The 144,179-nt window shown below is 42.6% G+C and overlaps 1 protein-coding gene across 1 annotated transcript; it reads left to right on the forward strand.

Moving 5' to 3' along the window:
- Window positions 1-7,473: 7,473 nt before the first annotated feature.
- On the forward strand, window positions 7,474-113,204 carry LOC311147624 (cadherin-12-like; the record flags this gene model as incomplete). Its single annotated transcript, XM_084184358.1, is given in 12 exon segments — window positions 7,474-7,719; window positions 48,765-49,059; window positions 52,601-52,718; window position 52,720; window positions 57,693-57,861; window positions 63,335-63,522; window positions 79,180-79,433; window positions 83,558-83,694; window positions 89,497-89,618; window positions 93,479-93,596; window positions 95,100-95,351; window positions 112,666-113,204. Coding segments are annotated over 12 exon segments (2,439 nt in total).
- Window positions 113,205-144,179: the final 30,975 nt, after the last annotated feature.

Here is a 144,179-nt window from a genome sequence, read left to right on the forward strand (position 1 = left end):
CAGCCGTCATACCGCTCAGGAAGGAAATGCGTTCTGTCTCCTAGAGATGAACGTACTTTGGTGCGAAAAGTGCAAATCAATCCCAGAACAACAGCAAAGGACCTTGTGAAGATGCTGGAGGAAACCGGTACAAAAGCTTCTATATCCACAGTAAAACGAGTCCTATATCGACATAACCTGAAAGGTCGCTCAGCAAGGAAGAAGCCACTGCTCCAAAACCACCGTAAAAAAAGCCACACTATGGTTAGCAACTGCACATCGGGACAAAAATTTTACTTTTTGGAAAAATGTCCTCTGGTCTGATGAAACAAAAATAGAACAATGTGTGGGCAGAACTGAAAAAGTGTGCGAGAGCAAGAAGGCCTACACACCTGACTCAGTTACACCAGCTCTGTCAGGAGGAATGAGCCAAAATTCACCCAACTTATTGTGGGAAGCTTGTGGAAGGCTACCTGAAATGTTTGACCCAAGTTAAACAATTTAAAGGCCATGGTACCAAATACTAATTGAGTGTATGTAAACTTCCGACCCACTGGGAATGTGATGAAAGTAATAAAAGCTTAATAAATAATTTTCTCTACTATTATTCTGACATTTCACATTCTTAAAATAAAGTGGTGATCCTAACTGACCTAAGACAGGGAATTTTTACTAGGATTAAATGTCAGGAATTGTGAAAAACTGAGTTTAAATGTATTTGGCTAAGGTGTATGTAAACTTCCGACTTCAACTGTACAGTGCAATCATCAATCTATACCCCATAATGACAAAGCAAAAACAGGTTTTTAGACATTTTTGCTTGCCGCGCGGCCAAACTGAGCAATCGGGGGAGAAGGGCCTTGGTCTGGGAGGCGAGCAAGAACCCGTTGGTCACTCTGACAGAGCTCCAGAGTTCCTCTGTGGAGAAGGGAGGGTCTTCCAGAAGGACAACCATCTCTGAAGCACTCCACCAATCAGACCTTTATGGTAGAGTGGCCAGACAGAAGCCACTCCTCAGTAAAAGGCACATGACAGCCTGCTTGGAGTTTGCCAAAAGGCACCTAAAGGCTCTCAGACCATGAGAAACAAGATTCTCTGGTCTGATGAAACCAAGATTAAACCCTTTGGCCTGAATGTGCAGCGTCACATCTGAAGGAAACCTGGCACCATCCCTACGCTGAAGCATGGTGGTGGCAGCATCATGCTGTGGGGATGTTTTTCAGTGGCAGGGACTGGGAGACTAGTCAGGATCGAGAGAAAGATGAACGGAGAAAAGTACAGAGAGATCCTTGATGTAAACACACTCCAGAGCTCTCAGGACCTCAGACTGGGGCGAAGGTTCCCCTTCCAATAGGGCAACAACCCTAAGCAAACAGCCAAGACAACACAGGAGCGGCTTCGGGACAAGTCTCTGAATTTCCCACTTTTATAAAAAGGCTGTTAGGTAACAAAATGTGGAAAAAGTCAAGGGGTCTGAATACTTTCCAAATGCACTGCATCTATCATATATATATATAATATTTGCTGTTTATCTGATTGTCATGTTTACGACAGCCTTGACAACTAAGAACTTTCCGAGGGAGTCTCTTACGGTTCCTAATCTGTGCCGACAGCTCGGTGAGCCATATGTTCTTTGATTATGGGATTTGATGTGTGAGAAAGCTGTCAGCTGGCTGTGTGGTGTTATCTGAGGCAGACACGGTGGGTCAAAGCTCGGCACAGAGGGCCGATACATGGTAATTAACTTATCTCATTAAATATGCATCAAGTGCCCTCCAGGAACTAACAGTGGAGCGTAGACACGATTTTCAGGAATTATGGGAACATTCATTTCCCATTATGTCTTCGCAAAATGAGAAGTGACCTGTCTGATCAACGGACTGACCTCATGTTGAGATAGTTCCTCCTGATTCTGCAAGGGGAACTTTGCAGATTACTTTAGTGACAGTATCAACTTAAATTAATCTGGGTTTATTGGGGTGTAACCTTGGTAGAGTATCCTCCCTCTGACGCCAGTGTTCAAAGTCTATTAAATTAATCAAAGACAATGGTGTCAGTGAGGGCTGTGGTTATGAAATTAGTGCCTTGGTGCCTAAGTTATTATATCGCTTATAACTACATTAGGCAGGGACAAATGAGTGAGTGTGTGCCAGGTGTTGAATCATCCTAAACTAAGTTGTCTCCACTGTTGATGGACAATTTGTTGTATATTTCCCAAAGGTTTTACTCCTACTCTTAATTCTGGCGTATTATTTCTTAAAGAAAAATTTATTCAAATGGTTTTAAACAGGGAATGCCATTGAGACCAATGCCTCTTTCATGCGAGCCCTGCACACAATTGTACAAATTCACAATATTTACAATTCCAACGCAATATTTACAATTTCAACTCAATAAAACATACAATATTTACAAGCAAGTTAAGAAAAGTAACTTACAAAACCCAATCATGAAAATCAAACATATCCCTCAGTAAAAAAGTAATCAACCAGTAGTCTGAACTGTCCTATCGGTACCAAAACCTCCAACCTTAGAGAGTTCTGGAGATTATTCCACAAGTAAGGTGCAAAAAAACTAAATGCAGATCTACCTAAATCAGTGGAGACCGAAGGAATCTCCAGAGTTAACCCTCCCTGAGATCGGGTCTGGTAACTCATATGTATGTAATTTAACAACGAGGTAAGGTAATAGCGGAAGTTTGCACAAGAGGGCTTAATAAACAAAAAGAGAGCAGTGCATTGATCTACAAGCCTTAAGAGAGCGCCAGCCTACAGTCTGATACAGAATGCAGTGATGTGTACTGAACCTATCACCCGTAACAAAGCATAGTGTGCTATGATAAACTGCGTCCAATGGCTTCAATACAGTGGCAGCTGCATTCATACAGACCATAGTCTAAAGCTGGAACAAATGTCGACTGAATGATTTGTTTCTGCTAGTTAATTAAAGGCATGCCCTATTGCTATAAAGGAAGCCCATTTTAATTCTCAACTTCTTAACTAACTCATCACTATGCTTTTTGAAAGATAGTTTTTCATCAATCCAGATACCCAGATATTTATAAGTGGGGACATGATCAATGTGGGCACCATCCAATGTACACATGCATAAATCATCAGATACATTTTAAGCTTTTTGGAAAATAACATTGACTTAGATTTACCTGCATTAAGTACCAATTTAAGTTCAACAACATCTTTCTGTAAGTCGAAAAAGCCAGATTGTAGTTCTGAAAGATCCTTGTCAATAGAAGGGGCAACAGAATACACAACAGTATAGTCCGCATATAAGTGGAGGTTACAAATTCTTACAGACAAACCAATATTGTTTGTATAGATATTAAAAAGTACGGGGCCCAAATCGACCCTTGAGGGTCACCTTTAGTAATATCAAGGAAACCTTACTTAACACCATCAGAAGATGCACATTGTGTCCTGCCTATCAGGTAGTTTTCAAACCAAGAGCAGGCTGCCTGACCCAGGCCAATTTCAGACAGTCTATTAATTAATAATGAGTGGTCAACAGTTTTGAAAGCCTTCGACAGGTCTATAAAAAGGGCAGCACTATGCTGCCTTTTGTCTATGCATTTTCCAATGTAATTTAACACCAAAGAAGCAGTAGAGATAGTGCTGTGACCTGACCTGAAAACAGAATGATGGACACTTAGAATACATTATGAAGCTAGAAAAGATCTAAGCTGAGTATTTATTAAAGATGTAAAACATTTTGCTAGGTAAGACAGTTTAGAGATCGGGCAATAATTATTCATGTCCAAGGGATCACCACCTTTGTGGAGAGGGAGCACATGGGCAGCCTTCCAGACCCTAGGGATAGCACCCAAGATAATTGTCAGTTTAAAAATATGTGTCAATGATTCCACAATTAGGGAAGCAGGAAGCTGCAGCAAGAAAGGATCACGCAAATCAGCCCCGGTGGATTTTCTATTTTATTTTTATGAATCTGAAGCAGGGTGTCTACCACATCAGAAGTAGACAGTTGTTGAAATTAAAACAAAGATTCATTAGAAATTGACAGATATTCCATCCTGCCAAATAAAGGCTGGGAGAGGGAAGAGTGGAGGGAAGAGTGGTCGAATGACTGATTGGGGCCAAATAAACCACAATTACTTTCAAATAAAATACCTGGAAAGATAACATGTTGACTAAAAGCATCACTTATCTAATTTTTCTCAGTAAAGATGCTAGACCCTGATGAATTTCCATGCTTCAGTGCATTAACAATTTTCCAGCAGAGTCTGAGATAGAACATAGAAAGTAGCATGATTTAGCTTTCTTAATTGAGTAGGTGCATCTATTTCTCAATTGCCTGAAAACCTGCCAATCAGCTACAGAGTCAGTTTTTCTAGCCTAGGCTCAGGATTGGCCCATGGATTCAGTCACAGAGCCATACAAATGAGAATCACCCGAATGTGTTCAACGGCAATCATAAATTGAGAAATAATTTATATAATGTATACCTTGGGCAAATTATTTAAAACACTGAAGCATTCAACTGTACATTTCTCATCTATGATTCAATTTATCATTTTGGTGTCCAATGTCCTAAATGCTATTACAATATGCAATAAGAAAGTATTAAAACCTATACAATTATTTAAACCTATAATGTATAATCACATTACTTGTAACAAGGCCATTTTGCCAAGGTATAAATTATATAAATGATTGCTCAATGTAAGATTGGCATTGAACACATTCGGGTGATTCTCATTTGTACGGCTCTGTGATAGAATCCATCATTCACTCTAAATTAATTAATATATTGCCAAAGTTTGGTTAAAATGATTTGTCCCACTTGACAATCTCTAATTTAATTGGAAAGGAGCCTAACAGAACAACAGTATTTTACTGGGTTTTGTTGAATCCAATATTTTAATTGCTTAACTGGATCTAATTAACTAATTAGCCCAAATGGTCATATATTCTTAACTGCCTGAGGCATTCAGGTGCTGTTGGAGTGGACTCAATTGGATAATGTAGAGCACTTATGCTGAAATGTGTCAAGTTCAAAGGAAGTGTACTGTTTGTCTGTGAAGGGTTCTGAGCTAATACAGGAATATCTAGAGTACTCTAGATATTGACTCTGGCAGTTGTGAGTGGGTGAAGTGGTGTCATTGATACATTTTATCTGAATTCAGAAGAAAACATGGGTTGGCTATTCAAGGTTATTTTAATACACTATTGTACTTTGTATACAAATTTCAAGACAACACAATGCAATTATGATATGCTTCTACTAGCCCATGAATGGATCAACACTGTAAAGCATCTCTTAGCGTGGATGATATGAAAGCAGGGTTAGACAGTATTTCTCAGGCGTTAGTTGATGTGAATACCTGACTGTGATAATTGGAGAAATGGGAGAAATGGGAGACACACTGAAAAAAAACACACACTCTGGCCTTCTCTGACACTGGTTTGATATGTTTTTTTGTTGTTGTCGTTGACACTGGTCTGATATGTTGTTGTCGGGCATCGCCACAGTCTACTAAGTTGGTATCCAATTGCACACAGCCTGTTAAGATCACAGAACAGCAAATAGCTGATCTGACGGGCTTGTTTGGGACTCATAGCCAGTTAAGAGAGCATTTTCGCTAACCCTAACCTTAACCTAATTCTCCTAATCTGCTATGTTAATTATCCTAACCTGCTACGAAAAAGTCTTAGCTGTATTGAAGTGGCGTGTTTTAACAGAATCTCAGTTTGTTTGGTGTTTTTTAGGGAGAAGGTTACAACTGCGTCCCAAATGGCACCCTATTTGCAAGAAAGTGCCCACAGGGCTCTGGTCAAAAGTAGTGCACCGTGTAGGGAATAGGGTGTCATTTGGATGCACAATACACGTTTTTATTCCAATGTGTAATTGGAATGATTGGGAATGCAATGAGACAATTAATGGCGTCTATTCATCAAGCTGTTTTCATGTGGCACTCTGCTTAACCAAAAAGAGGCCTCCTCAACTCAATTGTGATCTCTCCCTTTTATGACAAAAGAGGGAAAATCTACTGCTCATTTTATGAATTATGTCACAATCTTTATTCTTTACGGTTGGTCTGACCTGAAGCTTAGAGCTTTGATGGATTAATTATGTTATCTCACCCATGAAGGTCTATGATTTAAAAAAAGGCATCGTTTCTCTATTCCATCAGAGGTAATAGCCACCTGCTACATAGCCTATGGTGTATTGCGTGCAAACCAGAAAACATAATAAGGTTGTACCTTGGCATGTGTTTCCTTTAACAGGCAATTATCAAGTGCTTTTGAGACTATCAGGAGGCAACATGTATACAGTGATGCTTGCTGAAAAGCCAACTCCTGCTAGGCACTTTGTTATTTTTTGAAAAATAAAAGCCATGATAAAGCAGAAATTAGAGTAAAATAGAGACAGATTCAGGCATGCAAGATCAAATTGAATCTCCTACAACGAGATAAGCGCTTCACCACATTTTGAATTCTAAACCATCACTAATAGCTCAAACGGCATTCAGATGAAAATACACGGGAAACAGTAAAATACAGACATACAGACAGTATCTAGATAATATCACATCGGGACAAATTAAATATTTAATTGCACGGGAGCTGGGAGCTGGATTATTTGTTCTTAATCTCCGGCTTGAAAACTGTCAAATTACAGTCTGCAGCGAGGGGAACAATCTTCTGTGGCAGCTGGTTGTCAAAGCTGAATAGAACGCTGTTCTCTGGAGATATACAGTAGCTGTGCGGCTGAGTTCCAAAAGGCACCCTGTTCCCTACATTATGCACTACTTTTGACCAGACCCCTATGGGCCCTGGTCAAAAGTAGTGGACTATATAGGGAATAGTTTACCATTTGGGATGCAACCTGAGAGTGGGTGAAGGGAAGAAAGAGATCTGGGTTTGAAGGGATCGTTTGGACCATAGTGTTTTGTATGGGCAGTCCACACACTGATTTGATAACTATCTCTATCCGTCTCTATCCATCATGCATCTCATTGGAGATGCAATACAAGGTTGCCTCTGTAGATTAGCTGTTTTGATGTATTCTGGGGAATATGAATGTGAATTGTTATGGCATGATTATAAGATCATCCACAGTAATTTATTTCCATTCTCTGTGATACTTAAGGTGACATTTTGACTGTGCCAAAAATATAGAAATTAATATTTCAAAATTAGTTTATTTATTTTGTACTCAACCATTGTTTTCTGTGTGTTGTGTAAATGGGGTCCACTACCATTATCCAACAGGTGACTCATTGAAATATTGGATACAGAAAGGATCTTAACGTTTCTTTGTGCTTTTCCTCTTCCAGGTGATGAGCTCCATTAATCGTTGAGTGTGACAGGCAAACTAACCAGGCCAGAGGCTCCTCATCTTGGCTACATCCAGTCCACTCTCCCCTACACGGATTCATCTCTCTGGTTCTTACAGTTGTTGATCTGGCTTTCCTTCTGTGGGACTTTACCTTGGAGACCTCAACCTCACAGACCGCCAATGCTTACAAGGAACTGCCTGCTGCTGTTCCTTTGGTTTGTCTTCGACAAAGGTTCCCTGTCTTTAGTACGCCCGCCAGGCCCACCACTGAGCAGGAGCAGACTGGGAAAGGAGAATCCAAGGAGCCTGGCGGGCTCGATGAGGAATGGGGCATCTGGGTTTCAGAGAGTCAAGAGGGGCTGGGTGTGGAACCAGTTCTTTGTGCTGGAGGAGTACATGGGGTCAGACCCACAGTATGTTGGCAAGGTAAGGATGTTATACATTGTGTTATTTATAGCATGGGAGCGTGTCATAAATCATGTAGCCAAGAGCTCGGGAAGAATTGAACCAGTGTTAAATGGAGGGAGAGGTAGAAAATAGGATGAGAGAGGGAGGGAGAAGAGAAAGAAAAGAGAGGGAGAGCTGTAGTAGTAATAGAGCATCAAAACAAATTGTATTTGTCACATGCTTACTTATGGGACCTATCCAACAATGAGGAGAGAAAAATACATTATAGAAAATAATAACGCAAAGAATAAATACACAATGAGTAATGATAACTTGGCTATATACAAAGGGTACCAATACCGAGTCGATGTGCAAAAGCACGGGGTAATTGAGGTAGATATGTACAAATAGGTAGGGATAAAGTGACTATAGATAATAATAAAAATAAACAGTAGGAGCAGCATATGTGATGAGTCAAAAGAGTTAGCGCAAATAGTGTCAATGCAGATAGTCGGGGTAGCTATTGGTTAACTATTTAACTAAGTACAATATTTAGTAGTCTTATGGCTTTGGGTTAGAAGCTGGTCAGGGACCTGTTGGTTCCAGACTTGGTGCATCGGTACCGCTTGCCGTGCAGTAGGAGAGAGAACAGTCTATGACTTGGGTGGCTGGAGTCTTTGACAATTTGTAGGGTCCTTCCTCTGACACCACCTGGTATAGAGGTCCTGGATGGCAGGGACGTGGACACTGTGGACACTGTGGAACTTGAAGCTCTTGACCCACTCCACTACAGCCCCGTCGATGTGGATGGGGGCATGCTCGGCCCTCCGTTTCCTGTAGTACACGATCAGCTCCTTTGGCTTGTTGACGTTGAGGGAGAGGTTGTTGTCCTGGCACCACACTGCCAGATCACTGACCTCCTCCCTATAGGCTGTCTATACGGTGCATTGGAAAGTATTCAGACCCCTTGACTTTTTCCACATTTTGTTACATTTCAGCCTTATTCTAAAATTGATCAAAATGTTTTTCCCCTTATCAATCTACACACAATAGCCCATAACGAAAAAGCAAAAACAGGTTTTTAGATTTTTTTGCAAACTTATAAAACTGAAATATTACATTTACATAAGTATTCAGACCCTTTGTTGAAGCACCTTTAACAGCGGTTACAGACTTGAGTCTTCTTGGGTATGACGCTACAAGCTTGGCACACCTGTAACACCAGTAGGATAATTGTGCCGGAGGAGATAACTGTCGTTTTACGGGCTCCTAACCAATTGTGCAATTGTGTGTGTTTTTTTCACGTTATTTGTAACTTATTTTGTACATAATGTTTCTGGCACCGTCTCTTATGACTGGCACCGTCTCTTCTGGATATCAGGACAGCGATTACTCACCTCGTACTGGAAGAAGATTTTTTATTTAACGAATCGAACGCGAAGGATTTACTTCAGGCACCCAACAAGGCCCAAATCCCCATCATTCGCAGGAGAAAGAGACAAAGAGATCGGGGACGTAGGTCGGGGTGCCATGTAAGGATCCGCCGGCGAGTGGGTAATCTGCCTCTACCATTAGTCCTATTAGCAAACGTACAATCATTGGATAACAAAATAGATGAGCTACGATTACGAATATCCTACCAAACGGACATTAAAAACTGTAATATCTTATGTTTCACCGAGTCGTGGCTGACTGAAGACATGGATAACATACAGCTGGAGGGATATACGCTACATCGGCAGGATAGAACGGCTAACTCCTGTAAGACAAGGGGTGGCGGTCTGTGTATATTTGTAAACAACCGCTGGTGCACGAAATCTAATACTAATGAAGTCTTGAGGTTTTGCTCGGCTGAGGTAGAGTATCTCATGATAAGCTGTAGCCACACTATTTACCAAGAGAGTTTTCATCTGTATATTTCGTAGCTGTCTATTTACCACCACAAACCGATGCTGGCACTAAGACCGCACTCAATGAGCTGTATAAGACCATAAGCAAACAGGAACGCTCATCCAGACGCGGTGCTCCTAGTGGCCGGGGACTTTAATGCAGGGAAACTTACATCAGTTTTACCTCATTTCTACCAGCATGTTAAATGTGCAACCAGAGGGGAAAAAAAACTCTAGACCACCTTGACTCCACACACAGAGACGCGTACAAAGCTCTCCCTCGCCCTCCATTTGGCAAATGTGACCATAATTCTATCCTCCTGATTCCGTATTACAAGCAAAAACTAAAGCAGGAAGCACCAGTGACTCGGTCAATAAAGAAGTGGTCAGATGACGCAGATGCTAAGCTACAGGACTGTTTTGCTAGCACAGACAGGAACATGTTCCGGGATTCTTCCGATGGCATTGAGGAGTACACCACATCAGTCACTGGCTTCATCAATAAGTGCATAGATGACGTCGTCCCCATAGTGACTGTACGTACAGACCCCAAACAGAAGCCATGGATTACAGACAACTTTCACACTGAGCTAAAGGGTAGACCTGCCACTTTCAAGGAGCGGGACTCTAACCCGGACGCTTATAAGAAATCCCGCTATGCCCTCCGATGAACCATCAAACAGGCAAAGCGTCAATACAGGACTAAGATTGAATAGTACTACACCGGCTCCGACGCTTGTCGGATGTGGCAGGGCTTGCAATCTATTACAGACTACATAGGGAAGCACAGCCACAAGCTGCCCAGTGACACGAGCATACCAGACGAGCTAACTTAATTCTATGCTCGCTTCGAGGCAAGCAACACTGAAACATGCATGAGAGCATCAGCTGCTCCGGACGACTGTGTGATCACACACTCCGTAGCCGATGTGGGTAAGACCTTTAAACAGGTCAGCATTCACAAATCCGTAGGGCCAGACGGATTACCAGGACGTGTACTCAGAGCATGCGCTGACCAACTGGCAAGTCTCTTCAATTACATTTTCAACCTGTCCCTGACCGAGTCTGTAATACCAACATGTTTCAAGCAGCCCACCATAGTCCATGTGCCCAAGAACACTAAGGTAACGTGCCTAAATGACTACAGACCCATAGCACTCAAATCTGTAGCCATGAAGTGCTTTGAAAGGCTGGTCATGGCTCACATCAACACCATTATCCCAGTAACCCTAGACCAACTCCAATTAGGATACCGCCCCAACAGATCCACAGATGATGCAATCTCTATTGCACTCCACACTGCCCTTTCCGCTTGGACAAAAGGAACACCTACGTGAGAATGCTATTCATTGACTACAGCTCAGCGTTCACCACCATAGTGCCCTCAAAGCTCAACACTAAGCTAAGGACCCTGGTACAACCTCTATGAGATTGGTGTCCCGTTTACGGGAAGGTTGAGCTAACGTGCGCTAATGTGTTTAGCATGACTGTTGTAAGTAACAGCAAACTTTAACACCTCCCTCTGCAACTGGATCCTGGACTTCCTGACGTGCCGCCCCCAGGTGGTAAGGGTAGGTAACAACACATCTGCCACACTGATCCTCAACACTGGGTTGAGAAGTGGTAGGCCTACCCTAGTCAAAGACTGTTCTCTCTGCTAAGGCATCGCAAGCGTTACGGGAGTGCCAAATCTAGGTCCAAAAGGCTTCTTAACAGCTTCTACCCCCAAGCCATAAGACTCCTGAACAGCTAATCAAATGGCTACCCAGACTATTTGCATTGTTTTTCTTAAAACTGCATTGTTGGTTATGGGCTTGTAATTAAGCATTCACAACGATGCTAAGCACACAGCCAAGACAACGCAGGAGGCTTCGGGACAGGTCTCTGAATGTCCTTGAGTGGCCCAGCCAGAGCCCTTACTTGAACCCGATCAAACATCTCTGGAGAGACCTGAAAATAGATGTGCAGCGAAGCTCCCCATCCAACCTGACAGAGCTTGAGAGGATCTGCAACAAAGAATGGGAGAAACTCCCCAAATATATCAAATACACCTGTATTAGGCAAAAGGAGGTGTTCTGTCCCAGGCTCCTGAGCTTAATGATGAGCTTGGAGGGCACTATGGTGTTGAACGCTGAGCTATAGTCCATGAACAGCATTCTCACGTAGGTGTTCCTCTTGTCCAGGTGGGAGAGGGCCTTGTGGAGTGCAATAGAGATTGTGTCATCTGTGGATCTGTTGGAACAGTGTGTGAATTGGAGTGGGTCCATGGTGTCTGGGATGATGGTATTTTTGTGAACCATGACCAGCATTTCAAAGCATTTCATGGCTACAGATGATAGTCATTTAGACAGGTTACCTTGGCGTTATTGGGCACAGGGACTATGGTGGTCTGCTTGAAACATGTACTGTAGGTATTACAGACTGCGTCAACGAGAGGTGAAAATATCAGTGAAGGCACTTGCCAGCTGGCAGCGCATGCTCTGAGTACGCGTCCTGGTAATCTGTCTGGCCCTGTTACCAGTTTTAAAGTTCTTACTCACATAGGCTACAGGGAGTGAGATCACACAGTCACCCGAAACATCTGGTGCTCTCATGCATGTTTCAGTTTTGCTTGCCTCGAAGCGAGCATAGAAGGAATTTAGCTTGTCTAGTTGGCTCGTGTCACTGGGAAGCTCGCGGCTGGGTTTCCCTTTGTACTCCGTGATAGTTTGCAAGCCCTGCGACATCTGACGAGCGTCAGAGCCGGCTTAGTAGGATTCGATCTTAGTCCTGTATTGACGTTTTTACTGTTTGATGGCTCGTCGGTAGTAGTAGTGGGATTTCTAATAAGTGTCCGGATTAGTGTCCCACTCCTTGAAAGTGGCAGCTTTAGCCGTTAGCTCAGTGCAGATATTGCCTGTAATTCAAGGGTTCTGGTTGGGATATGTACGCACAGTCACTGTTGGGACGACATCGTTGATGCACTTAAACTCCTCAATGTTATCGGATGAATCACGGAACATATTCTAGTCTGTGCTAGCCAATCATCCCCTTCTCTATTGAGCGTGTCACTGGTACTTCATGTTTGAGTTTTTGCTTGTAATCAGGAATCAGGAGGATAGAGTTATGGTCAGATTTGCCACATGAAGGGCGAGGGAGAGCTTTGTATGTGTTTCTATGTGTCGAGTAAAGGTGATCTAGAGTTGTTTTGCCTCTAGTTGCACAGGTGACATGCTGGTAAAAATGAGGTAGGACAGATTTCAGTTTCCCTGCATTAAAATCGCTGGCCACTAGGAGCGCCGCCTCTGGATGTGCATTTTATTGTTCGCTTATGGCCCTATACAGCTCGTTGAGTGTGGTCTTAGTGCCAGCATTAGTTTGTGGTGTTAAATAGACAGTTACAAAAAATACAGATGAAAACTCTCTTGGGCTGCAGTTTATCATTACGTTTTTCAACTCAGGCGAGCAAAACCTTGAGACTACCTTAACATTAGAAATTGTGCACCAGCTGTTTTTAACAAAGAGATACAAACCTCCCCCCTTTAACCTTACCCGAAGCTGCCATTTCGGTCTTGATGATGCATAGAAAAAGTACTAGATTTATATTATCCAGGTCCTTGTTCAGCCACGACTCCAAGAAACATAGGATATTACAGTTCTTCAGGTTCCGTTGATAGGATAGTCTCGAACGGAGCTCGTCCAGTTAGTTCTCTAGTGATTGTACGTTCGCCAATAGAACTGAGGGTAGAGGCGGTTTACTTACTCGTCAACGCAGTCTCATCAGGGAGCCCTCTCGTTTGCCTCTCTTGCGTCGTCTCTTCCTCTTTCGAGTCCCGGGGATTAGGGCCTGGTCCGGGATGAGCAGTAGTGTTCTGATGTCCAGAAACTGTTTTTGGTCATAGGAAATGATGGCGGAATGATTCTGTACAAAAAAAGTTTAGATCAGCGTAAGAAAAACTGAAAATAGTACAATTGGTCAGGAGCCCGTAAGACGGCAGCTATCCATCTCTTCAGCGCTATCAGAGTTCTCTGTCCCTTGAAATCAGCCCGCTATTACCAATTGACACTCTTTCAGTTAGCTTCAATCCTACGGACTATATCCCACCATGTTAATATCATAATGAGTTGTGTTTTTGAAACATATATTTTCATGAGTGTTTTAGGATATGTCAGACGTACATTTCCATAGCAGCCACACACAGCATCCGTGTGGTGAGTGGATCAATGACCCAGCAGGAATTAATTTAAATGATGGCACTTGTAAAGCTGTCAGAACATCATAGTAACGAGGGAGGGATAATGTTGACAGCAATAAAAGACAGAGGACATGCACCTTATAGCCTTATAGTACTGAATTGCAATAAGTCTGAACTGCACGGCAAGCCACTAACACATCGCCTCACCACCACTTTTCGCATCACAGCCGTCAGGCTCTCTTTTCCCCTAACACAATATGGGGCACATTTTCAGTGATAGACCTAGATCAGGAATGGGCAACTGGCGGCCCTCCTTTTGAAGGCCCTCAGATCAACTTACTGTTGTGAGTTAGAATAGTACAATGCACAAGGTGCAATTTTGACATTTGGTTGTGCATAAGCCATTTTTCTTGTTATGTCAGTCACTGATAGTCAATTTGCCTATGTCAGCAAAAAAAGTTTTGATTGGTAAGTCAAGCGGCCAGCTTTCTAAACATAGTAATCATGGTCGAATTACCGGCCAGGGGGCCCCCATTGATTTTGTTAATCAGTCTCACTCAGATATCATATTAAAAACTGTAGAATTGCAGGACATTTTCTTTAAAACTGCAACATTTTCTCTACGCCACATGACAAAATGTGTCAAATTTCACTAAATGGATGTGGGTACGCAGACTCGCGAGCAACTGTGGCCCCTTATGATTTTTTGTGGCCCCCACCCCTATCAAAGTTGTCCATCCCTGGCCTAGATGATTTCCAGGCCATAGAGACCATGGCATCTACAGAAAACATACACTATTATTAGGCCGGGAATCATAAGGGCTATCATTAGATTTTCCTCATTAGTAGTAGAGATTAAAGTAGCAGAGTTATTACACAGTGAATAATTCAGTAGAGTGAGATTTGTTGACCAGGTCTGCGTCCCAAATGGCACCCTATTCCTTATATAGTGTGCTAGTTTTGACCAGGGCCCAAAGAGCTTTGGTCAAACGAAGTGCACTAAATATGGAATAGGGTGCCATTTGGGACAAAGCCCAGGTCTCCTGTCTGCTTCTCACCCCTGTGTCTGTTAGTACAAGTAGCTAGGTGAAGGGCATAAACAAGCTGTAGAGAAAAAAGGTTTCTTGGGCAATGATTAGGAGTTTGTTGTGCTAAATCATCTCTTTAAAGGGACTTGTGGTTAGTCTCCTGCTGAGATAGAGATGGGTTAGGTTGAGGAAGGAATCTTCTACATGTTCACTCCAAATTAAGTATGATGAATAGGTTTTGTGTTATCTTGCCCTGTTGAGAATCTCAAATGTCTTCAAGGGAAAACTTTTTTGTCATGAATTCACAACTTGGGGAGGCCTCATGAGCAATATTCAGAGCTGCTGTGATTCATTCCAAAGATCCAAATAAATTCACAGAAAGGGTTCTGCTTTCAAGCTTACACTAGACGTTAATCTTTAGTGGTAAGATTATGCGTGTAAACAGAGAGAATATGTCAGGGCTGTAATAGAATGGCTGGGGTTTATGTCACTGATTATTTGGACGAATCAGGATTGGACGAAGGCGGTGCTTAATTAAAAAAATTAGGGGCAGTGATTTCAAGCCTGTGTGCTGCAGTAATTAGTTAGTGGAAGGAGGCAGGGAAGATGGAAGAAGCAAGTTAGCGTTTTTCATCATGAATCTTGTTCTGGAGGTAGGTCTTCAGAGTGGTCACTAGCTGGCACAGCCAAAATGTCATCAAATCCGTAATGCCTAACCCTAACCTTAAATTAAGACCAAAAAGCTAATTTTAGTTTTCATGAATTTTTACAATATAGCCAATTTTGACTTTGCAGCTGGTCTATCTAAGGGGAAATCACTCAGTTCTGCCTCCAGGACAAGACTCGTGACAATAAACCTGCATGGAGTTAAGGGAATACTATTAAGGGAAAAACTATTTTCAAGACTACTTCAAGAACCGCCTACTCGTCTATTTTGCATTAATGAATGCAAGCAAAGCATTCATTTTCTTATGTGACACACCAGAGGAGGAAAAAGCTACTTTTGCATTTTCACTTGTCAGTGTGTCAAAGGACTGAACACAATAAAATAACAATGACTTGCATGCATACAACTTTACTTAGGCAAAATTAAATATCATTTGGGGGCATTGCATAGATTTTACTTTGAGTACTAGCAAACCCCCAAATCCTAATTTCTGCCATGTTCTATTTCTCTCAAGATTTTCAAAACAGTAAAACAAAAATGGTTTTGTATGCTGGTCCACAATACCCATAATGCCCAGCACTTTATGGGGACAATCCATTATGCATTCACTTGATACATTAAATATGTGTGCAAATCATAAACCTTCCTTTACTGATTGCAATATATCTTAGTGTGGTATCTTATACATGTTTTATTTAACCTTTATTTTAACAGGGAATATATATTGAGACCTAGGTCTCATTTACAAATGTGCCCTGAATATACAACATTAATATACACATTATACCCAAACTATATATACACATTTAAATACAAAAACACAGTCATGGGAAGCACAAATAATCCGTAACAAATCACCCAGAAAAAGAGTGACATTCCTCCACAAATAAGTCACCAATCAATACTTAAAATTGCCTGAACAGCACCACAGAACATCAAGATGAAATGTATTTAGAATTTTGTTCCAGCAATACGGTGCAATAAAACTAAAAGCAAATGTACCTTGCTCAGTGGAGACCCTAGGAACCTCAAGAGTTAACCAATCCTGTGAATGGGTTAAGCAACTCAGGTGTCTATACTTCAACAGCCAGCCAACCTTTTGATACAGGATGCAGTGATGAGTATCTGTCACGCCCTGGCTGTGGGACTCTGTTATGTTGAGCCAGGGTGGGTTGTTTCTATGTGTTTTGTGTGCTAGGTTGTTTATCTAGTTCATTTGTTTCTATGTTGGCCGGTGTGGTTCTCAATCAGAGGCAACGTGAATCAGCTGTTGCTTGTTGTCTCTGATTGGGAGCCATACTTAGGTAGCCTGTTTTTCCACAGTGTTTGTGGGATCTTGTTCCGTGTTTGGTTAGTGTCTATTGCCAAGGACGTCACGTATCGTTTTGTTCGTGTGATCATTAAAAATAAAAGTATGTTCGCATTCCACGCTGCGCCTTGGTCCTCTGTGTTCGACGATCATGACAGAAGATCCCACCATAACTGGACCAAGCAGCATGTCCAGGAGCCAACGCCAGAGAGGGCTCTAAAGGATATCAACCTCGACTGGGTCAAGCAGCGTGAGGAAGAGAGAGGCTGGACTTGGGAGCAGAGGAGCGAGAGTCTGGCGAGAGCCATGGAGGCCTGGCCCACGGGGAGGAGAGACGCCCAGAAAATGTTTAGGGGGGGGCTCACGCCGTGGACGACGGGGCAGCAGGAGGCCGGGATAGAGTGGTTCAGCTGGTTGGCAAAGGAGGCCGCCAGGTTACGGGAGTCACTGGTCACCAGGGGGAAGGAGAATGTAGAGGCACGGCGAGAGGTACTGGGGTGTGTTGCCAGTCCGGTCTGGCCCGTTCCTGATCCCCGCGTAGGGCCAGTGGTGTGTGTCCCCAGTACGGTCCGGCTTGTTCCTGTCCCTCGCACCGAGACTGTGGTGCGCGTCGCCAGCCCGGCCCGGCCTGTTCCTGCTCCCCGCACCAAGCCAATGGTGCGCGTCGCCAGCCCGGCCCGGCCCGTTCCTGCTCCCCGCACCAAGCCTGTGGTGCGCATCGTCAGCCCGGTCCGGCCCGTTCCTGCTCCCCGCACCAAGCCTGTGGTGCGCTTCGTCAGCCCGGTCCGGCCCGTTCCTGCTCCCCGCACCAAGCCTGTGGTGCGCTTCGTCAGCCCGGTTCGGCCCGTCCCTGCTCCCCGCACCAAGCCTGTGGTGCGCTTCGTCAGCCCGGTTCGGCCCGTCCCTGCTTCCCGCACCAAGCCTGTGGTGCGCGTCGTCAGTCCGGCACAGCCCGTGCCTGGGTCACCGGTACCTGGTCAGGTACCGTTCAGCTTCTCCACATCGGAGCCTGAGCGATCCGCTCCACCGATGTCCAGTCCAGATCCAGCCAGCAGGGCCAGACCGGAACCGCCTCCGAGGAGGAATGCCCACCCGGCCTTCCCCTGTTCGGTTTATGTTTGGCGCGGTTGCAGTCCGCGCCTTTGGGGGGGGGTACTGTCACGCCCTGGCTCTGGGACTCTGTTATGTTGAGCCAGGGTGGGTTGTTTTTATGTGTTTTGTGTGCTAGGTTGTTTATCTAGTTCATTTGTTTCTATGTTGGCCGGTGTGGTTCTCAATCAGACGTGAATCAGCTGTTGCTTGTTGTCTCTGATTGGGAACCATACTTAGGTAGCCTGTTTTTCCACAGTGTTTGTGGGATCTTGTTCCGTGTTTGGTTTGTGTCTATTGCCAAGGACGTCACGTATCGTTTTGTTCGTGTGATCATTAAAAATAAAAGTATGTTCGCATTCCACGCTGCGCCTTGGTCCTCTGTGTTCGACGATCGTGACAGTATCAAAACTGTCACATGTAACAAAACAAAGGGCACTATGGTAGATGGCATCCAAAGGTTTAAGAGTAGTAGCAGCTGCACCTTGATAAATAATATCACCATAATCAAGGACAGATAGAAAGGTTGACTGAATAATCTGCTTCCTACTCCTTAGAGAAAGGCACAATCTGTTTCTGTAGAAAAAGCCAACTTTAAACCTTAGCTTCTTAACCAGCTCAACTATATGTTTTTTAAACGTCAAATCCATATCAATACACATGCCTAAGTATTTATATGCAGGAAAACGTTAGATTGGAGAACCATCTAATGAGTGAACGTGTAGTTCATTTGAAACATTTTTACGAGAGTTTGAAAAGAACATCTATTTAGTGTTAGTATGAAGCACCATTTTTAAATCAGTAAGGGATTCCTGAATAGCTATAAAATCTGACTGTAGTTTTGATATAACCAGATCAACAGCTGGGGCAATAGCATACATAATAGTATCATCCGCATATACAGTGGGGAAAAAAAGTATTTAGTCAGCCACCAATTGTGCAAGTTCTCCCACTTAAAAAGATGAGAAAGGGCTGTAATTTTCATCATAGGTACACGTCAACTATGACAGACAAAATTAGTTTTTTTTTTCTCCAGAAAATCACATTGTAGGATTTTTAATGAATTTATTTGCAAATTATGGTGGAAAATAAGTATTTGGTCAATAACAAAAGTTTCTCAATGCTTTGTTATATAGCCTTTGTTGGCAATGACACAGGTCAAACATTTTCTGTGAGAGCCAGAAATCTTGCTTGTTTGTAGGTGACCAAATACTTATTTTCCACCATAATTTGCAAATAAATTCATTAAAAATCCTACAATGTGATTTTCTGGATTTTTTTTTCTCATTTTGTCTGTCATAGTTGACGTGTACCTATGATGAAAATTACAGGCCTCTCTCATCTTTTTAAGTGGGAGAACTTGCACAATTGGTGGCTGACTAAATACTTTTTTCCCCCACTGTAGATTATTATTATATATTTTTTTTTACAGATTGACCAATGGTGTTTATATAAATAGTGAAGAGAACAGGTCCCAAAATCGACCCCTGTGGTACACCTTTATGTACTTCAAGAAATTCAGACTTAACCCCAGTTCTGTCACTAAGATAATCATGAAACCATGAACAGGCGCCAGAGCTGAGGCTGGACAACATATTTTCAATATAACAGTATCAAAAGCTTTTGACAGGTCCACAAAAAAGTGGCACATATAATTGTAGTGTCTAATGCATTGACAATACTATTAACAACTAACGTGGTTGCTGTAATACTGCTATGCCCAGGCATAAACCCAGATTAGTTTACATTCAAAATACATTTCTCAGATTAAAAAAGAGCAAAGTTGTACATTTACCAAGGATTCAAGATGGAAGCCTTGAAATTTGGCAATAATTATTAAGATCACTACTATCCACACCCTAATGGAGTGGCAGCACAAGAGCTGATTTCCATACTTTTGGAACATTTCCTGCTAACAATGTTAAAAAGAAAATGTGAGTTATGTACAAGCTGTACAAAAACCACCACTAACTTGATAACAAAAAAATCTATATATAGTGCATCAGCAATGCATAGCCACAGGAAATAGAGGTGCTGGGGGTGCTGCAGCAAATCATTTTGCCAACATTTTCTTTATGACCGACATAAATAAAATCATTCAAAATACTACACGAGAGAGCATCATTTAGCCACAGAGGATCAATAGCTTTTAAAAAAAAAGTGTTTTACTACAAGCACTTACAGTCGGGCAAATATAGAACAGATTGTATTGTGGCTATAGACATAATTTTTTACATTTACATTTTAGTCATTTAGCAGACGCTCTTATCCAGAGCGACTTCCAATTAGTGAGTGCATACATTTTTCATACTGCCCCCCCCCCCCCCCCCCCCCATATAAGAATGTTGGAGCCTCTAACCCTGGCACTTTGACTGTTAAGATCATGGGTAAACTAGCACTGGTTTCCAGTCCTGACTTGAATGGGAATTGCCATCTATGGATTATATTTCTATGGTTGGTTGCAGCTGTCAATTTGCACAGTCAGTGTCACTGGAAAGTGTATTTATTCTAAATAAGAATAGAATATGTTTCTGAACACTTCTACATTAATGTGGATGCTGTAATTTCTAAACGGTTCACCCGATATGGATGAAAATACCCTCCAAATAAAGATGTGCTATGCAGCAATCGCTCCGTCATTTCCTGGTTGCTAAAATTCTAATAGTTTGCCTAATTTCAGTTTATGTGACAAAACAATAAAGTATATTGTAGAGAATAATTTTACCACCTAAACCGCTGTGAAATAATGTATATTTTCCATAACCAAGCTGAAGCTGGTGTACAAAACCAAAGTAAAAGACGCAAAAATGAAAAAACGGGAAGCGTAGAAATATCACAAATAGAACAGATCTACTGCTTCTTATACTTGATTTCAATGAGAATGACAGATCTATAACTCACATTTCTATATTCATTTTGTCAGGTCGACCAAAAAGTTATATATTACAGCTTTAAAGCTGACAGTCTGCATTTTAACCTCATAGTCATTGTACCATTTCAAATCCAAGTGCTGGAGTACAGAGTCAAAACAACAACAACATGTCCACTGTCCCAATAATTTTGTAACTCACTTCAGAAAGTATTCACGCCTAGGGCTGTGGCGGTCACAAAATTTTGTCAGCCGGTAACTATCGATCTCACGGTAATTGACCGTTAATTAACATAAACACATTTAGCCTGTCCTGGCTTCCACACATAGCCTACAAGCCACTGAAGCAGACTTTTGGAACATCTACATTTAAAAAAGTCTAATAAATCTGTGTAATATGGCCTACACCTTCACAATAAATCCATTATTTATTTTAGACAGGTCTGAAAAGCATGAAATTAAGAAAATGTAGTCTATTTTAGTGGTTAACAAAGAAATACGTACTCCTATATGCTTAATTTAGAGTTGTTCATGTAACTTTAGTTGTTCTACAAACATTGGGCTATATGTTTAGATTTGTAATACATTGCAAGGCTGCATGATGAGACTAATGTTTGTGATGATTTTAAAAAAGTCGCTTGAAAGGCATGAGCTCTGCTTTGTTTTTTTGCGCAGGCTGTACACACTTCAATAGTCTCTCATTCACAATTAGACAAGCACTTGATAATGCCTCAAATTTCATAGCAGCATCCCCTTTGTGGCCGTAATGCACCCTAAAACAATCAATGCCTTTTGCGACCCAGAGTGCTGCGCAATCCCTGAGTGCTGCGCAATCTGAAGCGCCTCTCATGCACATGGCTCTCCATCACCTTATCAGGTCTTTCTCACAGGCTACAAGTGAAGACAGACACATCGGGGACGCAACTGCGCGCATCCTTATCCAATTCCGAGGTGCATATTAAATATATTGGAAGAACTGTCCACATTTACTTTTCGTCAGCCAACAAGATGAGTAGGCCTAACGAACAGCAAAAGCGCTAGCCTATGTCAATCTACTATCCCCCATAGTACAAACGTTGACCTATTCTATTCTGTGCAATAAATAAATATTCCAAACATAGTCTGGGATAGTTGTGGGGTGCAATAGATCCCAAATTAATACAACCACTAGCATCCCCAAAAACGTTTTTACGCAATGTGACTGACGCAACAGATCAGAACGTTTAGCTTAAAACGTTGATCAACTATTAGGCTATTTCTTCACATTATAAGCACAGCAATGCACACATGGCAGTAGGCTACAAGCGCGAATGTTCCATTAGTGGGAAAACACCATCATCAAAAGAGACCGCAAATGCGATTATGCATGTAATGCTTTTATTATAAAGGTGCATTTTTACGGTGAAAATGATCTTCCCCAAACTTGAAACTCATGCGCTGCTTATGTATGCCAGATAGGCTCTAAACCCCTTGTAAAGCGGATTAATGTGCTTAATTTTAAGAAGTTATTTATTTTATCATAGGTACACTTCAACTGTGAGAGACGGAATCTAAAACAAAAATCCAGAAAATCACATTGTATGATTTTTAAGTAATTAATTTGCATTTTATTGCATGACATAAGTATTTGATCACCTACCAACCAGTAGCCGGCCGCGACCGGGAGACCCATGGGGCGGCGCACAATTGGCCCAGCGTCGTCCAGGGTAGGGGAGGGAATGGCCGGCAGGGATGTAGCTCAGTTGGTAGAGCATGGCGTTTGCAACGACAGGGTTGTGGTTTTGATTCCCACGGGGGACCAGTATGAAAATAAATAAATATATATACATATATATATAATAAGTAATGTATGCACTAACTGTAAGTCGCTCTGGATAAGAGCGTCTGCTAAATGACTAAAATCTAAAATGTAAGAATTCCGGCTCTCACAGACCTGTTAGTTTTTCTTTAAGAAGCCCTCCTGTTCTCCACTCATTACCTCTATTAACTGCACCTGTTTGAACTCGTTACCTGTATAAAAGACACCTGTCCACACACTCAATCAAACAGACTCCAACCTCTCCACAATGGCCAAGACCAGAGAGCTGTGTAAGGACATCAGGGATACAATTGTAGACCTGCACAAGGCTGGGATGGGCTACAGGACAATAGGCAAGCAGCTTGGTGAGAAGGCAACAACTGTTGGCGCAATTATTAGAAAATGGAAGAAGTTCAAGATGACGGTCAATCACCATCGGTCTGGGGCTCCATGCAAGATCTCACCTCGTGGGGCATGAATGATCATGAGGAAGGTGAGGGATCAGCCCAGAACTACACGGCAGGACCTGGTCAATGACCTGAAGAGAGCTGGGACCACAGTCTCAAAGAAAACCATTAGTAACACACTACGCCGTCATGGATGATTAAAATCCTGCAGCGCACACAAGGTCCCCCTGCTCAAGCCAGCGCATGTCCAGGCCCGTCTGAAGTTTTCCAATGACCATCTGGATGATCCAGAGGAGGAATGGGAGAAGGTCATGTGGTCTGATGAGACAGAAATAGAGCTTTTTGGTCTAAACTCCACTCACCGTGTTTGGAGGAAGAAGAAGGATGAGTACAACCCCAAGAACACCATCCCAACCGTGAAGCGTGGCAGTGGAAACATCATTCTTTGGGGATGCTTTTCTGCAAAGGGGACAGGACGACTGCACCATATTTAGGGGAGGATGGATGGGGCCATGGATCGCGAGATCTTGGCCAACAACCTCCTTCCCTCAGTAAGAGCATTGAAGATGGGTCGTGGCTGGGTCTTCCAGCATGACAACGACCCGAAACACACAGCCAGGGCAACTAAGGAGTGGCTCCGTAAGAAGCATCTCAAGGTCCTGGAGTGGCCTAGCCAGTCTCCAGACCTGAACCCAATAGAAAATCTTTGGAGGGAGCTGAAAGTCTGTATTGCCCAGCGACAGCCCCGAAACCTGAAGGATCTGGAGAAGGTCTGTATAGAGGAGTGGGCCAAAATCCCTGCTGCAGTGTGTGCAAACCTGGTCAAGACCTACAGGAAACGTATGATCTCTGTAATTGCAAACAAAGGTTTCTGTACCAAATATTAAGTTCTGCTTTTCTGATGTATCAAATACTTATGTCATGCAATAAAATGCAAATTAAGTACTTAAAAATCATACAATGTGATTTTCTGGATTTTTGTTTTAGATTCCGTCTCTCACAGTTGAAGTGTACCTATTATAACAATTACAGACCTCTACATGCTTTGTAAGTAGGAAAACCTGCAAAATCAGCAGTGTATCAAATACTTGTTCTCCCCACTGTATGTGTGAAATTTGTTTAGATTTAGAATGGACCATTATCATGAACCTGTCTCAAAACAGTGGCAGCGGAAAAAATATGTCATATATGCACTTAAATCGTGAATGGAGGATGCTTTTCCTGTGGTTCATTTTCATGCCAGCCAGGTAGGCTATACTCCTATTGTAAAGATAAACAATGTGCTTAATATTAAGAAAGTAGAGAAATAAATATAGTATGCCTAGTCTATAGAAAGCTGATGGGATCCTCCTCTATTTAGTAGAGGCCATCACTCTGTTTTCTCGCGCAATTGCAAAGCCTTTAGAAATGTTGCGCAACATGAGCTTTGATTCGATTTTTGAAACATTAGCATTTATGTCAGAGTGATTAGAGGGACAATAGAGTGTTGATTACCAGGCAGTTAGCAAGTTTGGTAGGCTACTAATGACCATCATCAGCATCAGAACTTGGAGAAGCCTAATTACCATGACTAAACGGTTATGTGGAATTTGACTGCCTTCATGACTTGTGACCGCCGGTGTGGTGTTAATACGGACACCGCAACAGCCCTATTCACGACCCTAGACTTTTTCCACATTTTGTTGTGTTACAGCCTGAATATAAAATTGATAAAATTGATTGAAACGCAATACCCCATAATGTCAAAGTGGACATTTTTTGTTGTTGAAATGTTTACAAATGGTCCTCTGTAGCTCAATTGGTAGAGCATGGTGCTTGTAACGCCAGGGTATTGGGTTCGATTCCCGGGACCACCCATACCTAAAAATGTATGCACACATGACTGTAAGTCGCTTTGGATAAAAGCGTCTGCTAAATGGCATATTATATTATTAAAAGCTGAAATGTCTTGAGTCAGTAAGTATTCAACCCCTTTGCTATGGCATGCCTAATTAAGTTCAGGATCAAAAAATTGCTTAACAAGTCACATAAGTTGCATGGACTCACTCTGTGTGCAATAATAGAGTTTAATATGATTTTTGAATGACAAGCTCCTCTCTGTATCCCACACATACAATTATCTATAAGGTCCCTCAGTCGAGCAGTGAATTTCAATCACAGACACAACCACAAAGACCAGGGAGGTTTTCCAAAGACTCACAAAGAAGGGCTCCTATTGGTAGATGGGTAAAAAAAAAAGCAGACATTGAATGTCCGTTTGAGCATGGTGAAGTTATTAATTACACTTTGAGCGGTGTATCAATACATCAAGTCACTACAAAGATACAGGCATCCTTCCTAACTCAGATGCCGTAGAGGAAGGAAACCTCTTAGGGATTTCACCATGAGGCCAATGGTGACTTTAAAACAGCTAAAGAGTTTAATGGCTGTGATAAAAAACTGAGGATGGAACAACAACATTGTAGTTACTCTCCAATACTAACCTAATTGACAGAGTGAAAAGAAGAAAGCCTGTACAGAATACAAATATTCCAAACATGCATCCTGTTTGCAATAAAAATATGGCAAACAATTCACTTTTTGTCCTGAATACAAAGTGAATTGTTTGGGGCATATCCAATACAACACATTACTGAGTACCACTCTCCATATTTACAAGCACAGTGGTGGCTGCCTGCATCATGTTATGGTATGCTTGTAATTGTTAAGGACTGGGGAGTTTTTCAGAAAAAAAAAGAAGAAAAGGAATGGAGCTAAGAACAGGCAACATCCTAGAGGAAAACCTGGTTCAGTCTGCTTTTCACCAGACACTGGGAGATTAACTCACTTTTCAGCAGGCCAATAACCTAAAATACAACGTCAAATCTACACGACAGTGAATGTTCCTGAGTGGCCACGTTACAGTTTGACGTAAATCTACTTGAAAATCTATGGCAAGACCTGAAAATGGTTGTCTAGCAATGATCAACAACAAATTTGACAGAGCTTGAAGATTTTTTAAAAGAATAATGCGCAAATGTTGCACAATCCAGGTGTTGAAATCTCATAGAGACTTACCCAGAAAGACTCACAACTGTAATTGCTGCCAAAGGTGTTTCTACAAAGTATTAACTCAGGAGTGTGGATATTTATGTAAAATAGATATTTATTTATTTCATTTTCAATACATTTGCAAACATTTTTAAAAACATGTTTTCACTTTGTCATTATGGGGGATTGTGTGTAGATGGGTGAGAAAAAAATCTATTAATCCATTTTGAATTCAGTCTGTAACACAACAAAAGTCAATGGGTATGAAAACTTTCTGAAGGCACTGTATATATATGGCGCCGGACCAGGGTTTCTGTTATGAAAATGTGGCACCGGACATTTGACAGGCAGCATTTTAATTTTCCAGACATTTGAGAAATGTAATGGACCCATATGCATTGGGTGTGTAAACTGATTAGGGCATCTACCCATGGTGCTCAGAATGACATAAATCACATTTAGATTATGGTAATTCATATTAATAGAACATGCAAGTCGAGGATGCAACAAAGTGCATCCTTCTTACCGAATTCCGATGCACTGTATATACAGTTGAAGTCGGAAGTTTACATACACCTTAGCCAAATACATTTAAACTCAGTTTTTCACAATTCCTGACATTTAATCCTAGTAAAAATTCCCTGTTTTAGGTCAGTTAGGATCACCACTTTATTTTAAGAATGAGAAATGTCAGAATAATAGCAGAGCGAATGATTGATTTCTTTCAGCTTTTATTTATTTCATCACATTCCCAGGGGGTCAGAAGTTCACATACACTCAATTAGTATTTGGTAGCATTGCCTTTAAATTATTTAACCTTTGTCAAACGTTTCGGGTTCCACAAGCTTCCCACAATAAGTTGGGTGAATTTTGGCCCATTCCTCGTGACAGAGCTGGTGTAACTGAGTCAGGTTTGTAGGCCTCCTTGCTCGCACACGCTTTTTCAGTTCTGCCCACATAATTTCTATAGGAATGAGGTCAGGGCTTTGTGATGGCCACTCCAATACCTTGACTGTGTTGTCCTTAAGCCATTTTGCCACAACTTTGGAAATATGCTTGGGGTCATTGTCCATTTGGAAGACCACTTGCGACAAACCTTTAACTTCCTGACTGATGTCTTGAGATGTTGCTTCAATATATCCACATAATTTTCCTTCCTCATGATGCCATCTATTTTGTGAAGTACACCAGTCTCTCCTGCAGCAAAGCACCCCCACAGCATGATGCTGCCACCCCCGTGCTTCACGGTTGGGATGCTGTTCTTCGGCACCCACCTTTTTCCTCCAAACATAACAATGGTCATTATGGCCAAACAGTTCTATTTTTGTTTCATCAGACCAGAGGACATTTCTCCAAAAAGTATGATCTTTGTCCCCATGTGCAGTTGCAAACCGCAGTCTGGCTTTTTTATGGCGGTTTTGGAGCAGTGGCTTCTTCCTTGCTGAGCGGCCTTTCAGGTTATGTCGATATAGGACTTGTTTTACTGTGGATATAGATACTTGTGTACCTGTTTCCTCCATCTTCACAAGGTCCTTTGCTGTTGTTCTGGAATTGATTTGCACTTTTCGCACCAAAGTACATTCATCTCTAGGAGAAGGAACGTGTCTCCTTCCTGAGCGGTATGGTGTTTATACTTGCGTACTATTGTTTGTACAGATGAACGTGGTACCTTCAGGTGTTTGGAAATTGCTCCCAAGGATAAACCAGACTTGTGGAGGTCTACAATATTTGTTCTGAGTTCTTGGCTGATTTCTTTTGATTTTCCCATGATGTCAAGCAAAGAGGCAGCTTCTAAAGCTATGACATCATTTTCTGGAATTTTCCAAGCTGTTTAAAGGCACAGTCAACTTAGTGTATGTAAACTTCTGACCCACTGGAATTGTGATACAGTGAATTATAAGTGAAATAATCTGTCTGTAAACAATTGTTGGAAAAATTACTTGTGTCATGCACAAAGTAGATGTCCTGATCGACTTGCCAAAACTATAGTTTGTAAACAAGAAATTTGTGGAGTGGTTGAAAAATGAGTTTGAATGATTCCAACCTAAATGTAGGTTAACTTCCGACTTCAACTGTATGTTTAACACACGATTGCATTTAGAATTGTTGCGCAATGATTGGGCTTATAAAAGCGCTGTCTGACAGATTTTCCGCTCAAAGGCTCTATAGCTGTATGCTGTGTGCTATGTGCATGTGATCAATAAGATACATAACGAATATACATGTGCCAATTTAATTCTACTAAATTCTGCAAATTAACCCATAGACTGATAAGCTTGACCTGTCAAATGTATTTCCATATACTGGTATTTTAGGCTAAAAAGCATTATTTCGCAAAAGTTTTTTTTTTTTTTCTTCTCCAGGACAATTGGCTGGTGGTATACAATAATAATAAGGATAAAAAAATTAATAATAATAATAATAATAATAATAATAATAATAATAATAATAATAATAATAATAATAACAATAATAAAAAATTGCATCCTACCTAAATTGCGAGTTGCACAGTAGCCTGCATTTTGTGTGGTATTAAAAAAGATTCTGCTAATGTCTTCTATCATGTAAGTGACGTAGAATGCATGAAATGTGTTTATAAAAGGCCCATTACTTTCCACACCCTGCAAAAATGTTTTCGCCATTTGTGGAAATCCTAAAACACGTCTGCTCAACTGTATGCTATGCAAATGCAATTATACATTTTAGTCATTTAGCAGACGCTCTTATCCAGAGCGACTTACAGGAGCAAGTAGGGTTAAGTGCCTTGCTCAAGGGCACATCGACAGATTTTTCACCTTGTCGGCTCGGGGATTAGAACCAGCAACCTTTCGGTTACTGGCACTACGCTCTTAACCACTAAGCTACCTGCCGCATGCAATGTGTTACCAACTCAAAACATCTTCCCTCGGGTATGCAGCAATGTACATTGTTATTACAAGGAAATAAAAGCCCAGAGAGCCTTTGGGATAATGCAACAAGACTTGTCCGCTCAATACTTAGATAATGTCCTACAATCCCAATGCTGAGCAATTGTTATCTGCAAGAAAAACTGCTACCAGTTGACGAGCCATAAATCAAGTCCTGCTCCTTCCTCTCAATCACTAATAAACCCTCCCCGCTGAGCTCAGCAGCATCCTCTCTCTCTCTCTCTCTCTCTCTCTCTCTCTCTCTCTCTCTCTCTCTCTCTCTCTCTCTCTCTCTCTTTTTCTCTAATCATGGCAGACCTCACTTTAATAGCTATGAATGACTCTGTGACACAAAAGTTGTAGTTTTGGAGAGTTCCTGTGATGAACATAGAAAGAGTGTGTCACAGTATTTCCTTGACAACAGTTGATGGGGAAGTGTACACTACAGCTTGACAAAGGAGAAGTAATTATAGAACAACTGAAAACAGTACAGCATGTTGCTTTTCCAGCATTCCATAAGTGGGAGAACCAAAGCAGGTATACAGTGTATTAGGGTTATGATGTTGAGCAATTTATGAAACTTTCAGTCTTTGAAAAAGGCAGCCATATTGCTGTAACATCATAGTGGAATATAGTATTTAATTCATTACATTATAAATGGAAGGAAAGAAAACATTTATCTCTCCCTTTCTCTCTTTCTCAATCTCGGTGTGCCCGTGTGTATGTGTGTGATGTGTGTGTGTGTGTTTCCACTTCTGTCACAGGAAATCACACACAGCCTTTGTTCAAGATCACATTCACCCCCATACACCTAACCCACTTTGATATGGGTTTCATTGGACCCACATAAAGCTGGAATGGTCTCTGGGCTTATGGTGTATTTACAAAGGCTGTGGCTCAGTGGGACACCACTGTGTTGGTTGCCCTGAAAGAACCACACTGCAGACCCATGTCCTTTTCATAAGAATAGGAATGTCACGATAGGGGGCCAGTTGCTAAGGCTTTCTAAAGAACCATACAGTGCCGTATACTAAACTAAATAACAAAAAACTCCACATGGCAAGGGTAAGATTTAGAAATGACCTCATGGTTGTAACACTTTTCAGCTTTCCGTCAGTTTATCAGAGATCGTTTATGGTAGTGTATTCAAAACTTTATACAAACAACCTACAGCTGTCCTTTGCAAATTGGTGTAGTTATTATATATCTAAATCAAACTGCAAATGCATGGTGTTGTCTTAAATACAAGGAGTGAAGGGTTACATTTTACCCCAAGGCCTGGGTTAGTTGTAACAGTGCTTGGGGTGAATTGTAACAGAATGGAAAAAGTGCATAAATCATGACATGCAACTCATTATTTAATGCCTTTATTGAGACCATAAGAGCAACATTGCCATGTTTAACATTTTGTTTGGCAGAAATAATAATAAATATAAATAATAACGTGTTTATTATTTGACACTCCACTAAATGGTATTTCTCAACCTAACAACAACTCGGCTAAACTAAACACCTGAATGTTTGTGGTGTGTGTGTTTTTCTGTGTGTGTGTTTCTGTGTGAGTGTGTGTGTGTGCGTGCTTGTCTGTGTGTGTGTGACTGAATGTTGGACATGTTCACTTAATCAGAGTCACAGTTGTGACAGTGGTATGGCTGTCCTGGGGTACAGGCTTGGTGGGCCCATTATTTGCATTCCCAGCACCACCCAGACCTCCTTGGACTTGGAATTGTTAAAGTGCTCCGTGCACAATGCAGAAGTTTTCCTTGTTGGAGGAATCTGAATCTTCTGGTTCAATGTACTTTGTTTTGGCTTTCTTCTTAGGCAGGACAGTTTTTTGTCGTTGTTCAGTGTGGTTTGTCTTGGCTTGCTTCTTTCCAGCAGTTTTTTAATGAAGGGCAAAACATTTTTTGCCTTCTGAGTGCTTCACTTCTTATGCTCTTCTTCCAGTGCCTGCTTGATAGGTGTATCCACCATTTTTCTCGTCTTCCTACCCCTTGTTGTAATTTTCCAGGGCCCTGCTTTTGGGAAGAGGCGTACATCAACTGGGTTGAAATCAGAAGAGTCATCAGGTGTTTCAAAGCCAGAGCCTGATACATGTGGGGAGGTGCCCTGTGAAGTGGCTGGAGAGGTGGCCTGGAAGGCAGCTGGAGAGGTGGCCTTGGAGGTAGCTGGAGATGTGGCCTGGAAGGCAGTTGGAGAGGTGGCCTGGAAGGCAGCTGGAGAGGTGGCATGGGAGGTAGCTGGAGAGGTGGCCTGGGAGGCAGCTGGAGAGGTGGGCTGGATAGCAGTGGGCACAGTGGTCATAAATCAGCTGCCCTCAAGAGATACTCTGACAACTTCTGCTCCTGCTCATCCATGAAGACAATTTTTCCACAACGGTAGCCTACATGAGGAAGCTCTCTCGACCCCTTCTCCAGTAGCTTCTTTCTCTCTTTGCAGAATCTGTACAGCGTCACATAAAATATGCCATACAACTTTCCAACCGATCTGATTGACTTCCCCTGCTCTGCTACATCATTTGAAGCTTTGTTCAAAGTGTGGAGAGGTACTCCCCTGTCTGTCTTTCTTTTCCATGATCTAGGCATGCTGAAAGTAAAAGAAAACATGTACCAAAAACATTCAGTTTTACCCGGGGTTAGATGTAACATTTTCTCACTAGTTGTTACAACTAACCCTGACCCTTGCAGCCATTAGCTAGCTTCCATTTTAGGTACTGTAAATGTTAAAACTTTAGCATTGCTAATTTGCATCAAATATCTCTACACAGACTGGTTATAAACCTGATATTAGTTTGGTGAATGGAACTACAAATCAGTTGGTGCCATCACAAAAACAAATGTGGTCAAAATAATTAGGGACTTGCTTTTTCACATGAGGGTTCAGGACTAAACTGCGCGTGTGCACAGTGAATCACATGATTCTACCTCACTCCTGATTGGAGTAATTGCAAGTGTTACAACTATCCCATGTTACAACCATCCCCGGTCTCCCCTACTTTTAAAGTGGCCACAATGTACAGTATAGAGAATTGATCATAATGGAATATCGGCTCTAATCTGAGGACAGACATTGTACGAATATGCAATAAATCTTAGAAAAAAGGGTCAATACGTACATGACAGTATGGTCCTATACCACATTTTCTTCTTTACCACTTATATTGTAAAGGTCTCTCATTTGAATATTAGTCAAAAAAACATTTTTGGGGAAAGGGCAGCCGTGTTTCTCTAACAACTTGTTTACCCGTGTGGTGCTTGGCTGACAGGAGCCTGCAATTCTTCCTTTTGTTGATGGCTTTTCCCTCGCCAGTTCCTTCTAACATTTGGCCACGATTTATGACTAACGTTGGGTCCGCAATTTCATCTTTCAGTGAGAACCTATCATTAAGTCGTAAAAAATATTTTCAAGAAATCTTATCTGTTGATTGATCACCGCATCCCCCATCAACAAAGTGAGATTTTCAATGCCAGACTGTTTGAGATTTAGGCACTTCATTGTTATGATCCCACACACTGTGTTCTGCATTGCAAACAATGATAATGGTTATCCTATAACAGTAGCATGGGAGTCACCTGCTTTGCATAAGTGTGTAAAGACAATGCATGGGTGAACAGCCTATCCCCCTAACCACTATTATGGTGGCCACTATAGTAAAATAGCTCAATTGGATCAGTTAATGGTTGACAGCCAATGTTTAATTAACTACTAGTCTAGAATCACAGGCTCCATAGCTTGCACGTCCTGCACCATGCAGCATCATGGAAAGGTCTGTTCAGTGACCTACAAAATAATCAAGGTTGCCATTTATAGAGACACAGCAAAGTAGTTGACAATTATCATGTTGATCTATCCATGAAGCATGCCTATAGTACTAAGTTGATGTCTAGCATAATACAGACATGGAACCACAGAGGAGGGTGAATTGAGGACACTACTTTGGCTGTTCACTCTGCATGTCAGATTGTGGACAGTGTGTGTGTGTGTGCGTGCGTGCGTGAGTGTGCATGTGCGCGTGAACGAGCCTGCATGCGTGCATGCTTGTGTGCCTGTATGTGGCAATTAGATAATTCAATTTTTTCATGACTTATATATTCTGATTTACGGAAATATGTTTGAAAGCGGGGTTGAAGTGTCACAATGAATGTTGATTAGACTCCTAACTGTAATGTCATCCTAATATACAAACAAAACCACTTTCATCTCATTCCAGTGTTTAGCTCGAAACTCAATGCCAACTAAATTAATGGATGTAGATGTGAAGTAATTTGAACAGATTATTGTACCTAGAATTATGCATCAGGTCCGCCAGTAATTCCGCTGCTCATTACAATGTGTTAAGGAGCTGATGGCATTTACAATTGTAATGTATGTTGATGATGAATATAGCAAGGCTCGGTGAAAGGAGAGGAGCTAAAATGAAAGATAATGATGTCATTCATCTAGCCCTGCCAATATAATACCTTTTCATATATTTTTGTCCACTTTAATAATGGGATTTCTGCTTGAATCGGCTTTGGAACATATTTCTAAATGGTTAATGTTACAATCAGTGTCACTTACCGGGCCTGCTCAACATATTGTATTGTATTGTATTGTATTGAGAGAGAGAGAGAGAGAGAGAGAGAGAGAGAGAGAGAGAGAGAGAGAGAGAGAGAGAGAGAGAGAGAGAGAGAGAGAAGAGAGAGAGAGAGAGAGAGAGAGAGAGAGAGAGAGAGAGAGAGAGAGAGAGAGAGAGAGAGAGAGAGAGAGAGAGAGAGAGAGAGAGAGAGAGAGAGAGAGAGAGAGAGAGAGAGAGAGAGAGAGAGAGAGAGAGAGAGAGAGAGAGAGAGAGAGAGAGAGAGAGAGAGAGAGAGAGAGAGAGAGAGAGAGAGAGAGAGAGAGAGAGAGAGAGAGAGAGAGAGAGAGAGAGAATCAATGGTAGGCTTCGAGGGGACTCCTATGGTAGGTACACCTATAGCTCATCTCTTGGCAGTGTTATTGTAGACTACTTTATCACTGACCTCAACCCAGAGTCTCTCAGAACGTTCACAGTCAGACCACATCAAAATCACAGTCTAGTTGAACAGAGCAATACTCAATCATGAGGCATCAAAGCCAAAGGAACTGAATAATATTAAGAAATGCTATAGATGGAAGGAAAGTCGTGTCGAAACCTACCAAAAAACTATTAGGCTACAACAAATTAAATCCCTTTTAGACAACTTCCTGGACTAAACGTTCCACTGTAATAGTGAAGGTGTAAACTTGGCAGTAGAAAACCAAAACAGTATATTTGACCTCTCAGCTTCCCTATCAAATCTAAAAATCTCTAACAGAAAACCAAAGAAAAGTAACAGCAGTGACAAATGGTTTGATGAAGAATGCAAAAATCTAAGAAAGAAGTTGAGAAACCTATCCAACCAAAAACATTGAGACCCAGAAAACCTGAGCCTATGCCTTCACTATGGTGAGTCACTAAAACAATACAGAAATACACTATGGAAAAAGATGGAACAGCATGTCAGAAATCAACTCAATGTAATTGAAGAATCCATAGACTCTAACCACTTCTGGGAAAATTGGAAAACACTAAACAAACAACAACACGAAGAGCTATCTATCCAAAACGGAGATGTATGGGTAAAACACTTCTCCTATCTTTTGGCCCTATATCAATGAACAAACAGCAAAAAAATATACATGATCAAATGCAAATCTTAGAATCAACTATTAAAGATTACCAGAACCCGCTGGATTCTCCAATTACATTGAATGAACTACAGGACAAAATACAAACCCTCCAACCCAAAAAGGCCTGTGGTGTTGATGGTATCCTCAATTAAATGATAAAATATACAGACCACAAATTCCAATTGGCTATACTTAAACTCTTTAACATCATTCTTAGCTCTGGCATCTTCCCCGATATTTGGAACCAAGGACTGATCACCCCAATCCACAAAAGTGGAGACAAATTTGACCCCAATAACTACCGTGGGATATGCGTCAACAGCAACCTTGGGAAAATCTTCTGCATTATCATTAACTGCAGACTAGTTCATTTCCTCAGTGAAAACAATGTACTGAGCAAATGTAAAATTGGCTTTTTACCAAATTACCGTACGACAGACCACTTATTCACCCTGCACACCCTAATTGACAAATAAACAAACCAAAACAAAGGCAAACTCTTCTCATGCTTTGTTGATTTCAAAAAGCTTTTGACCCAATTTGGCATGAGGGTCTGCTTTTACAAATTGATGGAAAGTGGGGGAAAAACATACAGCATTATAAAATCCATGTACACAAACAACAAGTGTGCGGTTAAAATTGGCAAAAAACACACACATTTCTTTCCACAGGGCTGTGGGGTGAGACAGTGATGCAGTTTAAGCCCCACCCTCTTCAACATAAATCTCAGTAAGAAAAAAAGAATGCTGTTCCAAAAAAGGTCCAGTTGCCAGGATCACAAATACAAATTGCCATAGACACCGTTGCCATAGAGCACACAAAAAACGATACAGACCTTGGCCTAAACATCAGCGCCACAGGTAACTTCCACAAAGCTGTGAATGATCTGAGAGACAAGGCAAGAAGGCCCTTCTATGCCATCAAAAGGAACATAAATTCGACATATCAATTAGGATCTGGCTAAAAATACTTGAATCAGTTACAGAACCCATTGCCCTTTATGGTTGTGAGGTCTTGGGGTCCACTCACCAACCAATCATTCACAAAATGGGACAAACAACTAATTGAGACTCTGCATGCAGAAATCTGCAAAAAGATCCTCTGTGTACAACGAAAAACACCAAATAATGCATGCAGAGCAGAATTAGGCCGATAACCGCTAATGATCAAAATCCAGAAAAGAGCCGTTAAATTCTATAACCACTTATAAGGTAGCGATTCCCAAACCTTCCATAACAAAGCCATCACCTACAGAGAGATTAACTTGGAGAAGAGTCCCCTAAGTAAACTGGTCCTGGGGCTCTGTTCACAAACACAAACAGACCCCACAGAGCCCCAGGACAACAACAACAACACAATTCGACCCTACCAAATCATAAGAAAACAAAAAGAGAATTACTTGACACATTCGTAAGAATTAACAAAAAAACAGATCAAACTAGAATGCTATTTGGCCCTAAACAGAGAGTACAAAGCGGCAGAATACCTGACCACTGTGACTGATCCAAACATAAGGAAAGCTTTGACTATGTACAGACTCAGTGTGCATAGCCTTTCTATTGAGAAAGGCCGCCGTAGGCAGACCTGGCTCTCAAGAGAAGACAGGCTATGTGCACACTGCCCACAAAATGAGGTGGAAACTGAGCTGCACTTCCTAACCTCCTGACAAATGTATGACCATATTATTAGAGACACATATTTCCCTCAGATTACATAGATCCACAAATAATTTGAAAACAAACCCAATTTTAATAAACTCCCTTATCTACTGGTTGAAAAACCACAGTGTGCAATCACAGCAGCAAGATTTGTGACCTGTTGCCACAAGAAAGGGGCAACCAGTGAAGAACAAACACCATTGTAAATACAAATACAACCCATATCTTTTAATTTTGATTTTTTTGATTTTTTTGTACATATTTATATTAATTTATTTTCCCATTTGTAACATTTCCACATTGTTACAACACTGTATATGTACATAATATGACATTTGGAACTTCTGAGTGTAATGTTTACTGTTAATATTTATTGTTTATTTCACTTTTGTTTACTATCTACTTCACTTGCTTTGGCAATGTTATCATACGTTTCCCATGCCAATAAAGTGCTTAAATTTAATTTAATTGAGAGAGAGAGAAACATATTGGCCCTTGGGTATTGTCCTTTGTGTTTTGTTGGGCCATTTGCCATGCGGCCAGAGGTGACAGAGAGCACATAAAATAGGGCAGAGCCTAATGCTATGTCCTTAATTACGACCTATTCCCTATATAGTGCACTATACAGGGAAAGGGCTGCTGTTTGGGACTCAGCTAATGACTAATGGCAGACGAGAACATATATTGTACTTTCTTCTTTTGTTTATTACTATTTAATCAACTGTGATATGAGAAAATGTGTCATGTCTTAGCCATTGGCTTCCAACACCAGTAATCTATCATGCCAAGTAATGCGACAAATTACAAACATCATACAAATGCCATGCCATTTAATTAGAAATCCAAACGCTGGAGCTTAATTTAAACCTAATAACATACTTTCAGTCAAAACCCCACTGTGGCCAAAGGAGGTCAGATTGCAAGATTGCAAAAAGAAGAGTCTATACAGACTGAAATGCCATCCTAGAATATCCCATCTTGAATAGACAATGCCTTTTTATGCATAGCTTGTAGGCCTACAGCATACTAGCTAGCTACCCTCTGAACCCCACTATATTGCAAACATAAAGCCTGTATGTAGGCCTACAGTGTACTAGCTAGCGGGGTAGTTCCACGAAGAGTGCCTTTTGTGTCCCTTTGATATTTTAAGTAGCAATTGTGAACCAATGTTGAATTGTAAAAGCCTGTTATATTTAATGAAGTGCCCTTTAATAAAGACAACGTGGAGAATTCAATAAATTAGATGTTTTATATGAATAAAGACTTCCATTCACCCTCAGTGATTTCTAGGAAGATTTTAACCCACTTAACCCCAAAATGTCTTTAAGTTTTCTCCATCATTGTAAAGTCCTAGTTATTTCGTTGCTTTGACAAAGTAATTTCTAAAGATTAATATTTCATTAATGCGATTAATAAATAATTTACGTTTGTCCCTCATTTTAAGATCAACCCTGTTACATGAACTGAACTATCCTTTTAATATGGTGAAACTATTTTTTTAATATATGGGCCTGGAAAAAGGAGACAAAGGGCTGCGAGATATGGGTTTGATCCTAGACACATGAAAAGTGGGCTGTATACGGAGGGTACGGGGCAACAGAAGATGAACAGCAGAGGGGCTAATGATCTTGAAGATGGGGAAAGGGCCAATAAACCAGTTCGAAAGTTTGTGGGACTCCACCCCGTGGGGCAGATCTCGGGTGGACAGCCATACCTTCTGCCCGAGACGATACGGGGGAGCCGGGGTCCGGTGGAGGTCCGCTTGTAGTCGATACCTGGAGGTGGTATTGAGATGAGCCGACCGGGCTCTCCTCCAGGTACGACGACAGCAGCGGACAAACATCTGGGCCGAGGGTATGCCGACCTCTTCCTCCAGGAAGAGCGGGAGCTGATAACCCAGGGAACACTCAAAGGGCGATAGACCCATGGCAGATCAGAAAAGGGTGTTGCGAGCGTATTCGTTCCAGACTAGTTGCTGGCTCCAGGTGGTGGGGTTGGCTGCGACCAGGCAGCGCAGAGTCGTCTCCAGGTCTTGGTTGGTTCGCTCCGATTGGCCATTGGACTGAGGGTGGAAGCCAGAGGACAGGCTGGGCGACGACCCAATTAGTGTCCAGAACGCCTTCCAGAACCGGGACAAGAACTGAGGACCACGGTCGGAGACCATGTCCACTGGGAGTCCATGGATCCGGAAGAAGTGCTGCACCATGAGCTGGGCCATCTCTTTGGCGGAGGGTAGCTTGGGGAGAGGAATGAAGTGGGTGGCTTTGGAAAACCAGTCCACAACTGTCAGAATGGCGGTGTTGCCATTAGACGGGGGAAGACCCATGACAAAGTCCAGGGATATTTGAGACCAAGAACAGTGAGGAACAGGCAGAGGTTGGAGGAGACCAGCCGGAGCTTGCCAAGGAGTCTTGTTCTGCGCACAGATCGTGCAGGCGGCGACGAACACGGAGATGTCAGGAACCATGGTAGGCCACCAAAAGCATTGTAGCACAAAGGCCAGGGTCTGACGATAGCCCGGGTGACAGGCAAGCTTGGAGGAGTGGGCCCACTCCAGGACCGCGGAGCGGACAGCGTCAGGAACAAACATCCAGTTATCTGGGCCCCCACCGGGGTTTGACTGGGAACGCTGCGCCTCCCGGACCTGCTTCCCTATTCCCCAACGGAGTGCCGTCGCCAAGCACGAGGTGGGAAGGATGGTCTCGGATTCCAGGGGTGTAGCCGTGGGGCTATACCGGTGTGACAGCGCATCTGGCTTGACATTGTTGGATCCCTGTTGGTATGAGAGGGAGAAGTTGAACCGGGTGAAAAGCAGGGCCCACCTAGTTTGCCTGGAAATGAGACGCTTGGCGGTGCAGAGATATTCCAAGATCTTGTAGTCTGTCCACACAATGAACAGATGTTCCGCCCCATCCAGCCAGTGCCTCCACTCCTCCAACGCCATCTTCACTGCGAGAAGCTCACGATTCCCCACATCGTAATTCCTCTCCGTGGTGTTGAGGCAATGGGAGAAGAAGGCGCAGAAATGTAACTTGAGGTCCAGGGCCGAACGCTGGGACAGGACCGCCCCCATTCCCACATTCGAAGCTTCGGCCTCCACCACGAACTGGCGGGAAGTGTCAGCATGAACCAAGATGGGAGCAGTGGTGAAGCGGTGTTTGAGGTCCCGGAACACCCAGTCAGCAGCTTGGGACCATGTGAACGGAACCTTGGGAGAGGTGAGTGCAGACAGGAGGGAGGCCAGGGTGCTGTAACCCTGGATAAAGCGGCGATAAAAGTTGGCAAATCCCAGGAAACGTTGCAGCTGCACTCTGGACGTAGGCTGGGGCCAATCCACCACTGCTCTCACCTTCCCGGGATCCATCTGTACACTCCCATGATGACGTAGCCCAGGAAGAAAATGGTGGAGCGATGGAATTCACATTTCTCCGCTTTAACAAAAGCTGGTATGGCCCATCAGAGTACTCGCTCCTATCGGTGAGCCTGGTCTTTTAGTGGACAGGTGGACAGAAAATGACCAGTAGTCCCGCAATACAGGCAACTCTTCGTGTGACGCCTGTATTGCCGTTCGGCTGGAGACAGCCTAGCTCTGCCTAGTTGCATCGGCTCGGGAAGAGGTGAATCGGCAGACTTCGGAGACTCTCGGGGGATCTCGGGTAGCCTCGGGTTCTCTCGGCAATGGAGCCATCGGGGACTTCCGGGATACCTCGCGGGCGATTGGAATCTGACTTCCTCTCCTTTCTTCGTTCCTGTAGTCGCCCATCGATCCGAATGGTCAAGGCGAGTCGATATCCGTCGGTAGTCCCTGGGCTGCAAGCTCGTCCTTTACTTCCTCCAATACTCCATGCAGGAACGTGTCGAACAGTGCTTCCGGGTTCCAGGCACACTCAGCTATGTGGGGAAATCCACTGCATAGTCTGCCACACTGGGGGATTCTTGCCGAAGCTGGAGTAACTTCCGGGCAGCCTCTCTCCCGGACAATTGAGCATCGAAAACCTTCTTTACCTCCTGCATGAACTCCTCCAGACTGAAGCATACAGCCGACTGTTGTTCCCCCACTGCCGTAGCCCAGGTGAGAGCCCTCCCGGACATCAGCTTAATGAGGTACGCTATCTTAGAGCGGTCCGAGTGGAAGGAGCAGGGCTGCAGCTCGATGATGAGCGAACACTGAGTGAGAAATGTCCGACAGTTAACAGCCGGGTTACTGAGGGGCTGGGAGGTTACCGTCATGGTAGGCTGCCTAACAGACAACCCGCGGGAATGCTCCAGCAATGTGATAAACACTCGGTCATGGCGTTCGGCCAAGGTCTGGAACCCTTCCATGAGACCACGAAGCAACTCCTCATGCCTTCCAATGGTGGCTCCTTGGGAGGAGATGGCGTCGCGGAGCTGGTCCGTGTCTGCTGTGTCAGTCATAGCCAGTTCGTACTATCACGTTTCAGGAGAGACCCAGATGCAGACAGTGTCGAAGTAACAAAACGTTATTACATAAACAGGGGTCAGGCTAACGACAGGTCAAGGGCAGGTAGAGGTCAGCAATCCAGATCAGAGTCCAAAAGGTACAGAACGGCAGGCAGAGGTCAATAATCCAGAGTGGTATGACAAGGTACAGAACGGCAGGCAGGCTCAGGGTCAGGGCAGAAAGAATGGTCAAAACTTGGAAAACTAGAAAACAGGAACTTGAGAAAGACAGGAGCAAGGGGAAAACCGCTGGTAGGCTTGACAAAACAAAACGAACTGGCAACAGACAAACAGAGAACAGGTATACACAGGTATAAATACACTGGGGATGATGGGGAAGATGGGCGACACCTGGAAGGGGGTGGAGACGATCACAAAGACAGGTGAAACAGATCAGGGTGTGACAGATAAACAGTCTAAAAATGTTTTAACTATTAAAATGTTTTTGTGAAGTTTGCATTCAATTCCCACTTCCTGTCGCACACAACCACCTTCCATTTCCCATGTCACATATGGCTGATTTAAAGGAAAATTCCACTCTTAAACTAATCTTTTGGTATTTGTTGACAAAGTCCCAAAATGATTTTCTTGTCAGCAATCAAGTTGTCAAGATATGTAACTTTAAAAATAGAGAAATCATCCCCGTATGATGCATATTTCATCATATGAAACACAAAATGCATCATGCAGGGATGATTTCTGTATTTTACATTTACATTTACGTCAGATGCTCTTATCCAGAGCGACTTACAAATTGGAAAGTTTGAAATTTTGAAAGTTATATATCTTGAAAACTTGATTGGTGACAAGCAAAACATTCTAGGGCCATGTCAATAATGGACTAATGAAAGAAATACCAAAACATAGTTATTGGGTTGTCACGGATGCCGCCGAGGCTGCTCCTCCTCCTTGCTCGGGCAGGCTTCGGCGTTCGTCGTCCCCGGAGTACTAGCTACTACCGTTTGATGTTTTTGATGTTTGTTTTGTCATGTCTAGTTAGTGCACCTGTTTCGTATTCTGTATTGATTATGTCACCTATAAGTTCCCCTATGTTATGTTTGTATCTTGTGTGTTATTGTTCCACCTGTCGTGTATGGATAGGTTCGGTGCCTTGGCTCTACGTTGTTGTTTTACGCACTCCGCGTATTTTGACTCTTCGTGTTGTTTTACGCACTCCGCGTATTTGTTCGCCTCCAGTGTTCTGAGGCCGTTTATTTTGTGTACTATTTCAAGTGTTAGTAAAGTCGTCTTGACCTATCCTCTGTGTCCTGCGCTTGACTCCACCACCGCATCCACATCAGCACACTCTGACATGGGTGGACTTTTCCTTTAAAATGAAATTGTCAACCCTGTTTCGGTCAACCTGTTACGGTCAACCCTGTTACGGTCAAACCTGTTGCTTTATTTGGCACTTAATAGGCACTTACTATAGTCATACTTTTTTTAATTAAAACATTTGCTTTTTATGGCAGAATGTTAAAATTAGGGGAAATCAAACGTTGTTTTTTGGGGCCAAGTTACACTTCTCAAAAGGTACCGAATTGGTGGAACGACCCAGCTACCCTCTGAGTCCTACAGTGTACTAGCTAGCTACCCTCTGAGCTCCTTCATTGCAGTATTTAAGCCTCGTTCTTATTGCTCTCAGCTGGAGCCATGTAACATGAGATGTTGCCTCTATATAATCCCTGTTTCGGCAATCCAATTATAGCGTTTTCTACAGTGGTTGGTTAAATTTACCACTTTAATCACTGGAATCAATCAATATGCGGCTCTACTGCATGACCAATGAATGAGGGAGCAGAGCATGAGCCGCCTCTGAAAATCCTGCAGGAGAGACCCAGGCAGGCTACTCACCACCATGAACAGAACAAGCCCCACAGCAGAGTTGAATGCCTACTTCCCAAATGGCACCCTACTCCCTAGTGTACTACTTTTGACCAGAGCCGAAAGGAGTCTATAGGGTGCCATTTGTGATGAACTCTAGTATTACAGCATCATCAAATGATATGCATGTACTGTAACACGCTATTAACACAGGGCATTATTTGGCCCTTCAGAATCTCCTCTTAACTGTATAAGCCAGCCCCACATGGTAATACTGTATTTTCATGTCTAAAACAGACCAGAAGGGTCAATTAGATGTTTACTGTGCATTTTTTCATGTTATACTGCTGGCATATTTTAATACGTACTTCTACTTTGCCCTCAGTGACTGTACTTGTCCATGGTGAGCAATCAAAAATTATAATAAAGTTTGATTAATAACAAGCTAAAATTGTATTATTCTCTTAACAGAAACATTTTACGATATGATTATAATTATTATTCTGACTACATGTTTCTTATTATAGCTGCATGGTGTCAACAAGAGCGGAGCATTTCGCTAATTGCACCTATTGTGAAGAAGAAAGTGTGTAGCATCAAGGGGCTAACACCTGTCTGATACCCTGCAATGCACCAACTCAATAGATGGATTATCTCTGATCAAATAAAAAAACGATGTATTCTCGTAGCTAGTCATGTTGTAAAATCAAAACATGTATCTCAGGTATCTAGAATATGTGGCATTAAATCTTGACGTAGTTCCTTATCTGCGTCCCAAATGGCACTCTATTGCCTTTATAGTGCACTACTTTGGACAAGGGCCTCTAGTCAAAAGTAGTGCACTATATAGAGAATAGGGTGCCATTTGGGACGTAGCCTCACTGTCTGTCTAAACTACCCCTCAGCAAACCCTAAAACCCCGTCAGATAGGACTGCTTCATCGCTCATGTATATTACTGCCTCGCTCTCTGTGAATGTTTTATTTTGTTAACCAAATTTCTTTTAGCCTTTTTTGGATTTACATAATGATAATATCATTGTCTAAATCCCAAAAAGGCAAAAAATAAATGTACTAATGGGATTTACTAATGTGATCATTTGAATGCAGCATGCATAGGTCTGAATTTTGTTGATTTGTGAGTTAAAACTGCACTGAGGCAGAACCTGTAGAGCAGGGGTGTCAAACTAATTTTGCCCCAGGGCCCACATTCAGTCTTCAACAAGGTCCGGAGGGCTGCACAGACTTTTGTTAAATATTTCCTCATTGTCAAAATTAGCAATACAGTCCATTCGGAAAGTATTCAGACCCCTTGACTTTTTCCACATTTTGTTATGATACAGCCTTATTCTAAAATGGATTACATTATGTTTTCAGCTCATCAATCTACACACAATACCCAATAATGACACAGCGAAAACAGGTTTTTAGACATTTTTGCAAATTTATTAAAAATACAAAACAGAAATACCTTATTTACGTAAGTATTCAGACCCTTTGCTATGAGACTCGAAATTGAGCTCAGGTGCATCCTGTTTCCATTGATCATCCTTGAGATGATTGGAGTCCACCTGTGGTAAATTCTATTGATTGGACATGATTTGGAAAGGCACACACCTTCCTATATAAGGTCCCACAGTTGACAGTGCACGTCAGAGCAAAAACCAAGCCATGAGGTCGAAGGAATTGTCCAGAGAGCTCCAAGACATAATTGTGTCGAGGCACAGCTCTGGGGAAGGGTACCAAAACATTTCTGCAGCACTGAAGGTCCCCAAGAACACAGTGGCCTCCATCATTCTTAAATGGAAGAAGTTTGGAACCACCAAAACTCTTCCTAGAGCTGGCCACCCGGCCAAACTGAGCAATCGAGGGAGAAGGGCCTTGGTCAGGGAGGTGACCAAGAACGCGATGGTCACTCTGAAAGAGCTCAATAGTTCCTCTGTGGAGATGGGAAAACCTTCCAGAAGGACAACCATCTCTGCAGCACTCCACCAATCAGGCCTTTATGGTAGAGTGGCCAGATGGATGCCACTCCTCCGTAAAAGGCACATGACAGCACGCTTGGAGTTTGCCAACATGCACCTAAAGGACTCTCAGACCATGAGAAACAAGATTCTCTGGTCTGATGAAACCAAGATTGAACTCTTTGGCCTGAATGCCAAGCATCACGTCTGAAGGAATACTGGTACCATCCCTACGGTGAAGCATTGTGGTGGTGGCAGCATCATGCTGTGGGGAGGTTTTTCAGCGGCAGGGACTGGGAGTCTAGTCAGGATAGAGGGAAAGATGAACGGAGCAAAGTACATAGAGATCCTTGATGAAAACTTGTTCAGGACCTCTAACTGTGGCAAAGGTTCACCTTCCAACAGGACAACAACCCTAAGCAAACAGCAAAGACAACGCAGGAGTGGCTTCGGGACAAGTCTCTCAATGTCCTTGAGTGGCCTAGCCAGAACCCGATCAAACATCTCTGGAGAGACCTGAAAATAGCTGTGCAGCGACACTCCCAATCCAACCTGACAGAGCTTGAGAGGATCTGCAGAGAAGAATGGGAGAAACTCCCCAAATTAAGTTGTGCCTAGCTTGTATAGCATCAAACCCAAGAAGACTGGAGGCTGTAATCGCTGCCAAAGGTGCTTCAACAAAGTACTGAGTAAAGGGTCTGAATTTCTTATGTAAATGTCATATTTCTGTTTTTTTATTTTTAATACATTTGCAAACATTTCTAAAAACCTGTTTTTACTTTTTCATTATGGGGTATTGTGTGTAGATTGATGAGGGGAAAAAAAACTATTTAATCCATATTAGAGTAAGGCTATAATGTAACAAAATGTGGAAAAAGTCAAGGGGTTTGAGTACTTTCCGAATGCACTGTATAGACAGTTGAAGTCGGAAGTTTACATACACCTTAGCCAAATACATTTAAACTCAGTTTTTCACAATTCCTGACATTTAATCCTAGTAAAATTTCCCTGTTTTAGGTCAGTTACGATCACCACTTTATTTTAAGAATGTGAAATGTCAGAATAATAGTAGAGAGCATGATATATTTCAGCTTTTTATTTATTTCATTACATTCCCAGTGGTTCAGAAGTTTACATACACTCAATTAGTATTTGGTAGCATTGCCTTTAAATTGTTTAACTTGGGTCAAACGTTTCGGGTAGCCTTCCACAAGCTTCCCACAATAAATTGGGTGAATTTTGGCCCATTCCTCGTGACAGAGCTGGTGTAACTGAGTCAGGTTTGTAGGCCTACTTGCTCGCACACTCTTTTTCAGTTCTGCCCACACATTTTCTATAGGATTGAGGTCAGGGCTTTGTGATGGCCACTCCAATACCTTGACTTTGTTGTCCTTAAGCCATTTTGCCACAACTTTGGAAGTATGCTTGGGGTCATTGTCCATTTGGAAGACCCATTTGCGACCAAGCTTTAACTTCCTGACTGATGTCTTGAGATGTTTTTCAATATATCCACATAATTTTCCTTCCTCATGATGCCATCTATTTTGTGAAGTACACCAGTCTCTCCTGCAGCAAAGCACCCCCACAGCATGATGCTGCCACCCATGTGCTTCATGGTTGGGATGGTGTCTTCGGCTTGCAAGGGACCCCCTTTTTCCTCCAAACATAACGATGGTCATTATGGCCAAACAGTTCTATTTTTGTTTCATCAGACCATACTTTTCTCCAAAAAGTATAATATTTGTCCCCATGTGCAGTTGCAAACCGTAGTCTGGCTTTTTGTGGCGGTTTTGGAGCAGTGGCTTCTTCCTTACACTAGTCGGAAGTTTACATACACTTGTTTGGAGTCATTAAAACTCGTTTTTCAACCACTCCACAAATGTTTTGTTAAAAAACTATCGTTTTGGCAAGTCAGTTAGGACATCTACTTTGTGCATAACACAAGTAATTTTTCCAACAATTGTTTACAGACAGATTATTTCACTTATAATTCACTGTATCACAATTCCAGTGGGTCAGAAGTTGACTGTGCCTTTAAACAGCTTTGAAAATTCCAGAAAATGATGTCATGGCTTTAGAAGCGTCTGATAGGCTAATTGACATCATTTGAGTCAATTGGAGGTGTACCTGTGGATGTATTTCAAGGCCTACCTTCAAACTCAGTGCCTCTTTGCTTGACATCATGGGAAAATCTAAAGAAATCAGCCAAGACCTCAGAAAAGAAATTGAAGACCTCCACAAGTCTGGTTCATCATTGGGAGCAATTTCCAAACGCCTGAAGGAACCACGTTCATCTGTACAAACAATAGTATGCAAGTATAAACACCATGGGACCACACAGCTGTCATACCGCTCAGGAAGGAGACGCGTTCTGTCTCCTAGAGATGAATGTACTGGTGCTAAAAGTGCAAATCAATCCCAGAATCACAGCAAAGGAACTTGTGAAGATGCTGGAGGAAACAGGTACAAAAGTATCTATATCCACAGTAAAACCAGTCCTATATCGACATAACCTGAAAGGCCGCTCAGCAAGGAAGAAGCCACTGCTCCAAAACCACCATAAAAAAACCAGACTACAGTTTGGAACTGCACATGGGGACAAAGATCGTACTTGTTGGAGAAATGTCCTCTGGTCTGATGAAACGAAAATAGAACTGTTTGGCCATAATGACCATCGTTATGTTTGGAGGAAAAAGGGGGTTCTTGCTAGCCGTATGGGTGCTTTGCTGCAGGAGGGACTTGTGCACTTAACAAAATAGATGGCATCATGAGGAAGGAAAATTATGTTGATATATTGAAGCAACATCTCAAGACATCAGTCAGGAAGTTAAAGCTTGGTCGCAAATGTGTATTCCAAATGGACAATGACCCCAAGCATACTTCCAAAGTTGTGGCAAAATGGCTTAAGGACAACAAAGTCAAGGTATTGGAGTGGCCATCAAAAAGCCCTGACCTCAATCCTATAGAACATTTGTGGGCAGAACTGAAAAAGAGTGTGCGAGCAAGGAGGCCTACAAACCTGACTCAGTTACACCATCTCTGTCAGGAGGAATGGGCCAAAATTCACCCAACTTATTGTGGGAAGGTTGTGGAAGGCTACCCAAAATGTTTGACCCAAGTTAAACATTTTAAAGGCAATGCTACCAAATACTAATTGAGTGTATGTAAACTTCTGAACAACTGGGAATGATGAAATAAATAAAAGCTGAAATAAATAATTCTCTCTACTATTATTCTGGCATTTCACATTCTTAAAATAAAGTGGTGATCATAACTTACCTAAAACAGGGAATTTCTACTAGGATGAAATGTCAGGAATTGTGAAACACTGAGTTTAAATGTATTTAGCTAAGGTGTATGTAAACGTCCGACTTCAACTGTATGTGTATTGGGCAACATGCAAGTCTCTGCTTGCATGGAAACATATGGTCCATGTTGTGTCACGTTGGCCATCATTTCTGCGTTAACAATGTTGGTTTGATGTCCTGCCAACAGGTGTATCGCCTGCGGCCAAAGAAAAGCCTTCTTATGTGGTGCTAGTTTGCATCCCAAATGGTACCCTATTCCCTTTATGTAGGGAATAGAGTGCCATTTGGGATGGACACATAGCGATTGTACACAGAGAAGCTGCACTGTGACGTGGAGAAAGAACTGGGTCAAGCCAGTTCATATGCCCCCAAGCTGACCTGTCAGACTAAGTCAGATTTTGCAGATTTGCAGTTTCTTTTTACTTAAAGGGATACTTAAGATTTTTTTTTTCACAATGAGGTCATTTATCTACTTCCCCATTGTCAGATAAACTAGTGGATACCATTTTTATGTCTCTGGGTCCAGTATGAAGGAAGTTAGAGGTACTGTAGTTTTGCGAACCACTGCTAACCAGCGTTAGCACAATGACTGGAAGTCTATGGGTATATGCTAACATGCTATCCCTTTAAGCAAAACATGCACATGCTAAAACAGTGCATTGAGAGCATTATTACACTTATGTGAGCATACAACCATCTGTGAGCAGACATATCTGGAGGTAAATGTACCTATGTGCTGGATGTACCTATTGTTGGGAGTGCAGTCATGTAGGTGATATGCACATCCCAAATCCCTAGCTCTTTCTACAGAGCTGGGGCAGAAAATGCACTACTTTGTATATACTGTGTGTGGTTTTAGCAGCACATATCCTACTATGTGGGGGGTTTTCTTTGTATTTTGTGAGTGCAGTCAGTTCCATTGACTCGCTTCATGAACTGCCTTTACTTGAAACTGTTCTCCCCCAGTGGTCTCATTGAATCATTAGCGGAATCATTGTTTGGACTGAACCTGTCCTTTCCCTCTTGTCTTGTAGCTGCACACTGATCTGGATAAGGGTGAGAGCGAGGTGAAGTACACTCTCATGGGAGAAGGGGCCGGCTCCATTTTCACCATCGACGCAACTACCGGGGACATCCATGCCTTAAGAAGCCTTGACAGGGAGGTGAAGCCTTACTACACCCTCCGTGCACAGGCTGTCGATATCGACACCAACAGGCCCCTGGAGCCCGAATCAGAGTTTGTAATCAAGGTCCAGGACATCAACGACAATGAGCCAAAGTTTCTAGAAGGGCCATACACAGCCAGTGTCCCTGAGATGTCACCTGTAGGTAAGAAGAAATATCACAAAAGACTGTGTGTCGGTCCCAAATGGCACCCTATTCCCTATATCGTGCACTACTTCTGACCAGAGACCTATCGGGCCCTGGTGAAAAGTAGAGCACTATGTAGGGAATAGGGTGCAAATTAGAATGTAAACAAAATATCACAAAATGCTTCAATTACCTGCTAAACTTGACATAACAAAATAGATGCATTACTTAGAATTTAAAAAACTATCACATTGAGTTTTAGATCGAGACAGAGTACAAAAAGGTATCATAAGAAAGGGAGTGGTATAGCCACAGGTAGAACAAGAGGGAGGAAAACAGATCCAACAGATTTTGACATTTCAGCAAGCGAGCCAGTTAGTGCCTGAGTACATTGCGGATCGAGGCTTGTCTTTATGCTCTCTACCCCAGGGAAGGGAGATCAAGGTAATTCACTCTGAGATTGGCTCCTCTTGATCTGAATATCAATGGAGCCCTGGCGAAGAGAACAGCAAGTTATATCTCTCCAAATGCTGAATGGAGCAGGGTACAGTCACTCCACACACAAACTGGGCTGTAGCTTTTTTATTTTTTATTTTATTTTATTTATTTTATTTCACCTTTATTTAACCAGGTAAGCCAGTTGAGAACAAGTTCTCATTTACAACTGCGACCTGGCCAAGATAAAGCAAAGCAGTGCGATAAAAACAACAACACAGAGTTACATATGGGGTAAGAAAACATAAAGTCAAAAAATACAACAGAAAATATATATACAGTGTGTGCAAATGTAGCAAGTTATGGAGGTAAGGCAATAAATAGGCTATAGTGCAAAATAATTACAATTAGTATTAACACAGGAATGCTAGATGTGCAAGAGATTATGTGCAAATAGAGATACTGGGGTGCAAAAGAGCAAAATAAATAACAACATAGGGATGAGGTAGTTGGGTGGGCTAATTTCAGATGGGCTGTGTACAGGTGCAGTGATCGGTAAGGTGCTCTGACAACTGATGCTTAAAGTTAGTGAGGGAGATAAGAGTCTCCAGCTTCAGAGATTTTTGCAATTCGTTCCAGTCATTGGCAGCAGAGAACTGGAAGGAATGGCGGCCAAAGGAGGTGTTGGCTTTGGGAATGACCAGTGAGATATACCTGCTGGAGCGCAGACTATGGGTGGGTGCTGCTATGGTGACCAATGAGCTAAGATAAGGCGGGGATTTGCCTAGCAGTGATTTATAGATGGCCTGGAGCCAGTGGGTTTGAAGACGAACATGTAGTGAGGACCAGCCAACAAGAGCATACAGGTCACAATGGTGGGTAGTGTATGGGGCTTTGGAGACAAAACGGATGGCACTGTGATAGACTACATCCAATTTGCTGAGTAGAGTGTTGGAGGCTATTTTGTAAATGACATCGCCGAAGTCAAAGATCGGTAGGATTATCAGTTTTACGAGGGCATGTTTGGCAGCATGAGTGAAGGAGGCTTTGTTGCGAAATAGGAAGCCGATTCTAGATTTAACTTTGGATTGGAGATTCTTAATGTGAGTCTGGAAGGAGAGTTTACAGTCTAACCAGACACCTAGGTATTTGTTGTTGTCCACATACTCTAGGTCAGACCCGTCGAGAGTGGTGATTCTAGTCGGGTGGGCGGGTGCCAGCAGCGTTCGATTGAAGAGCATGCATTTAGTTTTACTAAGCTTTACTATTTACTTTTAAATCACCATGGTCCCTTTCAAGCTGAACTAAAACATGGCCAGTCTTCTACTCCCTCTAGGTAAACAGAGCTGGAAGGCAGTCTAGAAGGTAGTCTCTCTCTCTCTCTCTCTCTCTGTGTGTGTGTGTGTGTGTGTGTGTGTGTGTGTGTGTGTGTGTGTGTGTGTGTGTGTGTGTGTGTGTGTGTGTGTGTGTGTGTGTGTGTGTGTGTGTGTGTGTGTGTGTGTGTGTGTGTCGGTGTGTGTCGGTGTGTGTCAGTGTTTGTGTGAGTGTGAGTGAGTGAGTACGTGGGCCTGAGGCTGGGTGGGTGGGTGGGTGGGTGTGTGTTCCAAATCAGGGGCAGGAATATAGGACCTACTGTTTCCTTTAAACGAGTGATTGAGCAGGAGGGCTATATGCTTTAGGAATGATGATTCTTTTCAGATGATTCTGCAGTGTGTGTGTGTTTGATAAATGGTTCAATAGGGCATTGATGGAGTGTGTGCCTGAGAAAAATAGGAATCACTGCTAATTACATTAATATAATTAATGGAACTGATAAGCCTTCCTTGGGGAAATGGGTGTGGATTCAAAAGACCAATTATGATGAGTACTGTATTTTTCTTTTCAAAGAACTTCAAGGAACTGGAATTTGCCAAGTTAAAAGTGGTGCATAGTTTATTTATATTGTATTAACCCATTTTAAACCAAGCACTTGTATTTAAAAGCTTTATGGAACTGGAGCTGTTTATAAAAGGATTGTATCAATAAAAAGCACAAGCAAAAGCGTTAATACAGTACGTGCTGATAAACCAGTACAAAGTAACTACCTATAGTAGTAAAAGTGTGAATGACCATTAGCATTGGCATAGGAGTGATAGAGCAAGTAGAGCATCTCAGCTCCATTATACCTGGATGCGTGGTGCAGGGCTTTGTTAGGAAGGATTAACACTCTAATCTCTCTCACCTAATGTTTTCAAACAATTGTTACCATCTGCTCACAGCGCAAATCCTGTTTAATTAAGGCTTATTATAGCCAACTAAGAGATTAACATGTGTCAATGGCCATTTGTGGATGTAACTTCCCTTGGACAAGCATACTGTACAGTACCAGCCTGTACATATGGACAAAAAAAGACATACCTCATTTAGCCACAAAAGTGATTTAATTGAGTTTATAGATAGAATAATTTCCAATTGGATTGTAGATCTACATGCTTCTGTAGAGTCAGTGGATTAATGCAATGGTGTTTTAGATTCAAGCTACAGTTATTAAAGGGGGTGAGCCCATACTTATATAACCAGTATTTACTATTTTCCTGGTATTGCAGGAAGTTTGGATGGCTGCCATCTTGTTTCCTATTCCTGCTGTGGGTGGCTCTTTGTTTCACTAATGGCAGCAATGTCTAATGAATGAGTGTCTTTTGGCTAAACATCCACTTGCATAGTTCTGCAAATGTATATTTCACATAATTCAACGTTCCAATACTGCACACTTATCTTCTATTATATCCTCTTCACACTTTAGTCTCTGTGGCTCTGTCCCAAATGGCTCCCTATTCCCTACATAGGGCACTACTTTTGACCTGAGCCCTGATTAAAAGTAGTGCACTGTTTAGGGAATAGAGTGCCATTTGTGATGCATACATAATAATAATAATAATATGCCATTTAGCAGACGCTTTTATCCAAAGCGACTTACAGTCATGCGTGCATAAATTTTTGTGTATGGGTGGTCCCGGGGATCGAACCCACTACCTTGGCGTTACAAGCGCCGTACATGGTGGCACAAGCCGCTAAACTGCATGAAAATATTACTTTAAAAAATGACTCCATCTGAATGATGCAAATGTATGTGTATGTTTCACAGGGACTTATGTGATGCAGGTGACAGCCACAGATGCAGATGACCCTACCTATGGTAACAGTGCCAGAGTCGTCTACAGCATCCTCCATGGCCAGCCATACTTCTCTGTGGATCCCAAGACAGGTAAATAAGATGGGCAACATCAGTCAAAAATCTATCTAATTTGGTACTTTTTGTCAATGTTGAATGTTGTTTCGTTTAGCGATTGTTTGAAATAACAAAAAGGCGGGATACCTGTCTGTCTCAGATGTGTTAAACAATGTAAATAGCTTACTTGTTGAAAGAAGAATGAGTTTCTAACTGCCAAGTTTTGTAGCTGTGATAATCTAATAGGTGGGCAGATATTCCAACTTTTTAACATTAGTATGGACAAAGTGTTGTCTTCAACTTAAATCAAATCGAATAAACAAATGAGCGAAATATCTTGATTTGATTACATTGTAGCTGGCCAGGGCAATGGATTAGAAACAGTGACACGTTATAACTTCAATTTCTTTACTGTGAACAGAGAAAGTTCTCTATCATTGCTATACATACAGTGGACTTTGTATCCTTTCTTTACTTCTTTGCTAAAGCTGGAAAAACAATCAATAATAGCGTCTACAAATTACATTTCAGACACCTCAATATTAGGCAATTGGGTTTAGGCCGGTTACTCTTTGACAGCAGTTAATAACATTCTGTAGCTTGCTAGTATAGTCATATAATGTAATTCAATATGTGTGCAGTGCTCACTGCTTTGTCCTCTGTGAAAATATAAATGAACTAGAAAAGGACATTTCCTGAAGAAAATGTGTGTGCTTGCTTGTCTTGAAGGAATTATGGTGTGAAATAGTAGTGGTAGTGGTAGTGACTGCAAACGTAATGATAGTGGGTCTGGATCTATGCCAGTGTCAAGGGATCAGCATCTCTCTGACCCTGCCCATCATGCGTGTCCAGGGGCCAGCTGGGCCCTGCGAGCATCAGTCTTATAATAGACAGCTAACTGTCAAGAACCCTACAACACTCTAACCCATATGTATTTGCTGTAGCCTACTGTTCGATACAGTTTCTACTTCTATTAATGTGTCCAAAAGTCAAATTGTCTGTGTTATAATTTAGATTTGTATTATGTATTTTAATCTGAAAGCAATTGAAAGAAAATGTATGTATTTCACTGGAGAAAAACAATATCCTCAGGAGTCTATCTGTTATTGTCCAAAAAGTTTTTGTATCTCCTGCTTTAACGCCCCTTCTCCAAAATAGCAGATTTTGTTGGTAAAGGAATCAGAAAGGATTGCCCCGCGGGAGGCAGACACTTCAGCACACTGAAGTGGGCATTAAACCTTCTCTTAAATTATTACATAGCCAGTGTTATAAGTTGACCTCTCTGATTTGCTTGCCTGTCCTATTTGCAGCCTGACCAACAGCCTGCAGGAAACCTTTTTTTCCTCTTTAGTTCCAAGGGCTCCAGTGACGATTGAGAGAGGGGGCAACACTTCTGATCAGAGGCTCAGCGGAAGGAAGAGGAGTGGAGAGGACGAGTGTGTCAGAAAGGGTGCCCCTTTGAACAAGTCCCTCTCAAACCCTGTTGCGACTTCAACTTTATGCCCCTTTTTTAACCTGTGCGTTAGTTGTCTGGTTTCTGAAATGTGGTCCACATTCGTATTGGTTTCATAAGCTGAAATGACTGGGGGCCGGGTCAAGGCTTTTAAAGAATGGCACTGGTGCTTCTTCGAATACTTTGCTCTGGAGTGCTCTCTTTCTCAAAAGTTCTCTCTCTTTGTTGTTTCAGAAGAACTTGTTGTTTCACTGTGTGCAAGTTCAACATCAGGATCCGATAAGGGGGGGGTGGGGGGGTGCATTCGAGATGTTTTTATCCCACTCCTGGTGGAACAAGGAACTATGTAATAAAATACTTTTTCATTTTTCTCAAGAAAAATATACCATTATTACCTGATTTTAGAGTTCAGGCTTTTCGCTGGAAAAATAGCTGCTTCCCAGTCAGTGAGTTTTGGTGAGGGGCATTATAAACAGTGAGAGTTCCATAGCAGCGAGGTTTGGAGTGAAGCAAAGCAGCCGGGTTCATTAAAAGGTATTTTTTGTGTGAAAAGGTTGCCTTTACTATAGGAGTCAAAGGTCAAACACAGCTGGACCGCAGCTGTTTTCTGTCCTCCCTCCTCTGTCCTCTCGGTTCATCTCGGGCCCTCAGTCAGAACAGGACGGAAACAGATTATTAATAGTCATTGTTTGTCTCTTCTGAGTGAACACAGACATATGGCCATATTCTTATCCCCTGATATTGGAAATCCTTAGGGCCTGCAGCTCTACTCAATCAGATAAGTGGTTCTGTGGTGTGAAAGTCTGTTTTTGTGTGTGTGTCTATTGCCGTGGTTGCCGAGGAAGTTAGCTGGAGTGTGGAGAGAGACAGTGACCCTGCAATCCCATGAGCCACTTCAGAATGTTAATGCAGGCGTTTTGGTGTGGAACTGGCCGGCTGAACGGTTCATGGTTTACTACCCCGCCAACCAGCTCTCTCCAATGCCTGATCAACAGCAAATACTGACATTCTCCTTATTTCTCCTCATATGCCACTTGGGTTTTTATATCTGAGCTCTGAGCAGATGACGCAATGGGTTATAAAAGAATGTTCCAGGTCAAAATGTTGACCCTGTTAGATTGAAGGATATCCTTTGTATGACACCCATGTCATGAAGACTGCTGTTCCCTCCAGAGTCCATTGCTCCAAAGGACCATGGGACTTCTCATTGGCCCTCTTCCCATGATGCATTTGGCTGAGCCAGAGCGGTAGACCCTGAAACGCTTTCAGCAAGCACATCTAATAATAACAAGTATGTTGAAATTCAGTAGTTGTTCTTGCTTTCAGCAAGCACACCTCTAAAATCATTCCAGTAACTGTATTCTGCACGTGGAACGAAACAGATACTCTACCATGGTTCAAATGCAATAGATGGTATTTTTTACACTGATACAACGTCCAGCAGATGATCTTGTAATGCTCAAACAGAGATTCCCATAGAAAAGGTTAGAACCTTGTCCACAATGATAACACATTTCGAAATTTGCAAAATAAAAAAGAGGGGGGGGGGGGGGGGGAGGAAATGGATCACGATAACCATTTCCAATGTGATGTCACAGGGAGAAAAGGAATGGGGAGAATATATCACAGATCATGCCTTTCCACCCTGGAGAGTATACAGAACACACACTGTGACTGTATTTCCAAACTGATGGCGAAAAAATCCAACTGTTAAAACAAATGTTTGCCATGCTGAGCCTGCCTCTACAGCCAAACATACATCAACGCAGCCGAACAAACAAGAAGGAAAGAGGGAAAGAAAAGAGGGGAAGGAATCACATGCCTAAATCACCATACACTTCACAGCGTCTTCCCTCCCTGCCTGTATCCCAAAAAGATGAGAAGAATGTCAAAAAACAACATCCTTTGATTGTTGCACACAGCAGAACACAGGATTTTAGGATCAAATGTGACGTCTGTTCTTTTCATATGACGGATGGGGGAATAAGAGGAAAGAAAACGTACATCTTGCCCCCTTTCCATCTCTTCTATCATGCTGACCTGGCCATTACTCGGCTGTATATTTGCTCTGATCTCAGATCATCTGGCGAATCATTAAAAAGCCTCACCAAGTTCAGTATTGAAGTGTCTCCACTTCCTGAAAACCGCTATTTCTATCTATCTCAGCCTTGACTTCAGGCAGAGTGCGAATGACACCATGACATTTGGGGGGGGGGGGGTGGTCTCTATTGAATTAATGCGCTTACGTCATTTAAGCGGTAAAAATGAATTACCTTTTAATGTGTCATGAACACAACCAGTCATTATATTTTCATCTGATTGTCAAACAAATCACTTCACAAAGTAGGCTACCTGTGCATGTTCGTCCACTCCAAAATAATTCCAGCACCCAAACTACATGTATACTCGCGCCATTTGATGAATGGAAACAGACATCTGTTACAAAACACCAAAAAGTGTGACTAATGACATTCAGCGATTGCCATTGATTAGGCCTACATTAATTGATGCGTCTTGCTGACAAATTGACATTTTTTGTGGCCTGGAAATTCGGGACACGTGGAATGGGGCTGAAACTGTCCGGGAAAAACAGGATGGTCACCCTAACACACATGGTCAACTTAATAGCCTAGGCTACAATGTGTATTACCATGAACTTCAAACAGGCCTACCGGTAGCCAGTGATGTAGTGGTACAAAAAATAGATGGGTAAACTCTGATTGCCGGTTGCAGTGAAAATAAATGATGCTCCCTATACTTTCAATGCATTTTTCTAAAAAAATAAACTACTTCTGGCCACGGATGGCATGGAGAACACCAGTACCCATGCGCACCTGAAAAACAAAGCAATGAGCGCTCCAACAGCTGACTGACAAAAGCAAACAATGATAAATCAACAGATACATCCAATGCATTGCAATAAAGGCAGAAGCTATTTTTTATTAAGGATGCATGGCAAACAAATTGTGAAAATTAGGAAGTACAAAGAAAAGTCTATGCATAAAGGAGCTCAGCTGATAGCGAAATTCAGCACTTCTGTGTTGATAGCGCCACCACATAGAATAAATAGTTTAACCATGACAGAGAGGTGGGGGTGTTTTTCATTTGGAAGCTTTAATTTTCATATTTTACCACTACATTCTAAGCAAACAGAGAATGGTTAACTTAACATTATTTAGAGTCCCCATTATTTAAGTTTGACTTTTGGTGCATTTAGGGGAGCTAACCACTCACTCAAGGGAGCTGAGCCCCCCCTGGCAACCCCTTAATTCACACTTTGACTTCAGGTACATTAATGCACCTCTAAGTGTAGGCTCTTTATAAGGGGGTGCTACTACCCAGGTCATTTGTACTTTTGAACCCTCTAGCAGAAAAAGGGGGCATCAAGCATTGCGCAATCCTTCAGAATACACGTTAACACTCACCTTGTCCCCTTCTGTATTATCATGTTTCCACCTATCCCCTATTTGGACTGCACAGCTTATGTGACATAAAAGTAAAGTGCCTAGATATCGGCCATTTTGATATGTTCTAATGATACCATGTTGTCGTTAGGTATATAAGGACGGCCTTGGCCGAACATGGGACCGCGAGGTGAAGGAGCAGTACCAGGTGCTTATACAGGCCAAGGATATGGGAGGTCAGCTGGGAGGTCTGGCCGGGACCACCACCATCAACATCACCCTCAGCGACGTCAACGACAACCCACCAAGGTTCTCCAAAAGTAAGAAGAGAGAGAGAGGAAGAGATTCAAATAGAGGCCTGTTTGCACACCACTCTAGGGAGAGAGACAGCAATTAAGAGAGAGAGAGAGAGAGAGAGAGAGAGAAGAGAGAGAAGAGAGAGAGAGAGAGAGAGAGAGAGAGAAGAGAGAGAGAGAGAGAGAGAGAGAGAGAGAGAGAAGAGAGAGAGAGAGAGAGAGAGAGAGAGAGAGAGAGAGAGAGAGAGAGATGCAGAATTCTGCAAAAATATCCTGTGTGTCCAATGTAAAACACCAAAATAAAGTATGCAGAGCAGAATTAGGCAGATACCCGCTAATTATCAAAATCCAGAAAAGAGCTGTTAAATTCTACAACCACCTAAAAGGAAGCTATTCCCAAAACCTTCCAAAGCCATCACCTACAGAGAATGACCTGGAGAAAAGTCCCCTAAGCAAGCAAGTCCTGGGGCTCTGTTCACAAACACAAACAGACCCACAGAGCCCCAGGACAGCAACACAATTAGACCCAACCAAATCATGAGAAAACTAAAAGTTAATTACTTGACACATTGGATAAAATCAACAAAAAAACAGATCAAACTAGAATGCTATTTTGCCCAAAACAGAGAGTACACAGTGGCAGAATACCTGACCACTGTGACTGACCCAAACTTAAGGAAAGCTTTGACTATGTACAGACTCAGTGAGCATAGCCTTGCTATTGAGAAAGGCCACCGTAAGCAGACCTGGCTCTCAAGAGAAGACAGGCTATGTGCACACTGCCCACAAAATGAGGTGGACACTGAGCTGCACTTCTTAACCTCCTGCCAAATGTATGGCCATATTAGAGACACAATTTCTCTCAGATAACACAGACCCATAAAGAATTCAAAAACAAAACTCCCATATCTATTGGGTGAAATACCACAGTTTGCCATCACAGCAGCAAAATGTGTGACCTGTTGCCTCAAGAAAAGGGCAACCAGTGAAGAACAAACACCATTATAAAACCCATATTCATGTTTATTTATTTTCCCTTTTGTACTTTAACTATTTGCACCTAATATGACATTTGAAATGTCTTTATTATTTTCGAACTTTTGTGAGTGTAATGTTTACTGTTAATAAACAAAAGTTAAATAAACAATAAATAAGTATCTATTTCACTTGCTTTGGCAATGTAAGGACCTTAAATTGAAATTGAATTGAAACATTGAGAGAGAGAGAGAGAGAGAGAGAGAGAGAGAGAGAGAGAGAGAGAGAGAGAGAGAGAGAGAGAGAGAGAGAGAGAGAGAGAGAGAGAGAGAGAGAGAGAGAGAGAGAGAGAGAGAGAGAGAGAGAGAGAGAGAGAGAGAGAGAGAGAGAGATCGAGCTCTTTGTTATTGTGTTGGTGCTGTTGTGTGTATGAAGTTGACGTTACCTTTCCATGTAGACTTGTGTTAAAAAGCATGTTGATATTATCGGTTTTAATATAGCCATTTCATTTTTTGAGTGAATAATTGATTATAATGCTGATGCACAGAGGACAGATGTCTATGTTCTTTATATTTCTTTACTATATATTATTTATTTTATAGCTTAGTACTTTGCCACATCCAAGTAAACATACTTACATATTTACCTTCCATTAAAGAGTTCTTCATTATTTAAAGGGAGTTTCTCTTTTTTCAGTTGCAGTGTTCAACTCAAGACAGAGTCAGCATGGGAGTTGATGCCTGTAATAAAATATCTGGAATTAATTATTTACTTTAAGCTTCCAAACAAATCAATTAAATTAAATAGTTAATCAGTGCACAAGTAAGACACTAGAAGCAGGCCAAACATGCAGATTTTGTTATTGTGTAAGATTGTGTTATTCATTAATTTATTGATCGATGAAAATCTAAATCCAGCATATTTGAACAACATGGATCAATTCAACAAATGTGAATATGCATATTTATAAACACAGCCTATATACAGACAAATATAATATTTAAGATAACTTTTCAAAACCATTTGACTGAATATGAAAAGTTAAGGGAATAATGCAAGCATGCAATTGTGACTGAGTATACTGCTCTGGTCTCTAAATATTTTGATATACATTTGACGACAGCCTACCACTGGTCATAGACTTCAGTTCAACGTCTAGTTTTGTTTTACATTAGGATGAGTTGTCTACTAAAGTGAATTCAATGTGAAATCAACCAAACATTTCCTCGTCATTGGATTTAGGTTGCCCCAACAGATTCATAGACGACGTAATCTCAATTGCATTCCACACTGCCATCACCCAACTACAAAAGAGGAATACCTCTTGTCCCCTCCAAGCTCGTCACCAAGCTTAGGACTCTGGAACTGAACACCTTCCTGGATCTTGGACTTCCTGACGGGCCGACCCCAGGTGGTAAGGGTAGGCAACATCCCCTCCGCCACGCTGACCCTCAACATGGGGGCCCCACAGGGGTGTGTGCTTAGTCCTCTCCACGACTTTGTGGTCACGCATGTCTCCAACACGACGGTGGTAGGCCTGATCATTGGTGACGATGAGACAGCCTACAGGGAGGAGGTCAGTGACTTGGCAGTGTGGTGCCAGGACAACAACCTCTCCCTCAACGTCAGTAAGACCAAGGAGCTGATAGTGGACTACATCGGCGAGGCTGCAGTGGAGCGGGTCGAGATATTCAAGTTCCTTGGTGTCCAAAAAACTAAGGACTTAAAGTGGTCCATGACAGCGCATCTTCCCCCTCAGGAAGTTGAAAAGTTTTGGCATGGTCCCTCAAATCCTCAAAAAGTTGTACAGCGGCACCACTGAGAGCATCTTGACTGGCTGCATACCTGCTTGGTATTGCAACAGCACTGCCCTCGATTGCATGGCGCTACAGAGGGTGGTGCGGACAGCCCAGTAAGTCACTGGGGCCAAGCTCCCTACACCTCTCTATCAGGTGGTGTGAAAGGAAGGCCAGGAAAATCGTTAAAGACTCCAGCCACCCAAGCCATAGACAGTTCTCTCTGCTTCCGCACGGCAAGCGATACCGGTGCATCAAGTCTGACACCAACAGGCTCCTGAACAGCTTCTATCCACAATCCATAAGACTGCTAAATAGCTAACAGAATGGCTACAACGACTATCTGAGTTGGCCCTTGTATTTTATTTTTGCACTGTCTCAATGCACACTGACAGGGCTCTACACAGTCACACACACTGACAGTCCAACACACACATAATATGTACACACTATACTAACTCTACACACACACACTCACAAACAATCATCATTTACGCTGCTGCCACTCTGTTTATCATATATCCTGATGCCTAGTCACCTTACCCCTATACATGCAGTGCATTCGGAAAGTCTTCAGACCCCTTGACATTTTCCACATTTTGTTATGTTACAGACTTATTCTAAAAGGGCTTAAAACAAATCCTCATCAATATACACACAATACCCCATAATGACAAAGCGAAAACAGGTTTTATATAGGTATTCAGACCCTTTGCTATGAGTCTCGAAATTGAGCTCAGGTGTATCCTGTTTCCATTTATCATCCTTGAAATGTTTCTACAACTTGATTGGAGTCTACCTGTGGTAAATTAAATTGGTTGGACATGATTTGGAAAGGCTCACATCTGTCTATATAAGGTCCCGCAGTTGACAGTGCATATCAGAGCAGAAACCAAGCCATGAGGTCAAAGGAATTATCTGTAGAGCTCCGAGGCAGGATTGTGTCGAGGCACAGATCTGGGGAAGGGTACCAAAACATTTGTGCAGCATTGAAGGTCGCCAAGAACACAGTGGCCTCCATCATTCTTAAATGGAAGATGTTTGGGACCACCAAGACTCTTCCTAGAGCTGGTCGCCCGGCCAAACTGAGCAATCGAGGTTGAATGGCCTTGGTCAGGGAGGTGACCAAGAACCCGATGGTCACTCTGAAAGAGCTCCAGAGTTCCTCTGTGGAGATGGGAGAACCTTCCAGAAGGACAACTATCTCTGCAGCACTCCACCATTCAGGCGTTTATGGTAGAGTGGCCAGACAGAAGCCCGCTTGGAGTTTAAAAGGCACATGACAGCCTGCTTGGAGTTTGCCAAAAGGCACCTAAAGGCACTCAGACCATGAGAAACTAAATTCTCTGGTCTGATGAAAACAAGATTGAACTCTTTGGCCTGAATGCCAAGCGTCACGTCTGGAGAAAACTTGGCACCATCCCTACGGTGAAGCATGGTGGTGGCAGCATCATGCTGTGGGGATGTTTTTTAGCGGCAGGGACTGGGAGACTAGGCAGGATCGAGGGAAAGATGAACGGAGCAAAGTACAGAGAGATCCTTGATGAAAACCTGCTCCAGAGCGCTCAGGATCTCAGACTGGGGTGAAGGTTCACCTTCCAACAGGACAATGACCCTAAGCACACAACCAAGACAACACAGGAGTGGCTTTGGGACAAGTCTCTGAATGTCCTTGAGTGGCCCAGCCAGAGCCCGGACTTGAACCCGATCAAACATCTCTGGAGAGACCTGAAATTAGCTGTGCAGCGACGCTCCCCATCCAACCTGAAAGAGCTTGAGAGGATCTTCAGAGAAGAATGGGAGAAACTCCCCAAATACAGGTGTGCCAAGCTTGTAGCGTCATACCCAAGAAGACTCGAGGCTGTAATCGCTGCCAAAGTTTCTTCAACTAAGTACTGAGGAAAGGGTCTGAATACTTATGTAAATGTCATATTTCCGTGTTTTATTTTTAATAAAGTTGATACATTTTATAAAAACCTGTTTTTTCTTTGTCATTATGGGGTATTGTGTGTAGATTGATAAAGGATTTTATTTTTTTTCATCAATTTTTGAATAAGGCTGTAACTTAACAAAATTTGGAAAAAGTCAAGGGCTCTGAATACTTTCCGAATGCTCTGTATCTACCTCTATCACTCCAGTATCCCTGCACATTGTAAATATGGTATTGGAACCTTCCCTTTATACAGCTTCTTACTTTCTCGTGTTCTTCTTATTTATTTATTTTATTTCTTGTGTGTGTTTGTTCTATATTATGTTTATTTTAGTGCTACATTGATATTGATTACTGCATTGTTGTGTTTGGAGCTAGCAAGAAAGGCATTTCACTGTACTTGTGCACAAAACTTGAAACTTAAAAGGTTGGATGAAAAAAGGACTAAATTCCTTTACGTTGATTACTTTTTACAAATCTAATCAGTTTTCCATGTTGATTCAACATCATCACATTGACATTTTTGGTTGAAATGACGTGGATACAACGTTGATTCAACCAGTTTTTGCCTTTTGGGTACTGTAGGCAGGCAGTCACCCCACTCTGGGATTCCCCCCCCCCCCCCCCCCCTCATAATGCTGTTACAGCACAGAGGTTCAGACCAGGGGTGATGTCTCCTGTCCGTCCTGATGCTCGCTTCCAAACCATTTCGGGACACACTGAAAAAAAGCCCAATACAATGCCAGAAGTTGAAAATGAGCTTGTCTAGATCAATCTATTTATTTTTGTCTGTAAGGTTTCTTTCACCTGAGAGTCCCTGAGTCCTCTGCAGTGGGTTCTGCTGTGGGAAGGATCAAAGCTCATGACTTGGACATCGGGAAGAACGCAGAAGTAGAGTACAAAATCGTACCGGGGGACGGTGGCAACATGTTTGACATCATCACCAATGAATACAATCAGGAAGGAATCATCATTCTCAAAAGGGTAAGTGCCTTCGTCAGTCACGTGGTGTCTGGTGGCACTTTAAATTGGAGGACGCGCTCATAGTAATGGTTGGAACGATGTCATACACATAATTTCCACGTTGATACCGTTCCATTCATTCCATTCCAGCTATTATTATGAGCTGTCCTCCCTTCACCAGCCTCTACTGCTTCAGTTGCATGAGCTTTTTAGTATCAGTTCTTTAAGGGATTGGCTATAAAGTCTACCCACATAATGCCTTTATTAGGACATTGATAAGGACATTATAATGGATTAAGGATCATATATGTTATCATGAGGTCAGCAATACTAGTGACTAGTCATTTCAAGGTTTGGAGAAATGGTACCAGGTGTTTGGCTAACGAGTTCATATAGTAATATTATTGTTCAGTAGTTTTGTTGCTGCTGTGAATTAGCTCTAAAACAGATATGCCCATTAGTCTGTAATGTTAAATGGAACCTATATGACTAGCTTGTTTCAGTCGTTAATTTTTTTTACAGACTAATGTGTAGCCTCTTCTGTCTGAAATGGAACCCTAATCCTTACATAGTGCACTACTTTTAACCAGAGCCCTATGGGCCCTAATTAAAAATAGTACTTTATAGGGGATATTGTGCCATTTGGGACACAGACTCACATATTAGTGTTTATAGAATTTGCTGGTAGTTTATTGCTTTTGTGTTGTCCATTACTGTAAGGACAGTTGCTATGAGATTAAATCTTAAGTGCCTCTGCTATATATATTCTCAACATGCCATGGAAAGATTAATTTAAAATGCCATATGGTCACTTAGCAAAATGGATAAAGATGCTCAGGGCATGTTGACCTGCCAGAATAGGCAAATACATTTTGGATACTGAACCTGATTTTACTTTTGTACACATTGACTAGGCTTATATTAGCCCCTGTCAAAACAAACAAGAACTTGCTTAGAGACATCCAGTTCCGCACATGTTCCCACTTCCCACTCACACTGACTCACATGCATTCCCTTCGCACGGTACTCTTGAGTTCCCCTCAGGCAAATTGTAGGTGGTGGTGTTTGAGGCAGTTAAAACCCCAGTAGTGATTTTAAATGATTTGTGTTGGCAGCGCGGTGTGAAGTATAACACGGGAAACAGAATAAAACTGCCAGAGCAAAGATAACTTTGCATAATACAACGGCAACATGTTTGAGGATATCTTCAAAATGCAAAGGGGGAAAGATGAATGTCAGAAGTAGACATTGTCTGCGTTCCAAATGGCACTCTATTCCCTACACAGTGCACTACTTTTGAGCAGAGCCCTATGGGGAATAGGGGTGTCATTTGGTACGCATCATTACTTTTCAAAATTGTCTCGGCTGTTGGATACTAATGGCTCAGATAGATTATTTTGGTTTTTCCTGGAAAGATGGTTTCCTTGCCTTGATTAAAAAAGATGTATGATGCATGAATGAGCGAAAGAGAGAATAATTACATTAATCTTCTACCTTTGTGTCAGAGTTAAATATAACAAGATTCGTCAACGCCACCCAACCAAGTGCTTTCAAGAACTAAAATGTGCAGTTGCTCCATTTTCAGGCAAAGCTCTTATGTGAGCACTGTGCATATTCGTAGAAGCTCTCTTGTTGTAGTATTTCAGAGGCATTTCCCTTGGAGCACAATAGTGGTTGTTTAATGTACAAATGTGAAAATGCACCTTTTGAGACAAATAGTTTGAAGGACAATATATCCAAAAAGTTTTGTTCAAAACTTCGTAGTGTGGAAAATACAGATTTTTGAATCAAGTTCAAAAGGATAAAAGTAGCTTAACCTGTGCAGACATGGCAACATGGTATCATTAATTGGTTATTCTGTTCTGTTTCTGTGCCTTTCAGGTGATGTATGAAAAAGTGACTGATTATGATTGGGGAATCACACATTCTTCAATTGTTTCTCTGGTTAACTTTTTTTTGTTGTCCATCCTCCCACATATACAAATGTACGCGTACTCCTTTGATCCTTTGATCCTTAAAACTATGCAAGAAAATGTGGCTGATGAGAGTACATATTTTGATTCTGTGCCGTGTGTGTCTGTGCGTGCGAGAATGCGAGTGTACTTGTGTCCTTGTACGTATGTACGTGTGTGTGTGTATACATATGATCTACTTACGAGCGGATCATAACTATAGATCATCGAAACTGACCTTTTCTAATGGAATTAGAAAAGAAGACAAGCCCAGATTATGATTATGATATAAATGAGGACATTTATTTGTTCACATTGTAAATACTGCAGATGGATGGGCCAGGGATGCCTTTCAATCCTTTCGCTCCTCTATTGTTTTTTACCTCCTGTGTTTGATATGGTGCCATCACAACAATGGAACAGTGTGATTTATTCCCCTCGCTGGGAGGTGACTGCACAAAGCCAGCGTCCACGGGGGACATCTTTGAACCATTCACACTGGATTCCCCCACAGTGTAGTTTTCTAAACAACATGTTCTTCGACCCATGTCTGGGACGCAGTGGGGTATGAGTAGAGGGGTGTGAAAAGGGAAAAGGTGGGAGTAGGAGGTTGGAGATGGAGTTTTTATGAGTTCTTGACCGTGTTCTCAGAATGCTGACCCGCCTACAGACAGTCTTAGAATGGATCGCTGCCCGTCTCTACAGTGATGTGTGCAAACAGGCCCCTATTTGAATCTCTTCCCCTCTCTCCCTCTCTCTTTCTCTCTGTCTCTCTCTATCCCTCTCTCTTTATCTCTGTCCTCTCTCCTCGCCACCGCGTTGAGCAGCAGTGGTGAGAGGGGGAGAGGGCAGGGGGAAGCAGCAGCAGCAGCTCTGCACACAGTTTGGCAGACCCCAACTCAGGTTTGTTGTATGATAAGAAGATCAGGCATGGTAATGGATTCAGGGGATAATCATCTGGGGCCCAGTCTACCCATACAGTAACATGCAGAGCGAGGCTTGGAGGGATGGGGACATACACATTGGGGGTTAGACATCCCCTTTGTAGAAGAAAAGATTACAAGAGACAATAGACAGACGCCACAGTAGAGGAATCCTCAGTCCTAGCAAGGGAGGCATGCACAAGCACATGTTGAGAGACACACACACTTGCCTGAATATGCATGAGCACAGGCACACACACATGCAGGGACACATGCACACATGCACACACACACACACAAACAAAGTTACACACTTGCCCAAACTGAGAATGAACAACAGAGGGAGAAATAAATAATTGCCCATACAGTACATGATACAGTAGATCTTGGGCTTGTGCTTGTAAGAATAAATGTGTTTGTGGTGCATTTGTCTGCTTGTGTGTTTATTCGCTTCCTCTAGTCTTCCTTTAAGCATATGTAAGGGAAAATGACCGGGCTGCTGATATGTACTAAGCCTAAAGTAATGATATTGTTTAGTGGCAACATGTGTGGCATAAGCCTTGTTGGCTCATGTCCAGGGGATCCATTTAAACACTGTGCAGGACTCATTTTGTCTCTCATTTAGAAACACTCTTTATCCCGCGTGCCAACCAGAAGTACAGTATGATGTGATGAGTACCAAGCTAGTAAAGCTCAATAAAAAGTAATGTGTGATATGCAGTATGTGGTTTATATTTGGAGCAGATAAATACTATACAGTGTCCATGGTCACAAAAAACATGTGAGGTGCTACTTTTTCTCATTTTATATCATCACACTTTCAAAATGTACAATATAACATTAACGTTACGGCACCAAAGAGAGATGCATTTACAGTGAGGGAAAAAAGTATTTGATCCCCTGCTGATTTTGTACGTTTGCCCACTGACAAAGAAATGATCAGTCTATAATTTTAATGGTAGGTTTATTTGAACAGTGAGAGACAGAATAACAACAACAAAAAATCCAGAAAAACGCATGTCAAAAATATTATAAATTGATTTGCATTTTAACGAGGGAAATAAGTATTTGACCCCTCTGCAAAACACGACTTAGTACTCGGTGGCAAAACCCTTGTTGGCAATCACAGAGGTCAGACGTTTCTTGTAGTTGGCCACCAGGTTTGCACACATCTCAGGAGGGATTTTGTCCCCCTCCTCTTTGCAGATCTTCTCCAAGTCATTAAGGTTTCGATGCTGACGTTTGGCAACTCGAACCTTCAGCTCCCTCCACAGATTGTCTATGGGATTAAGGTCTGGAGACTGGCTAGGCCACTCCAGGACCTTAATGTGCTTCTTCTTGAGCCACTCCTTTGTTGCCTTGGCCGTGTGTTTTGAGTCATTGTCATGCTGGAATACCCATCCACGATCCATTTTCAATACCCTGGCTGAGGGAAGGAGCTTCTCACCCAAGATTTGACGGTACATGGCCCCGTCCATTGTCCCTTTGATGCGGTGAAGTTGTCCTGTCGCCTTAGCAGAAAAACACCCCCAAAGCATAATGTTTCCACCTCCATGTTTGACGGTGGGGATGGTGTTCTTGGGGTCATAGGCAGCATTCATCCTCCTTCAAACACGCCGAGTTGAGTTGGTGCCAAAGAGCTCCATTTTGGTTTCATCTGACCACAACACTTTCACCCAGTTCTCTTCTGAATCATTCAGATGTTCATTGGCAAACTTCAGACGGGCATGTATATGTGCTTTCTTGAGCAGGGGGACCTTGCGGGCGCTGCAGGATTTCAGTCCTTCACAGCGTAGTGTGTTGCCAATTGTTTTCTTGGTGACTATGGTCCCAGCTGCCTTGAGATCATTGACAAGATCCTCCCGTGTAGTTCTGGGCTGATTCCTCACCGTTCTCATGATCATTGCAACTCCAGAGGTGAAATCTTGCATGGAGCCCCAGGCCGAGGGAGATTGACCATTCTTTTGTGTTTCTTCCATTTGCGAATAATCGCACCAACTGTTGTCACCTTCTCACCAAGCTGCTTGGCGATGGTCTTGTAGCCCATTCCAACCTTGTGTATGTCTACAATCTTGTCCCTGACATCCTTTGAGAGCTCTTTGGTCTTGGCCATGGTGGAGAGTTTGGAATCGATTGATTGATTGCTTCTGTGGACAGGTGTCTTTTATACAGGTAACAAGCTGAGATTAGGAGCACTCCCTTTAAGAGTGTGCTCCTAATCTCAGCTCGTTACCTGTATAAAATACACCTGGGAGCCAGAAATCTTTCTGATTGAGAGGGGGTCAAATATTTATTTCCCTCGTTAAAATGCAAATCAATATATAAAATTTTTGACATGTGTTTTTCTGGATTTTGTTGTTGTTATTCTGTCTCTCACTGTTCAAATAAACCTACCATTAAAATTATAGACTGATCATTTCTTTGTCAGTGGGCAAACGTACAAAATCAGCAGGGGATCAAATACTTCTTACCCTCACTGTAGCTATAAATGCAATAAAAAAAGGAACGCAATTTCCAAATGCAAAACACAACGCAAAATGAACAGTCAAAGATCAGTATTGAAGGACAAACTGAAATTATTCTTCCCCAACTTGCCTCTCTAACAATTTTACTTTTCAAAGTCAGAACCATTGTCAGTATTCAGCTAGTCTAGTGGACCTTTTCATCCTGGTCGGTAGTCATCAATTAAACACTTAATTTTGCCAAAGCCAGACACTGTCAGAAGTCTCATTTTTCTATCACAAATGTCATTAGTGGACTGTGTGAACATTAAATCATCGGAGAGCCTCTAAACCATTACCGCTTCTTGAGTCCTGATGAGTTACTACTGGGCTCTGAAAAAGGAAATGGTCAGATGATGCTTGAGGAGAGCTAAGTGCAAACACAGCGGCACCGTCTTCAGTGGAGGAGTGAAAAGTATGAGCCTGGATTTCTGCTTGTCAAACCAAATCTGAAGTGGAGGTATTAGATATAAGTGGACACAGTGCCACCCATTGGACACTTAAGAATCAACGGCTTCCAGTGAGTGTTCCAATATGTATTTTATGAAGATTAAAGTCCTTTGAACGTACAAAACCGACTAAAATCAAAAGTTATGAAAATCTAATTTGCATTTATTCTGTTCATTTGAATGCAGTCTTCCTGTCTGGATACAGTGTATCACTGTTAGAGAGAGCACATACCGTGCTCAAACGGAGAGAACAGTCTTACAACAAACAGCTGTGGTTGGAAGCTGGATATTACACTAGGAGGTTAGGGGAGTTATTTTGGGCCCTGGTGTGCAAGGCACCCATGGAGGAAGGCAAAGAAGATGCCACAGATCAGCAGGAGATACAGGTGGCCCAATACAGACATAAAACACCTTCACCAAGCTTTAAAAGTGTGTGTGTGTGTGTGTGTGTGTGGTGCTTTTGTTTTTTAGTATTAAAGAGAGGGAAAGGAAAGTCAAATACAGACAGAGAGAGAGAGAGGGGGGGGGGGAATATAGAGATAATTAAATGAAAAAAGAGAGAGGAAGAGAAAGAGATTGAGAAAGGGAAATAAAGAAGACTAAGAACCACTCAGGACGGAGTGGTGGTTTTTCTCTGGTGGCCTGGAGGCGTGTGGATGTGGGGGTGTAATAGATTAGAGCTGTGTGCCAGGGCTCATCTCGCGGCTAAACCCTGTCCTATTAGAGTGGCAGGCATCTAGTGTGAGGAGTCACTCCACTCCTCTATAGGCTCAGCTCAGTGCAGTGTGGACAGCTAGGTAGGACTTCTGTTACGCTGCTAGCTGGCTTGCAGGTCTCTCAGACCGGCACCACATGTCTGCGTCCCAAATGGCACCCTATTCCCAATACAGCGCACTGCTTTTGACCAGAGCCCTATGGGTCGTGGTTAATAGTAGTGCACTGTAAAAGGAGTCAGTCTCAGACCGACGCTAAATCACTGTGAGAGAGCGGTGTGTGGAGGGTAGAGCAGTGAGAGAGCCAAGGACACTGAACAGTGTGACTGATGGGAGGACAATAAAGTGAGCATCCTCTTCTCTATCTCCGTAGTGAGGCCACCAAATTCAATGGGACATCAGGGCACTCTCCCGCAACGTAAATGATGCTGATGGTCCCCTCATTGTGCTCCATGCTCATTTGACCGGTGATGTCATGGGGGGAGATGGAGGGCTAATGTTAGTTGGACATCCCCATGATGGGTAGAACTTTGTTGAGCTGTCAGTCAATCAATGGTTGAGATGACCCTGTGAAAATCACCCCCATTGCTCCCAACAGAGCTATTGGACCGGCCCTCAACCACTGAGCCATTTACTATACATAATGGCTTCACTGATCTGGGGTCAGAAAATACCCTGTTTCCTTTGTCTTTGCTGCTACACTGCTTCTTTTGTTGTTGTTTATGAAAATCGCTGTGATGCACGCAAATGGAATTACAATTTTTTTTGCGATGTGTTGACTGCCCTGCTTTGATTTGCTTTCATCGGGATGAAGTCATGTGAAGCCAAGGAAAGTTAACGATTAATGAGTGACATTGTACATACATACAGTTGAAGTCGGAAGTTTACATACACCTTAGCCAAATACATTTAAACTCAGTGTTTCACAATTCCTGACATTTAATCCTAGTAAAGGGTCCCTGTTTTAGGTCAGTTAGGATCACCACTTTATTTTAAGAATGTGAAATGTCAGAATAATAGTAGAGAGAATTATTTTATTTATTTTATCATATTCCCAGTGGTTCAGAAGTTTACATACAGTCAATTAGTATTTGGTAGCATTGCCTTTAAGTTGTTTAACTTGGGTCAAACGTTGTGGGTAGCCTTCCACAAGCTTCCCTCAATACGTTGGGTGAATTTTGGTCCATTCCTCCTGACAGAGCTGGTGTAACTGAGTCAGGTTTGTAGGCCTCCTTGCTTGCACACTCCTTTTCAGTTCTGCCCAAAATGTTTCTATAGGATTGAGGTCAGGGCTTTGTGATGGCCACTCCAATACCTTGACTTTGTTGTCCTTAAGCCATTTTGCCACAACTTTGGAGGTATGCTTGGGGTCATTGTCCATTTGGAAGACCCATTTGCGACCAAGCTTTAACTTCCTGACTGATGTCTTGAGTTGTTGTTTCAATATATCCACATAATTTTCCTTCCTCATGATGCCATCTATTTTGTGAAGTGCACCAGTCCCTCCTGCAGAAAAGCATCCCCACAGCATGATGCTGCCACCCCCGTGCTTCACGGTTGGGATGGTGTTCTTCGGCTTGAAAGCATCCACCTTTTTCCTCCAAACATAACGATGGTCATTATGGCCAAACAGTTCTATTTTGGTTTCATCAGACCAGAGGACATTTCTCCAAAAAGTAAGATCTTTGTCCCCATGTGCAGTTGCAAACCGTAGTCTGGCTTTTTTATGGCAGTTTTGGAGCAGTGGCTTCTTCCTTGCTGAGCGGCCTTTCAGGTTATGTCGATATAGGACTTGTTTTACTGTGGATATAGATACTTTTGTACCTGTTTCCTCCAGCATGTTCACAAGTTCCTTTGCTGTTGTTCTGGAATTGATTTCCACTTTTCGCACCAAAGTACATTAATCTCTATGAGACAGAACGTGTATCCTTCCTAAGCGGTATGACGGCTACATGGTCCCATGGTGTTTATACTTGCATACTATTGTTTGTACAGATGAACGTGGTACCTTCAGGCATTTGGAAATTGCTCCCAAGGATGAACCAGACTTGTGGAGGTCTACGATTTGTTTTCTGAGGTCTTGGCTGATTTCTTTTGATTTTCCCATGATGTCAAGCAAAGAGGCACTGAGTTTGAAGGTAGGCCTTGAAATACATCCACAGGTACACCTCCAATTGACTCAAATTATGTCAATTAGCCTATCAGAAGCTTCTAAAGCCATGACATCATTTTCTGGAATTCTCCAGGCTGTTTAAAGGCACAGTCAACTTAGTGTATGTAATCTTCTGACCCACTGGAATTGTGATACAGTGAATTATAAGTGAAATAATCTGTCTGTAAACAATTGTTGGAAAAATGTATTGTGTTATGCACAAAGTAGATGTCCTAACTGACTTGCCAAAACTATAGTTTGTTAACAAGAAATTTGTGGAGTGGTTGAAAAATGAGTTTTAATGACTCCAACCTAAGTGTATGTAAACTTCCGACTTCAACTGTAATACTAAATGGGATTTATGACTCAGCCCCTTATGAAAGATTTATTAGGAAGCATTGATCTATTTTATACCTGCTTTCATCTTCCGGCTTGTTTGGTTGTTTGTTTGTCTGGCGGTTATACTTGCATTTAGCTAGTATAAACAGGTGTGTTGATAATGAGCTGTGTTATGATAAAGTGTCATAATGCAACAGTTATTCTGTGGAAAAACAGGTTCATTCTCTATTTACCTCAGGGTGTTAGCATACTGTAAGATGGTTAGAGAGGAAAGGAGGGAGGGGAGGGAGGAGAGAAGGGAGGGAGGGAATGAGGAAAAGGGAGGGAGGAAGAAAGGGAGACAGAGGGAAAAGAATGGAGGTTGTTGAAAGATCAGTTATTTTAATATTGAACTCAACATAAACAAATGGAGAACTTATTAAAAATGTATCATCTTGCTACTGTTTCCTAAATAAAGCACCAGGGAGTAGCTAGGCTGAGAAATGCCTCCATAAAACACGTTCATGCGCTCAGAAGGAGAAGCCAAAAACAGCCCCCAAGTCAAAGCCATAAATACAGATAAAAAAAGTGCATTTGACAGTTTACAATATGCTCTATGTACTGGTGTTAAAATAACAAATATTGTCACTTGTACTGTGTTATGAATACATTTTTTATCATAGACTAACAACATATTTTCAAAGCTTGTTTACCTTAAGAGATTACGACAACGGTGCCTTGATTAATTCAAAATTAACAAAGTCCCCTTGGATCTTAAATAGTGTTCAGTAGAAAAACCTTTGGTTCCTTTCATTCAGTATCACCGCCAGTGCAACGAAGGTGTACATTTACATATCAAAGGGCTAGGCCAGCGCATCTAGAATTTAAAGCGTGCTCTGTTGTGACGTTGAAGAGCAGGAACACTGACATGAGAGGAAGTCTGTCTGTCTGTCCTCTTTACACATTCCCCTCTGTTGAGGAGAGAGACCAGTCTCAAATGGCACCCTATCTCCTATAGAAGGATCCATAGAGCTCTGGTCAAAATAGTGCATCCACTATATAGGGAATAGTGTGCTATTTGGGATGCAACCTAGAATACCGTAGAATAACACGCATACATAATGAAACACTTCAGGAATGTGGAAAGCTGAAAATGGACCATGGACATGGATATGTGGGGCATGTTCTAGAGAGGGAGGTGTGAGCAGTGTGCGAATTATGGGGGAGACATGAGCTTCCTTAAATGGGGCTCTAGTTTAACACATTTTTATTGAATGCAATGTTGTAGTGATACAGTGTTAAATATGAAAATTCCAAATAAAATGAACTCCCCCACCTCTCTGTCATGGTTTAAACCAGGTTCAGGTTCTTTCAATCACATTGTATTCTACTCCACCCCTCTCTCTGTTTTTCTTTAGCTTTTGCTAGCAAACTTGCTGTATCGACTGGGTTCAGCCTGCTAGTGAAATTGCAACATTGTTTCAACTGGGCCCTCACAGTTTCCTGTGCCGATGCGCACGGGACAGACACAGCTGTATTTGCGTCCTGTATTTGAGCCCCTTTTCAGGTGTCCCAACTTTTCTTATTACAAAAAGGAACATTTGTTAGCAAGACACATCAATTAATTTAGGCTACAGTGTAGGCCTAATGACAATCGGCAAAAGTCATTACACATTTTTGTGTTTTGTAACAGATGTCTCTTTCCATTCATCCAATGGCTGGCTGGTGCACTGTTTGGATTCTTTTGGAGTGGATGAATTTGCGCAGGTAGCCTACTTTTTTAAGTGATTTCTTTCACAATTAGATGAAAATATCATGATTGGTTGTGTTCATGCCACATTCAAAGGTAATACATGTTTACCCTTAAAATACTTGTCTCTGAAACAACAGCTTATTCCATACATACTGCATTAGTTTTCACCAGAGCACTATGGGCCTTAGTCAAAAGTAGTGCACTCTATAGGGAATAGGGTGCCATTTGCAATGCAACACTGGAGATGTGATTTGATTCAAGCTCAAGCATTGACACATTACAGTAGGTAGTTTCTCTCATTAACCCTCTTCACCCCATTTTGTTCCCTTTTAACAGCTTTTTGGCGCCATTAAACCCATAGAGTCGATGTCTGTGCACCCGCGAAAATATAATTAGCGTAATAAAAAATCCCCATAAAAATCTGTCAGTTTAAGCTAGCGATATCTTGTTTTTTTTCTTAATCCACCGCATCCGCCGATGTCTCACTTCCGCATCTGCGATGAAAGGTGACAGAGCTAGAGCAGTGTTTGTCAGACCGTCCAGATCGTCCAAACGGTTTGGTCTACAAACTATAACCCCTCCATTGAAAGATGAGACTCTCACGAACATGATGATGCTCTCAGTTTTGCTCTATGACCCCCACGAGCGTCTTGGGACTCATATGGAGTTGGTACAGCTGATCTGGCAACTTCTGTCTGTAGTGTCCGAACAGTTTTACAAGTTGAAAAAATGAATGGAAGTATATATGGAGACTGTTTAGTGCCAAAAATAAGGCGTTAAAAATACATGTAAAGATTTTTACAAATGTTTACTGATCTTTCTTATATCTCTCAGATATAGGACAGACACTTCAGAACAAACTTCCTTTAAAAATGGGGGGGGGGGGGGGGGACTGGGACTATCTGTTGTTCCATTTAGTGAATCTGTTATTCAATGTGTTTGTACGGGCTAATAGGAGTTTTTTTATTTTTTTATTCAAAATCAAATAGCAAAATGATGCTTGGTATGACCTTCTTAAAACAATTCCATATAGCTTAGTAGAAAACTGTGGCTGGCCGGGAGTGTGTTTACCTCCTCTGACCTCATTCTCGTTTTGACTCAATTGTTACGATATCTTAATTCACTGCTTGGCACCCTATACTTTTTAACGACGTCTACAAGCCAAAGCTCCTGACCTTGAAAAATAACATTGTGGACAGGACTTTATAAAAATGTTAGAGGACTAAGGAAAAGTTCAAGCAATAAAACCAGTGCCAGATGGTATTTTACAGGCTTGGGGAAAGCTACCGTAATTCAATTTTAGCAAGAGTCGATAATGTTCTCTTTCTAAAGATTTTGAAAGATTTGAGTATAACTACAGAACCCAATTTACCTTGAATTTGTACATTGGCCTGTTGCATGGTTTTCTCCTGCACATCATTTTGATAACAGAGATTGAATATGGGGCAAATGAACTGAGATTTTAGAGCCTCCGTCCTAGTTGTAGTGAGGCAGTGTGTGTGTGTGTGAGTGTGCGCACGTACGCTCATACCTGCGTGTGTGTGTGTACGTGTATGCGTGTGTGTGTGTGTGTGTATGCGTGTGTGTGTGTGTGTGTGCGTGCATGCTTGCATGCATTGGTGTGTGTGTATTTGTGCTGCGTATGTGGAGATGGAGTGCCATATCGCTCCAGGTCTCCAGTGAGAGTGTGTCTAATGATGCCTACTGTAGACCTTCTGCTGTCCACCTCTCCTCTCAACGTTCCTCCACCTGTGCCTGTATTTCAGCTGAGCTATGCATTGCATTGCATTGCATTGCAGTGTAGTGTAGTGTAGTGTAGTGTAGTGTAGTGTGTGTGTGTGTGTGTGTGTGTGTGTGTGTGTGTGTGTGTGTGGAGTGTGTGTGTGTGTACGAGCTATAAGGTAAGGGAACAGCCGTTCTTTGAATGCAACTGATTCCCACCCTGAAGAACATACAAATACCTATGAGTGATAACAGCATGTAAATAGACATATACTGTACTATATTTCTAAAGTGACCTTTTAAAAGCTAGCGACTCATTGACCGTAACATAAGAGGTGCTGAAGAGTAAAATAACATATTTACAATGATCAGTCGTCTGATTGTGAGGCAATTTGAATGTCTTACATGCCATTACATTTAACAGACCGAAGTGTTGTGTAAACTGTAGCTGTAGGCATCCTGCTCCTCTGCATTCCTTTATTTCTGAGAGTGATTGCAAGGAATAGAGAGCATTTCCTGTCTAGAGAGAGATGCTATTGCTGAGCCCAGTCAGTTGCATCTGGCTCAATGTAATCAAACCAGTCACAGTGGATGACAGTCAATGATTGCTCTCAAATTGGCTCCGGTTCACACATACAACAGCCTTTTTTTTTTATCATACACCTGTATTAGTTCTGAGGCTACAGTAGGCTACCATGGAGATATTAACTGTGTCCCAAATGGCACCCTATTCCCTATGTAGTGCACTACTTTTGACCAGAGCCCTATGGGCACTATGCAGGGAAAAGGGTACCATTTGGGACAAAACCATTGCTAGGCAGTTATAGTACCATGAAGATGGATGGGAGACATTGACCGGGGTTGTGTCTTTGCATCTTACTACATAGCATTCCTCCTTACTACAGGGCATGTGTACACGTACAGCACACTAATTGATTTACATACTATACCAGACCTGTAATTTACAGCATGCAAGTGCCATCAACATTCACCATGTTTGTTTCCTCATAGAAACTGTATCATGTTAAATTCACAGCTTCTCCCCCTCGCTTGTGGCCTCTTCAAACACACATTTTCTCTCAGCTATTACCAGTTGTTTTTACTTGTTGGCACAATAAGGGGACTTTATTGCCGGTGTTGGTGCAATAGTGGCTGTGTGTTAGTAATTTTGAAATACACAGAAACAAATGTCTCTCTTGTGAGTGTGGAGTGTGACCACCAGGCTCTGTCTGTGAGTGAGTGCCGTTGCGGTAACACATGACTGGGTAGTGTGTGTGTGTGTGTATGTATATGTGTGTGTGTATGTGTGGGTGGGTGGGTGGGTGCGTGCATGCTTGCATGTGTGTGTACATATCTGTGTGTGTGTGTGTGTGCACGTATCTGTGTGTACTTATATGTATGTGTGTGTTTGTGTAATTACATATGTGAGTAACTGGCCATCACACATGAGAGTCCAGGAGACAGGCAGTGGTGCGGACATGGTTGTCACCGCTAGTAGATGTTTACATCTCAGCTGCAGACACTGCGTGGTTACTGATGGTTACGGATGCAACCCTGAGCTCTAGCTAATTGACCCGGCCAGAGATGTCATATACATAGGAGGGAGAACACTTTAATTCAACACTTTAACCTGTAAACCGACAGTTATAGAGAGCTTTCATGCAGCAGTGAATGCTCTTGAACCATGTAGTAGGGTCTATTCTACAGCAGCTTGACTTTATTGCATGGGGCAAAATCCATTGAGGATGTGGAAAACATTGAGTGGGTGTAAACTAAACACGCATTATTGCAATTTCACCTTTGGTAGCCCTTTCCACTCACAGCCCTTGTCATTACATATACGGGTTGAAAATGGCAGATTTAGTCATTGATAAGTGCCTAAATTGGAATGCAATGGCTGTACGGTAACCTGCTATACATGACGTCAGAGCTCAGGTTCTCCGCTTCACAGTGCTGTATGGGTTTTGACTGACAGCCGTTATAAACTTGAGCACCTTGTGCGACAAGAAGATGCCCCCATCCATCTCTCCCGCTAATTGGGCTACTTTTGCACATTTGTTGTTGTCTGAGTGAGGGAAATGCTGTAAATTGAGAGGAGTCGATGTGTTCTGAAAGATGAGACATAGAGGATTATAATAAATACTGCTTTGATGTCATACAAGCAAACCACACACCCATGAGTACAAATGTGAACTTCACATTTCCATATTTGAAAACTCATGTCATATACATGATGATCGCCATGTTTGATCCACAGTTACAAGGATGACATGCGTTATACCCTGGGTTGTCCTGAACAGAATGAGCCTATGTTTGTCGTATTGTGAAGAACGCACACTTGAATGCACTCATGACTCCATGACTCCATTCTATGCAAACAAAAATGTATCTGAAGTGCCGTTTGAAAGCCTAACACTGTAAGATCATATTTTATAACATAGCTAGCCATGTTGGCAGTAGAATAAACTTTCAAATGATGCTCACCTGACCCAGATTGTGATTTATAACTAAATGTTTTTGGATTGCGTAAACAAAAACTGTAATTGTGTGATGGTGGGGACGCAGGGCTGTGTTCCAAACAAAAAACTACAGGTGTGCTTGCTTTAGTTCCTCAATGACAAAGCTAGGAGAGCTAAAAAAAGCACCTCATAGTTGAAGGCTCTTTCCTTGAGTCATAAAAGTGTATTGAAATACTTAGGAACTGTGCACAGTTTGGAGAGGTGTGTGGCCACTTGGAGACACCAGTAAGACCTCTCACTCAAACCCTTGTAATCATTTTTTCTTATCTTGCACCTACTCCAAAAGTTCAATTAACATTCTTATTATGTTACAGTATGTATCCAGAGTATTTTCTGATATAGATATTCACAAATGCTGTGAAACGTAGACCTACAGAAAATGTAAAATGCACATAAAATAATCAGTGTAATGTTTGGATTAAGTCTTGTGTCAGGTGAACTGTTGCGTCCTTATCTTTGGTCTGATCATTACCCCATAATCTCCAAAGTGTTCTCTTTGAATTGCTACCATGGTCATGCATATGCTTTTTATAGTTATTCTGTTAGAAACATCTCAATTTGGCCCTATCCATGAGTGTAAGGTGTTAAAGTCTGCTAAATGGCATATTATTATTATTATTATTAAAGTCAATACAGTCAACACACCTAATTATTTATTTTATTTTATTTCTATCAGCCGCTGGACTACGAAACAAAGAAGGCCTACACCTTCAAGGTAGATGCATCCAACGCCCACCTGGACCCACGGTTCCACAGCTTAGGGGCCTTTAAAGACACGGCCACAGTGAAGATTAACATCCTGGATGTAGATGAGCCTCCAGTGTTCACTAAGCCCTCCTATGAGATGGATGTATACGAGGACTCACCTGTAGGCGACATCATCGGAGCAGTCACCGCCCAGGATCTGGATGCTAGCAACAGCCCTGTCAGGTAAAGTTAAAACTTTTTATTATGGTTTAGGGAATATCATGAGGAGCTAGAATACCTTGGAAGGCACTGTAAGATCTTTGTTCTAGGTCTACACTAACCTGATTCAACAACAATAAAGCCCAAACTCTCTTTACCTCTAGCAGTCTACCTCTAGCTAGCAGCAGTCCTGTCAAGTAAAGTTACAACTTTTATTATGGTTTAAGAAATAGGATGAGTAACTATAGGACCTTGAATAGTGCTGTAACACTCTGTTCTTTACTCCTCAAACTGGGGGACTCCCAGTTTGTGACTTACAGACTTTTGTTCTAGTTGAACAATACTAACCTGATTTAACTACTCAACCAACAATAAAGCCCAAACAGGGTTGGGTAGGTTACTTTATAAATGTAATCCGTTACAGTTACTAGTTACCTATCATTAACTTAACTTTTGGATTACCCAAACTCAGTAACGTAATCTGATTACTTTCTGTTACTTTTAGATTACTTTCTCCTTAAGAGCCATTAGAAGAACACAAAAATGAATATTACCAATTGAATGACATCTTTTGCAGGATAAATCAATGTTAGATGTTTACATAGCTGGCCATAAATGGAGGTTGAATTTTACTTTATGGGTTGGTTATGTAAGCTTTTTCTAACCCATTGCTTTCTACTACAGATAATAATAAAATTAGGCTGTATCTTTACATTAAAAACCAACGTCTGTCAGATTTCCAGTCATTCCAATTAATTTAATACCCCGTGATCTTCAAGAATAGGACTTTAGGCAAATAGTTGTACCTGAGCATAACCCAAAAACTAAGGAATATTAGCCTACTCTTTTGTTTATGATTTTGTTGTCATGGAGGACTGATTGGGCTCATTGCATTGAGTTGAATGTCATGCTTTGAGCACTACCAAAAAGTGCTATTTACATGTGAAAAATTAATGCCATATGCTACATTTGCTTTAGGCCTATTGTTTACGTTTTTGTTGGTGACACTTTGATATCTCGATAATTTGCAGCTTTAAAAGGTGTGTGAGTTTGAGCATGTGTCTTTTAGGCCTATGGATTTTTTTTTCAGTAAGCATTAGATTGACCAACAGAAGCCCCACTCGTGGTCTTCTTGAATTAAACTCAGTACGGAGCATAATACCACGGAAGAGTTTAGACGGGAGGAACTCCATAGGCTGGGATCCGTTTAGGCTACACCACTGCTATCGTCCTAACCTCCAAGTGTTTATTTAAATTAGACATCTTTGGATGTCAACAGCAGTCACACCATTGAAAGACATGGCTTGGACTGTAGCCCACAAAAGCCTATTCCTCTTATTTTCCTTTGATCCATCAAATGCATTTGGTGTGTCTCTGACTTGTGGTCATACTCGCTCAGGCGGAATAAAAAATGTGTGCTTTTTTTCTATGCTGATTTGAATGTCATTGAGAAGGATTCAAGTTACATTTTTTTTTTCTTAAAAAAAAAAATCAGATACATGTAACAGGTTACATGTCATCTGTTACTCCCCAACCCTGAGTCCAAACACTCTCTATCTCCCTCTCTCTCTCTTTTTCGCAAATAGCATTTCAAATAAATTCTTAGCACAGAGTACCATAGTAGACAATTGAGTGTCTCATGCACAGATGGAACAGAGTGCATTGTTAAAAAATGTATGAGGGGTATTTTGCTTTGGAGTCTATTATTTCTGTTCAGACAGATTGCTTTTAGTTCTAAAGTGATGATTTTCCAGGATGTACTATTCAGTGGTTGCACAAGACACAAATGGCAAAAATAACCTGTTCCATCCAAGAAAGTATTTGTTTTAATATGAATATTTAATCCATAAAATACAATAGAATGGGCGTGGCAGAGATTTGTAGAACAAAAAGCCTTTGCTCTCAGTTGTTTCGATTTTTCGCTTTGTCTTGAGTGTGTTTAATTATTCAGAAACTCCAAAGATGACATTGTTCATTTTCATGCCGTCAGAGAAGCCTGCAAAACAGACCTTCCAAGCATAGCGAATCACACTTTTAGAGTTTTGCCTCCACATACTCCCACCATTCAATGGTGCATTACCAAGTTATCTCTAACTGAAGGGAAGAACAAGCATGAATACTGCATTTTACACTTACTCCAACCATCAACTGAAAGTTCTGATTACTTTGAGGGATTGCATTTGTACAACCTTTTCTGACATGACCAGAGGTCACGGACATCTGAAAGCATTGTGATAGGAAGAGGAGCAGCATCGAGTGCCCTCGCTTTGGCTGTAAACTCTCAGCCTCCTCCATCATACTCTGTCACAAGAAAGGCCTTCATGGCTTTCTCAATAGTGGCTTGATGGAGGCAAACATTAGTTTGTGCTGTGGAGTAGAAAGTAAGTATGTGCCATTCACAACACAAATACTTGACTGTACTGTCCACATTATTTTAGATTGTTGTGTTCAGTTTATGTGCAAGCTTCTGCACCGACTATTCATATTTCTGAGAAATATTGAAAGGAAACATGTTCCAATGTCATGATTGGCAAATTTGAGTTCTCTTTTGAGTTCTCTTTCTGAGAAGTCTGAGAAAAGAGAGCCAGAAAATACATTGTATTACGTTGTCCTTCCAACTGATCTAGTTTGAGGCTCAGGCTGTACTTCAATGCCAATGGGTTGAACAGAGAAAGTTTTGCAGTTCACAGTGAACGCTGCATAGCCGTGCTGAATTCAGTGCTATGTCACTCTCCATCACCAGTGTGGTGCTGAACTATAAAATTAACTATCCATGGTTCCTGAACAGTGTCTAGCGCCGTCCATGGTTCTGAATATTATGTGGGGTTTTCCATGGTCCTGGATAGTAACTGGAGTTGCCCATGGTGCTCAATAGTAAGTTGAGCTGTCCAGGTGCTGAAAAGTAAACCGACACACTAGAGTCTATCAGTGGCCTTTCATTGCAGTGAAATTCAGATTTGATTTGCTTCTTTTGTTCACTCAGTCATTCCATTGACTGACTACAAACGTATGTTAGATATTTACAATGGAGTATTTATGACATTACAAAGCTGTTGGCATGTTTTTTATTGATAATGTTTGCGTAGCTTTTCTTTATTAAAATGGGACTAGAGGATGATGATTATCATTTTTCCTTAGCATATTTTTCATGGAATCTGCAATATTACATTCGTATCAAATACAAGACTTGTGGTGTGTCTTTTGGAAACATGATATAAATTCCTTTTCATGCCATCTTTGCACACTAGCAATTACAAAGGATATCTCAAAAGTAGCATTTGAAAAGGGAGATTGTTTAAAAAATAGAAAGCTAAACAGATGAGACAGGTTGAGATTCAACCAGAAAAATATGGTCATACCCTAAGGATGAATTTACAAGCATTCTTCCCTTTGAACCAGTGATCAGAGTTCTAGTGTAATATTCATCAAATAAAGTAGGCCTAACACTGAACGGTTCTGGCTAGATCAGGTCTACTTCAAGGCCTTCAACTAAGCAGGGTTAAAGAGAGGGCTAGGATAATTGGATGTTTGACTAGAAAACATGAAACATGTTATCTGGTTAGAACTGGTTCTACACGTATCAGACTTGATGAAAACCAGATATCATGAATATTCAGGCCAAACTGCCTTTTTACAAGCTCTTTGGTTTGAAAACGATACCTTGATCAGCTTGCATCTTTGTGGTAACGTTGTGTAGCCTACGTTTTAATGATGTCGCTGCTTTCAGTTGCCCCCAACTCTTATTCAAAGTACATGTCTAGAGCAATGTTTCATTAAATGACTGTGCGTGTTGTTGACTCCATTTGTGTTACTCTAGATTTTTTTTTAGTCAGCATAACCAAGATACATGCGCCACCGTCAATTGTGATGTATGCTGCTTACCACAGCCCATTTGGTGGAAATGCCCTTAGTGTATGAGTAATAAATATTATCTTTCTGCGTCTCAAATCGAACCCTATTCCCTATATAGTGCATTACATTTGACCAGGGTCCATAGGGCTACATAGGGAATAGGGTGCAGTTTGGGACGCAACCCCTGGCTCAATATATTACACCTAACTCTATACATTTGCCCATGGGGGAAATCAATTCCTTGCTACCCTCTTGTTTATGTGGGAAATGGCCTAATTTACCAAATGGTTTATTAGGTATTCCATCGACTGGAAGAGTGACCTGGACAGCTACTTTGACATTGATCCAGTGGAGGGAACGATTTCCACAAATGAACTCCTGGACAGAGAGAGTATCGCCCAGCACAATATCACCATTGTGGCCACCAAACTTAGTAAGTATGTGACAACAGATCGATCATGATTCATACAGGTGTCACTGTCGCCTTTCTCTTTTGTAATCTGTGTGACGGATTTAAGGTGGTTTTAATCAAGTCAATAGTCAATCTCATTTTGTGTGAGTCGTTTATGGGCAACCGTAAAGCATGATTGCTTCATCAGGACATTGTCTCCTCTGGCCGTACCCACCTTAACTGTCTCTTAAACTCTCTCTCTGTCCGTCTCTTCATTCTTTACCCGGTCTACCTTTTAATGCTCTACCTTTATATTTTTTAACTGCCTTCCAATTTAAGGTTTATTTTTCATTATATTTTAAAGAGATTCTCTGGTACTTTTGTATACTTTTTAGCCAGTAGATGTTAAAGTAGCGCTCACGAGCCAAAAATGGTCCCCGACAATTTGCGTACTACATCACATACTGTATGTGCAGATATGTGCATCACGTCATTGCACTCTCGCTCTGCTGTGTGTGCATCTTGCTAGCTGTCACCCAAATGGCGAGGGGCTGAAGGTCATTGGCTAGAACTCGGATTGCTAGGGTAATTGCTAGGGGGCTGGCCCACGTGGGGGAAAATGGAGGGTAAATGGCGGCGTACAGCTTCCAGAAAACAGTCTATTTTAAACTAGGGATTTCGTGGCTTATTGAGGTAAAACAGTAATTCCGCTCATAGATTATGCATGCATGAACTACACATTGACACATCCAGCCCAAAGCGGGTGGTTTAAAAAATACTTACTAGTTGGCAATGTTCCGGAGCATGTCTTTAAGATCAAAATGTTCTTGCTTGAATGATCTTATGTTGACAATGATGAAGAAATTGTCTATGTTTTCAGTCACGTCACAAAAAAAAGGTCAAGTAAAATATATGCATGATGGAGAGCCTTGCAGTGTTGATTTAAGAGTTAATTTACACTCACTGTGAATTTAAGACCTGCCTTCAGATTAATTATATATTTTTATGAAGGAAAGTGGAGAAAATTTCCAGATAAATAAGCAAATCCATCGTCATCAAGTCATCAAATCTGCTAAGAGCCATCAAAGTCATTATCTGGGAGGCAGGCTGGTGCTCAATCAAAATTGCCCACGCTGTATATTCATTAGAACGGACTGTGAAATAAGGGCCATTAAAATTTTAGCTGCTTTTATCGCCTTGGAAACTGGCATTAGTCACTTCGCGGTGGGTGGGGATGAAATTCTAATTTATGTTTCTGGAGTCATTGGAGTAATGGAGGGGTGGAGGGATGGAGTGGTAAGGGGGTGGAGTGATGGAGAGGTGGAGGGATGGAGGAATAGGGGTGGGGGGATGGGGGCTCAGCCGTCATACTTAACATGTGAATCAGCGATTGGGGCTCATGGGATCACCTTTTTGCACACACACTTCTCCCATTCCTCCAGCCTTCCGTTCCTGTTCCCCCATCAGACTCAAAATACAACAACATACCTGGTGAAGACGGCATGTTGCTTTCAGTCTTAATAATATGCCATTTAGCAGACGCTTTTATCCAAAGCGACTTACAGTCATGCGTGCATACATTTTTTATTTTTTTTTGTGTATGGGTGGTCCCGGGATCGAACCCACTACCTTGGCGTTACAAGCGCCGTGCTCGACCAGCTGAGCTACAGAGGACCACATGCCTCACATGCCGAATAAGCCAGGGAAGCTGCATCAACATTTCTGGAGTAGCCTTTCCACCGGCATCTCCACTGCAGCACTTTTATATTTTCGTCTCCGGCGTCTCCACAATCTCCCTCCATAAATTGGCCTTTACATGCTGGTCTTTATATAATGCATGGCTAGAATTGTAAAGGTGCAGGTACTTCTGTACCTCCTCGGTCAATCAATGCTTGAAGTTGTCATTCGCCATGTTGAATCCACACTGAGTTTCGAGAAGAAGAAACTCACCTCACCCCTACAGTTGACCAATCATGGAGGAAGGGATTTAGATTTCGGCTCCTGAACTTCGGCTGGCCTTGAGAAAAAATGTTGTGTGCCCGAACAGCTGAAAAAAGCCTTACCAAAGTCCAAAACGAACGTAAACGTCAACATTTTTTGTCATGATAAATGCACAAACTCTTCCGAACTGTTTCGGTTGGGAAGCATGCAAACGCCTTTATTCCCCTCACTAACACACCTATATCCACCTAGCTTTCCCCTCTGAGGGCCTAAATTCCTAGAGAGGCCGTTTCCTTGTGAGAGGAATACATTTGTGTCCAGTGTTTACAGGGAACGTAACGGTGTTGGATGCTATAGCCTGCCTGGACACAGGCCATCCATTATAGATAAACCTGGGCTCTCTCTGGGACTAGAGTTTTGTATCTCCAAACTTTTGACTTCAGATCAGTTGTGCAACCTTAGAGCCTGGCAGAGTGTTATACAATGGCTCCTGTAATGGCCGTTATGGGCTCTGTGTGATTCTTCTTCGATGTGTGTCTGTCTGTGTGCTATGTTTTGTTATGTTCCCACTTTGTGGATTAAAATTGTATCGGAGGCCAAACAACCATAAGGGGCTAACAGTGATAACAAATTATTATGTTATTATATGTACTATTCCAGAGTTCAAGGTCTGGCATTCCATAAAACGAGACAGCTAGAGGCTGGAGGATGGACCCCCCTTTAAATTGTTGAGGAAAATATTCAAATATGAATTTCTGTATGGTATTCATTATGCAATCAAGAACCACTGTTCTTTCCTCTTCTGAGGTCTGACTGGTGGACACCCCCTGAACCAGTGTCTCTACTAGACACTGCAGTCATGAAGCAAAATGAGAACACTGTGTTTTTTTTATTCCCAGCCACACATCTCACAGCACTAGAGGGAGGCATAGTGAGTGAAAATGTGACTGCTCTCTCTGCATTTTTTAAGTCCAGAGTCTCTGTTTGTATTTTTACCCCCAATTGGTAGTTACAGTCTTGTCCCATCGCTGCAACTCCCATACGGACTCGGGAGAGGTGAAGGTCGAGAGCCATGCGTCCTCTGAAACACGACCCTGCCAAGATGCACTGCTCACTTAACCCGGCCGCACCAATGTGTCAGAGGAAACACCGTCCAGCCACAAGGAGTGGCTAGAGCACGATGGGACAAGGAAATCCTGGCTGGCCAAACCCTCCCCTAACCCGGACGACACTGGACCAAAAGTGTGGGTCACTCATGGGTCTCCCGGTCACAGCCGGCTGTGATACAGCCTGGGTTCGAACCCGGGTCTGTAGTGACGCCCAGTGTCGTCTGGGTTAGGGGAGGGTTTGGCCTTAGACCGCTGCACCACTCGGGAGACCCTATTTATCTAGAAACTTTCTCATCAATTTACTACAGCCCATATTTTTGTTTGCTAGGAAATACCTACAGGAGTCCCCACAAAAAAATATGGGCTGTAGTAAATTGATGAGAAAGTTTCTAGATAAATAGGGTCTCCCGAGTGGTGCAGCGGTCTAAGGCCAAACCCTCCCCTAACCCAGATGACACTGGGCGTCACTACAGACCCGGGTTCGAACCCAGGCTGTATCACAGCCGGCTGTGACCGGGAGACCCATGAGTGACCCACACTTTTGGTCCAGTGTCGTCCGGGTTAGGGGAGGGTTTGGCCAGCGAGGATTTCCTTGTCCCATCGTGCTCTAGCCACTCCTTGTGGCGGGCCGGTCGCCAGCTGGACGGTGTTTCCTCCGACACATTGGTGCGGCCGGGTTAAGTGAGCAGTGCATCTTGGCAGGGTCGTGTTTCAGAGGACGCATGGCTCTCGACCTTCACCTCTCCCGAGTCCGTATGGGAGTTGCAGCGATGGGACAAGACTGTAACTACCAATTGGGGGTAAAAATACAAACAGAGACTCTGGACTTAAAAAATGCAGAGAGAGCAGTCACATTTTCACTCACTATGCCTCCCTCTAGTGCTGTGAGATGTGTGGCTGGGAATAAAAAAAACACAGTGTTCTCATTTTGCTTCATGACTGCAGTGTCTAGTAGAGACACTGGTTCAGGGGGTGTCCACCAGTCAGACCTCAGAAGAGGAAAGAACAGTGGTTCTTCAATTATACAAAAGGGAATAATAGATTATTGTGCTATCTAGAGATCAAGGGTCAAAATCAACTAGACTATTCCATCATCTACTGGGGAAAACATTATGTCACATGCTAAAATTAATGAACCAGTCAGCAAATTGGATGCTATGTATTGGCCATTGAGAGGCTTTGAAGCCACCGGTCAGCCATATTGGCACTCCCCACTAGGAGCAGTGCTCCATAGGAATGAATGGGATTCTACAGTATTTCAATTAAATGTTTCATGGACAAAATTACATGTATTTATGTAGTTTTTTGTTGTATTGGGGACAGCAACATTCATAATCTCTAAAAAAGTATACTTTATGTAAAATGTTTTAATATGTTTTTAAATGTTTAAGTTTAGCTGACATAATATAATTGAACGTGCTAAAAACTAATGTAGACATTAATAACTGCATTTTTATAGCTTCCAAAATCACAGTTTGTAGCCCATGCTAGGCCAGTGCGCAGCGTGAAGCCATCCACTCAAGATGGAGGCGCAGAGACTTCATCACAGCGCCCCCTATACACCATCTAGTGTATATATAAATCATTGGATAGGTTGAGATTTCCCTTGCAGTTTCATGAATGATATAAATACCATTTAGTGACCTCTATTTGATTCTACAGACAGTTTATAATACAATAGGTCTACAACTCTTGCTTCCTGAAACGATACAATGCACCTTTCATAGAAAATAGCATTTAATGGACAGAATTCTCAAAATATGTTTAGTGCATTCTATTTCTATGGTTCCGTTGCTCAATGATCTGCATCAAAGAGGGCCAAGAGAAAACCAAAGGACCTTCAGATAAAATATCACAGAGAGGGAGGGAGCAAGAGAAAGAGAGCGAGAGAAAGAGAGAGAGAGAAAGAGAGAGAGAGAGCTGCGCAATGTCCACAATTTCTACCAGAGGAGTATCAGTGTTACTGGTGGCGATCAGTGCGGAAAGCAGCAAATCCCGTACTCAGTGTCATTCTTTTTTTTCTGTGGGGAAGATTGCTTTTTCCATCAAGGTCACACACAGGTCTCTGGCTGAGCCTTAGCTGGATCTTTGATTCCCCTGAGGAGGGGAGGAGGGCCATCCACCGCTCCCTTCCCTATAAGCCTCCCCTGCAAAGCATAGCCTATTCTCCCACTTCAAATCCATAAAGTTTACCTTCACTTCTGCCTCTGAATACAAAGAAGACATTTCCCGCAGTGCCACAGCTGTATAGAAATATTGTTTCAATAGCTGAGATTCTGATAACCGCTCCTCTAGGGAGCTTTGATGATGTCGTTAATATGTGACTTGCATTTCAACAGCAGTTTAAGCCAGAGCCCATAGTAGAAGTCTGAGGGAGAATGGTTTGCACAATCTGTACAGGAATGTACACAACTAATGGGTAGAACCAAGTATAGCTCTAAACGTTCAATCATATTGTGTTTATTGTTCATGGAATATAGACTTCTGTTTTTAGAATCCTGAAAGAACAGATTTATTTAAAAGGTATTGACTTTGTATTTTATTTTCCAATACATGGACACTTTTGAGGAATCCATCAGGCATCTGAGAATGTATCATTTGCCAATTCTAAGACTGCAGTGCATAATACAACCACATGATGTCAGGGTTGTATAATCAATGTGTGTCTTCTAACACTCTGTTTTCCCTCTTCTTACACTGACTAACCCATATTCAAGCACAATGAAACTCATTAACTAAAAGCATTTATAATTGTTATGCTCATTGTTGTTTATTGTGTGATTTTACTCCTCAGATAGCCCAGTGCTGACCAGTAGAGTGGCTGTCACCATTCATGTACTGGATGTCAATGAATTTCCCCCTGAACTAGCCATCCCTTACGAGAGCTTTGTGTGTGAAAATGCCAAAGCAGGCCAGGTAAGTGTGTGTGTGTGTGTGTGTGTGTGTGTGTGTGTGTGTGTCTATGTGAGTGTGTGTCTCATTAAAGGTGCTGAATGGATATGCTCTCACAATTACATTAAGTAATCATCCAATGGCATTATTGGTAAAAAAAAAAAGAAGGTCAGTAGGGAATTTTGAAAAGAACACCCATGAATAAAATGCTAATAGTGACTGATTCAGAGAAATAGTATGAGCGCCCACACACAGAGGCTATGTCCCAAATGTCACCATATTCCCTATGTACTGCACTACTTTTGACCAGGGCCCATAATGGTACAAATAACAAGTAAACATTAATATTAAGCTGTGTACAATATGCCTTACATTTTTTATTTAAAACCAAATAAATTATATAGAACAATGGCCCATTGCCATGCATATCACTGGTATGATTGTATCAGAGTTTTGCATACTGCTTAAACCATCTTTATTTCAGCTAATGGAGGGGTATGGCATGCTTTGTACATCAGCAACCAAGTGTGCATTTCAGATTATTTGTTTGGATGCAGGAGAGTCTCTGCATGTGCACATTGTAAACCACCTTTGCCTACAAATTAGCATATTAGCAAACATCTACATGCAGTTAGTGTGCCGACAGATAGCTCCTTTGGCGGTTTACCAAATAGCTAGAAAGACTTTTCCATCACACACTAAATATGCATTATCCTTACTTCCCAATGGGTACAAACTGGTTGAATCAATGTTGTTTCAACATAATTTGTCAACAAATTGTGATGCGGAATCTACTTGGAAAATACATATGGATTTCAAAAATGACATCAACATGAACTGTGTTTTGAGGGTAAAATTTCAACCACAGGATTATGTCATCATGGTAACCAAATTTTAATATGGACAAACCTTGTATAAAATATGTTTAATTAGAACAACATCAGATCTTTAACATTATATCCATTGTTAGAAAAATAACAATAGGCTGGGCAGCACCTCCTACTGGAGATTTGCTATATCTACAGCTACCCTTTGGTCTCCCATCCAGGGATTTAACCAAGCCCAGCCTGGTTTAGCTATGATATCACTGACTATTACCAATGTGCTATAGTGAGAAGGATTGTTGAGAGATCACTTAAAAACTAAATAGATTCACTGTTGCTATTGAAGTCATTCCAAAGGGTAGGTTTAACAGAGCAAATTCCATGTGACCATTCTTTATCACTCATGTGTCATCAATGATAGTATTTAGACCAATATTGCATTAACAAAGTCATCAACTGCTATTGTTTCAATTCAACACAAAACTAAAACTAATACAATGGGCCTAGGGTCACCCTTGTTGCTTGAGATGCTATCCTGGAACCCCTAATAATCAACTCCAACAAATACAATAGGGTTTCACCCAGTTTCGCTGATGAACCCCTAATTATTTTTGTAACACAGTAAATAGCCTAAAGTTAAGGCTATTTTACAAATTAATGTAACATTCAACCTTAAAATGAGTAACACATCCATGGACACATTTTGAGGTTACTGTAATTATACATTTCGTCTTATGTAGCTAATCATATAAAGCGTGCATATTCAAGATAGCATGTATAGGTCGTCGTGGGTCTGTGTAGATCTTCACATTTGCTGTAATAATCTGTGCAGAATCTCAAACTGCATTAATCACTTGCACCATGTACTTTTAATGTAATCTGAACTGCAATCAAAGTCATTTGGTTCCGCTTCTAGATGAAGCACAGTGATAACACATTAATCTGTTGTATAAATAAACAACATATCTGACATTGTATTCCCATTTGAACTTTGCTGGGCTTTTAAATGTTTGAAAGTGCAGTGATAGGTATTTGAGTGACAACTAAACCAAAAATCAGACATTTGGTTGTGCTTTTAGATGGTTGAAAGCATTGTGACAACACATTGGAAATTCAACTAACTTTTTGAGTGGGTGACTATAGATTAGAATTTCATTGATCAACTTCTTAACCAAATATTACCCGATGATCCCACGTTGAAATGAGGTGGTGTGCCGAGTGGGTTATGCCTTGCTCAATTAACCTTTAATTTTATGATATATTTGTTACAAATATTTCAGAGCTGGTGATTACCTCTTTTTTTTTTTTATCAACATCTTTTCACCACTTTTAATCTTGACCTCAACCCTGTAACATTAGATCTAACCATTTTCAGAAACTTTAGTATTAACCATAGCCAAGATGTACACTTAACTCCCTCAGAGAATAATATATGTTCTGCTCCATGCTTTCCATACTAGTACTTTTAACAGCAAGATTCCGTCAGGTGTTACCCACAGCTGGTCGGTGATAAAGAATTGCAGGTCTTCTCTTGTAAGAGCCATCATACCCCCTAGATGATTAGCCCCCCTCACATTGCCTGCCAAAGAACAGACAAAGCACTTATAGTACAGTACAGGTATTCTGAAGCAAATCACACTGTGCAGCAGCAACTTCCATGAACAGTAAACCAGGGATGTATTCAAGTCAGAAAAGTGTGTACATATTTCCATTTGAAAGCAGCAAGGAAGGCTATGGAGAAAGGCATACAGTATGGCTTCTTCAAACAGATATGTTTGCCTTAGGACATACAACATGTCAGGGGTAGGCAATGCAGGAGAAGTGTGCTGTTCCTTCACAGCTAATGGACTGTGACAAACACTGCGTTTGTGCATTCTCAGTGAAATGGATTAAAAAGAGAAAATAAGAAATCTCTCTTATCAAAAACACAATTACATCTACTTGAACACATTCTAAAATTAAGAGGGTAGAGTTTAGTGAGACAAGAGGCTGTCATCTCAAACTGAAGCCACACAGAGGAGAGCAGAGTAGATTAGGAGTGTTAGGAAGAGGAGTGTTTCGAGGCGAGGCGAGTAGAAGCGAGGAGAGGATGAGAGGCGAGGCTAAACAACCTCCCATTGAGATCATAGCCCTGTGCATTGATTGTGACAGGAATCCATTACCCCCTGTTGCCCTTAGACAAGTAAAACACATCATTAGAATATGTGCATCTAGAAACAATGTTTAATTAATTTTCTCTTACGGATATGTCCCTGTTCAGGTCACAAGCATGTATAGATCATTTTGTGTCCAGGTGTTGCCCATTACACAGTCATAATAAAGCAAGGCTTTATTGGTGAAAAGATTTAGATAAATAAATACTGCATTCTTAATTTAATTTCAATTGTTTCTATTCAATGGGTATAGTGTGTCTATGCTTCATTATGTATTCATGGGAGTGGTCAGGGGAATACAGTATGTTCACTCTGAGAAAAGGCTGCAGGGGGCAGGTATTTAATATTGTTGCCAGGCAAATAAATATGTAGGGGGAAAAAATCCTTAATGTAACTTTTTTATGAGTCACAGAACTTAAAGGATAACCTAATGTCCCAACAGTGTGAGTGCATTGTGTCTAGACAATGCTAAAATAACTAGAAAAATATAAAACTACCTCCATACATTAAAATTCCAAATGCGTTTTTTTAAAACAGCCGACAACAAATTGTTGCTATTTCTCTCTCAGTAACATTTAAGGTAAATGAAAACCTGTTTCTTATACACAGAAACGAAAGGACAATTGCAAATAGATTATTTGATGTGTTGGTAACTTTTACCTTAATATTTCTGGAAATGTTTCAATGAATCATCGTCATCATTAGTAAACAATATTCATAAGTGTTTTCTTATAGCGCACCTGTGATCCAACCTTGAATTAGCGGCTTTGTTTTCAGTCATATTTGGCCAAGCCAACCAGGAAAGAAAGACTCACATTAACCACATGTAGATTGTAACTGAGTGAAAAGAAGAAGGGGGGGAGGGGGGCAGTGTGCCAGTTTAATGTTTTATTTTTTTCTCTCTCAGGTAATTCAAACCTTCAGTGCAAAGGACCAGGATCTGCCACAAAATGGTCATAAGTTTTCCTTCAAACCGTCAGAGAGGGACGTCAACAACAAGAACTTCACTATCCGCGACTTTGGAAGTGAGTTATCTTGACCAGGTTTCTGACACTGTACCAGTGAAGAAGAAAAAGTAGTCCTGATAGTGAAGAAGCATGATGACAGCATCTAACATATCTCTAGGTGATACAGTGCATCCACATAATACCTGCTACAAGGTCACAGACAGTATCCTTTAGACTTGTGTTGTTGTGAGTACCTTGTGTTGTTGTGAGTACCTGATATACAGTGTTATCTTACATATCCCAGCAAAATAATATATATTTCTATACATTTTGTGCAGGCCATTACCACCATTGGGAATCAACTGTGTAATATATTTGTGATTATTATCAATGTATAAAATGTGTTCTGTTGTGCCAATTCTATAGAATTAATTTTTTCATATAGTATATTCTCAGAAGGGTATGGTGTCTCTTTCTAATGGGGATATTGCAAAACACACCCTTTGAAGTCTAACAGGCAAAGGAGGGTAAAGACAAGTGTGAGTGTGACCCATTGCTGTATGAAGCTGTGGAAACGAATGCATTTCTCAACCTCGAAGAGAGACCTGGCTTGAACCTCTGATCCAGTTGCACTTTTTGGACACAGCGTCTCACAGCTTTTTGCCCTGCCGTCACGGTGCCAAAAGACACAATCTCCAGATACAGCGGTGAGATCTGATACGCAGGGACAAGGCATTCAAACCACCACAGGCGAAGTCTAGCAAAGCAGGAGAAAAGAGAAAAAACACAGATGGCATCCCAAATGGCACACTTTTCCTTTATAGTGCACTACTTTTGACCAGAGTCTGTGCATAAAATGTAAAGTATTTTTAGACACTTTGAACCCCTATCAGGGAAAAGTCCCTGGCCTTGTCAGAGGAACAAACCAATCCTGACAGGGGTCAGACAGTCTAGACACAGTGGACAGGTCTGGGGCTGGTCCAAGCTGACACCACCTCGTTCCTAAGAAACACTGTCCAGGTCTATTCCTCTGACCAACTTCACACCTGCTGCAGCACCAGCCCCAACACCACCTTACTTGGTACATGAGTCTGAGTACATGCTTCCCTTACTCTTCTTAGCAGGCCACATGGTTCATTTGTTATTTATCATTATTTAACATGTTGTTTTTCTGGAGTTATGTTGGCTGAATGAACAAATAGAAACCAAACAGTTTCCCAGAGCACTCAGTTATAGGGGATAAGGCGGTAAGGCTGCCATGTTGTCCCGTAGGCAGTTTAGAAGTTTTCTGAGGCAACATGCTGGCTGATGTAATGTCAGGTCAGCCTTGTTTATGACAAGGGACAGAAAACAACCAACTTACAACATTTCTGATGTAATTTCCAACAGGCACACATGCACAAGAATGCACAGGTTCAGTGACAGCATTATCATTGTCTCATTGTATATGTTAGTGTATCCCAAATAAGACTATTATAAACAATGGTCATTTGTAGTTGAACAATGGCTGTTTCTTTGTACCAGATCCTTAATAAGACTATATTACTATTCATCCATCTGTTTTTTTTCTTTCTGTCCCAGATAACACAGCGGGGATAGTGACTCTGCAGAGCGGTTTTCGACGGCGTTCCCAGAAGATCTACTTCCTGCCCGTTGTAATCCAGGACAGCGGCTACCCCGTCCAAAGCAGCACAGGCATCCTGACCATCCGTGTGTGTGGCTGCGAGTCAGACGGATCACTCCTCACCTGCAGCGCAGAGGCCATCTTCCTCCCGGTGGGGCTGAGTACAGGGGCTCTGATAGCCATCCTCCTGTGCATTGTCATTTTACTGGGTGAGTCATTTATGCCTCATTCACTTCTCCTAGTCAGAATTGACTGTGTGATGCTGTTTATCCCTGTAAGACCCAGCCTGAGCTTAAACCAACGCTCACAAAAACAATAACATACTCACGAAGCAGTGTATTGTCATTCTACTTGGTGAATATTGAGTAATTTTCCCTTGTGGTAGGTCCGACCCATGGGGCGGCGCACAATTGGCCCAGCGTCGTCCAGAGTAGGAGAGGGAATGGCCGGCAGGGATGTAGCTAAGTTGGTAGAGCATGGCGTTTGCGACGCCAGGGTTGTGGGTTCGATTCCCACGGGGGGCCAGTATGAAAAATAAAATAAATAAATAAAAATAATGCATGCACTCACTAAACTGTAAGTCGCTCTGGATAAGAGCGTCTGCTAAATGACTAAAAATTTAAATGTAAAAATGTAAAAATGTCCTACTCAATTATGACTGTGTAATTTATCCTGGTGGGGCTTAGTACAGGGGCTCTGATAGCCATTCTTCTGTGCATTTTTATCCCTAAAAGAAAAACCACATGCTTTAACATGAAATTTCACATGTGAAATCATGTAAAAACATGTGTTTTTGGAACACTTAAAATTTGATAAGATGTTTTCACGTGTAGTTTCATGTTATTACATGTTGTTTTACATGTTGTCACGTTATCACATGAACTTCACATAAGTTCACGTGATCACATGTTAAGTTCATGTGTTTTTTCCATAAGGGATTCTACTAGGTGAGTCATTTACAGTCAATCATGACTGTGTAACAGATCGGCGTATGTCCCTGTACGCACAACCCAGGACAGAAACCCACATTAACATCACTTATGAAGGCTAGCCCTAACCCTAGCTGTAATGCAACCCTTACCCCTACAAGCTGACAAATTATAACCGCTTGCCTTACTAAAACTATAGTATTGGTTGGCTTGGCCGGTGGTGAAACTCATTTAGCTCTCAGGGAAGCTGATGCCACTGCCCGATAGATTAGCTCTCACTGGCCATTTAATTCACATCTGCTCTCCACACCATTGTGATCAATTTAACAATGTATTGTGAGGATATCATTCTCACAGACTTGTCGACATGAGTATTGGGAGCAGAATGAAGTGCCACTTCCAGTGTCTTATTCATGTGCTAGGTTTTAATTACAGAACATGTATTAATGGAGTGCTGAGATATGAGCCTTGATGGATAGGAATAAGGGAGCAGAGCCTGTGCTCTCTCCGGATTGGATTGACGCCGTAAAACCTAATCCAATCCCATAGTCTCATTACTCCTTGGTCACTGACTAACTTAAGCTTTAACTTAACCCTCAAAGTCAGGGCTGTAAACTCGTCTTAAAAATTATTGTCTTAAACTCATCCCACTTAAAGAGAAGCTCATCTGCATACATTGCAGCTTGTTTCCAGGGTGTGTGTGTGATGGTCGGCCATTAAAATTGGTAATTTTTTTGCAGTGTAGGTCAAGTATGGCCGTGACCCATACAGAGTGGTCAAAAGGTTTTCATCTGTTATAAAATTACCCCCCATCACTGATGATGGTGGCTGAGGAGTTGTTCATCAGCTGAATGCGGAGAGTCATGAGACGCTCATGTATGCCAATAAGCAGTTCAGTCAAGCGGGTGGTCAGTGAAAAGAAGCCTGCATGTACATAGTTTAGTGTGTGGGAGCATTGAGCTATCCATTCCCACACATACTTGACGACTGGGACTGCCTTTCCAGCCGTTTGGGAGATGGGACTCCTGTATCCGCCTGGTCAGCCATTGAGGACTTGTCGTTTGTAATTGGGTAGACTGGGCTCTCAAACCCTGGCGAGTAACCAGCCTAGGAGATGGAAAATTCCAATCTCTTCCCGTAGTATTGCTTGCTTTGCTTTGCTTTGCTTTGCTTTGCTTTGCTTTGCTTTGCTTTGCATTGCTCTGCTTTGCTCTTCTAGTAAATTAATTATTCGATCTACAGACTAAGGTGTAGAAGGAGACACAGGACCACCTGGGACCCGGATGCCAAGACAACAACCCAAATGTTATATCCTTGCATATCGTTGGTTACAATTAAAATATGAGTAACCTGCTTTATAAGACCAACTCAATGGCCTTGTGGTTAGTGTCTGCTCTGAGAATGGAAGGTTGGGAGTTCGATCCCAGGCCAAATCATAAAAAAGACTAAAAATGGGACCCGATTTGTCTCTACTTGCACTCAGCATTAAGGAGATAGATTGGGGTAAGGTCCTGTGATAGACTAGCGTCCTGTCCAGGTCGTTTATTTGTACATCAAGCTGCCTCACGCTACAGAAACAAGAAATAGGCTCCCCCTCCTATGAGCCATTTTGGCTCGCACAAGACAAGGCTCATCAAATAAAAAATTTATTCATCACATGCTGTAGACTAACAGTGAAATGCTTATGGGCCATTCCCAACAATGCAGAGAGAAATAAAATAGAGAAGTAATAGAAAAGTAGTAACACCTAATAATAAAAGTAATAATAAATACACAATTAATAAACGATAACACAATGAGTCGATGTGCAGGGGAACGAAGTAATTGAGGTAGATATGTACATATAACTAGGAATAAAGTGACTAGGCAACAGGACAGATAATAAAAAGTAGCAGCAGCGCAGCTGATGAGTCAAAAAAAGTTTGTGCAAAAGGGTCCAGGTAGCTATTTGGTTAACTATTTAACTAACTATTTAGCAGTCTTATGGCTTGGGAGTAGAAGCTGTTCAGGGTCCTGTTGGTTCCTGACTTAGTGCATCGGTACCGCTTGCCGTGCGGTAGTAGTCTATGACATGGGTGGCTGAAGTCTTTGAACATTTTTAGGGCTTTCCTCTGACACCGCCTGGTACAGAAGTCCTGGATGGTAGGGAGCTCGCCCCCAGTGATGTACTGGGCCGTATGTACGACCCTATGTAGTGCCTTGCGGTCTGATGCCAAGCAGTTGCCATACCAAGCGATGATGAAGCCAGTCAAGATGCTCTCAATGGTGGAGCTGTATAACTTTTTGAGCATCTGAGGGACCATGCCAAATCTTTTCAGCCTCCTGAGTGGGAAGAGGCATTGTCGTCCCCTCTTCATGACTGTGTTGGTCTGTGTGGACCATGATAGATCGTTAGTGATTTGGACACCGAGGAACTTGAAGCTCTCGACCCGCTCCACTACAGCCCAGTCAATGTGAATGGGGGCATGCTCGGCCCTCTGTTTCCTGAATCCACAATCAGCTACTTTGTCTTGCTGACGTTACGGGAGAGGTTCTTGTCCTGGCACCACACTGCCAGGTCTCTGACCTCCTCCCTATAGGCTGTCTCATCATCGTTGGTGATCAGGCCTACCCCTGTCGTGTCATCAGCAAACTTAATCTCTTAATGATCGGACCCTTTTTTTCCATTTTCGCCTATACAGTATGACATACCCAAAACGAACTGCCTGTAGCTCAGGACCTGAAGCAAGGATATGCATATTCTTGATACCATTTGAAAGGAAACACTTTGAAGTTTGTGGACATGTGAAATTAATGTAGGAGAATATAACACATTAGATCTGGTAAAAGATAATACAAACAAAAAATGCGTTTTCTATTTATAAATTTTTTGTTCAATCATCTTTGAAATGCAAGAGAAAGGCCACAATATAATATTGCAGTTTAGGCGCAATTTAGATTTTGGTCACTAAATGGCAGCAGTGTGTGTGCAAAGATTCAGATCGATCCAGTGAAGCATTGCAATACTGAACTATTTTGTATCAAGTCTGCCCAAATTTGCCGCATTGGTCAATTGATACATTTTCAAGTACATAACTATAGAGAACATACATAAATGATATGGTAATACAAAATGTAAGTTTACACACTCCCAGGTATGTCATAAATTATGGATCATTAGCTTATACACTAACTTTCACACATCTAGATGGCCGGGCAGGGTGGGTGTGGAGCCAGAGACAGCAGGGGTTCAAACTGTAGAACCCAGTTCCTACATTTGAATATAAAAATTGATTTTATCAAAAAAAACTATGCTACATTTTATATCTGGAACCCTTAGGATGACAAATCAGAGCAAGAGGTGAATGTATCAAACCAGTTGCCGTGATACGTTTTTTGTTATTGTGCACTCTCCTCAAACAATAGCATAGTATTTTTTCATTGTAATAGCTACTGTAAACTGAACAGTGCAGTTAGATTAACAAGAATTTAAGCTTTCTGCCCATGTAAGACATGTCTATGTCCTGTAAAGGTTGCTGTTACTTACAACAGTCATGCTAATCACATTAGCGCACGTTAGCTCAACCGTCCCATACACGGAACACCGATCCCGTAGAGGTTAATGATGGTGTTGCACTCGTGAGCGGCCAAGCAGTTGTTGGTGAACAGGGAGTACATGAGGGGACTAAGCATGCACCCCTGAGGGAACCCGTGTGTTGTTACCTACCCTCACCACCTGGGGGGGCCTGTCAGAAAGTTCAGGATCCAGTTGCTGAGGGAGGTGTTCAGTCCCATGGTCCTTAACTTAGTGATGAGCTTGTAGGGCATTATGGTGTTGAACACTGATCTTTTATCAATGAACAGCATTCTCAGATATATCTGTTCCTCTAGTCCAGGTGGGAGAGGGAAGTGTGGAGTGCAATAGTGATAGCATCTTCTGTGGATCTGTTGGGGCAGTATGCGAATTGTAGTGGTTCCAGGGTGTCTGGGATGATGGTGTTGATGTGAGCCATGACCAGCCTTTCAAAGCATTTCATGGCTACAGATGTGAGTGCTATGGGGCGATAGTCATTTAGACAGGTTACCTTGGCATTCTTGGGCACAGGGACTATGGTGGTCTGCTTGAAACATGTATGTATTAAAGACTGGGTCAGGGAGAGGTTGAAAATGTCAGTGAAGACACTTGCCAGCTGATCAGCACATGCTCTGAGAATGAGTCCAGGTAATCCATCTGGCCCTGCGGCCTTGTGAATGTTAACCTGTTTAAAGGTCTTACTCACATCGGCTACGGAGAGCGTGATCATACAGTCATCAGGAACAGCTGGTGCTCTCATGCATGGTTCAGTGTTAATTGCCTCGAAGCGAGCATAGAAGGCATTTAGCTAATCTAGCAGGCTCACGTGACTGTGCAGCTCGCAGCTGGGTTTCCCTTTGTAATCTGTGATAGTTTGCAAGCCCTGCCACATCCGACGAGTGTCAGAGCCGGTGTAGTAGGATTTGATCTTACAGTGCCTTGCAAAAGCATTCATCCCCCTTGGCGTTTTTCCTATTTTGTTGCATTACAACCTGTAATTTAAATTGATTTTTATTTGGATTCCATGTAATGGACATACACAAAATAGTCCAAATTGGTGAAGTGAAATGAAAAATGTACTTGTTTAAAAAAAAATTAGAAAATAAATAACGGAAAAGTGGTGAGTGCATATGTATTCACCCCATTTCCTATGAAGCCCCTAAATAAGATATGGTGCAACCAATTACCTTCAGAAGTCACATAATTAGTTAAATAAAGTCCACCTGTGATCTGTCACATGATCTCAGTATATATACACCTGTTCTGAAAGGCCCAAGAGTCTGCAACACCACTAAGCAAGGGGCACCACCAAGCAAGCGGCACCATAAAGACCAAGGACCTCTCCAAACAGGTCAGGGACAAAGTTGTGGAGGAGTACAGATCAGGGTTGGGTTATAAAAAAATATCAGAAAAAGCCGTACACTCCACAGAGCTGGGATTTACGGAAGAGTGGCAAGAAAAAAGCCATTGCTTAAAGAAAAAATGTGCAAAAACGTTTGGTGTTCGCCAAAAGGCATGTGGGAGACTCCCCAAACATATGGAAGAAGGTACTCTGGTCAGATGATACTAACATTGAGCTTTTTGGCCATCAAGGAAAACGCTATGTCTAGTGCAAACCCAACACCTCTCATCACCCCGAGAACACCATCCTCACAGTGAAGCATGGTGGTGGCAGCATTATGCTGTGGGGATGTTTTTCATCGACTCGGAAACTGCTCAGAATTGAAGGAATGATGGATGGTGCTAAATAAAGGGAAATTCTTGAGGGAAACCTCTTTCAGTCTTCCAGAGATTTGAGACTGGGACGGAGGTTCACCTTCCAGCAGGACAATGACCCTAAGCATACTGCTAAAGCAAAATTCGAGTAGTTTAAGGGGGAAAATTGTAATGTCTTGGAATAGCCTTGTCAGCTTCCTGCCTCCTGTTTGTCTCCGGGCCTCTAGAGGTCATCTGTGTTCCCCTCTGCCTTAGTTCTTCCTCGTGTGTCCTTATTAGCTTTATCCAGGTCACCTGTGCCTTGTTTCCCCTAGAGTATTTTAGCTGTGTTTTTTCCCCTTGTTCCTCACTTGGTCTTTGAGTCCTGGCTATGTGTCTCCTGCTGTGTCCCACAGAGTCTTTCCGAGTAAGCTTTTCTAAGTTATCTTTATTTTGTTTTTCTCCCCTCGTGGAGTTATTTTGTTTTGTCCTCCTGTTTTGTTTACTGTACCTCTGTTAGTATACCTCTTTCTGAGAAGAACTTTTGTTGGATTATTTTTGAAGTGCAAAGTAATACCTTTTTTTATATTAAATCTACTTTGCCTGGAGTATTGCCTTGAGTGTTTCGTTTGGGTCCTACTATACCTCCTCTGTGGCTTAGGGGTAGAACACCCAACTCTCCACATCTGAGACCTGAGTTCAAGCCCAGCTTGTGACAGAAAGACCAAGTCAATCATGGACTCAGAAACACTCAGTTCCAAGGACCTGTTGGCGGTGATCGCTCGACATGAGGCATCTTTCCAGCGCCATGAAGCCGTTCTCAGCCGACAGGAGGAGCTGATGGCTAGTCACTCTCAACTCCTGGCCGAGATGATGAGTTCCCTCCGCCAGCTCTTTGAACGCCTCCCTGGTCCTTCCCCTTACTCCAGGTCACCCCCCAGTGACGACAGGCCTTCTCCATTGGCGGAGCCCCGACTACCACCTCCCAAGCCCTTTTCTGGGGATCCAAGCTCTTGCCAGGGTTTCCTCACCCAATGCTCCCTCACCTTCGAGCTCCAACCCTCAAGTTTTCCCACAGACCGTTCCAAGATTGCCTACATCATTACCCTTCTTTCAGACAAGGCGCTCTCCTGGGCCTCTGCGGTGTGGCAGTCCCAGGAGGCCTGTTGTGACTCCTACGCTGCATTTGTAGAAGAGTTCAAGCGGGTGTTCGATCATCCTGTCAGTGGGCGGGAAGCTTCCAAGCGCCTACTGTCTCTCCGTCAGGGTCCCCAAAGCACGGCAGATTTTGCCATTGAATTCCGGACCATAGCAGCAAGGAGCGGATGGAATGATGAAGCGCTGAGGGTCTGTTTTCAGGGAGGGTTATCTGAGCCCCTTCAGGATGAGTTAGCTACCCGAGAACCAGCTGGGGATCTCGAGTCCCTCATAGCCTTGGCCATCCGCCTGGACAATCGTCTAAGAGAGCGGAGAACGGCTCGCCGCCAGGTGTCTCAGTCCCAAGTTCCTCTGAGCAGCTCTGTTTCTCCTGTTTGGGCTCCGTCATTCAGAGCTTCCCCGGCTCCTGAACTGCTCCAGGATTCCCCGGAGAACATGCAGTTAGGCCGTTCCAGGCTTTCTCCCAACGAAAGGGAACGTCGCATGAGGGAGCGTCGGTGCCTCTACTGCGGGGTTGTCGGCCACTTCCGCTCCACTTGCCCCGAGCTTTCGGGAAACGCCTGTCCCCGCCTAGCTACAGGAGGGCTGTGATGGGGAAAATTAGAGCTCCTCCTACTAACTCTGTCTTAGCTATTCCAGCCACTCTGTCCTGGAAGGGCCACCAGCATCGGGTCCAGGCTATGATCGATTCCGGTGCCGCAGGTGATTTCCTGGATTTAACCTTGGCTAAGGAACTTAAGATCCCTACCCAACTACTTCCTCAACCCCAGGCAGTTACAGCCTTAGATGGCAGACCTCTGGAACCAGGAAAGGTTACAGAGGCGACTCAGTCCCTGCGACTTACCATCTTTCAACACCAGCAGGAGGAGACCTTCTATCTCATTGACTCCCCCGAGTATCCTATTATCCTGGGTCACCCTTGGCTATGCAGACATAATCCCCAGATCGACTGGCCTACTGGCACCATTCTAAGCTGGGGTCCCACTTGCCAACTCACCTGCATGCTTCAGAGTCCCTCAGCCCCTAGTACCCAGTTTCAAGAGTCTGTTGACGTCTCCCGAGTCCCCAGTGTTTACCATCGGTTCAAGGCAGTGTTCAGCAAGTCCCGGGCTACTTCCTTACCGCCTCACCGCACGTATGACTGTGCCATTGATCTACTCCCTGGTTGCTGCCCTCCTAGAGGTCGGATCTTTTCCTTATCCTCCCTCGAGCACTCAGCTATGGACACCTACATTAAGGAGTCCTTGGCAGCCGGCCTCATCTGTGCCTCTACTTCCCCGGCTGGGGCGGGCTTCTTTTTTGTTGAAAAGAAAGACGGGGGTCTTAGGCCTTGTATTGATTACCGGGGACTCAACAAGATCACGGTTCGGAATCGATACCCCCTTCCTCTCATGGCCACTGCTTTTGAGCTGCTTCAAGGGGCTTCCATTTTTACTAAACTGGATCTCCGCAATGCTTACCATCTCGTGCGGATCCGGCCAGGTGACGAATGGAAGACGGCATTCAACACGCCCACGGGGCACTATGAATATCGGGTGATGCCGTTCGGGCTCACCAATGCCCCCGCAGTATTCCAAGCCCTGATTAATGATGTTCTCCGGGATATGCTTAATCTGTTCGTCTTCGTGTACCTGGACGATATCCTCATCTTCTCGAGGTCACTGAAGGAGCATGAGGGGCATGTTAGCAGGGTTCTCCAGAGGCTCCTTGACAATCACCTCTACGTTAAACCTGAGAAGTGTGAATTTCATGTTTCCCAGACCCAGTTTCTCGGGTTTATTGTCACTCCCGGCCACCTAGAGATGGATCCCAAGAAGGTCAAAGCGGTCCACAGCTGGCCCACACCTGCCACGGTCAAGGAGGTTCAACGGTTCATTGGCTTTTCTAACTTCTATCGGAAGTTCATTAAGAATTTCAGCTCTGTGGTAGCCCCCTTGACGACGCTTACCAAGGGAGGAGGGACCAAGATTCACTGGGGTCCGGAAGCAGCAGGGGCCTTCGAGGATCTCAAGCGCCGCTTCACTTCTGCTCCGATTCTGGTGATCCCTGACCCAGAAAGACCTTTCGTGGTGGAGGTGGACGCCTCAGAGGTGGGGGTGGGAGCCGTCCTGTCACAGAGGGGTGAGGATGGGAGATTACACCCTTGTGCCTTCATGTCTCGCCGCCTGTCTGAGGCCGAGCGCAACTACCACGTGGGGGATCGAGAGTTGCTTGCGGTAAAACTGGCCTTGGAAGAGTGGCGCCATTGGCTTGAGGGGGCTCAGCATCCTTTCCAGGTTCTCACAGACCACAAGAACCTGGAGTATCTCCAACAGGCAAAGCGGATGAACCCTCGGCAAGCACGATGGTCCCTTTTCTTTAATCGATTCCAGTTTCTCCTGTCTTACAGACCTGGCACCAAGAACGTCAAGCCGGATGCCCTGTCTCGAGCCTATTCTCCCGAGATACAAGAGAAGCCCTTGGCATCGATTATTCCGAGGTCTAGGATCGTCGCACCTCTTCAGTGGGAACTAGAAAGAGGGGTACGAGAGGCCCTTGTCCATGAGCCCGATCCAGGCGGTGGTCCTGCCGGACGCCTGTACGTTCCTCTCTCTGTTCGGGCCCGCGTCTTGCAGTGGGGTCATGAGTCGCCCTTGACATGCCATCCGGGTAGTGCTCGCACACTGGAATTCCTCCAGCGGCGGTTTTGGTGGCCGTCCATCAAGAAGGACGTGCAGGTCTATGTTGAGGCCTGCCCTGTGTGCAACCAGGGAAAGTCGACACGTCAGCGACCCCAGGGACTGCTCCATCCCTTACCTGTTCCTCGCAGGCCATGGTCACACCTTTCTCTGGACTTTGTTACGGGACTTCCTCCATCCCAGGGCAACACAGTCGTCCTAGTGGTTGTAGACCGGTTCTCTAAGGCTGCCCGGTTTATTCCCCTGCCCAAGCTGCCCTCGGCCAAGGAGACTGCTGAGCTCCTCATGAACCATGTCTTCCGGATATTTGGAATTCCCCTGGACGTTGTCTCCGACCGAGGTCCCCAATTCTCGTCCCGGTTTTGGGGGGCCTTCTGCAGGCTTATTGGGGCCACAGCCAGCCTATCGTCTGGGTTCCATCCAGAGTCTAATGGCCAAACGGAACGGATTAATCAGGATCTGGAGACCACCCTGCGGTGTATGGCGGCCAGTAATCCCACGTCTTGGGCCACCTATATCATTTGGGCGGAATATGCCCACAACACCCTCCAGTCCTCAGCCACCGGATTGTCCCCCTTCGAATGCCAGTTCGGATACACCCCTCCATTATTTCCAGAGGAAGAGGCGCAAGTTGGTGTTCCCTCGGCCCAGCGCTTTGTCCAACGCTGTAGGCGGACCTGGAAGAAGGCCAGGCGTACCCTCCTTCGGACCTCCCAGAGATACCAAAGTCAGGCTAATCGCCGCCGCCGGACGGCCCCTAGTTTCCGAGCTGGTCAGAGAGTTTGGTTGGCCACCAAGAACCTGCCCCTCCGGGTCGAATCCAAGAAGCTTTCCCAGAAATACATCGGCCCTTTCCGCATAGCAAGGAAAGTTAACCCTGTTTCTTATCGTTTTGTTCTCCCTCGCTCCCTTAGAATTAACCCCACTTTCCATGTTTCACTACTAAAACCTGTCTTGTCTTCTCCCTTTGAGACTGGGACGGAGGTTCACCTTCCAGCAGGACAATGACCCTAAGCATACTGCTAAAGCAAAATTCGAGTAGTTTAAGGGGGAAAATTGTAATGTCTTGGAATAGCCTTGTCAGCTTCCTGCCTCCTGTTTGTCTCCGGGCCTCTAGAGGTCATCTGTGTTCCCCTCTGCCTTAGTTCTTCCTCGTGTGTCCTTATTAGCTTTATCCAGGTCACCTGTGCCTTGTTTCCCCTAGAGTATTTTAGCTGTGTTTTTTCCCCTTGTTCCTCACTTGGTCTTTGAGTCCTGGCTATGTGTCTCCTGCTGTGTCCCACAGAGTCTTTCCGAGTAAGCTTTTCTAAGTTATCTTTATTTTGTTTTCTCCCCTCGTGGAGTTATTTTGTTTTGTCCTCCTGTTTTGTTTACTGTACCTCTGTTAGTATACCTCTTTCTGAGAATAACTTTTGTTGGATTATTTTTGAAGTGCAAAGTAATACCTTTTTTTATATTAAATCTACTTTGCCTGGAGTATTGCCTTGAGTGTTTCGTTTGGGTCCTACTATACCTCCTCTGTGGCTTAGGGGTAGAACACCCAACTCTCCACATCTGAGACCTGAGTTCAAGCCCAGCTTGTGACAAGCCTAGTCAAAGCCCAGACCTCAATCCAATTGAGAATCTGTGGTATGACTTAAAGATTGCTGTACACCAGCGGAGCCCATCCAACTTGAAGGAGCTGGAGCAGTTTTGCCTTGAAGAATGGGTAAAAATCCCAGTGGCTAGATGTGCCAAGCTTATAGAGACATACCCCAAGAGACTTGCAGCTGTAATTGCTGCAAAAGGTGGCTCTACAAAGTATTGACTTTGGGGGGGGGGGTGAATAGTTATGCACGCTCAAGTGTTCTGTTTTTTTGTCTTATTTCTTGTTTGTTTCACAATAAAAAATATTTTGCATCTTCAAAATTGTAGGCATGTTGTGTAAATCAAATGATACAAACCCCCAAAAAATCAATTCCAGGTTGTAAGGCAAAAAAATAGGAAAAATGCCAAGGGGGGTGAATACTTTCGCAAGCCACTGTAGTCCTGTATTGATGCTTTGCCTGTTTGATGGCTTGTCGGAGGTCGTAGCGGGATTTCTTATTAGTGTCTGGATAGGTGTCCTGCTCCTTGGAAGCGGCAGCTTTAGCCTTTAGCTCAGTGCAGATGTTGCCTGTTATCCATGACTTCTGGTTGGGGTAAGTACGGTGACAGTGGGAATGACGTCGTTGATTCACTTATTAATTAAGCCGGTGACTGATGTGGTTAACGCCTCAATGCCATCGGATGAATCCCGGAACATATTCCAGTCTGTGCAAGTGAAACAGTCCTGTAGCTTAGCATCCACTTAGTCAGACCACTTCCGTATTAGGCATGTCACTGGTACTGTACATCCTGTTTGAGTTTTTGCTTGTAAGCAGTAGGATAGATTTATGGTCAGATTTGCCAAATGGAGGACAAGGGAGAGCTTTTTATGTGTTTCTGTGTGTGGAGTAAATGTTATCTAGAGTTTTTTTCACCTCTAGTTGCATAGGTGACATGCTGGTGGAAATTAGGTCAGACGGATTTCAGTTTCACTGCATTAAAATCACTGGCCACTAGGAGTGCTGCCTCTGAATGAGCATTTTCTTGTTTGCTTATGGTCCTATACAGCTCATTGAGTGCGGTTTTAGTGCCAGCATCGGTTTGTGATGGTAAATAGAAAGCTGCAAAAAATGTAGATGAAAACTCTACAGCTTATCTTGAGGTATTCTAACTCAGGCGAGGAGAACCTCAAGACTTCCTTAATATTAGAGATCACACAGAAACTGTTGTTAACACCTCCTGCCTTTAGCTTACCTGAAGCTGCTGTTCTGTGCTGCCGATGAATAGAAAAAACAACTAGATGTACATTGAGTGTATAAAACATTACGAACACCTTCCTAATATTGAGTTACAACCCCCCCCCCCCCCTTTCAGAACAGCCTCAACTCATCAGGGCATGGACTCTACAAGGTGTCAAAGCGTTCCACAGGGATGCTGGCCCATGTTGACTACAATGCTTCCCACAGTTGTGTCAAGTTGGCTGGATGTCCTTTGGGTGGTGGACCATTCTTGATACACACATAAACTGTTGAGCGTGAAAAACCGAGCAGCATTGCAGTTCTTGACACAAACCGGTGCGCTTGGCACTTACTGCTTTACCGCGTTCAAAGGCACTTAAATATTTTGTTTTGCCCATTCACCATCTGAATGGCACACATACACAATCCATGTCTCAATTAAAAATCCTTCTTTAACCTGTCTCCTCCCCTTCATCTACACTGATTGAAGTGGATTTAACAAGTGACATCAATAAGGGATCATAGCTTTCACCTGGTTAGTCTCTCATGGAAAGAGCAGGTGTTCTTTATGTTTAATACACTGAGTGTATATATGTCTTTGTTCATCCACGACTCCGAGAAACATAGGATATTACAGTTCGTCAGGTTCCGTTGATAGTGTAGTCTCAAACAGAGCTCGTCCAGTTTGTTCTCCAGTGATTGTACATTCGCCAATAGAACGGAGGGTAGGGGCAGTTTATCTAATCACCGACATAAGTTTGTCAGGGTGCCCGCACATCAGCCTCTCTTGCGCCGTCTCTTTCTCTTCGGAGTCTCAGGGATTAGGGCCTGGTCTAGGGTGACCAGCATTTCTTGCATCGCCAATTCGTTGAAGTAGAAATCTTCATCCAAATCGAGGTTAGTGATCACTGATGTCCAGAAGCTCTTTTCGGTCATAGGAAACGTTGGCAGAAACATTATGTATCAAAAAAAGATAAGCTCAGCGCAAAAAAACAGCAGAATTGGTCAGGAGCCCGTAAAATGGCAGCTATCCATTCCAGTGCCATTCTTTCTAGGATACTTACTTTACTTAATCTGCTTAACCCTTAGCCTACAATTTTTGTGGCCCAATGGAAATCGAATTAACAGAATAACAAAAATCCCCATCAAAATCTGTCAGTTTAAACCAGATATATCTGTTTTTTTGTATGAGCTCAATCCACCGCATCTGCCGATATTGCCCTTCCGTATCTGCGGTGAAAGGTGGCCTAACTAGAGCGGTGTTCGTCAGACCATGAGACATCCCGAAAATATCGGTCTTCTCACGAAAACGTCTGTAGCGTCCGAACGTTTTGGCCTACAAACTATGACCAATCTGTTGAAAGATGTGACTCTCACGAACACGTTGGTGTTCTCGATTTTGCTCTAGGACGCCCACAAGCCTCACAAGACTCGTCTGAAGGTCCCTGGTACAAGTTTATAAAAATGAATTGAAGTATATATGGAGATAGTTTAGTTCCTAAAATAAGGGGATAAATACAGTACATGTAAATTTGTTTTAATAATAACAGTTTCCTGATCTTTCTTATATCTCTCAGATATAGGACAGACACTTCAGAACAAACTAACTTGCTCTCACATCTTGCATATTGAATGTAAATGCCCAGGATAATTCTGTATTAAATGTGTTACTTGGACCACACCATGGCCTCAAGTCTCCTCTTTCTCCTGCCAAGTAAATTTATCAGAAATTACGGGTCAACAAAGATGTGGGTTTAGAGATTTGTCAGAGTCTTGATTTTATTAGTCTTTTTAAAATTAGTTGAGCAAACACTGAGGAGTTATTTTTCATGTTGAGTGAGTAAGAAGTTGTTAGTTAGAAGAAGGCCCTCTTCACCCACTGTGGTCTCTGTGAAGGTAGAGTTAGTGTTGAAAGGGTTGACCACGTGGTGAGAACTGTTATCAGAGCTCAGAGTCAACATGTCCTGAGGCTTTGGCTGGTACAGCTGTTATTCCAACAAGTCATGCTGTCTCTGAGAAAATGCTAGAGTGTATCACAACTTAAAGGAATACACTTTTTTGGGGGGAAAGACAGTTATTTTCTATGGTGGATTTGTCAAGCTGACCCAGGTGTTCCTTCCTGTGTGGAAATGATGGGAAAATCAAACTGTCTGTTGAACTGGCCGCATGAGGGCCTGCCTGGCATCAGCACAGCTCCCCTTCACAAATAGACCACACGCAGCTACCACCCTAGAAAGTTATGTCCAAATACTAATGACTGTGCTTGAAATACAGACCTTGACCACAGGGGGATGCTGACGCACTGTTTGAGTTATATCAAAGAAGAGAAGGGCAGTCAATATTCCAGCACTCATGCTTTCTATTGTTTTTTCCCCCTTTTCAACCTATCTATTTCTTCATTTCAATTGAATATTTTCTCTACATGTGTTGAACCATGCATTGCTTTCCCTTGTGAATAGTCAAATTGAAGACCCATATAGGAAATGTTTATTGTAATTTACCACAGGGAGGAGGAAAAAATTGTGGAATAATCTTTCGTCCCCCTTGCTTTACAAAATGAGTGTGAGAGATGTAAGTTTGATATGGGCAGCCCCAGGCAGAGATTCCCTTGGGTTTAATGCTGAATAGGGTATCTGGAAGGAAAGGGAAATTAATTGCCAGTTGCTACTGTGAAGGTACATTCTTGGAAAGATCAGTACATTTTGCTTGACTACGATGCAGTGTCAGTAGGCTATGTAATATTTGTTGTCTTGTCAGTACTCAGTACATAACATACAGTATGTTGCTAAGGAACAACATGTGTGGGAGATTTGGTCACTTCATCATTGGCAAGTCAAGTGAACGCTGTACCAGGAAACAATACCATGACCTGTCTCATAACATGCATTCCAGGGAAATGTATACCATCTCAAGCTACCAACAAAAACATAAACAATTGATCAAATGCATTCTATGACATTTCCCCATGCAAGTAGCACTTTATACAGTGAGGGAAAAAAGTATTTGATCCCCTGCTGATTTTGTACGTTTGCCCACTGACAAAGAAATTATCAGTCTATAATTTGAATGGTAGGTTTATTTGAACAGTGAGAGACAGAATAACACCAAAAAAATCCAGAAAAACGCATGTCAAAAATGTTATAAATTGATTTGCATTTTAATGAGGGAAATAAGTATTTGACCCCTCTGTAAAACATGACTTAGTACTTTGTGGCAAACCCTTGTTGGCAATCCCAGAGGTCAGACGTTTCTTGTAGTTGGCCAACAGGTTTGCACACATCTCAGGAGGGATTTTGTCCCACTCCTCTTTGCAGATGTTCTCCAAGTCATTAAGGTTTCGAGGCTGACGTTTGGCAACTCGAACCTTCAGCTCCCTCCACAGATTTTTTATGGGATTAAGGTCTGGAGACTGGCTAGGCCACTCCAGGACCTTAATGTGCTTCTTCTTGAGCCACTCCTTTGTTGCCTTGGCCGTGTGTTTTGGGTCATTGTCATGCTGGAATGCCCATCCACAAACCCATTTTCAATGCCCTGGCTGAGGGAAGGAGGACAACTTCCCTTTGATGCGGTGAAGTTGTCCTGTCCCCTTAGCAGAAAAACCCCCCCAAAACATAATGTTTCCACCTCCATGTTTGACGGTGGGGATGGTGTTCTTGGGGTCATAGGCAGCATTCCTCCTCCTCCAAACACGGCGAGTTGAGTTGATGCCAAAGAGCTCGATTTTAGTCTCATCTGACCACAACACTTTCACCCAGTTCTCCTCTGAATCATTCAGATGTTCATTGGCAAACTTCAGACGGGCATGTATATGTGCTTTCTTGAGCAGGGGGACCTTGCGGGCGCTGGAGGATTTCAGTCCTTCACGGCGTAGTGTGTTACCAATTGTTTTCTTGGTGACTATGGTCCCAGCTGCCTTGAGATCATTGACAAGATCCTCCCATGTAGTTCTGGGCTGATTCCTCACCGTTCTCATGATCATTGCAACTCCACGAGGTGAGATCTTGCATGGAGCCCCAGGCCGAGGGAGATTGACAGTTCTTTTGTGTTCCTTCCATTTGCGAATAATCGCACCAACTGTTGTCACCTTCTCACCAAGCTGCTTGGCGATGGTCTGTAGCCCATTCCAGCCTTGTGTAGGTCTACAATCTTGTCCCTGACATCCTTGAAGAGCTCTTTGGTCTTGGCCATGGTGGAGAATTTGGAATCTGATTGATTGATTGCTTCTGTGGACAGGTGTCTTTTATACAGGTAACAAGCTGAGATTAGGAGCACTCCCTTTAAGAGTGTGCTCCTAATCTCAGCTCGTTACCTGTATATAAGACACCTGGGAGCCAGAAATCTTTCTGATTGAGAGGGGGTCAAATACTTATTTCCCTCATTAAAATGCAAATCAATTTATAACATTTTATAACGTTTTTCTGGATTTTTTTGTTGTTATTCTGTCTCTCACTGTTCAAATAAACCTACCATTCAAATTATAGACTGATCATTTCTTTGTCAGTGGGCAAACGTACAAAATCAGCAGGGGATCAAATACTTTTTTCCCTCACTGTATTATGTCATAGCCTACTTTTCATAAACTATGCTGTATTAGCAATATTATAACCAACACCATATACCACCATATAGGCTACCAATACCATTCCGATTGATTCATAATTTTCATAAACCACTAATGTTTTAATCTCTCTGTGATCTCTCTCCAGTGATTGTGGTCCTCTACGTGGGTCTGAGACGACAGAAGGAGAAGGAGACCCTGATGACGTCCAAGGAGGACATCCGTGACAATGTGATCCACTACGACGACGAGGGCGGGGGCGAAGAGGACACCCACGCTTTCGACATGGGAACCCTCTGCAACCCCAAAGTCATCAAGGAGAAACTCCTGAAAGAGAACCGGGACCTTTTCCGACGGGATGTCAAACCCGAGCCCAAAACCGGCAAAAACCGACCACCTGTTTCCCATGACAGTGCAGATATCTGTGACTTCATCAATCAGCGACTGAAAGAAAATGATGTGGACAACTCAGCCCCACCCTATGACTCTTTAGCTACCTATGCCTATGAAGGGGAGGGCTCTGTAGCTGAGTCACTCAGCTCCATCGAGTCTCTGGTTGTAGATACCGATGAGGACTATGATTACCTTAACGATTGGGGTCCTCGTTTTAAGACTCTGGCAGGAATATTTGGAGAGCAGTCGGACACTCAGTCAGACACAACGTCAACAACAGAAAACAGACATTGATTATGTTATTCATAGAATCCAAAAGTGGACATAAAATTGCATTATTTTAGTTTTCTTAGCAAAACTTTTTTTTGGTATTTTTTAGGGTTTTCTATTTTAGCAAATTAATTTGTTTGTTTGTCAGTTTTTTTGGTGTTTTTTTCTTATCCTCAATCACAAGGTGTATAAAAGGAGGATAGATAGCTAGATGAAAAAGACAGCCTTCCAATTACTTTTATATTGAATGTTGTTTTATGTCTTATTTATTCTACATCGTTTTCTCACTGCTAGGGGGAATAAAGACAGAAAAACAGAAAATGCAAGCATTTTCTTCTTTGATATCCTTAAAAGTGCCTCAATATATTTGTTTCTTATTTTTTATTCTCTCTCTCTCGCTCTCTCTCTCTCTCTCTCTCTCTCTCTCTCTCTCTCTCTCTCTCTCTCTCTCTCTCTCTCTCTCTCTCGCTCTCTCTCTCTCTCTCAAGCTGGTCATGCAAGCATAGGCTGACTGGCAGACAGAGGCATGTGGGTTTGAGACTACTCTCAGTTGGACAAGTTATGGGACAATTATGTGGCCCAAGTTTGGCCAAAGATATTTTGAATGTTATTTATTATTATTAATTATATTATTATTGTTATTTATTTATTGGCTGGGTGTTTTCTTGGGGGGGGGGGGGGGGGGGGGGGGGGGGTTCCTTCATTAACGTATTTATCTATTTATCTCTTAATCATACCATCTTCTTTTTTTTTAAGACGATAAATGGAAGTTTCAGTCAGGTGGGTCAGGTGTATAGACTTGTACTTGTTGTAAAAATGTATTTAGGGCTAACCGAGATCATGCAGTTCAGTCAATGTAATAAACACTGTTTTCTTAAATAAACACCACTGATTAAAACAATGTTTCATTTATTTATGTTTTGTTTGATTTTGTTTTAGTTTTGGGAAAGAACACTCTCAATCTGGTTTGCCTTTGTGTGAAAAATGTAATATTCTTCTTATCCAGAAAAACAGAATTCCAGGTTTGATTCAATAAGGACCCTATAGCCTCAGTCTACTGGAATACTGTCCGGGGCCTGTGAGCTGATCTAATGTCTATGAATATTGACGACAATATTGACAATTGGGAGCGATATGGATGAGATGGAACGTAAATGGGAACAGGCAGCGTTATAAGCTTGGAGCCTCCCTCTCTTCCATATTACCAGGATTATACCCTGAGGCCAGAGTCTGAAGTAGTAACTGTGTGTGTTTGTTTACTGAAACACAGTCACCCCCTTCGCTCTGTATCAATTTTGAATAGTGGACTTCTGCCATTATTAATGTATTGTTTGATCTCTGTGGCTGTTGTAATGGACCAGCGTGCCCCCCTGCTGTAGTGTGGCCTTTCTGAAAATCACAACACTGCCATATCAGCAATGAGTCACCCTGTTACTGACATTGGGCAGACGCAGACAGACCAAATATAGACATCAGCAGTAGGGGAGGCTCCCCCTCCTGCATAAACATGAGAGAGAGAGAGCTAAGCAAACAACACTCAAAGCCAAAGAGAAAATGAAGCAAATACTGGCGATGGCATGATAGACTATATATACAAAAGTATGTGGACACCCCTTCAAATTGGTGGATTCGGCTATTTCAGCTACACCCGTTCCTAACAGGTGTATAAATTTGAGCACACAGCCATACAGTCGCCATAGACAAACATTGGCAGTACAATGGCCTTACTGAAGAGCTCAGTGACTTTCAATGTGGCACCGTCACAGGATGCCACCTTTCCAACAAGTCAGTTTGTCAAATTTCGGCTCTGCTAGAGCTGCCCGATCAACTGTATGTGCTGTTATTGTGAAGTGGAAACGTCTAGGAGCAACAACGTCTCAGCCGCGAAGTGGTAGGCCACACAAGCTCACAGAACGGGACCGCCGAGTGCTGAAGCGTGTAAAAATTGCAACACTCACTACCGAGTTTCAAACTGCCTCTGGAAGCAATGTCAGCACAATAACTGTTCGTCGGGAGCTTCATGAAATGGGTTTCCATGGCCTAGCAGCTGCACACAAGCCTAAGATCACCATGTGCAATGCCAAGCGTTGGCTGGAGTGGTGTAAAGCTCGCTTCCATTGGACTCTGGAGCAGTGGAAATGCGTTCTCTGGAGTGATGAATCACGCTTCACCATCTGATAGTCCGACTGACTAATCTGGGTTTGGCGGATGCCAGGAGAACGCTACCTGCCCCAATGCATAATGGCAACTGTAAAGTTTGGTGGCAGAGGAATAATGGTCTGGGGCTGTTTTTCATGGTTTGGGCTACACCCCTTAATTCCAGTGAAGTGAAATCTTAACGCTACAGCATACAATGTCATTTAGACGATTCAGTGCTTCCAACTTTGTGGCAACAGTTTGGGGAAGGCCCTTTCCTGTTTCAGCATGACAATGCCCCCGTGCACAAAGCGAGGTCCATACAGAAATGGTTTGTCGAGATTGGTGTGGAATAACTTTTCTGGCATGCTCAGTGCCCTGACCTCAAACCCATCGAACAACTTTGGGATGAATTGGAACACCGACAGCGAGCCAGGCCTAATCACCCAACATTAGCGCCCAACCTCACTAATGCTCTTGTGGCTGAACGGAAGTAATCCCAGCAGCAATGTTCCAACATCTAGTGGAAAGCCTTCCCTGAAGAGTGGAGGCTGTTATAGCAGCAAAGAATGAGACCAACGAGCAGATGTCCACATACTTATAGACATGTACTTTTAGCATACTTTTAGTCTTACATCAGTAAGATTGCGCCCACAGACATGGCAGTTCTGCTTCTAGCTCCTAAGCAACTTTGCAGTATTTAGTTTTTTGTGTGTTATTTCTTACACAAGCATTTCGCTACACCCGCAACAACATCTGCTAAATATGTGTATGTGACCAATACAATTTGATTTGATTTGATGTAGTGTATGTTCTGGAATAGTCAAGTCAATCCTACCATGCATCTGTAGTCTCCTACCACCCAGGTCTGCTATATAGCTCCATGTTCACTCACTATAGGGTTTACACATAATACGAGTATACACTCCCTGGTAGATATGTGTGTCATCTTCCTAATGCGGAATAAGCACATGCAGTGGTTTTACCCTCCTATCATTTGTAAGACAGTGAAATAACTAACATTCTTGTTCAGTGCATAATTAACGACGGTTATACATTTTTGGTCAAGGATTTGCTCAATTCTGGAGTCATTCAATAAGTGTCACGATCGTTGACTGAAGACACGGACCAAGGCGCAGCGTGATAAGCGTACATACTTTTATTTAACGTACTTAACGACAAAAAACAACAAACAAACGATACGTGAAGTCCTGAGGTTATAACACAACAAACCTTTACGGATCAAGATCCCACAAAGACTAGTGCAAAACAGGCTGCCTAAGTATGGTTCCCAATCAGAGACAATGAGCTACAGCTGCCTCTGATTGGGAACCACCCTGGCCAACATAGATCAAACGATCTAGAACAAAAACATAGAAAAACTAAACATAGCAAATCCACACCAACATTTAAGAGTCCCCAGAGCCAGGGCGTGACAGTACTCCCCCCCCCCCCCAAAGGCGCGGACTGCAACCGCGCAACACAAACACAAGAGGGTAGGGGCCGGGTGGGCATTCCGCCTTGGAGGCGGATCCGGCAACGGGCGTGACCACCACTCTCTCTCCACCCCCCCGTTGCGCCCCTGATCTGGTCCCGCTGGCCGGAGCTAGACTGGACACCGGTGGAGCGGATTGCTCTGGCTCCGGAGTGGATCCGCTGACTGGAGTTGGACCGGACCCCGGTGGAGCGGACTGCTCTGGCTCCGGAGTGGAGCAGCTGGCTCCGGAGTGGAACAGGCACGGGCCGTGCCGGACTGGACACACGCACCACTGGCTTGGTGCGGGGAGCAGGAACAGGCCGGACCGGGCTGGCGACGCGCACCACTGGCTTGGTGCGGGGAGCAGGAACAGGCCGGACCGGGCTGACGACGCGCACCACTGGCTTGGTGCGGGGAGCAGGAACAGGCCGGACCGGGCTGGCGACGCGCACCATTGGCTTGGTGCGGGGAGCAGGAACAGGCCGGACCGGGCTGGCGACGCGCACCACTGGCTTGGTGCGAGGGACAGGAACAGGCCGGACCGGGCTGGCGACGCGCACCACTGGCTTGGTGCGGGGAGCAGGAACAGGCCGGGCTGGACTGGGAACACGCACCATTGGCTTGGTGCGGGGAGCCGGAACGGGCCGGGCCGGACTGTGGAGGCGGACTGGAGGTCTGGAGCGGAGAGCTGACACAATCCGTCCTGGCTGAATGCCTATTTCCACACAATATGTGTGAGGCATCAGCACAGGACGTACAGGGCTGTGCACTCGTACTGGCGCTACAGCACGTGGCACTGGCGCAGGTTATACGGGACCGAGGAGGGGTACTAGAGGCCACGAGCGTTGAGCCGGCACACCCCGTCCTGGCTGCATGCCCACCTTAGCACGACACGTGCGTGGTGCTAGCACAGGACGTACAGGACTGTGCCGGAAAACTCGCGGCACAGTACGTGGCTCCGCATAACACGGAGCCTGCCCAGTCTTACGCTTCCTAGCCTGAGTACGGGGAGTTGGCTCTGCTCTAACTCTAGGCTCCGCCAACCACCCTTTTAGCCCCCCCCAAAAAAAAATATTGGGGCTGTCTCTCGGGCTTCCTCCCCGGCCGGTACCCTCTGCGTTGCCGCTGCTCCTCTCTGTAGCGCGCCTCCACAGTCTCCTCTCCTGCCTGGGCATTCACCTTTGCCCATGGCCCTTTCCCCGCGAATATCTCCTCCCAAGACCACCATTTGCCCACCTGCGACATCGCCATCTTCTCCTCCTGGGCACGCTTTTTGGTCCTCTTATGGTGGGATCTTCTGTCACGATCGTTGACTGAAGACACGGACCAAGGCGCAGCGTGATAAGCGTACATACTTTTATTTAACGTACTTAACGACAAAAAACAACAAACAAACGATACGTGAAGTCCTGAGGTTATAACACAACAAACCTTTACGGATCAAGATCCCACAAAGACTAGTGCAAAACAGGCTGCCTAAGTATGGTCCCCAATCAGAGACAACGAGCTACAGCTGCCTCTGATTGGGAACCACCCTGGCCAACATAGATCAAACGATCTAGAACAAAAACATAGAAACAACTAAACATAGCAAATCCACACCCTGGCTCAACATTTAAGAGTCCCCAGAGCCAGGGCGTGACAATAAGAGAAACCAGTATTGATGTGTTGTCATTGTGTATCAAACCTCCAATTGTTTAAAACACCATACACATTCTTCCATGTTCTAGAATCTATGCATTATTTTTCTCTTGTCAGTCAAACTGTACACCCATTCATATTTCTGTTAAGAGCTATTTACCAATATCAAACAGGTGTTTTTACTAAACTCTGGTTATTTTACAGTAGAGTATTATTCCTCATCCTGGGGCTTGATTCAAGAGTATTTATGAATATGGAAATGGAGCTGTCACGGCTAATGTTCCTAAGTGTTCTCTTGAACGACGGTTCTCACTGCAGTAATCTGCTGATCTCAGTGTGGAAGAGAAAACCTCACCTCAATAAATTACCACACTGAAACCTCTGGGCTTGGTTAATACACAGCGAGGAGCACCTTGGGAAACTGTACAAGGAGGTAAACACGTAGCTAGCTATCACACAACTCACACTTTTCAAAAACGTTGGCAACGATAAAGGGCATTGAAAGGTAATTACATTTCGCATTGAAGGACAAAGTTGCTTACGTATAATCGGTATTTACTTGTAGCGGTTTCCTAATTTCATTGTGGGTAATTGCTTTCGTAGAGCGGATGTCCTGCATGTCCCAGGTGGGAACAGATGTGATCGGACAGGAGGGAGTTTACAGTCCACATCATTTCCTGTTATGATCAAAATGATTCCTCACCACTGGTTTCTGCATGAGACATATGGGGATTGTAATATGTCTAGTTCCTATATGGGTCGTTCGTCCTATCTACTCCCACATCATCCACAGAGCTAGTGATCCCTCAATGTGGTCCCTCAGCAGGACAGATGACAAGACCAGGATCAAACCTTCAGGAGCCTAAGAGATGAAAAACACCACTATGGAAGAAGCCACTGACTTCAAATAGGCATATACTTAGCCTCTCTCTCTCTCTCTCTCTGCCTGTCTCTATATACTCTCTCGCTCTCCCTTTACCTCTTTTCCTCTCTCTCCCCACTGTCTACCTCCCCTCTCTCTCTAAGTCCCCTTTGATTTTCCTGTCGGTTTTCAGGGCCTATATTTCGAGGACATACCTGAAAGCCATGCCACATTTATCAATGCTCAAGGTAAAGGGATTTTAATGTCATTATTTCCTGAGACATTACTGGGATGTTGCCTGGCTACCCATACTCCTTGCTCTGGTCAAACGCTACGCCATGCCCACAGACATTAGTTTCTTCTCCGCAATGAGTATGGATCTGAGTACCTCCCCGACCCTTCACCAAATGCGAACACATTCGGGGCCATCTGATTGGTCCAGATACGGATGGGTTGGCCCAGAGCCAGAACACGTGGAAAAGTCACAGTTTGAAAATTAGTAAATTGGCTTTGATACTCTGATTAGAGACGATCCAATCGCTGATGATTTTGTTTTGTACAACACCCCTTCGTGCCCCTCGTCACCACAAACGACTTAAATGATGGCATCATGAACGACAGAGCAGCGGAATAATTTAATGTAAGTCATCAGGCTAACTGGCATGTCCCTTTCTCACATCTTCTTACATTCAAAGTACTATGATATAGCCTGCTTCAAATGCACCTTTACAAAACTAATTTGCTTTACATTGCCCCACATACTGAAAAAAAACACAATCATTACTGTAGTACTGTCATTTTGAATGACCTTCTGGAATGTTCCCATAACTCTGTTTGTGAAATACTACTATAATGAAATACACAATGATATTTCAATTATTCTGTAGCGCTTTACACTCGTACCTGTATACGGGTTGAAAATGGCAGACTTGAGCACTGTTAAACACCTCAAGCGGAACACAGTGGCTGTACAGTAACATAATATTCATGACATCAGAGATCTGCGCTTCACAGCGCTGTATGGGTTTTGATTGACAGCCGTTGTGAACGCGCGACAAGAAGTTACCCAAATCCCTCCTGCTAATTGGGCAACTTTTGCAAATGTTTTTTTGTCTGAGTGAGGGAAATGCTGTAAATGAAGGGAGCTTGGATCGTGCCATATAAACTACCAATCAAAAATGTGGACACACCTACTCATTCATGGATTTTTCTTTATTTGTACTATTTTTTACATTGTAGAATAATTGTGAAGACATCAAAACTATGAAATAACACATATGGAATCACATAGTAACCAAAAAAGTGTTTAACAAATCTAAATATATTTTATATTTGAGATTCTTCAAATAGCCACACTTTGCCTTGATGACAGCTTTGCACACTCTTGGCATTCTCTCAACCAGCTTCACCTGGAATGCTTTGATCAAAAAGAAGAACATTTGTGAGACGCAGACCAAATGAAAGGAGTGCTTGATGCCATCTGACAAGCATGGTGGAGGCAATGTACTGCATATAAGTAATTCAGTCACCAACGTTGTGGATAATATAAAAACAGCCTAACCACCTCTGCTAGGGTGAGTAAAATAGTCAGTGAGCTGTTCTCTCATTTGTGTCTGGAAGTAGCTAGCAAGCTAGCCAACATTAGCCAGTTAGCTTGGGTGCTTGACTGATTATGGTTCATTATTTAGCTAGCTAGCTAGCTAGCTACATGTCTTAACAAAAGATTCCACTATGCAAGTAAACATTTCAATAGAATGTTAATGATGTCAATGCGACAATGCGACAGCAGTTGATAGACTGTTCCTGACATGATGGTGCTGGAGGGGATGGCTGCCGTTTTATGGACTCTTAACCAACCATGCTATTTTGTTGAATGTTTCGCATTGTTTGTAACTTATTTTGTACATAATGTTGCTGCTACCGTCTCTTAGGACCGAAAAGATCTTCTGGACATCAGAACAGCGATTACTCACCTTGAACTGGACGAAGATTTTTTATTTTATGAGTCGGACGAGAGGGATTTGCTCCAGACACCCGACAGGGCCCTCTTCCCCGTAATTCGCAGTAGAAAGAATTGGAGATATCGCGGAAGGAGATCGGGGTGCTTGGTAAGGAGATGGCGACGAGTGGCTAATCTGCCTTTGCCATCGATACTATTGGCCAATTTACAATCGCTTGATAATAAAATGGACGAACTACAGGAACGAATAGCCTACCAACGGGACATTAAAAACTGTAATATCTTATGTTTCACTGAGTCGTGGCTGAAAGATGACATGAATAACATACAGCTGGCAGGTTATACACTTTATCGGCAGGATAGAACAGCAGCCTCTGGTAAGACAAGGGGTGGCAGTCTATGTATATTTGTAAACAACAGCTGGTGCACGATATCTATGGAAGTCTCAAGGTTTTGCTCGCCTGAGGTAGAGTAAGATGTAGAGCACACTATCTACCAAGAGAGATTTCATCTATATTCTTCGTAGCTGTCTATTTACCACCACAAACCGATGCTGGCACTAAGACCGCACTCAATGAACTGTATACGTCCATGAGCAAACAGAAAAACGCTCATCCAGAGGCGGCGCTCCTAGTGGCCCGGGACTTTAATGCAGGGAAACTTAAATCCGTTTTACCTCATTTCTACCAGCATGTTAAATGTGCAACCAGAGGGAAAAAAACTCTAGACCACCTTTACAACACACACAGAGATGTGCACAAAGCTCTCCCTCGCCCACCATTTGGAAAATCTGACCATAATTATATCCTCCTGATTCCTGCTTACAAGTAAAAACTAAAGCAGGAAGCACCAGAGACTCGGTCAATAAAAAAGTGGACAGATGAAGCAGATGCTAAGCTACAGGACTGTTTTGCTAGCACAGACTGGAATATGTTCCGGGATTCTTCGGATGGCATTGAGGAGTACACCACATCAGTCACTGGCTTCATCAATAAGTGCATCAATGACGTCGTCCCCACAGTGACTGTACGTACATACCCCAACCAGAAGCCATGGATTATAGGCAACATCCGCACTGAGCTAAAGGGTAGAGCTGCCGCTTTCAAGGAGCGGGACTCTAACCCGGAAGTTTATAAGAAATCCTGCTATGCCCTCCAACGAACCATCAAAGAGGCAAAGCGTCAATACAGGACTAAGATCGAATCGTACTACACCTGCTCTGATGCTCGTCGGATGTGGCAGGGCTTGCAAACTATTACAGACTACAAAGGGAAGCACAGCTGCGAGCTGCCCAGTGACACAAGCCTACCAGACGAGCTAAATTACTTCTATGCTCACTTCGAGGCAAGTAACACTGAAACATGCATGAGAGCATCAGCTGTTCCGGATTACTGTGTGATCACGCTCTCCGTAGCCGATGTGAGTAAGACCTTTAAACAGGTCAACATTCACAAGGCCGCGTGGCCAGACGGATTACCAGGACGTTTACTCCGAGCATGTGCTGACCAACTGGCAAATGTCTTCACTGACATTTTCAACCTCTCCCTGTCTGAGTCTGTAATACCAACATGTTTCAAGCAGACCACCATAGTCCCTGTGCCCAAGAACACTAAGGTAACCTGCCTAAATGACTACCGACCTGGAGCACTCACGTCTGTAGCCATGAAGTGCTTCGAAAGGCTGGTCATGGCTCACATCATCACCATTATCATAGAAACCCTAGACCCACTCCAATTTGCATATCGCCCCAACAGATCCACAGATGATGCAATCTCTATTGCGCTCCACACTGCCCTTTCACACATGGACAAAAGGAACACCTATGTGAGAATGCTATTCATTGACTACAGCTCAGTGTTCATCACCATAGTGCCCTCAAAGCTCATCACTAAGCTAAGAACCCTGGGACTAAACACCTCCCTCTGCAACTTGATCCTGGACTTCCTGACAGGCTGCCCCAGGTGGTATGGGTAGGTAACAACACATCCGCCAGGCTGATCCTCAACACGGGGGTCCCTCAGGGGTTCATGCTCAGTCCCCTCCTGTACTCCCTGTTCACTCATGACTGCATGGCCAGGCACGATTCCAACACCATCATTAAGTTTGCCGATGACACAACAGTGGTAGTCCTGATCACCGACAACGACGAGACAGCCTATAGGGAGGAGGTCAGAGACCTGGTCGTGTGGTGCCAGGACAAGAACTTCTCCCTCAACGTGATCAAGACAAAGGAGATGATTGTGGACTACAGGAAAAAGAAGAGGACCGAGCACGCCCCCATTCTCATCGACGGGGCTGTAGTGGAGCAGGTTGAGAGCTTCAAGTTCCTTGGTAGCAGGTTGAGAGCTTCAAGTTCCTTGGTGTCCACATCACCAACAAACTAACATGGTCCAAGCACACCAATAATGTCGTGAATATGGCACGACAAAACCTATTCCCCCTAAGGAGACTCAAAAGGTTCAACAGCTGCACCACCGAGAGCATCCTGACTGGTTGCATCGCTCCCTGGTATGGCAACTGCTCGGCCTCCGCAAGGCACTACAGAGGGTAGTGCGTACTGCCCAGTACATCACCGGGGCCAAGCTTCCTGCCATCCAGGACCTCTATACCAGGCAGTGTCAGAGGAAGGCCCTAAAAATTGTCAAAGACTCCAGCCACCCTAGTCATATACTGTTCTCTCTGCTACCGCACGGCAAGCGGTACCGGAGCGCCAATTCTAGGTCCAAGAGGCTTCTAAACAGCTTCCACCCTTAAGCCATAAGACTCCTGAACATCTATCAAATGGCTACCCAGACTATTTGCATCCCCCCTCTTTTACGCTGCTGCTACTCTCTGTTTATTATCTTTGCATAGTCACTTTAATAACTCGACCTACATGTACATATTACCCCAATTACCTCGACTAACCAGCAGCAGGTATATCTCACTGGTCATCCCCAAAGCCAACACCTCCTTTGGCTGCCATTCTTTCCAGTTCTCTGCTGCTAATGACTGGAACGAACTGCAAAAATCTCTGAAGCTGGAGACTATTAACTCCCTCACTAACTTTAGTTGTCAGAGCAGCTTACCGATCACTGCACCTGTACACAGCCCATTCTGTAATTAGCCCACCCAACTACCTCATCCCCATATTGTTATTTATTTTTGCTCATTTGCTCATTTGCACCCCAGTATCTCTATTTGCATATCTTATGCACATCTATCATGCCAGTGTTAATACTAAATTGTAATTATTTTGCACTATGGCCTATTTATTGCCTTACCTCCATAACTTACTACATTTGCACACACTGTATATAGATTTTCTATTGTGTTATTGACTGTATGTTTTGTTTATCCCATGTGTAACTCTGTGTTGTTGTTGTTTTTATCGCACCGCTTTGCTTTATCTTGGCCAGGTCACAGTTGTAAATGAGAACTTGTTCTCAACTGGCCTACCTGGTTAAATAAAGGTGAAATAAATAAAATAAATAACCGGTGCCCCAGCACATTGACTCGGTACCGGTACCCCCTGTTTATAGCCTCGCTATTGTTATTTTTACTGCTGCTCTTCAATTATTTGTTACTTTTATTTTGTATTATTATATATTGTATTTCTGTGTGTTTTTTGTGTGTTTTTAAATGTTTTTTTTTTGTTTTGTATTCTTTCTTAAAACTGCATTGTTGGTTAAGGGCTTGTAAGTAAGCATTTCACTGTTGTATTCGGCGCATGTGACAAATAAAATGTGATTTGATTTGATTTGATTAGACGTAGCTTGTAATTTTGCTCTGGCTATCTACTCCGATTTCAGAGCACTCTCATCTGAGGGTGCCAGAGTGCAGAATATCTAACGAATTTACGAACGGTCAACACCCGTTGAATATGGCCGGTGTCAGTAAAGGTTGGCAAAAAAACGTAATTAAATTGTTGCCAGCAGTACAGTTGCAGTCACCAACACTCTGGATAACATAAAATCAGCATAACCAGCTCTGCTAGGGCGAGTAAAATGATCAGTGAGCTGTTTTCTCATTTTTGTCTGGAAGTAGCTAGCAAGCTAGCCAACATTAGCCAGTTAGCTTGGGTGCTTGACTGCTGTTGTTAGGACAGAAGGCTCGGATCAACCCTACTCCTCGGCCAGAGCGTCCAGTGTACGCTCTGAACGCTCAGAGAGCCAAACACTCTGAATTTAAGAACAGACAATCTGACAACGCTCTGAGTTTACGGGTGGGGCTATAGTTTAAGAGGGTGTGAAAGATTCTGAATGGGTGTAGACAAAAAAGAGCTCTCCAGTGGGTGTACCAAAACATTCAAAGGCTATTTTCTTAAAAGTGAGGTTACAAGTTTATCAACTTACAAAGCAGAATTACTTTCCCAGTGTTCCTCAACTGTAGTGTATAATATACAATGTTCTAGCTATGAGTATCTACTTTTATCCAATGTAAAAAACACAATTTCACATTTTGCTGCATAAGACCGAATCGAGCCGGTCGGTCACATATTGTAAAGATTCATGAAAACAAAAATGAGCTTTTTCGTCTTCATTTAAGGTTAGGTTTAGCATTGTGGTTAAGGTTGTTTAGCAGTGTGGTTCAGGTTAGAGTTAAGGTTAGGGTTAGGTTTAAAATCAGATGTGATCCAACACCTCAAAAAAATTTTCCAATCTTCCTCTGTCCAGTGATCTTTTGCCCATCTTAATATTTTCTTTTCATTGGCCAGTCTGAGATATGGCTTTTTCTTTGCAACTCTGCCTAGAAGGTCATTATCCCGGAGTCGCCTCTTCACTGTTAACGTTGAGACTGGTGTTTTGCAGGTATTATTTAATGAAGCTGCCAGTTGAGGACCTGTGAGGCGTCTGTTTCTCAAACTAGACACTCTAATGTATTTGTCCTCTTGCTCAGTTGTGCACCAGGGCCTCCCACTCCTCTTTCTATTCTGGTTAGACCCAGTTTGCGCTGTTCTGTTAAGGGAGTAGTACACAGCGTTGTACGAGATCTTCAGTTTCTTGGCAATTTGCCTTCATTTCCAGAACAAGAATAGACTGACGAGTTTCAGAAGAACGTTTTTTGTTTCTGGCCAATTTGAGCCTGTAATCAAACCCACAATTGCTGATGCTCCAGATACTTTACTAGTCTCAAGAAGGCCAGTTTTATTGCTTATTTAATCAGCACAACAGTTTTCAGCTGTGTTAACATTTACATTTTACATTTTAGTCATTTAGCAGACGCTCTTATCCAGAGTGACTTACAGTTAGTGAGTGCATACATTTTCATACTGGCCCCCCGTGGGAAACGAACCTACAACCCTGGCGTTGCAAGCGCCATGCTCTACCAACTGAGCTACAGGGGACCTGCAAAAGGGTTTCTAATGTTCAATTAGCCTTTTAAAATCATAAACTTGGAACACAGGATTGATTGTTGCTGATAATGAGCCTCTGTACGCCTATGTAGATATTCCATAAAAAATCAGCCATTTCCAGCTACAATAGCCATTTACAATATGAATGTCTACACTGTATTTCTGATTAATTTGATGTTATTTTAATGGACAAAAAAATTGCTTTTCTTTCGAAAACAAGGACATTTCTAAGTGACCCCAAACTTTTGGTAGTGTTTATTTTTTAAAGCCTCGTTAGAAAGGATTTCCTACAAATACTGACCAGCTCATATAATAGACAGAAGCGTGCTTTATGGCAGACCAATCCGAACTCATTTCTCGGCATGTCCAGCCCACTCAGTATCTCAGCAAATCATGGCTAGCAGGAAGATTGCTGTCTTTTTCTGTGTCTAAACCAACTAGGCTTGGAATGTAACAATTGTATTCGTATTTACAGACGGCATACAAGTTTGTTATTAAGGCACATGAAAGTTCACATGTTCCAGAAGGCATATCTAACAAAAAACGTTTTTTTTAATTTATTTTTTTAGTTTATGTTCAAATGACTCTCCTGTGAAGTAGTGACCCGCGACATAGCCTAGTTTCCTGAAACGAGTCACATATAGACAATTTGACTTTGCAGCTGGCCCATCTAGTGGAAACAACTCAGTTCTGCCTCCAGGGCAAGACTCACGACAATAAATGTCAACCTACTACCTAAATGCCGACGTGTATTCAACCACAAACATATTATTTAATAACACTAATAGCTACAGTATTCATAGTTAATAGCTAAACTGTTAAGATGTCAACCAAGCTTTCCTCAGATGTTGAGTGATTGAACTGAAACCTTTATGATATGTTATGAGAATTATTTACAGTTGAAGTCGGAAGTTTACATACATCTTAGCCAAATATATCTAAACTCAGTTTTTTACAATTCCTGACATTTAATCCTAGTAAAAAGTCCCTGTCTTAGGTCAGTTAGGATCACCACTTTATTTTAAGAATGTGAAATGTCAGAATAATAGTAGAGAGAATGATTTATTTCAGCTTTTATTTATTTCATCACATTCCCAGTGGGTCAGAAGTTTATATACACTCAATTAGTATTAGGTAGCATTGCCTTTAAATTGTTTAACTTGGGTCAAACGTTTCGGGTAGCCTTCCACAAGTTTCCCACAATAAGTTGGGTGAATTTTGGCCCATTCCTCCTGACAGAGCTGGTATAACTGAGTCAGGTTTGTAGGCCTCCTTGCTCGCACACTCTTTTTCAGTTCTGCCCACACATTTTCTATAGGATGGTCATTATGGCCAAACAGTTCTATTTTTGTTTCATCAGACCAGAGGACATTTCTCCAAAAAGTACGATATTTGTCCCCATGTGCAGTTGCAAACCGTAGTCTGGCTTTTTTGTGGCGGTTTTGGAGCAGTGGCTTCTTCCTTGCTGAGCGGCCTTTAAGGTTATGTCGATATAGGACTCGTTTTACTGTGGATATAGATACTTTTGTACCTGTTTCCTCCAGCATCTTCACAAGGTCCTTTGCTGTTGTTCTGTGATTGATTTGCACTTTTCACATCAAAGTACGCTCATCTCTAGGAGATTCCTGAGCGGTATGACGGCTGCGTGGTCCCATGGTGTTTATAATTGCGTACTATTGTTTGTACAGATGAACGTGGTACCTTCAGGCGTTTGGAAATTGCTCCCAAGGATGAACCAGACTTGTGGAGGTCTACAATTTTTTTTCTGAGGTCTTGGTTTATTTATTTTGATTTTCCATGATGTCAAGCAAAGAGGCACTGAGTTTGAAGGTAGGCCTTGAAATGCATCCACAGGTACACCTCCTATTGACTCAAATTATGTCAATTAGCCTACCAGAAGCTTCTAAAGCCATGACTCGTTTTCTGGAATTTTCCAAGTTGTTTAAAGGCAGAGTCAACTTAGTGTATGTAAACTTCTGACCCACTGGAATTGTGATTCAGTGAATTATAAGTGAAATAATCTGTCTGTAAACAATTGTTGGAAAAATTACTTGTGTCATGCACAAAGTAGATGTCCTAACCGACTTGCCAAAACTATAGTTTGTTAACAAGAAACTTGTGGAGTGGTTGAACAATGCGTTTTAATGACTACAACCTAAGTGTATGTAACTTCCAACTTCAACTGTATATGCAGTTCATAATGATAATAAAAGGTTTTCATAGTCAATCTGAAGTGAACAAGTCTTCTCATTTATCCTGTCAGTTCTCACAGTTGACAGACAGTATTCCCAGGGTGGGCAAATCCCATTTATCAGATTTATAATGTATAACCCTATGCCCTATATAGTTCACTAAATAGGGAATATAGTTGCAATTTCGAACGCACTCATAGAGTCACTGGGTTGGAGGTGGAAAAAGATTAGGTTAGGTGGGGTGATTTGTCCACATACATACTGTACCTTCCTAGAAGAGGTGTAGATATTCCAGCACAATGGCACAGTCTCAACTCGTGTGACTAAGCCCAAAACATACAGTGCCTTCGAAAAGCATTCAGACCCCTTGACTTTTTCCACATTTAGTTAAGTTACAGCCTTATTCTAAAATTGATTAAATAAATAAGACTTCTCATCAATCTACACACAATACCCCATAATGACAAAGCGAAAACAGGTTTTTATAATTTTTTGCAAATGTATTAAAAATATAAACAGAAATACCTAATTTACATAAGTATTCAGCCCCTTTGCTATGAGCCTCGAAATTGAGCTCAGGTGCATCCTGTTTCTACACCTTGATTGGAGTCCACCTGTGGTAAATTCAATTGATTTGACATGATTTGAAAATAAACAAAGCTGTCTATACAAGGTCCCACAGTTGACAATGCATGTCAGAGCAAAAACCATGCCCTGTTGTCGAAGGAATTGTCCGTAGAGCTCCGAGACAGGATTGTGTCAAGGCACAGATCTGGGGAAGCGTACCAAAATATTTCTGCAGCATTGAAGATCTCCAAGAACACAGTGGCCTCCATCATTCTTAAATGGAAGAAGTTTGGAACGACCAAGACCCTTTCTAGAGCTGGCCGCCCAGCCAAACTGAGCAATCGGGGGAGAAGGAAGGTGACCAAGAACCTGATGATCACTCTGACATAGCTCCAGAGTTCCTCTGTGGAGATGGGAGACCCTTCCAGAAGGACAACCATCTCTGCAGCACTCTACCAATCAGGCCTTTAGGGTAGAGTGGCCAGACGGAAGCCACTCCTCAATAAAAGGCACATGACAGCCCTCTTGGAGTTTGCCAAAAGGCACCTAAAGTACTCTCAGACAATGGGAAACAAGATTATCTGGTCTGATGAAATCAAGATTGAACTCTTTGGCTTGAATGCCAAGAGTCATGTCTGGAGGTAACCTGGCACCATCTGTACGGTGAAGAATGTGGTGGCAGCATCATGCTATGGGATGTTTTTCAGCGGCAGGGACTGGGAGACTAGTCAGGATCGAGGGAAAGATGAACAGAGCAAAGTACAGATAGATCCTTGATGAAAACCTGCTCCAGAGTGTACCGCTGATATGCTAACTTTGGTCAACGACATCATGAACTTTATCCAGTACTAGGACATTTTAGCCAAAAACCTGGTTTCCTCTCAAGTGAATCTTTCACAAAGACAATAACCCCAATCATACATCAAAATCCACTAAGGAATTGTTAATTGACCACAAAATCAACATTTTGCAATTGCCGTCTCAGTCTCTGGTCTTAAACCCCATTGAAAACCTGTGGTTTGAATTGAAGAGGGCAGTCCATAAGCGCAGACAAAATATATCAAGGATCTGGAAATATTATGTATGGAGGGATGGTCTACCATCCCTCCCAATGTGTTCTCCAATCTCATTAAAACATTTTTGAAAAAGGCTCAGTGCCATTATCCTCTCAAGGTGAGGGTGCCACAGTATGGAAAACAGGGGTGCCAATAATTTTGACCCCTTCCTTTTTGAGAAACAAAATTGTATCTTGTTAAACAAAATATTTTTCTCTGAGCAATTGTATTAGTATAAAATAATATAATTGGTGTATTTTATTTTTGCATACAATATACAGTAGTTCAGTATTTGTATTATTTATTTTATGCAGTATTTTCTGCTCATCTTCATTAAGGGTGCCAATAACTGTATATGGCATTTTTCAGGAGTGAAGTGTACAAATCAGAGAAGGAATTGGACAACATTGTAAAGTCAATAATAGTATATTGGAAATACTTACTAAAACTGTGTAACACAGGCTCGCAAACCATATACCCCAGACTATCGTTGCACACCAGATGCCCAGATGTTAAATGTTCTTAGAACATTTCATGGATTATCATGTCCAGTCTTGGTGTGTTTGAATACAATTAACAAATGAGAATTTGAGGTGCTAAGAATGGTCTAAGATCATTTGGTAAAGGTTATGGCCATGTTATTTTTTCCTCTCTTTCTTGCTCTTGGAACATTGCCCTTTTTTCTTTGAGAAAACGGATTAACTTTGAGAAGTCCCACTTGCCCATCACTGTCCAGAATACCTTGCAAATGAATAGCTCCACATTTTATTACAGTTAACTGATATTCTAAATATATACACTGCCTGACCAAAAGTATGTGTATATATATATATATATATATATATATATATATATATATATATATATATATATACTGTATATATATATATATATACTGTATATATATATATATATTAATACTGTATATCGTAGGTTTTTTCTGTTTTTGGGGGGACAGAGATAGAAGGAGATGTAAAATAGCTGTGGGTGGTGCATAAGTGCTGCAGGCGCTGTAACCGAATAGCCTCAGGCACAGTTGACTGCTACTCTTAAAGAACATTTTGACTCTGCTTCCTCTGTAGTGCTCTGTCGCTGGCCGAAGATAATCATGTGAAGCTCACTTATCCTGTGGGAAGTCCTGTGGGAAGTATGTTTCAGTGGGAGGAGGGATGAGACAATGAAGAGACTGCCAAATCCTTTTTTTCCCCAAATGGTTTTCACCTTTCATGTACCCACTCCAGTTTCTCTTATTTCTCATGGACATCCCGCCATCGCGCCTCCTCAACCCTTTTTTTTTCAGAATCAGTTGAGATATCTTGTTTTGGCCTATGATCTTCTTTGAGTTATTGCTGCACTTAAGCAGTCTTTATACAGTACAGCAGCACTCAACCAGCCACAAAGTCTATGCCAATAATGAGTCATTTAAAAAGGACCCATGCTATTTATTTATTTGCACCAAAGAAAACAGGTGATAGACAACAATACAGATAAATACAAATTTAAAAAAGAAAAGCGGTGTGCAGGTGTGGTTGGAAGCCCAAGGGCTTATATGAAAACCACACAACAAAAAACTATATACAATACATTAGTACAAATATTAAAAAGGTTTGTTAAAACATATAACAAAACCTACTAATTATAAATGTATAAATGAATTGATCGGTAATCACCTAAAAAATATATATTTATACGTACAGTACCAATCAAAAGTTAGTACTCATTCAAGGGTTTTTCTTTATTTTTACTATTTTCTACATTGTAGAATAATAGTGAAGACATCAAAACTATGAAAAAACACATATGGAATCATGTAGTAACCAAAAAAGTGTTAAACAAATCAAAATATATGTTATATTTGAGATTCTTCAAATAGCCACACTTTGCCTTGATGACAGCTTTGCACACTCTTGGCATTCTCTCAACCAGATTCACCTGGAATGATTTTCCAACAGTCTTGAAAGAGTTCCCACATATGCTTAGCACTTGTTGGCTGCTTTTCCTTCACTCTGCCGTCCGACTCATCCCAAACCATCTCAATTGGGTTGAGGTCTGGGGATTGTGGAGGCCAGGTCATCTGATGCAGCATTCCATCACTCTACTTCTTGGTAAAATAGCCCTTACATAGCCTGGTGGTGTGTTGGGTCATTGTCCTGTTGAAAAACAAATGATAGTCCCACTAAGCCCAAACCAGATGGGATAGCGTATTTCTGCAGAATGCTGTGGTAGCCACACTGGTTAGGTGTGCCTTGAATTCTAAATAAATCACAGACAGTGTCACCAGCAAAGCACCCCCACACCATAACACCTCCTCCTCCATGCTTTACGGTGGGAACTACACATGCGGAGATCATCCGTTCACCCACACCGCGTCTCACAAAGTTGGAACCAAAAATATCCAATTTGACCTAAGGACACATTTCAACAGGTCTAATGTCCATTTCTCGTGTTTCTTGGCCCAAACAGGTCTCGTCTTCTTATTGGTGTCCTTTAGTAGGGGTTTCTTTGCAGCAATTTGACCATGAAGGCCTGATTCACACAGTCCCCTCTGAACAGTTGATGTTGAGATGTGTGTGTGACTTGAACAGCTATTTTCAGGTCTCTCCAGAGATGTTCAATAGAGTTCAAGTCAGGCCTCTGGCTGAGCGACTCAAGGACATTCAGAGACTTGGCTGAGTGTTTAGGGTCGTTGTCCTGTTGGAAGGTGAACATTCGTCCCAGTCTGAGGTCACGAGCACTCTGGAGCAGGTTTTCATCAAGGATCTCTCTGTACTTTGCTCTGTTCATCTTTCCCTCTGTCCTGACTAGTCTCCCAGTCACTGCCGCTGAAAAACATCCCCACAGCATGATGCTGCCACCACCACTCTTCACCGTAGGGATGGTGTCTGGTTTCCTCCAGACGTGACGCTTGACATTTAGGCCAAAGAGTTCAATATTGGTTTCATCAGACCAGAGAATCTTGTTTCTCATGGTCAGAGAGTCCTTTAGGTGCCTTTTGGCAAACTCCAAGCGGGCTGTCATGTGTCTTTTACTGAGGAGTGGCTTCCGTCTGGCCACTCTACCATAAAGACCTGATTTGTGGAGTGCTGCTGAGATGGTTGTCCTTCTGGAAGGTTCTCCCATCTCCACAGAGGAATTATGGAGCTCTGTCAGACTGACCATCGGGTTCTTGGTCACCTCCCTGACCAAGGCCCTTCTCCCCTGATTTCAGTTTTAAATATTTAATACATTTGCAAACATTTCTAAAAACCAGTTTTTGCTTTGTCATTATGGGGTATTGTGTGTAGATTGATGAGGAAAAAATATATTTTAATCCATTTTAGAATACGTAACAAAATATGGGAAAAGGGAAGGGTCTGAATACTTTCCAAATGCACTGTATGTACTTTCCCAGACAATATTACGGTGAATAAGATATGGGTAAATTAACCTGTAGTATAGAGTTAGGAAGCAAGCCTGATGAACCAAACCACTAACCAAACCACTAATCTTTCTGATGATACCAACAGCTTTCCCTTAAACAAATCATTGTTTTTGTATATTCTTCAAAGTAGCCACCCTTTGCCTTGATGACAGCTTTGCGCACTCTTGGCATTCTCTCAACCAGCTTCACCTGGAATGCTTTTCCAACAGTCTTGAAGGAGTTCCCACATATGCTGACCACTTGTTGGCTGCTTTTCCTTCACTCTGTGTTCCAACTCATCCCAAACCATCTCAGTTGGATTGTGGTCGGGTGATTGTGGAGGCCAGGTCATTTGATGCAGCACTCCATCACTCTCCTTCTTGGTCAAATAGCCCTTACACAGCCTGGAGGTGTGTTGGCTCATTGTCCTGTTGAAAAATAAATGATAGCCCCACTAAGCGCAAACCAGATGGGATGGTGTATCGCTGCAGAATGCTGTGGCAGCCATGCTGGTTAAGTCTGCCTTGAATTCTAAATAAATCACAGACAGTGTCACCAGCAAAGCACCCCACACAATATCACCTCCTCCTCCATGCTTCACGCTGGGAAGCATACATGCAGAGATCATCCGTTCACCTACTCTGCGTCTCACAAAGACATGGAACCAAAAATCTCAAATTTGGACACATCAGACCAAAGGACAGATTTCCACCGGTCTAATGTCCATTGCTCGTGTTTCTTGACCCAAGCAAGTCTCTTCTTATTATTGGTGTCTGTTAGTAGTGGTTTCTTTGCAGCAATTTGACCATGGAGGCCTGATTCATGCAGTCTCCTCTGGACAGTTGATGTTGATATGTGTCTGTTACTTGAACTCTGTAAAGCATTTATTTGGGCAGCAATTTCTGAGGCTGGTAACTCTAAAAAGCGTATCCTCTGTAGCAGAGGTAACTCTTGGACTTCCTTTCCTCTGGCGGTCCTCATGAGAGCCAGTTTCATCATAGCGCTTGATGGTTTTTGCAACTGCACTTAAAGAAACTTTCAAAGTTCTTGAAATGTTCTGTATTGACTGACCTTCATGTCTTAAAGTAATGATGGACTGTCATTTATCTTTGCTTATTTGAGCGGTTCTTGCCATAATATAGACTTTGTCTTTTACCAAATAGGGCTATCTTCTGTATACCAACCCTACCTTGCCACAACACAACTGATTGCCTCAAACATATTTAGAAGGAAAGCAATTCCACAAATTAACTTTTAACAAGGCACACCTGTTACTTTAAATGCATTCCAGGTGACTACCTCATTACGCTGGTTGAGAGAATGCCAAGAGTGTGTAAAGCTGTCAAGTAGCCAAAGGGTGGCTACTTAAAATAATGTAAAATACAAAATATATTTTGATTTGTTTAACACTTTTTTGGTTACTACATGATTCCATATGTGTTATTTCATAGTTTTGATGTCTTCACTATTATTCTACAATGTAGAAAATAGTAGAAATAAAGAAAAACCCTTGAGTAGGTGTGTCCAAACTTTTGACTGGTACTGTATATATTTTGAAATGACAACTTGCACACTGCTCTTGCCAGTATCACTTTAGTTTATTAAGCTTACGTATCACCCTCTTGGAAATATGAAATATGAATGTCATCCTGACACATGACGAGAGCTGCTGTGAATAAATGCTTAGGAAATTGAAGTGCTTAGTACAGAGTAGGAGCATCACTTTCTCCATCTAGTGTGGCTAGGTGATTTTTCCTTCCATTTACAGAATGTTCTATTGCCACTCTTTGATGAAAGAATTATGTCATTTTGAGTGTAGCTTAAAAGCAGCATCTTAGCCACTGACTCATCAAATACTGTGTGTGTTTGAAGGTCTTATCTCCCATACATTAAGTGAGAAATGGTTCCTCAAGTCCTGACCTAATTCCCTCCTCTTCTCTCTTTTTCCTCCTCCTTCTCTTTCCTTCCTCTCTTTTGTGAGATATGGCAAGCCAACATTTGCAGTGACAGAGCCAGGAGTGTGTGTGAGAATGTGCATTAATATGCATCTTCACTGAAGGAAAGAATGGTTTGATTTTATAGGAACTGACAGCATTGATTTGTGGCTCTGACAGTATGACATTTTGGATAGGATCCGTGCTGAAATGCTATCAAATGAGTCACCGTTCGTAAACCTGAAGAAGAAAAACTTGAGAAACTCAAAGGCTTCTTCCCAAATGGCGCCCTATTTCCTATACAGTGGAGTACTTTTGACCAGTGCCCTATGAGCCCTGCTCAAAAGTAGTGCACTATATAGCAAATAGGGTGCCATTTAGGATGCGGAAGTGTGCCACAATGTTTTGATTGTGAGCAATATATATTTTTTTTAAACATGCAGTTAATCTAACTTGTTGTCACAGCTTTGTCGACAATTTCGTGAATATTTATTCCCACCTTGCTTATCTGATGGGAAATATGATCACACAAAAACAAACTAAAGGCTGCATTTAAGACCATCTGTAAGAAAGGTAATGCATGGGTTTGGTGACACGAACGTTAGTATGACGCTAATGTCATTGTTTAATGAAACATGCTAATCTATCCAAGGCAGAACATCTAACTCAAAATAAAGTAATGCCAGTTGGTGGATGGCTGAACAAGGCAGGATCATTTAATTAAAGTACAAACTGTTTGCCTCACCTCACTCATAGCACGTTACTGTGGTTAAAAATCACAACTTTCTGGTTTAGGTATTGTGTGACAATACAATATCATTATTACAATGTGACTATGGTTTCACAACATGATCCCTAAATACCTTTGTTCTGTTCTACTGCCAACACACTTAGTTTCAGCTATGATACAAGGAATCATAATTGTAAACCGCCAAATTGTATGGATTTATTATGGCCCCTCCGTGTAACACCACTTCACTGTAAGACTGAGAGGACGTCCACCTTTCTATGTTAGCATTTGTAATATATTCTGGGCTGCCACCTGAGCATTCTAGGTGGGGATAAGCATAAAAACACAAGGCTTTACAAACATAACTGGAACATTGTGTCTCGGTTCGGCTAGTATTTTTCCACCATCGGAATAAATGGGGGATTATGCATGGAGACCCTTACAGCTTCACTGAGTGGGAAAAGGTGACCTTGGAGACCGTGTCTGGGTTGTGAAGATATTGAGATCAGAGCACTCAGCCATGACCAACAGCCCCCGCTATACCTCTACCCCACCACCGTACCGACAACCCATCCACATCCCTATCCCCATCCTAAAACTAAAATGTCGCTCTCCTCTCCTCTTCAACACCTGGTATTGCATTGTTGTTGATTTACACCATCTCTCACTATCCCACTGTCCCTGCAGGAGCATTACCAATGCTAAATGCCATTATTTAAGTGCAAGGAATATACCCTACAGACCGTCATTATGAGTTTGGATCCACAGAGGATGAACATGTTTCGTCCCCTAAAAATATAAACTATGTTTTATCTTGTGGGGCAATTATAATTAAAAGCGTCACTTAGTAAAAACAGGAACTAATTTAGAAAGTAATTACCAAACCCACAGCAGATTTTTTGCAAAATAACATACTAAAATCCACAGGTTAAGTATGAAGGTAATGTATCTTTGGATGCACACTGCCACTTTGCCATTGGCCAAACACTTCTATTAAGTGTGCCAACTGACACAGACGTCAAAGCATTCAGCAGCATTTGAATAAGATGGTCGACCCCATGAAGAGGAGATGGCAGGGTTCTTATCTATGGCAAAGCTATAACCCTCAGGTGAAGAACATAGACAATGGGACTTGAGAACCCTCATGACCTAGACTACCCCTGAAGCTACTGCATTACTGAATAGATTGTATCAATGATCACAAAGACCACAGGTGTGGATTCACTATATATCTAATATTTCCAATACTTTAGGATAGTATAACTTATGCACAGTACTTATATTGTGTATGGTATTTATTCAGGACATTTAAATAAATAAATCCAGCGAAAGATGGTGGTTGTGGTTTCTGAGTGGTTGTAGCAGAACTGAAAGCTCAGAAACAGTATTATGTGTCATGTTGCAGTGTCTCCTTGTGATCAGAACTGAGAGATTTGATCCAGTTTACATCTAAATGGTTGACATCTCAGTTCGTTGTTTGATACTGTCATAAGGCTGTGTCTACGTGTCTCTGAAGCTACTTCTCACCACCACTGACACACTACACACTAGCTGAAAATATGTATGCCGTGCATGTCTCCACAAAGAAATAAACTTTAAACAGTACTCAACTTTTTGTCTTTGTTCAGACACCTTTGAGAGATCATATCTTACATTTCTGCTCCCACAATGCTCCTTCCTGAAACCGTGTCAGAATGTTCAAAGGAGCTCAGGCTAACGCTGGCCTATTTCAGTGACAAGACAGGCAAGGGAGTACCTCTCTTTTTTCTTCTCTGAAACGATGATCTGCCATGGAGATACTCCCTTGCCTGTCTCCTGCCCCCAAATAATTTTTTCTTTCTGAATACTGTATGTTGCTAGTTCAGGTATACTTTCGATATAGACTAAATCAAAACAATAATGCAAAGAACATAAACCCTGTGTCTGATGAGCAGAGAAGACTGCATAGAAGAGTTTCTGATCTTAATGGCCCAATCCTTAACAAAAGGAGTAGCCTGCTGAAATTACTTTTCTACCCTAAAACTAAACTGCAGAAATCTTCATCCCCCAATGCAAGTATTTGTTTGTATTCCAAACACAAGTCTGATTGGTCTGGGTCACTTGTTATGCTGAAGACACCACAATGTTTCTGTATGTTGGTGCAGCCCTTCCATTGCATGGCAGTGCTACCCCTGACTTGAACCAAATATGTATGTTTCTTGTAGATGTAGCCAATTCAAAAGTTGTGTAACAAAACAATGTTTTGTATTCCTTATGGAATTAGTCAAAACAATACATTTTCTCCAACCAGCGAAACATTTTCAAAGAATATTGTACATACTACATAGGGACAAGGTGTCATTTGGGACACAAACAACATCAGACGCTAGCCAAATGATCTGCTACACAGAGGACCCCATTGTGTGTAGGCCAGTGACAAATACATCTCAATTTAATCCATTTTAAATTCAGGCTGTAACACAACAACAATTATGTGGAAAAGACAACGGGTGGGAATACTTTCTGAAGGCACTGTATTACAATACCTGTGGGACAACACGCTCCATTACCACACTCTAATTAGCTACATCATGACATGCATGTTAGCTATAGCAATACAATAACATTATATTAGTTTGATTAGTATATTTTTTATTCGTTACGATTACAAGCTCTCATGTGAAGAGTAGGCTCTTGAATGGGTTGCTTCTTTCCTGGGTGTAAAGGAACATGTTATAGGGGTAATATCTGGTGTCCATTGTGGAGCTCATTGTATTTCTACAGTCGTGGTCAAAAGTTTTGAGAATGACACAAGTATTGGTCTTCACAAGGTTCGCTACTTCAGTGTTATGAGATATTTTTGTCAGATGTTACTATGGTATACTGAAGTATAATTACAAGCATTCCATAAGTGTAAAATGCTTTTATTGACAATTACATTAAGTTTATGCAAAGAGTCAATATTTGCAGTGTTGACCCTTCTTTTTCAAGACCTCTGCAATCCGCCCTGGCATGCTGTCAATTAACTTCTGGGCCACATCCTGACTGATGGCAGCCCATTCTTGCATAATCAATGCTTGGAGTTTGTCAGAATTTGTGGGTTTTTGTATGTCCACCCGCCTCTTGAGGATCGACCACAAGTTCTCAATGGGATTAAGGTCTGGGGAGTTTCCTTGCCATGGACCCAAAATGTCGATGTTTTGTTCCCAGAGCCACTTAGTTATCACTTTTGCCTTATGGCAAGGTGCTCCATCGTGCTGGAAAAGGCATTGGTTGTCACCAAACTGTTCTTGGATGGTTGGGAGAAGTTGCTCTCGGAGGATGTGTTGATACCATTATTTATTCATGGCTGTGTTCTTACGCAAAATTGTGAGTGAGCCCACTCCCTTGGCTGAGAAGCAACCCCACACATGAATAGTCTCAGGATGCTTTACTGTTGGCATGACACAGGACTGATGGTAGCGCTCATCTTGTCTTCTACGGACAAGGCGTTTTCCGGATGCCCCAAACAATCGGAAAGGGGATTCATCAGAGAAAATGACTTTACCCCAGCCCTCAGCAGTCCAATCCCTGTACCTTTTGCAGAATATCAGTCTGTCCCTGATGTTTTTCCTGGAGAGAAGTGGCTTCTTTGCTGCCCTTCTTGACACCAGGCCATCCTCCAAAAGTCTTCGCCTCACTGTGTGTGCAGATGCACTCACACCTGCCTGCTGCCATTCCTGAGCAAGCTCTGCACTGGTGGTGCCCCGATCCCACAGCTGAATCAACTTTAGGAGATGTTCCTGGCGCTTGCTGGACTTTCTTGGGTGCCCTGAAGCCTTCTTCACAACCATTGAACCTCTCTCCTTGAAGTTCTTGATGATCCGATAAATGGTTGATTTAGGTGCAATCTTACTAGCAGCAATATCCTTGCCTGTGAAGCCCTTTTTGTGCAATGTAATGATGACGGCGCGTGTTTCCTTGCAGGTAACCATGGTTAACAGAGGAAGAACAATGATTTCAAGCACCACACTCCTTTTAAAGCTTACAGTCTGTTATTCTAACTCAATCAGCATGACAGAGTCATCTCCAGCCTTGTCCTTGTCAACACTCTCACCTGTGTTAACGAGAGAATCACTGACATGATGGCAGCTGGTCCTTTTGTGGCAGGGCTGAAATGCAGTGGAAATGTTTTTGGGGGATATCATGGCAAACAGGGACTTTGCAATTAATTGCAATTCATCTGATCACTCTTCATGACATTCTGGAGTATATGCAAATTGCCATCATCAAAGCTGAGGCAGCAGACTTTGTGAAAATTAGTATTGGTGTCATTCTCAAAACTTTTGACAATGACTGTAAATGCGTTGATATATTGTTACCCTGTGAGGTCTCATACATATAATCCATTAGAATCAATGGGTTTCGCAAGCAGCAAAACACATGGTGTATAAATAGTACCTTGAATGTAAGCAGAAATTAACAAGTGATAAACCCATGGGTTCAAATACATTTGCTCATGTGTGTGAGTTCTGTACAGCTAACAATACCACAGATTATTTACCACTGGCAGTTACCACTGGTATACCATAGTTCCATGTTCTGTCAAAGGTCTATTTTCAGAAAGTGTTTCATTATTCTAGGTATCATTACCCTTTAGAGGAGCAAGTTGACATGTATTGTCTTGAGTCTGAGTGATTGAGTGATTTTTCCTTAGATAGGCCAGCTGCAAAGTCAAAATTGGTAAAGGTTATTTTAAGGTAAGGGTTAGGCATTAGGTTAGCGGTGTGGTTAAGGTTAGGGTTATGTTTAAAATCAGATTGTATAACTTTGTGGCTCTGCCAGCTAGTGACCACTCTGCAGTGCTGCCTCCAGAACAAGATTCATAATGAACCTGCTTCAGAGGACACATCTATGGAAACAGGGTGATTGATTGATTGCTTGTCCTGTGCTCTTAGAAAAAGGGTTCTAAAAGGGTTATTCAACTGTAGAAGCCTTTTTGGTTCCAAGTAGAACTATTTTGGGTTCCATGTAGAACCCTCTGTGGATAAGGTTTCACATGGAACCCAAACGGGTTCTACCTGGAACCAAAAGGGTTATACCTGGAACCAACTAGGGTTCTTCAAAGGGTTCTCCTATGGGGACACCCAAATAACTGTTTTAGGTTCTAGATAGTACCCATTTTTCTAAGAGGGTGGATGTGTCAGTTATTTTAACCAATTATGAGGGGAAAATGGATTTGAGTACTAATCAGTGTAAGGTGACAACAGCTGAAATCAAAAGGATCATTATGCTCCAAATAACACGTGAACACGTGAAGTGTTCCAAAAACAAGTTGTTGTTTTTTCATGTGAAATCATGTGTTTTTTTCCTTAAGGGTATGCCAGCAATTCTTGCCAATATATGTATAGCCAATCTCCATCATGTTCACATGTCACGTTGTATAATGATTAGAAGACAAGCGCAGGAATACATATTAGGGGTTTTATTTACTCCACCCAACACAAGGTACGTCATGAAAAATGACAGGGACGAAGCCCAAAACATACACAAATATATATAACAAAGGGATGAAACCCAAACAAAAGAGCAAGGTGTAACCTCTATACAATACACGGGACGAGACCCGTAATAACAAGAGCACAATACACGGTACTCACGAGACCAACGGACATGGGACAATAATCGACAAAGACAATGGAGAACAGAGGGCACATATATACACATACTAATCAAGGGGGGATGGGAACCAGGTGTGCGTAATGAGACAAGACAGTCCTGGGTTGGTGGTAATGAACCAGGTCAGTGACGCCTAGAAGGCCGGTGACGTAGACCTCCGGAGCTGGTGAACGGAATGAGCAACAGTACCGGGGGGATCCGTGACATCACAGACCTGGGGCCTCATGTATCAATCTTGCATACGCACGAAAACACGGCGTACGCCAGCTTTCACGTTCACGGTCAGATGTACTAACAGTGAAATTAACGTAAGAATGTGCGTTCTTCCACGTAAACTTCAGGCCTGGCGTACGTACATTTTTGTGATGTTTGTCCGTTGGCGACTCATAGAGGCAATAAAGTGAAGTGGCAAACATTACACTACGAACTGTTCTATCGCACCTGCCAGATATTGCTTATAATTTGTAATTGATAAATGATTTGCCATATTATTGTCACACGAGTCTTATTAGAATATTCTATTAATTATGCAATTAAGTAAGAACATATATAAAGGATGTGAAAATTGATACAACCCGTCTAGCAATGGCAGCTTTGGCTTTATTAGAAGACATTTACAATGGACAAATCCGGAGAGAACGAGTTTTTAGGGACCACGGTGATTTTCTGGCCCACGACGATAACTGGCTCATCAGCCGTTTCAGATTTCCAAGGGCTATACTCTTGGAGCTCTGCGCTGAGTTGGGTCCGAATTTGGAAAGAGAGACAGTGAGGAGCCACGCATTACCCGTTCCTTTACAGGTGCTTACTACACTTGGTTTCCTAGCAACCGGTTCTTTCCAAAGAGAACTGGCAGACCGCTCAGGAATAAGCCAGTCGTGTTTGAGCCGTGCAATGCCACCTGTATGGGACGGCATCATCCGCTTGTCTACCAGGTATATAACGTTCCCATACGATGCAGGTGACCAGCCAAACATCAAAGCGCAATTTGCAGCGATAGCCGGTTTTCCTAATGTAATCGGAGCGATCGACTGCACACATATTGCTATAAAGGCGCCATCTGAAGACGAATTTGCATATGTGAATCGGAAACATTTCCTTTCAATAAATGTGCAGATTATATGTGATGCACAAATGCGCCTAACAAATATTGTGGCAAGGTGGCCTGGGTCAACCCATGATTCATATATCCTTACAAACAGCATGGTTGGGATGAGACTCCAAGCTGGCAGGGTGCGCGATGGGTGGCTACTTGGTAAGTTATGCATTTAAATGTATGGTTCTATCTAAAAGTAAAATGTTTGTGTCTGTAATTATTATTACTGCCCATCAGGAGACAGTGGTTATCCACTAAAGACGTGGCTGTTAACCCCCCTCACCAACCCACAAACTGACCGAGAGCGCAGATACAATGATGCCCATTCCCGCACTCGGTCAGTTGTGGAGCGGGCGATTGGGCAGCTGAAATGTCGGTGGCGCTGCCTTGACAGGACCGGGGGGATGCTGTTATACCGCCCTGACAAGGTTTGCCGCATCATACTGGCCTGTGGAGTGCTGCACAATGTCGCGCACAGGCATGGCATACCCCTTGGTGAGGTGGGGGCACCGCCAGATGACTCTGACCCAGGACCAGTATATGTGCAGCACAATCAACAAGCCATTCAGGCCCGTCAACGTGTAATTGCGACAATATAAATGGTACTCAGACACAAAGTTCATTTTTTGACCAATTCTTTTAATGAATGGCTTATTTCTGTGAGTGCGTCAGTGAAATTTTTAAGGTGACTGTTCATTTCTTCAATGGCCCTAACAATTTGTTGTTGTGACTCCAGAACAGCATGCGTCAAGACACGGCCAGATGGACGGGCTTCAGCACTGGGGGGAACATTAGAGACACGGGAGACGCTGGACTGAATGGGCTCTGGCTGCTCAGGTGGTGCGGACTCTGAGTGCGTGCCAGTGGACGTTCCTGCGGTTCCTAAGTCCAATTAAACACAGGCACATCTTAACAGTAATTTGAGTCTGTTCCTTATTAATGGGTACACGCATTTGCAATAAAAGCAGTGGATACGT

The sequence above is a fragment of the Coregonus lavaretus genome (assembly GCF_964263955.1).
Source record: "Coregonus lavaretus genome assembly, chromosome: 2".
Lineage (NCBI taxonomy): Eukaryota > Metazoa > Chordata > Actinopteri > Salmoniformes > Salmonidae > Coregonus > Coregonus lavaretus.